This window comes from Pristis pectinata, chromosome 5, assembly GCF_009764475.1.
Source record: "Pristis pectinata isolate sPriPec2 chromosome 5, sPriPec2.1.pri, whole genome shotgun sequence".
In the NCBI taxonomy this organism is placed as follows: domain Eukaryota; kingdom Metazoa; phylum Chordata; class Chondrichthyes; order Rhinopristiformes; family Pristidae; genus Pristis; species Pristis pectinata.
This window is the reverse complement of record NC_067409.1, coordinates 66,634,832-66,779,010: the sequence shown is the minus strand read 5'-3', so window position 1 is coordinate 66,779,010 and position 144,179 is coordinate 66,634,832. Positions and strand designations below refer to the sequence as shown.

The following is a 144,179-nucleotide window of genomic DNA, read 5'->3' as shown; positions in this document are numbered from 1 at the left end:
TGGCTTTCCCTGCTCCTCCTCAGGAAATTCTGGAGTAACCTGACAGGATGGAGTTATGCTATTGTTTACACTACCTATGAACTTTGACACCCCTCTCACATCTTTAACCCAGAATCTACCCCATTTGTACGTGGATTCATCTTTGGGCTTGTGGTGTTTAGCTAATCATAATTTTGGCCACTTGAATTTTATAGATGGATAGAATACTCTCAATCTGTTTCCCTTATTTTTTCTCCTCCCATGTCATCATTGGCGAATGTGTGTGGATGTTACTTATATGGACTTCCAGCAGAATTTTGATAAAAGAGGTCAGTTGCCAAATTGAAGCCCAAAAATTGATTGCAAACTTTTGACCTTGTGATTGTCTGAGTGTCAGGAGACAGTAAGTTGGAATAATTTCAGCTGCTCAAATTGGCAGGTTGTGATCAATGGAATCCCACAGGTATATGTATTAGGCCTACAACTATCCATATTATTTATAAATGACTTCGATAATGGGATTGCAAGCCATGTATCCAACTTTGCTGATGACACAAAATAGGTAGCTCAGCAGATTGAAGAATTGTAGATGGTGAATCCCAGAACAACTTGGCTCCACCACATGGATTCCAGTGATGGAAAAGTGCAACAGGTGTGTCAGCAATTGTCTCTCAGTGTATCCGCAGCGTAGAGTAGGTCTGTGTAAGTCTGGCACTTACTGAGCTAGAAGCAGCTGAATGCCAAAGGTTCCATTTGGAAATGTCAGACATATCTATCATGGTTTGTCTCAGGAGCCTGGAAACTCAACCATGTAGTGCACATTTTATTTTCCCTGCTGTGTGATCCAATTTCAATTTTACTTGGGTCATTATGGAATAGTAATCTTTTCTGGGTGAAAGTGCACCAATCACAAAACTGGACTGGGCACATCACTGAACAATTCACATTAGTGTGTCTGACCTACTCCCAGCCTCAGAGCTGTACCTAATGATGTAATTTGTTGTGCAAACCCCATTTCTGCCTGCTCAAATCTGCACACTATGACTGTCGTGGAGCAGTCTCATGAGGTCAAGGATCAAAGTACAGCTTTTCTAGCTTTTTAAAGACACCTAAGGGATATTGGCTGATCTGATAGGGCAGCTTTGCAACTGACACTTTCCAAAATGAATGCATTCTGCTACAGTTAAGAATGAGTGTCCTTTCCTGCATTTAGCTGCTGAGATACTAATCCAATGTGTGCCTCAGAAGTGAATCCAGTGGCGGTGCTCTGTTACTGGACTGGGGGCCTAATGGCAGAAGGCACAGACACACCAACGAAGAATGTACTTCCACAGAGTCTTCAGAGACATCTCCCAGATGAACAATGAATTAATGGGTCCAGGTTTCCAAGGCTTTCATCACAGAGATATGTAACATTCCACAGGGAGATCTTCAGACATGCTCTTATGTCTGGTCTGCTATCTCTGTAGGGGTAAAGTGAACTTTGGCTCTCAGTTTCCTAACCGTTGGATCTTTACAAGTGGCTGCAGCAGGTCTCTTCTGTGCCTTCCACTGCATCACAGAGGTCACCCATGCTCTGTATTCACAAAGAAATGGTTTGTCTGCTTTGATTTCAGCAATAACCCTGGGATATCTCAAGCACTGGGAATTGTCAGCAATCCTGGCTTCCCATGAGCAGAGGCAGCCATTGACTGCACTCAAAACCTGGACCTTTTTATGAATGGGTAGTTTTCCAATTCTTCACTGTGGGGGTTGTTATGGATCACAATATTTTCCTGATGAATGTCATGAGGAAGTATTCTTTATCCTGAGGAAGTTTGATATTTTCAGTAGCCAGCACTGTTGAGGGAGATGAATCCTGTGGGAAAAAGTCTACTCTCAACTTCCCAGGATGCTCATGCCAGCACGCTCTCTCACCAAAGCAGCTGAGCACATATAAAATGAGATCCATCTTGTACCAGAATCATAGTGTAAAACACTGCAGGTTTCCTGAAGATGAGATTTGGTGGCCTAAATCAGTCCCAGAGCACTGAGTGTTGTCTCATCAGAAATAGTGCAGGTCATGCTTTAGTGGTTTTTTATTCCTGAGTGAAAAGTATTTTAAAGTCTTTTGTTTGCTTTTGCAATTTTTTTGTTGATAGGGATTTTTTGTTGATGTTAATGTTAAATGCAACAAAAGGTTACCACAATCAAAACAGATGAAATCTAATAAACAGGTAAGTTTTTTTTATTGGGGGTTCCACATGCATGGATCATTAAATGTTATAGCTGATGGGATGCTGTCTTTTATATCTCGGATACTGAGACAGAGGGAACAAGTTATTGTGCTATAGTTGTGTAAAGTGTTTGTTGAGAATACTGTAAGCTGTTCTGGGCACCACATCTCAAAAAATGTGGTGTTTGTAAGAATGACGCATAGATTCAGCTAGAATACTATTTGGATTCCCTGGGCTATTGTACAGAAAATAGGTTGCAGAAATTTATGTTGAAACCTGTAGAATTTATAAGGTAAAGGAGTGATTTGTTTGAAGTTTCTCTATGGAAATTAAAAAGAATAAGTCGGCAGAGACAGATTATTTGCACTGATTGGAGGGTCTAAGACCAAGAACTAACAGCGCTGTCGTGCAGACAAAGGGGATGTCTGTTCCTTGGTAACAGCATTTTGCCAATGACCATAAGATGAACCAGAAAGTTTCATGTTGTAGGGGAAAGGAATTTTTGGAGAACTTTCTGCTCTTCTTGGAATTGTGTGGTGGCATTTTAATCTAAAGATCCCAACGATGCAAATGTAATCATGGTTAAGTTCCCATTTGGAGCACTAAACAATATCATGTGCCAAAGTATCAGTATGGGAACATGAGCTCGCATTCTTTTAATCACCATAGTGTTATTGTTTTCATGTCTTTCTTGTTTACTGTACATGAAGGTCAGGATGCAGTTAAATTGCAACTGATGTGAAAATACACCGGGAGGCTGCATGGAGTGCAGGTAGAGAGCATGCTCATGATCTGGGAGTATTGTTTTTATTTTGCCACAGTTGATTCTTATTGTCACTTCTAGTCAAAAAAAATGATGATAAATGTGAAGTGACAAAAACAGGGTTTCATTTAAATATGATATTATTTGCTCTCAGAAACCATAGAGTTGAAATAAAAAAAATTTACAATAAAATTGCTGTAAAATGTCTGTCACTTCTTACAGTGACTGCTACTGTAATTTGGTTGAAATACTGATTACGTCGTCAATTTAGATTGCGCTCTGAACACTTGCATCTGACTGGTGTGACAAGAAAATGATAAAGTGTACATGTACATGACAGTTTTGTGTAAAAAAAAATGACAATAGATGAGAACTGACAATACAAGGTGACATTATTAGAGAGAAGTGAATAAGGATGCAGCAGAATCAAGTTGGAAACTTAGAAAAAAATAGCAGTGAGTGGCAAATTAGAACAGAGGGAATGATGATAATAAAGATTATGTGAATGCCAAAAATACTGTATCCTTTATGCCAATCTTCATTTACTACAACCTGACATAAAGGCTTCTTTCCAAATATGTGAAGATTTATCTTTAATTACTAGCCACTTGAGGTATTGCTAATACCATTTAACTGCTATTAATTTTCAGGAGTTTCATTTTCACACTCACATTATTCCTAGAAATTTTAATTCCTTTATTTTAACACTGAAATTAAAGCAAAAGTATCAGGTGTATGTAGTAGGAGAGCACATGGCTGTCATGTGATAGTAACAACACTGACCCAGCTGGTCGGAGGACGGCATTGCTCCTCGGATCAGAAGTGAGACCACTGTCAATCAAGGTGTGGCTTCACCCCACTCATCAGGTGTGGGCATAGGGATTGGCTTTGGAGAGGCACCTTTGTCCCTGAACCTGCATGACCATTGGCTGTGGAAGGCACCTTTGTCCTTGACCTCCAAACCATTGACCTGTCTAAATTACCTGGCCGGGCCTTCCAGCACTATAAAGAGTGCTGCACATTCCTGGCTCTTCCTCTTTTGACTGCCCCAGGAGTAGTGAAACCATGCTGGAGAGACCACTGGTAAGAGTGTGCACCACCATGTGGTTTGGGAGTGTCTTAGTCAGATTCCAGGGAATGTTAGAGCCAATGCTTGTCTAGGTCAAGGTATTCAGGCATTGAAGTATTTATCCCTTGATAAGCTGTACCTTGTTTATTGTGTGTGTGTATCTCATCCTTGTTGCCATTCTCCCTCATGTTTGCGGTCTCCTGCGTGTGTGTGTGTGTGTGTGTGTGTGTGTGTGTGTGTGTGTGTGTGTGTGTGTGTGTGTGTGCGAGTGTGCATTTATTCCCATTCATTCTGTCCCTGCATTTGCCTTTGTGATAAAACTACTTGTAAAATCCAAAGCCTGTGTCCAGAACCCTCCACCTTTAAGATTCCAAAAGAACCTTTTCACACAACAGTGTTCTGCATGAGCACCATTGGGATTGAAAGTAGTAATTGCTGATGGAAGCAAGGAGCTTCACAGTTTTAAGATAGCGTAATACAGCACAGAAACAGGCCCTTTGGCTCAACTTGTCCACGCTAACCATGGTGCCCACCAAGGTTATCCCATTTGCCCACATACTCCTCTAATCCCCTCCTATCCATGTACTTATCCAAGTGTCTTTTAAAAGTTATTATTATACCTGATTCAACTACTCCCTCTGGCAGCTCATTCCATACATGCACCACCTCTGTGTGAAGAAGTTGGCCCTTGGGCCCCTTCACTATGCCCTCTAGATTTTAGTTCCCCTTCCCTTGGAAAAAGACTGAGTTCACCCTATCTATAGCCATCATGATTTTATATACCCCAATAATGTCACCCCCTCAATCTCCCATGTTCCACAAAATAAAGTCCTCAACTGCCAAACCTCTCCCTGTAAATCTGGCCCGAGAGTTCTGGCAGCATCTTCATAAATCTGAGATGGTAGAAAAGGTCATAGTCTTGGCTTCAACACAAGATAAAGCAAAGAGCAGAAAGAGAACTTGGGATGGTGCATTTGAAATTTGGAAGAAATGAGATGGGTATGTTGAAAGAAGCTTTGGCTGTAATAGGAAAGCAAAAAAAACCACATATGTTGGAAATCTGAGATAAAAACAAAGCTGGAAATACAGAATGTCAAGCAGAATCTTTGGAGAAAGAAACAGAATTGACATGTCGGGTCGATGACTTAGCTAAGGTTAGAAAGCAAGGATGTTTTAAGTTGCAGAGAAGGGGAGAGGTGGAGATAACAAAGGGAATGTCTGTGATAGAGTAGTGACCAAGATAAACTGAATGACACAGTTGGTATTGGTGCTAACTGAGAAAGGATAGTGAAAGCTTGCCAATTGCAGCTAATCTGTCTTGAGGAGATGTAAATAGTATTAGAAGTTGCTGGTGTGTTGGAGTTGACAGTGGAATTAGAAAAGCTGATAATCAGAAATTGATGAATTCAATGCCAAGTCTAGTCAGAAGTTAAGATAATGTTCCTCAAACTTGCAAGGAAGCAGCATAGTTAGTGCAGCTGGTTGAGGTTCTGCCTCACAGCTCCAGCAACCTGGGTCAATCCTGATCTCCAGCACTGTCTGTGTGGAGTTGACAGGATCTCCCTGTGACTGCATGGATTTCCCCTGGGTGCTTCAATTTCCTACCACATCTCAAAGATGTGCAGATAAGTAAGTTAACTTCCCATTGTAAATTTCCCTTAGTGTGTAATAAGTGATCGAATCTGGGAATGTGGGGAGAACTTTGTGGCCATCACTGACTTCCATGCTGTATGACTCTGACTCTTACATTGTTCCAATAAAACCCAGTGTGGGAGGCTAAAAATAGAAAGGCTGGTGTGGGAGAGGGTGGAGAATTAAAGTGACAGGCAATTGCATTGTTCAGGTCATCCTTGTGGGCTTAATAAAGGTGTACTGACGATAGTGCAATAGTATTGATCAAGGGATGAGGAAAAAATAATGGAGGTTCAAGCTTAAATACAGGATGATCATTTTGCAGTATTTAAATAGCACTGTTGGTTTCACACATCTGTCATAGTGTGCTAACTCTGATTATTATAAGCATATTCATCTAATTAGGACAGTTGCTCATTTTGTGCTGACTGATATGGAAGGACAGGACTTGATTATTTTACAGGAAGAATGTTACTGCTGCCAATTTCCTGTAGAATATAATTGATCATACTCACATATTTTGACCCTTGCTATCAAATTACCTTTGAATAAAATAGCTAGTACTTTCAAACAAAACTTTCCAACCACGTCATTATGCAATCTAAATTTATGGTAATTTATAGATGAGATTTCCCAATTTTTCACAAACCATTATGCTGTGCACAATTTACAGACTCAGCACAATAAAAAAAAACAGGCACACCAGGCAAGCAGTTGGTAGCAGTTTATACAGAGAAAATGCCAATTACAAAATCACAAAATAAAACCTTGCAGTAGATATGTTAGAGATATTAGAACTTCCATATACGCTCAATCTATACGTAATAATTCTATTTAATTTTTTTCATTGTACAGTATTTTTTATAAACTCAGGAATCTCATTAAAGGATGCTGAAATGGGCATTTACACTAATAAACTGTGCTCCAAGGCATTTAATAGGGTTTTTTTAACAGTGCTTTTCTCAACAATACAAGAAGCTATGTATCCTTAAGGTAACATCTTCAGAGTTAGATAAGGTGCTTCTCATCATCCTAATGGAAAGAAGAACTCTGAAATGGATCTTATAGAAACTACTGAATGCTGGACAAGTATCTTGGGACTAGAAATGGGTCAAGGTTTCTTTTATTTAAAAATGTAGGGAAAGTAAAGAGCAGAGTGAATTTGACAGTAGTTTAACGTCAAATTATTCTAAACTGGCTTAGCAAACCTGACACTAGATTCTCAAAACACTGACATAGGAGGAGATTTCCTAGAAGATAGGAAAAAACTTCAAGGATGTTCTTAAAGTTCCTTGAAAGCATGTAACTTCACCACCAATGTATAGGAACACCTGACACAATTACTCAAAATGGAGAAAGAATGTCTAGAAGGCACTGAGCACCATGTGTCTTAACCTTTGGAGCATGTGGGGGCCACTCGCAAACAATGGAAGGAGCACATAACATTGCAAATTATCCATCCATACATTACATTGAGCTATGTGTTACAACTTTAAGGTAAAGATTATATAAAGCAGAAGAAGCTTCAAATCTGAAAAAGATCAGACACTGGAGAATTTGACTGTACAGACAAATGCACAAATAGGAAGCCCTGGTGGAATTCTGTGTAAAGGATTGCAAAGATTTTTGCTTGTGGAGCAAAAATTTGAAAAGGAAGATAACATGCATGGAAAATAAGAGTTCCGAAGATTCTCACTGACACAAAATAAAAGCTTTCATGATGACATTTTGTTACAGTGAGTAAAATAAACCAGATACAGGGATGTAATAAGAATATCTATATTAAGCCTAAGTAGCGAAGCAATTCTGTCATAAGTTGTTGTGATCACATTTGTACCATGCACACATCTGCTTGCTTTAATACAGTTACAGAACTACAGCTATAAAAGGGATCAATCAACTTGATGGAGGGGATGTAAGGATTGGAATACGCAGAATAATAATATAATCAGACGTTTTCTGAGGGAAGGTTGAGAGACGATACAATAGCTATTCTTTGGATTCAAAGGGGATTAGATAAAAGTGAGCAAGTAGGCAACACATTGGGAACTCAGCAGTAACCTTCACAAATTCTGCACTTAACTGCAACGTTTTAAACTGCCTGCTATAATCCTTCTGGGAGAAACTGGTTGTCAATTTAAATAAGTTAATCAGTCAATTATAGAGATTAGCACAGAAGTGAGAAATGATCTTGGCTCAGAATCAGCTTGAGTGGAAATAAGAAATAGCAATGGAAATAAGTCATTAGTGAGAGTACTCTATAGGACCCCAAACAATAGCTATGCTGTAGGACAGGCTATAAATCAAGAAATAATGGAAACTTCTAAGAAAGGTACTGCAATAATCATGGGTGACTTTAATCTTCATCTAGATCGGACAAATGAAATTGGCAAAGGTATTCTTAATGGATGAGTTCATGAAGTGTGTTCAGGGCATTTTCTTGGAACAGTGCATTGTGCAACCAACCAGAGAACAGGCTCTTTTGGATATGGTCAGGTGTAATGAGACAGAATTAACAATCTCATAATAAAAGATCCTCTTAGGGAAGAGTGATCATAACAGTTATGTAATCAGTTTGAGAGTGAAGAACATGGGTTTAATACTGTTGTCTCAAGGGTGCAAAGTTATGAAAGCAGATTTGTATAAAGTGGACTGGCAAAAATAATAAAGTAAGATAATAAATAGGTAGTGGCAATTTCTATGGAAAATTTCAAAATTCTCAATATTCCAATAAGAAGTAAGTACATAATGTGTAGAATGATCTATAGGTAGCTAAGTAGGAAAGTTAAGAATGGTATCAAATTGAAAGAAAAGAGATATAAGTGTTCTTAAAATTCATGACTGGATAGATGATTAATAAACTTTTAGAAACTGAAATGTTGACAAAAAATATAATAAAGGAGAGAAAATAAACTGAGTAAACATAGACTAGGAGTAAAATTAAAACCTGACAGTAAGAGTTCCCAACTGTATAAAGGGGATGGGATTGGGGAATTAGTAATGAGAAATAAATGACTGGCAGAGAATTTGAACACACATTTTGCATGTGTTGACTCCAGGAGACCCTGAAAGCATTTCCAACAGTAGTAGATGGTCAGTAGTAGTAAATGGGGTGAAGTAATTCAAATCAATCATTATCATCAGAGAAAAAGTAGTAAGCAAGCAAATCGGATTAAAAGCTGAAGATCCCTGGACCTTAAGGCCTGCATTCTAGGGTCTTGTAAAACAAAAGGATTCAGAGATAGCAGACGTCCTGACCTTCCAGAATTCCCTAGATGCTGAACAGACCCCAGCAGACTAAAAATCCACAAGAAAAGAGAAAGACAGAACAGGATACAGCAGGTCAGCCAGTCTGGCAACTGGCATTGGGAAGCAATAGCAGGACATTTACAAAATCATAATATAGTCAAGCAGAGCCAACATGTTTTGTTTTTAAAGGGATTTTGTGAATTTTTGGAATTCTCTATTCCAGGTAGCTACAGAAGCTGAGTAATTGAATACGTTGAAGTCTAAGATTAATGGAAGTTAGAACTGCAGGAAGGTTGAGATCTATGGGGAACAGACAGGAAAGTTGAGTTAAGGTCATAATCAGATCATATCCTGGTGGAGCAGGTTTGGAGAACTATACTCCTTATGTTGTTATGATGTTGACATTTTGTTTTGTAATCTAGCTCTGTATTCACTGTAAAGGTAAGACTATGAGAATTAAGGACGCTGAAGAATAACATAACAATAGCCCAATAAGTACTGTCTTATCACGGCTGCCTTCTTGTCTGCTTAAGTGAGAGATTAGATTCACAGAACTTGTGTTGTGATGTTGGTTTTACATTATTGGAGGCTGCTTTGAAAACATCAGACATTTCAAGCACTTTGACATTTTTACCTTTCAAATCCGATTGGGGGTTATATATACTGCTCTGCTTTGGCACTCAGGATGACCAGCAGTGTCAACAATAGGAGCAGGGGTAGCAAGAGCATCAACAGCTTACCCTTCACAGAACTGCAACTCCTTAGAGAGGCCAAACATCTGCAGAGAGATGTAGGTTTCAGAAGGCCTTGCCTGACACATTAGATCCACAGGCGGTGTATGTGGTCCCTAATACCTCAGAACAATCAGCTGGTGCCAAACAGTTATAGCCTGCTGGCGGGCAGATCTGATTGCCACACCTCAGCAGTTGGCAGCACAATTGCTGTCACCCTCATGAATTTTCTGCGAGATTTCTTGGGGCTCTGGAAGAAACCTTTACAGGACCTCAGAGGCAGCATTACAGAACTGCACAGGACAAGTTATTTGACAGGGTTGTCAAATACAAACCGGGTTGGAATGAGATGGAAAATTAAAATGACATATTTCCAGAAGTTAGATTGTTCTGGAAAACAGTCCTATATTCTGCATTTGGTCTCCACAGTACAAAGGTGACTGTAACTTTGGGCAGCAAAAATACCATCCTGAATTGAAAGAGGTACAAGTAAATCACTATTTCATCTGGAAATGCCAATAGTACTTCTCTAAGATCATAAGCATATTTCTTGCCATAAACATGTGCTTAGGTTTGTGTCTTTGGTTGGTTTCCCACATGTACAGGATCTCATTAACTTTATGCACATAGGAATTAAGGTAGATGCTGGGTATCTCAGGAATATTCATCATGTGTAAGGGCATCAATTCCAGCATAGCCATGGGTATACATTAGATTTCCATGCAGTTCTCATTATATCCAACCTCCTTAATACATTTGCAGTTCAAAGCAACCTTCCTGGATTCTTAAATAAGGAATATCTCTTTAAAATGTGGTTAAAGATATTCCTGTGGAATCCAGGAGGAAATTACACCAAAGCTATCTGTCAACCAGATGCATTATTGAGCAAGCCATTGGTGTGATGAAGATGCATTTGGCTGGTTGGACTGATGTAGATCCCCTCCTCCACGTCCAGTGATCAGGGTCTTCAGAGAGATTGTAGTGTGCTGTGCTTCTGATGACATTGCAGAACAATGAGGTTTGTACTGCTCCAGACTGTAAGAATTGCAGAGAGATTTCTATCTATTGACTGAGATGTGCGTCAAGTACTGTATTTGCAGAGCTTGCATGTTCTCCTGTGATCATGTTTCCACTGTGAAGTCTTGTTTCTACACACATGCCAAAGGCACGCTATTGGGTCAATTGGCCTATAAATTGCTCCTGGTGTAGGTGGGTGACAGGAAAATTAGGGGAGAAGTTGATAATGAAGAAAATAAATAGGATGGGATTGATGGAAAGCTTTGAGAGCTGGCATAGACTTGATAGTCCAAATGGCCTTCTATGTCATAAGGGAACACATGATGAGAGAGAGAGAAAATGAGCAGTGAAACACAGAAGGTCTGGCTAGAGTTTGCCCATGAGTAACTGTGACATTGCATTAATCACTACCGAAAACTAGATAGTAGAGTTCACGACCTTCCAAAATTCCCTAGATGCTGAAAAGGCCCCAGCAGACTGAAAACCCACAAGAAAAGAGGAAGACAAAGTAGGTCACCCAGGTCTGCAGGTCACCTAGGCAGCACAGGAACAGTCATACATTTGACCTGTTTCAACATATAAGTCATGAGTTGTTCAGAAACATGAATAGTTTTGGCAAAGCAAATAAGCAACAAAAGTTTCCATAGTGGAGGACTGATAACCAGTGAACATAGATTTAAGGTGAAATGAAAACAGAAAATGTCGTATTTCTAACATTTTCTTAAAACACGCAGCATTTTCTGTTTTTTATTTCAGATCTCCAGCATCTGCAGTTTTTTAACTTTCATCAGATTTAAGGTGATTGACAATAGGAAGCACAAGGACATGAATTTATACATAATAGGTTGTTAAGATCTATAATGTGTTGTGAACAATGGAATAAATGCTCTCAGTAATCAATACCTTCGAGCTGCATTCCAACTTTAAGAAATGGGCTTGGAAGCAGTCAACACCAAATTCTGCCTGAAAGTCTGGAAGGAAAGAGAGTGAAGGAGTAATGTAGTAATGTATTCTAAGTTAGTTGAGAAATAATTTTTAGCCAGATCACCAGTGATAACTTTATTGTACAATAATAAGTGAGATACATTAGATTCTACAAATGAGTCCATCAGCAATATCATCTCTGCAGAGGAGTTTCATTGGTATTTCCTGGTGAAACCTGTCAACTTAATATGCTATATTCACTGCTCATGATACAGTCTCTTACTGAGGAGCCTGAATGCATACTGTGTGACCGTCTTCCAGAACACCTATGCTTCTGGAAATCTGTAATTTTTATTCTCCAATCTCACTCTCATACCTGACTTTGACTGTGTATGCTTCTTCATTGTAACTAAATGGAAGGTGGAGGAGAAGCATCTCATCTTGTGATAAGGAAAATTACAGCTTTTTGGACTTAATATTGAGTTCAACAATGTCAGATACTGACTCTGCTATATTTAATACACCTCTTCTGGATTTATTGTTTGTTTCTCTACGTCTCATTACCAGTTTCTTACTTCATTACCCTTTTTGTCATTTTATCTCCCCTGCCTTCTCTTCTATTATAGGTATACTCTTTCTTTTTTTGTTTTGTCCCTTTTCTTTCTTTGCATCTTATAGCTTGTTTAATCATTTACTTCTGACAAAAGCTCATTAACCTGAAACCTTAACTCCCCACAGATGCTGCTTGATGTATAAGAATTTACAACATATTTTATTTCTTATTTCAGATTTCCAGCAGTACATTTTTTTTGCTCTTTTGTGTGGTTATTGTTGTGTGGAACATGGAATCTAATTTGCACATAGGAAGCTTCCACAAACAGCAAAGTGACAATGATGAAATAATACACTTTTAGATAATAATTAATATTGCCAAGACACTAAATAAAGCTCAAGTGGTCTTCAAAATATTACCACTTTTTTTTGTATCAACATGGAGACAACAGGTGAGACTTGAGTCTGAACAATAGCACCATTGCCATTACAGGCTGCGGAGTGGAACTTGAACCTACATTGTCCGACTCATAGATAAGAGTGCTATCCACTATGGCACAGTTGAAAACTATAGTTTGAATAGGTCATCTTTAGTTCCATATGAAAACATAGGGTCCACTCGAACTTATTAGTGTTGCTGTGGGATTTGTTGTAAAGGATGTATCTTCTTAAAACATTAGTCACATTCAAAACAGAATTTGTTGCTTACAGTTCTGACACACTGTCAGACTGATGTTATCCCATTAAATGTGCAGCATCCCTTGACAGATGGAATTTAATCCATCAGAAAACTGTAAGTTGAACTTCCATGATTATCACAGAATGCAATTTGTTACAAGGGATTCAACCTCAGTGACTTTAATATTTTGAACTTTTACATTAGTTTGGGCAGTTAAATTGAATGCAATATAGTTTTCTGAGTCTGGCCCATTGACTGTTTTAGATTGTTGAATTGTTACCTGTCTAAAGAGGTCTTCATATAATTGATACAATGTTGGGACTATAGGTGGGATACAAGGATGCCAAAGCTATTTTAATAGACTTCAAACAAGAACTGTTTATTTGTACATATCTTTTGGGTTCTACAATTACTCTTGGAGATCTAAATTGGCATCTCTGGCCATTTTTGGATGAGAAGATCCAAAGTTTAGACTGCAAGTCCACAAAATATCTGCTGATATTTTGTGCTTTCAATATGTTCTGCTTTTTCAGGTTTCCACCAGCTGTAACTTTCCTTTGATTTTTGATTATATTATGAACAGGGACAAGAATTTTGCAGGGAGAAATTCAGATGTGGATTTCTTTATTCAGTGCCAAGGTGTCAGAATGAAGCAAAAGCCTTTCTTCCAAAGTTGCTCATGATTTTCTGTGCATTCGCTTTATTGTTTAGAATGGTGAGAGTTGCTGTTAAAGAAGAAAATCCAGCTTCTGTTTTGCATCAGAATTCCTGGTAACAAAATCAGAGGCAACAGGTCATTGACATTGTTTCCATCAGCACAATGGAGAGAACAAACCCCAAGTCTATCCTAGTGGTTATACCTGATTCTACCAATTTATTACATACATTGTAGGGCAGGAATTCCCTAATGGTGACTTTCACTCTGGCATATAAGCATGGAGGAACTCATTAATATGCAAGTTTCTGCCTCATTTCCAGTAACAGAGTGGCATGGGATTTTGCATCCTTTCCGGTGAGGAAGGAGAGACCAGCTTAAATTATGCTCTGATTGCCCTGATATTGATGGTTGATGTTGTAATTTGGATGGCAGCACAAGCAGTAGCCACCCAAAATGTGAATGGTGCAGTGGAAACTCAGATTAGTGCCATGCAAACTTCCACTTCTGCCACTAGGGTTCTGGATACCAATCTCCAAGGGAGGTTTGAGGATGTCACAGTACTTCCCCAGTTCATCTTCCAACAGATCACTTGGACAGCTGAAATGCTGCACCAGCAGCAGCAGCTGCTTTGTCGAGCAGGAATCGGCTGTCATCTAAATTGGTCTAATATTGTCACATGTACCAAGGTACAGTGAAAAACGTTTTGTTGCATGCCATCCACGCAGACTATTTCATTACAACAGTGCATTGAGGTAGTACAAGGGCAAACAATACAGAATGCAGAATAAAGTGTAACAGCTACAGAGAAAGCACAGTGCAGGCAGACAATAAGGTCCAGACCATAAGGTAAAGAGTTCATTTCATTGTACTAGGAAACCATTCAATGGTCCTATAACAGTGGGATAGAACTGTCCTGGAGCCTGGTGGTATGTGTTTTTTCAGGCTTTTATATCTACTGCCCGATGGGAGAGGGAAGAAGAGAGAATGTCTGGGGTGGGTGTGGTCTTTGATTATGTTGGTTGCTTTACTGAGACAGCAAGAAATGTAGATAGTCTATGGAAGGGAGGCCAGTTTCTGTGATGTGCTGAGCTGTGTCCACAATTCTCTGCAGTTTCTTGTCATGGGCAGAGCAGTCGCTCTACCAAGCTGTGATGCATCCAAATAGGATGCTTTCCATGGTGCATCAATAAAAGTTGGTGAACGTCAAAGGAATCTTGCCAAGTTCCTTTAGCCTCCTGAGGAAGTGGAGACGCTAGTGAGCTTCCTTGGCCACAATGTCTTTGTGATTGCACCAGGACAAGCTATTGGGTATGTTCACTCCCAGGAACTTGGAGCTTTGAATTCTTTTCACTTCAGCACCATTGGTGTAAACAGCAACATGTGCACCACCCCTCTTTCTGAAGTCAATGACCAGGTCTTTTGTTTTGCTGACATTGAGGGAAAGGTTGTTGTCATGACACCATGCCACTATGCTCTCTATCTCCTTCCTGTACTTTGACTCATCATTATTTAAGAGTTGGCCCACTGCAGTGGAATCATCTGCAAAATTGTAGATGGAATTAGAGCAGAATCTGGCCACACATTCATGAGAAGTAGAGGAGGGTGCTGAGGACGCAGCCTTGTGGGGCACAAGTGTTGATGATAATCGTGGCAGAGGTGTTGCTGCGTATCCTCACTGATTGCGATCTGTTGGTCAGGAAGTCAAGGATCCAATTGCAAAGGGAAGTATTGAGTCCCAGGTCTATGAGCCTGGAGATGAGTTTGCTTGGAATTATAGTATTGAAGGCAGAGGTATAGTTAATAAACAATAGACTTAACGCAGGTGTCTTTTCTATCAAATGCTCAAGAGATGAGTGTAGGGCCAGGGAGATGGCATCCATTGTAGACCTGTTTCAACAGTAAGCGAATTGCAATGGATTGAGGTTGTCTGGGAGACTGGAGTTAACGTATGCCATTGCCCAGCCTCTCAAAGCACTTCATGATGATGGATGTCAGAGCCACCAGGCAGTAGTCATTGAGGCATGTTCCCTTGTTTTTCTTAGGTACTGGGATGGGAGTAGTCTTCTTAAAGCACGTGGGAACCTCAGATTGAAGTAAGGAAAAGTTAAGAATGTCTGCAAATACATCCACCAGCTGATCTGCATGGGATCTAAGGACACGGCCAGGGACACCAACCAGGCCAGATGCTTTCCATGGGTTAACTCTCTGGAAGACTGATCCTACATCTTCAACAGTGACCACAGGTTCAGATGCATTGGAGGCTGTTGGGGTGGGTGGTGACATTCCAATCCCCCACTGTTCAAAACATGCATAGAAAGCATTAAGCTCATCGGGCAGGGATGAACTGTTTTTGGCGATGTTGCCTGATTTTGTTTTGTAACCCAATGATGCATGTAAGCCCTGCCATAACTGTTGGCTGGTCTGGGACTCCATTTTGGAATGCTGTTGTCTCTTGGCATCCCTGATCGCGTTATGATTGATAGCAGTCTGAGTAGGTTGACAGCAGTCTGATCCAACTGTTGCCATTCTGCTGCTGCTCTTGCTGTTGCCTCTCAGCCAGGCCACATCTGCAGCTCATGGTAAGAGGAGGGAGCCTGGTCTTCAAAGCCCAAAGCTGCTTGAGATTGTCCCTCAGTGCAATATCCTCTACCAAAGGTCATGCTGATGTCTCTGGGGTCGTACTGTTGCAATGCACTAAAAACAGGGAATACAAAAGGGTGATTGGTTAACTTTAATATGCAATATGACCTAATTTCTATTAAAAATGTAATTAGTAATGTTTATTTTGTAGCTGGTTTTATGTTTGGATTGTGGTCAAATGGACATTGTGATGGTCAGTGATAGAGTGAAGGCAAGGTGTAGAATTATCAGTAGAACAACAATACAGGCCCATGGTGGAATGGTTAGCACTCTGGTCTTTGAATCCATCAATCTGAGTTCAAATCTCAGCGAGACCTTGATATGTTTGACTTCAGGAAGTAGGGTGGAGTACACACCCCTGTCTATATTAATGGTGCTGAGGTGGACATGATTGAGTGCTTCAAGTTCCTAGGTGTAAATATTACCAATAATTTGTCCTGATCCAGACACATTGATACTACGGCCAACAAAACACACCAACGCATCTACTTCCTCAGAAGGCAAAGGAATTTTGGCATGCCCCTGATGATTTTTACCAATTTTTATTGATGCACCGTAGAAAGCATCCTATCTGGATGCGTCACAACTCTGTATGACAACTGCTCTGCCCAAGACCGCAAGAAATTGCACTGAGTTGTGAACGCAGCCCAGTCCATCACACAAATCAACCTCCCCTCCATTGACTCAGTCTATTCCACTGCCTCGGGAAAGCAGGCAAGATAATCAAAGACCCCACACACCTTGGTCATTCTCTCTTCTTCCCTCTCCCGTTGGGCAGAATATATAAAAGCCTGAGCATGAACCACCAGACTCGACAGTTTCTACCCCACTATTATCAGTCTCCTGAATGGACCTCTCCTACGCTAAAAGATGAACACTTGTGGGCTGCCCCCAGAATATTTTACGCAAAAGATGCATTTCACTATGTTTCACTGTACATGTGATGAATAAAGAAATCTTATCTTATACAGTGCAAAGCTTTTGTTTTGCATGCCGTCCAGAGAGATCGTGCCATACATAATTACATAGAGATAGTAAAAAGAAAAAAGGAATGCAGAACATAGTGTTACAGTTATAGATAAAGTGAAGTGCAGCTACACAAATAAAGTGCAAGGGCCACAATGAGGTAAATTGGAAGTGTCGCCATGCTTCTGGCACCAACATAGCATGCCCAAAACTTCCTAACCCGTACGTCTTTGGAACGTGGGAGGAAACCGGAGCACCCAGAGGAAACCTATGCAATCACGGAGAACATACAAACTCCTTACAGACAGCGGCAGGAAATGAACCCAGGTTGCTGGCGCTGTAATAGCATTGCGCTAACTGCTACAGTGTAGTTAATGAAGATACAGAACATGCCTGGGATATTTTGATTTCTAATAAGTGTTCAGTAGACTCCCAACTTGCCAGCTACTACATAAAATTCAATCTAATAAGGATACATAGACCTGTGTGAAATTAGAAAATAAAACAAGGCTGTATAGCCCAAACAATCCAATCGGAACATGTGGCAAATATAAACCAATAAATTAAACAGTCATTGGGGAGTTGGGGTTTTAGTTAATTGCTATCAGACCTGGATGTGTTGCACATAGGCAGTTCAAACCAAAGCGGGGCATCTCCTTTGTTACTCCACCTCTGCCTCCTGTCACTCCTTTACAGCCCAGTTTTTAGTTGGTGGCAGGGTTTACTCCTCATAGTGGCAAGATTGTGCAGGATACAGCAGGCCACTTTGAGTCTTGCCACCCAGTGTTGAGCACTGCAGGGTTCACCCAGAGTGGTCAAAGCAGCGGATATAGAACACCAATGGTAGTTTCCATCTTACCTTGTGTGAAAGCATGGCTTTTATTGTATGCATACTTCCATGTGTAGGTGGGTAGGTCAGTGAAGTCAGTCTTATCCTTGTTGCCCAGTAACCAATCTGTAAGTTAAATGCAGGTTTTTAGCTCAAATGCAGATGGCATAGTAGACTGTAAGAATGATATATCGTGACTGTTACCAGGATATTGAGCATGGTAACCAGTAGAATTTGCTGCCTACTGTCAGTCTCTGTACCTGAGGCAATGGAATCCCTGTCAGTTCTAATGTAGGGCAAATTTTACATGTGACACCTGTGAAATAATGTGTGTGTAATCAACAACATCCTGCACCTTGAAGCTCTCAAAAAGTTGCAGGCCTTTGCTGTTGTCTGGTAAAAGAGCATGAAATATAGTTAACTGTCCTTGAACAGAGTTCATTGGCTAGACTTGTGTAATAGTAGACAACAATTTGTCAGCTGCTGCAAATCATCTTGTGCAGGAGGGAAAGCAGCCAGAAGTCATGGTATGTGTTGGTACCAATGACATAGGTAGAAAGAGGGATGAGGTCCTGAAAAGTGAGTTTAGGGAGCTAGGCAGAAGGCTGAAAGGGACCTCAAGGGTATCAATCTCAGGATTGCTGCCAGTGCCACATGATAGTGAAGGTAAGAAGGTGGGAGATGGCAGATGACCGTGTGGCTGAGGAGTTGGTGCAGGGGGCAAGGTTTTAGATTTTTGGATCATTGGCATCTCTTCTGGGGAAGGTAGGACCTGTACAGATTGGATGGATTACACCTGAACTCAAGGGGGACCAATATCCTGCAGGCAAGTTTGCGAGTATGGTTTGGGAGGGTTTAAACTAGTTTGCAAGGGGGATGGGAATCGGAGGGATAGGTCAGTGGAAGAAGTGCATGGAGTAAAGCCAGATTTAACATATACTGTAGAGAGGCTTTGAGGAAGGAGAAGCAGAGTATAGGGTATAAAAGTAGTAAGGTGGATGGGCTAAAATGCATTTACTTAAATGTAAGAAGCATCAGGAATATGAGAGCTTGGATAAGTACACGGACCTATGATATTGTGGCTCTTGCAGAGACTTGGCTGTCACCAGGGCAGGAATGGATACTGAATATTCCCAGATTTGTGTTTTAAAGGGGATAGGGAGGGGGGGAGAAGAGGAGGAGGGGTGGCATTACTGGTCAGGGATACTATTACAGCTGCAGAAAGGGTGGATAATGTAACAGAATCCTCTCCAGAGTCAGTTGGGTGGAAGTTAGGAACAAGAAAGGAGCAGTTACACTGCTGGGAGTATTCTATCAGCCCCCTGGTAGCAGCAAGGACACTGAGGAGCAGATTGGCAGGCAGATTTTGGAAAGGTGCAAAAATAACAGGGTTGTTATCATGGGAGACTTCAACTTCCCAAATATTGATTGGCACCTGCTTTGTGCCGAAGGTTTAGACAGGGCAGAGTTTGTTAAGTGTGTCCAGGACAGATTCCTGACACAGTATGTTGACAGGCTGACTCGAGGGAACGCCATATTAGATCTAGTATTAGGTAATGAACCGGGTCAGGTGACATCTCTCAGTGGATGAGCATTTGGGGGACAGTGACCATCGCTCCCTAACATTTAGCATTGTCATGGACAAGGATAGGAGCAAAGGGGACAGGAAAATATTTAATTGGGGAAGGGCAAATTATGAGGCTATAAAGGCTAGAACTTGCGAATGTGAATTAGGATGACATTTTTGAAGGGAAATCTACTATGGAGATGTGGTCATTGTTCAGGGATCTCTTGCAGGATGTTAGGGATAAATTTCTCCCGGTGAGGCAGAGAAGAAATGGCAGGGTGAAGGAACCATGGGTGACAAGAGAGGTGGAACATCTAGTTAGGAGGAAGAAGGCAGCATACAAAAGGTTTAGGCAGCAAGGATCAGATAGGTCTCTTGAGGAATATAGGGTAGCAAGGAAGGAACTTAAGAAGGGGCTGAGGAGAACAAGAAGGGGACATGAAAACACCTTGGTGAGTTGGGTTAAGGAAAACTGCAAGGCATTTTTCACTTATGTGAAGAGCAGAAGGACGATGGGAGTAAAGGTATGGATAAAGGTGGGAAGCTGTGCCTGGAAGCTGTGGAAATGGGTGAGGTCCTCAATGAATACTTCTCTTCAGTATTCACCAAGGAGAGGGGACTTGATGACGCTGAGGACAGTGTTGGTAAGGTTAGTGTTCTAGAGCATCTTGATATCAAGAGGATGTGTTGGAGCTGTTAGAAAATATTAGGACAGATAAGTCCAAGGGGCCGGGCAGAATATTCCCCAGGCTGCTCCGCAAGGCGAAGGAGAAGATTGCTGAGCCTTTGTCTAGGATCTTTGAGTCCTTGTTGTCCATGGGAATGGCACCGGAGGATTGGAGGGTGGCAAATGTTGTCCCCTTATTCAAAAAAGTTAGTAGGGATAGTCCAGGGAATTATAGACCAGTAAGCCTTGCATCTGTGGTGGGCAAGCTGTTGGAAAGGATTCTTAGAGATAGGATCTATGGGCATTTAGAGAATTATGGTCTGATCAGGGACAGCCAGGATGGCTTTCTGAAGGGCAGATCATGTCTCACAAGCCTGAAGGGTTCTTTGAGGAGGTGACCAGGCAGATTGATGACGGTAGTGCAGTAGATGTGGTCTACTGGAATTTAGTAAGGCATTTGACAAGGTTCCACATCGTAGGCTTCTTCAGAAGGTCAGAGGGCATGGGATCCAGGGAAGCTTGGCCATGTGGATTTAGAATTGGCTTGCCTATAGAAAGAGGGTTGTGGTGGAGGGAGTGCATTCAGATTGGAGGGCTGTGACTAAGCGGTGTCCCACAAGGATCAGTTCTGTGACCTCTGCTTTTCGTGATTTTTATAAATGACTTGCATGAGGGGGTAGAAGGGTGGGTTGGCAAGTTTGCAGATGACACAAAGGTTGGTGGTGTTGTGGATAGTGTGGAGGATTGTGGAAGATTGCAGAGGGACATTGATAGGATGCAGAGCTGGGCTGAGAAGTGGCAGATGGAGTTCAATCCGGAGAAGTGTGAGGTGGTACACTTTGGAAGGACAAACTCCAAGGCAGAGTACAAAGTTAATGGCAGGATTCTTGGTAGTGTGGAGGGGCAGAGGGATCTGGGGGTCCATATCCACAGATCCCTGAAAGTTGCCTCACAGGTGGATAGGGTAGTTAAGAAAGATTAGGGGGTGTTAGATTTCATAAGTTGAGGGATCGCGTTGAATAGCCGCGAGGTAGTGATGCAGCTCTATAAAACTCTGGTTAGACCACACTTAGAGTACGGTGTCCAGTTCTGGTCGTCTCATTATAGGAAGGATGTGGAAGTGTTGGAAAGGGTGCAGAGGAGATTTACCAGGATGCTGCCTGGATTAGAGAGTATGGATTATGAGGAGAGAATAAAGGAGCTAGGGCTTTACTCTTTGGAGAGAAGGAGGATGTTAGAGGTGTACAAAATATTAAGAGGAATAGATAGAGTGGACAGCCAGCGCCTCTTTCCCAGGACACCAATGCTCAATACAAGAGGGCATGGCTTGAAAGTAATGAGTGGGAAGTTCAAGGGAGATATCAGAGGGAGGTTTTTACCCAGAGAGTGGGTGGGGCATGGAATGCGCTGCCTGGGGTGGTGGTGGAGGCAGGTACATTGGTCAAATTCAAGAGATTACTAGATAAGCATATGGAGGAATTTAAAAGAGGGATATGTGGGAGGAAAGGGTTAGATAGTCTTAGGCAAGGTTTAAAGGTCGGCACAACATTGTGGGCTGAAGGACCTGTATTGTGCTGTGCTATACTGTTCCATCTCCAAATTGGAAGGAAAAAGATAAAGAAACATTCATTCCCACAGTCATCTTGAGAGACACAAGCAAGGTGGTCCTGTTCTGAGATTTGTGGTGGCATGCTCTAATATTGTTCAATGATCTCTTCTGAAGCACTACATCAAAGGCCTTCTGGAAGTCCAAATGCACCATATCAATTGATTCACCTTTATCCTGCTAGTCATAACCTCAAAAATGTCAACAGATTAGGCAAATTGGTATTGCTATTGGGTTAATATTGTCACATTTACCAAGATACACTGAAAAGCTATTGCTTGTGTGCCATCCAGACAGATCATTCCATACATAACTGCATCAAGAGAGTAGAAAGAAAAACAATACAGCATATGGTATTGCAGTTAGAGAGAGTGCAGTGCCGGCAGACAAATAAAATGCAAAGGCCTCATCGAGATAGATGGAGAGGTAAAGGGTTCACCTTTTAGCGTATGAGAGGTCCGTTCAGGAGTCTGATAACAGCAGGATAGAAGCTGTCCTTGAGTCTGGTGATTTGTGCTATCTTCTGCCTGATGGGAGAGAGAGAAGCAGCAGGGTGAGTATGAGCTTGATTATATTGGCTCCTTTCTAGAGGCAGCGAGAAGTGTAGACAGAGACAGTGAAGGGGAAGTTGGTTTGCATGATCATCGATCTATGTTGGATGAAGAATGGGAAAAGTATATCGGACCATAAGCAACATAACTTGCTGAGATGTAATAGGACAGTACATCTTTCCACCACCGTAGTCTTCAGCATTTCCACTGCCAAGCACAGCTGTGCCCACTCCCTTGGCACTGAAGCTATCCTGAAACCCACCGCTGTAAGTCAACCAGTGCAGTCCATGCATACAGTGACAGTGGGTTTGAGGAGCCCATATACAGTGCACTTAAAAATTGCTTTAAATCAGTGCTTGAATACTAAACCTGCAGGTGTCTGTTTTTAGTGTCTACAGACAGTTTAAATTATTGTAATTGATAATTAGGATAAGAATTTTGTGCTGAAACTAGACTTGTGAACAGGAGTGTCTTATTGACACAACGCCTACTTAGTGGCTTTTTCACCCTTTCACTAAAATAACCCCTTGTATTAGTAATATTGTTGTCAATGAACCAAGGTTAGACATAACAATGCCAACCTACTGGCACTGATATTGTTCTGTTCTATGTTTTTTTGTACTTCACTGCACTGCAATTCATGAAAAAGAACTAAGTCTGTTACTCTTTAATGGTTTAAGAGCACAGCCTAGTGGCAGCTGTTGGGGCATTGCAAGAACAAAGAAAGAAACCTGTTCATGAGAAGAGGAGGAATCAATAATTCAACTTGTTGATGTTTCAGGTTTTGTCTGTCACTGCATTTATTCTGCCAATATCATTTCAAATGAGTATTAGTTTTCAACCGTTAGTGAATACAACACTTAGGCCCAAGGGAGAGATTTGTTTCCAGCTGGTAAATTTAAGAGGTCTGAAAGCATAACTGAAAGCAGCCATGCTTTCAAAGCATTTAAAAAATGACCTGTTTATAGCTGATTTTCTGTTGGCAAATTCTATGTAGTTAACTCGTAGTGCATGTGACAGCCTAAGAAAAAGTAAAAAAAAAGTTTGGGATGCTGTAGTCAGCAATGAAGCAATGGGGTTTAGTCTTGACTCTGAAGGAAGCACTCCACAAAGGTCTATCAATACACTCAAACAATCAAAAGTAAATAGCTTTTCTTATTCTAATATCAATTCCAAAAGATCCTTTCTGTCCAGCAGTCTTGATGTCATCAAACAGGTTGAATATCAAATAATTCTCCAAGAAGGAAAATGCAAAACCTCTAATACTAATTAAAATTCAGAAAATGCTCATAATACTCAGGTAAAAATTGAAACATCACAACTGTTGCATAAAAAAGTGTAAAAGTTAAAGTCCTTTATATTTTCAAATATTTATGTATAGGAATTAAAATCCATATGCATAAAATTTGTGGTTCTAGAGCTGGAGCGTATACCAGCAGTAGTTTTAGCTTAATACACCATCAGAATCTATTCAGCTATCATGCATTGAAACATAATGGCATGGATCTTCTGCTGGCCAGCTAAGCTCACTTGTGGCTTGATTTCAAAAGCTACTACTTCATGAAGTAGGTCCCCTGGTGTAAACTATCTACAGGAAGCTGCTTGCCAGCTAATTGACAAGGCCAAGTAGTGTACAAGGTCTTTCTGAGTGAAACTGGCAGGCCTTGCCCTGAGATATGCTTTGAAAGCTAGTTAAGCCCCTCCCTTGGGGGCTTTACTGACTGCCAAAGATGTAAGAAAATATGAATGTTTATGACATTTACATCCAAAGATACTCAAAATCTATTAAAAGTACCTAAAGTTCAAAATAAAATTCATAACATACTATGAAATAAACGTAAATAATTAAATACCTTTAAATTTAAATAAAATAAAAGGAAAGTACCTTGACTCTCATTTCTGAGAAGAGCTGTTTCTTCCCATTAGTATCAGCAAACCTGTTAGACATGCCTGGGTAAGCTGGTGCAGGTTAGTGGGCAGATTTCCCAGTTTAAACAATGAGAAATCTACAGAGGTTTGTAATCTCTCTCCAGGTTCCATGAGGAGTCAGATGGCAGAGCACAGCTGGCCTGAAAATTGTGCAGTTTCAGGAATTCCACCCTTGTTCAGGATTTCTGAGCTTTGCCATGCTACGCTATGTAATTGAAATTTGTAGTACCAAGTGGAGCTGTTAACTTTTAAGCAGAAGATCAGGGCCAAAGTGTTCCGGAGTGACTAGCTCATAAATACTTGAAATTCAATTGTTTTCACTAGATTGTGATAGAAGGCTCTAAAATAATAAATCTGTGAAGAAATTCTGAACCACTGGCTCTATCTTGTCAGTTGGATAGGATCCATCTTGAACTCCACATGGAGAAATTATTCAGAATTGCCAAATTGCTGTCAGTTTCACAGGGTATTAATGGCAAACTTTGAAAGTTCCATCGTCATTACAACTGCATAATTAGGAAGAATGTTTTCCCAGCCACTGGCCTTGGTGAGTTGCTAGGTTTTCCGTGTGGTTGGATGAGACCTGAATGCTGTCATTGAGAGCGTGACTCTTAATCTTGGTCTGTGGTGCTATTCTTGAATGGAATGAATTTCAGAGGCAGAGTTTAAAACTGACTACAGTATAGTGCATTTGGCTGGGAATTAGCCTATAGACCCTGACTCAACCATTTCCAGGAGTGATAGATTCCATGCTCTAACAACTCATTGTGTAAAGAAAGTTTTTCTAACTTCTCTTCTCATTCATCGGTGGCTGTACTGATTTGATAACTAGTCACTACTACTTCCTTACTCACTTAATCAAAACATTCTATAATTAAAAATAAACTATTGTAGTTCTGTTTGCTTTAGTGGAAATAACACCAGTATCTCATTTCTTCTTAACCATAATTTTTTACCCAAGTATCATCTAGTAGAATCTATAGGCTATATTGTCTAAGATTTAATATTCTGTGCAGAATAACTTAACTGAGGCTTAACCAATGCTTTGTAGAAATCCATCATTATATCTTTACCTTCATACTTTTAACTGCTACTTATAAAACCTACTGGTTTTATGTAACTGGTCTTACACGTTCAAGGATTTTGTTTCCAAATGCCTCTAGCATCATTCTAGTGTTTGCTGTCCTGCTCCTTGCTTTTCCATCCAAATGTATGACCATGAATTTAGTTTTGGTATAAGCACCACAATGTGTACATAAATATTATTCATAACTTTCCAATGTACTTTGTGAGAACATTATACAACAGTAATGTCAGGAAGGCACATCAGAATATGGTAGAACATTTCAAAAGTAGATTTTAAACTTCTTAAAGGAGGAAACAACTGTAGAGGCAGAGGTTGAGGGAATTTTGGAACTTAGCAGCTGAAGGCATATGGTGTATTTGTGTGTAGAGCTGGTATTTTTGGCAATAGTGTCATAGCTTTTGAAAAGTATGATAAAAAGATTGAGTTGTACTGTAAAGTTATGTGAGAATGTAGTGAGTAAACTGAGAACTGCTTATTCCTTACCCAGCAGTCAGTTGCAGAAGGGTGCCTGTTGAGATGGCTTTTTAGAAGCAAAACACTGTAGCAGTTGCTACCGTGGAATAAAACAAGACTCTACTCGGAGGATTGCCAAACGGAACTGGTTTATTTTCCCGCCTTGCGCGGGCCCTTTAAGGGAGAATGTTCCCGCCCAAAGCAACCGTCAATGACGTAAGTCCTACGTCATCAGGACTTTCTCGCGCGAGGGTTCTCCCCGTCGCTCGGAAAGACGAGGCCCACCGCCATCTTGGGCCTCGTCGCTCCGACGCCGCGCGACCCGACTGCCGAGCCGGTTCGCCCGACTAGACGGTGAGTCGCCACAACACCAAGGTTACTGACTTCTCCTGCCACCCATCTACACACTAAGGGCAATTTACAGTGGACATTTAATTGACCAACCAGCACATCTTTGGGATGTGGGAGGAAACTGGAGCATCAGGCCAAACCCACAAGGTTACAGGGAGCTCCACACAGACAGTAGCAGAGGTCATGATCAAACCAGGGTCACTGTAGTTGTGTCACCGTGCCTTTATTGAGACCTTAACTAGTTGCCATGCGAGAATTCTACTCTACAACATATTGTTTGACTTCTGGCACTAATTTAACCACCAGTTATCACAAATTGTTCAAATCATAATCCACCTTTGCATTTCTATCATACAATCAATATCCCAAATGTCTGCATTATAAGACTGATGATGACCAAAGTAACCTGTGTATTGTCACAATGTATTTATTTGCTACATCCATACACTGTTAAGCTCTATAAAAAGTAATGCTGCTTCTCTTTAAAGCAGAATGCTGGAAATACTCAGTGGGTCAGCAGCATTCATAGAGTCAGAAACCAAGTTAATTTTTCAGGTTGATGACCTTTCATCAAAACCAGGATAAAACAAGTTTAGGAATTGGACATTTGCATCTTCTGCAGTATTTACTGTTTTCCTGAAAACCATTGACTATTTCTTGTATCTGAAGTCAACCATAAGGACAGTGGCATTACTGTCAATGTGGTTTGCATCCTAATGGCTCTTGAAAATTCTACCATCGAAAGCCAATTACTTGATTGATTATTTAAAAGGTGGAAGTAATACAAAATGTTGAATTGACATGAAGTTAAAAATGGATCAAATATGATGTGTGTATGAATTCAATAAACATTTAAAATAAGAAGTTGAGCTCCAAATCGCCAGTTGATTTTTAAATGTTATAATGATTTCATGTTTAAGATAAGGGCATGGGATAGATTTAACAGATGAAATACAGTGGGGGTTTTGGCTAACCTGCTTGCAAGAGGTGGCTTGGTCCTATGATTATTTTAATGAAGCATTTTAACAGTGAGTAGGTGGTGGGGGTAAGGAGGGTTGAATCTAGAAGGCAAAACTGGTGGCTATTGTCAAGCTGTAAGCTCCAGGGTCAACTAGCTTCTCAGTAAACATCCACTCTCAATCTGTTAGCTCAAGGTCCCCTAACGCTATGACTCCAACCATTACTCTACAATTATTTTCTCTCCCTCCAGCAATCAACCTCTCTCCACCCAATCCCACCCTTGTGATCACACTCTTTCCCATGATTGGAAGCACTCCCTCAACCCCCATCTCATTTTGTGATTGGTTTTCCCACTACTTCTTTTCTGTCCACCCCATACAATAGGCCTCCCTCATTGCCACACACTTTCTCCTCCCCTTCTTGAGTAAAGATTCCTACATTTAGTTCAGCTCAGCTGTGGTCACTGAAAACCAGGGGCTGGGGAGCCCATGAACTACCTGCCAGCCATCTGACCGCTTGTACTGGCAGAGGTCTTTTCATTATTAAGAGAATGTCTCTGATAATCACACATTTAGAAATAGTTGGAAAAACAAACACTTAAATTATTAATGTTAATATATTAAACTCACTGAAAACACACTTAGCTGGTGTAAATTAATTAAAATAAAGTGAATAAACTAAACCACTTCATCCACCCTTCTAACGATGGTCAGCAGTGCCATTCATGTTTTTAATAACTCCACACTAGGATCGTGAGTGAAGTAAGATATTCCTGTGGTAAACAAGGAGAAGTCAGGAGAAAGAATAGGGAGATAAATTAAACAATTTCATGTGCTGTTGCAAGGAAGACAGTGGGCCATTTTCCACCAAGAAATACAAGTTATTTTGCCCATTATCCAATGACTTTTGATAAACACCTAACATGGAGCAAGTTGTGGAAATGACAAAAGCATGAATGATAGTTCAGCAGCAGATGTAGGAAGGCAGTGATATTATTGACTTGACTGTTTAATTCCCAATCTTGCTCATCTGAATGGTTCAGACATAGATGGCTCACAGTGAGCTAAGTACTTTCCTGTAAGGAGTCCTCGTGTGACTACAGATGTAACAATTTGATTGATATTTCAATGATGCATACGACTTGCTATTGGTATTACCAATTACTGCACACATATTCTGTCACAATGTGCTTAACTTGCAAGGAAGGAAATTGGAGGTGTACAAGTTTACATTTGCCAAGATGCCTTGACAGTGCCTTGAGGATGAACTTGCGCAATGTATCATATTTCACTTCAATGAGACCAATGCAGTAAACTTACAATTAATTAAAGTTGCATTTCAGTTCCACCCGGCTAACCCTAAATTTGCTGACCTCAGGAACAATTTGGTCACATTTATTCATTATATACTAAGGAGGATGTTGGGGGGTGGGGTGGGGGAGGGAAAGCAGCTGTCCAAACTTACATGCTCATACACAATGTAAATTCTATAAAACATGAAAAATTCATGGCTTTGAATTTCTTTCATTATCTTCCACACATGCCATTGTTTTGCTAAAAAGATTGAGACAATATGCAATATGTGGATTGTGCATCTCAATGTATTGAGTGTTTGCTGCTTCAAACTTATTAAGACTTTTGATAATCCTCCTATTAAGCCCACTGAGATGAATTGGAGAAATTATCTCCAGCTGATATTGTCCTTGGAATTTATGTCACTCTAAGAAATTATGCCCTATGTAAAACTAACAAATGTGTCGGTTAAATAAAGTGAATTTCAGAACCTTCAGAGCTCTAAGATTTTGAAACTGCTTTGACAATTGGGTGAACAAATCTATTAACCGTACTTTTTTTTTACAGTGATGCTCACTCATGCTTTCACTTAACTGTCCTCACCAACTCCCCTCCCCCATTCCACACACACATACTTCTACAGCATGGAGTTGGGTCAACATTCTTTGACTGCATCCCCACCTCTCCACATGTTCAGAGGAATTCTGCAAAAGTAAAGGCTTTCTGATGTCCACCCATCCTGTGCCATCCTTTGAGGAGAGGAAGGCCCAGCAGCATGTAAAGAAAAGGAGACAAAGGAAGCAAGCTAGAAGATGTGGCAATATTGACTTCCTTTGGAAGCAGGAGGTTACTTTTCATCAAGTCCATGCCGGCTCCCTCAATCCATTCCCTGGTTATTTCCCCACAATCCTGCCTAATCACCCACTAGACAGCAAGACTGAAATTCCCATCTGGCAATGGCAAAAGTTGAATTCTCCTGCTTTTCTTTTCTTTCGGGAGTGACTGTTGATCTTCCTGTGCAAAAAGACAATTTTTTTGACAGGCTGCAATCTTATCAGAGTGCCGAAGGGCACAGCTGAACACTAATTATCCCTGTTTGGCAGGAGAAACCACAGATATGGGTGGAAAATTTTTTCAGTACATTAAATACAAAATTGTGGGGGGAGAAAGCAGTACAGTAGAATTGAAGTTATGTCACCTATAAAGTAATCCACAGATCATGACTCATATAATCCAGAGGATCAGATCATGGCACTGTAAGAATTTGAATTCAGTTCATGAACTTCTAGAAACAAAGAACACCATATCAGGAAATGTGACCATAAAACTATCAAATTGCCGTTAAAACCAATTAGCCCAGATGCAAGTTAATTTGTCCAAGAATCTCGAATACCAGTCTCCTGCTGGAGAATGTTATAATTTCTGGTGTTATAATGGTGTTAATGGTATCAAGGAAACTCAAGGCAATCATGAAATACACAAGAAAATTCCTGCTGTGGAAGTGAAAAGCCCCCAGCACACTTGCAATTAAATGATACTGATAACGAATGATGTTTTTTTCCAATGGGAGTGGAAAGTTTTAATTACATATTTATACTATCTCAATAATGAGATGCTTCATGCTTTGGTTGGCCAATGCAAGCAATTAAAAGCTTGTCAAGTTTAATTTTGGAAACTAATGCAACTAAACATTAGGAAGTCCCATAATCACAGAAGATATGAAAATTTTACTTAATGAGTCAAAGATGGAAATAGCTGTGAAGCAGTTAAGGAGTTGTTGGGAATCTCAAAGCTGAAATTGTGGTGGATCCAACTGGATAATTATACCATATAATCACTTTGTCTTCTGTGCTGTGATGTCTAGACCTGCTTCTAATTTTAGATCATCACCTATAGTACTAAAAAACAAAGCACATAATTTTCTGTGCATTCATTTTAAAAGCCAGTCTTTGAGTACCACACAGAATTCTAGTTACATGAAGAGTGGAGCAGGAAGCCAAAGGCAAAGTCCACTGCATCTTTTTAGGCAAGGCATACAATAGATGTTCTTATCTGTATTATTTCTATGAAAGGTAAATTGTGTCTAATAATATTTTCCATATCTCTTTATGACATAGAAGGAGGCCATTGACTCTACATAGGTTCATGGAGCAATCCTATTTCCCTACATTAAATTCCCTTCAAACTATTCTTCCCACTTTCCCATCAACTCCTCCACCATCCCCCAAACCCCCACCCTGACCCACTCACATCCCAATGATGCTACCACTCATCCACGCACCATGGACAATTTACAATAGCCAACTAAACAGCCAACCCTCATATTTTTGGTGTGTGGGAGGAAACTGAAGTACCTGGAGGAAACCCACGCAGTCACAGGGAGAACATGTAAACTTGAGGTCATAGTTGGTGCACTGAGGCAGCAGCTCTACCAGCTGCTTATTGTGCCGTGGGTCCATCATTTGGCTTTGTGGAGACAATAGGCAAAGAAATTCAGGAAAGCCTATCTTTTGGCACTCAGGAGGCACATGATGCATGTGCCCAAGTTGTGTGACTAACGTCCTCTGGATATTGGGTTTCATGCCTCCATCTAACATGGCTAGTCTGAGCACAGTGGTAGTAGTATAATAGAAAATATAGCTGGTACTAATATAAGTGTGAGATAAGTAAGTTTGAGTGAGTGGTTGGGATTTGACAGACATGGGTTGGGGCAAGTGATCACAAAAAAGAGATGGCAGGAAAATCGAGACTGAAAACTCAGGCTGGGAGGTTGGAAGGTTGGATGGATCCAGGTTGAGAGTGGAGAAGATTAGGAGTTCCAGTTAACAACCAATCATATTCCCTACAAGAAATTGCTGGCAAAAATGAGAGCAGATGGAATACTTGACCAAAGTATAAACTTCTGTTCTTGTCTATATCTAACTATGGTAAGGAGTGTTAAAGTATTTCAATTCAGAACTTAATCCACCAACATGCATCATTTTCAGTTTTATGGTCAGAGGATGCATTATACCTGTCTGCATTTAGGGCTAACAGAAAATCTTCACTTGAGATTAGGGGTCAGAGTTGGTATTGATGGAGATTTTGGGATTGTGACTGCAAGATTAAGGATCCTCTTGTGGAATTAGGAGAAGCAGGAAGCTGTGGTAAAAGGAGGATAGGCAAGACCAGTTCACCATCACATGTATGAGGTGGAAAGTAGGAACGAAGACGCCATCAGCAACAATCACATGGTGTGGTGTAAGGAAGAAGAATACAGGTCAAAATGAAGAAGCCCTGGTAGGATCCATGGTCCTATTTTTGTATGCATATGGAGTCGGATAGCAGAGAACAGTTTTCTCTCAATCTAAGGTCCAACAGACCATAAGAGCTACAGTAGGAGTGAAACATACACTCAACATATTGTAAGTCAGCAAACAGTCAGAGCCTAGACCACAGGGCAAGGAAAGTCTGAGGAAAATAGAAACAGAAAATGCTGGAAAAATACCCAGTGGCATCTGTCACAGAGACAGAGGAGATTCTGCAGCAACACAAAATGCTGGAGGAAATCAGGTCAGGCAGCATTTCTGGAGGGAAATAAACAGCTGCCACTTTGGGTCAAGACCCTTCATCAGGACTGGAAGGGAAGAGGGCAGAAGCCAGAATACGAAGGTTGGGGGGAGAGGGAGGAGCACAGGGTGATAGGTGAGTCCAGGTGAGGGGGGGAAGGTAGGAGGGTGGGGAAGGGGGGAGATGTAAGAAGCTGAGAGGTGATAGGTGGAAGAGGCAAAGGGCTGAAGAAGAAGGAATCCAGTAGGAGAGGGCAGTGGACCATGGAAGAAAGGGAAGGGGGTGGGGAATAGAATGGGCAGGTCATGAGGGTGGGAGAGGGGAAAGAGAAGGGGTGAGGGGGTGACAGGAATAAAGGAAAACAAAGGTGGGGGGAAGGGGAAGGGTTACTGGAAGTTAGAGAAATGGATGTTGAGGCTGTCAAGTTGGAGACTGCCAAGGCTGAATATGAGGTGGTGTTCCTCTAACCTGTGTCTGACCTTAACATGGCAGTAGAGGAGGCCGTGGATAGACAATGAAAAACCCTATGATGCTAGAGGAACTCAGCAGGCCAGGCAGCATCCGTGGAGAAACGCAGGCAGTCAATGTTTCGGGTCGGGTCCCTTCTTCAGGACTGAAGATAGGAAAAGCAATATATAGGAGGGAAAAGCAGAGCCGTGATAGGTGGACAAAAGAAGGGAGGTGGGGTGAGCACAAGTTGGTGATAGGTAGATGCAGGTAAGAAATAGTGATAGGCAGGTGTGGGCGAGGAGGTGAGAGCAGATCCACGGGGGGATGGGTCAAAGGTAAGGAGAGAAAAGGGGGAGAGAAAAAAGAGAGAAAGGCTAGGGAAGGGAAGAAAAGAAGATGCATTGTTGGCGGGGTGTGGGGGGTTTACTTAAAGTGGGAGAATTCAATGTTCATGTCGTTAGGCTGCAAGGTTCCAAGACGGAAAATGAGGTTGTTGTGAGACTGAACATAGTCTTAGAGATAAATGATTTATTTATGAACACAAACGCGGCAAAAAGGCAAAGGGAACAACACACACACGCACACAGTTGATAGTGAGCATGGGAGATTCGCAACAGGGGTAAAATACACACAGGCACACACACACACACACACACACACACACACACACACACACACACACAATGAACTGGGTACATACAATCAAAGAAAAACAATACAACACCCACCACCCCTTGACAGTGCAGGCACTGCTCTATGCTACCAGGGATACTAACTAATTTCTCCAACGCCATTCCACGGTTCCTTGGCCTGGAATGAAGCAGATGCTCCTAACCCTATTAAACGGTGTACAGCTTACCAATGAGGCATCCCTTGGAGACAAAAGAGACCGAGCCAAGCACATGTGGCACTCTTTATAGCGCTAGAGGGCTGGGGGGTCCAGTCCAGGTAGTTCAAAAAGGCCAACGGCCCAAGGCCATGTACAAAGTTGCTTAAAGGAGCCCATGGTCAGCTGTGCACTGATGGGTGGAGTGGAGCCAAACCTTGATTGACAGCGGTGTGTCTTCTGACCAGGTAGGGGCAGTGCTGTCACCTGACAACCACGAGCCTCCACAATATAATCCACCCCTCGGAAGTCACAACACCTGCCAATCATTACATGGAAATAACTATTTCGAAGCCTAAAACTATATGTCTGTATAGTGTACTAGTGAAGGGCAGATGTGCTTTTAATAACCTGTCAAGCACAGCATAATATACAGACAATGATGAGAATGAGAGCAGTTGCCCAGTGGATGACAGTTGCCCACCATCCCCCCCAGGGACCATAACGGCTACTAGTTTCCCATGAGGTGTCGTGCTGGAGGAGCTGGTCCCTTGTTTGAATTTTGGCCACCGAGTCCTGAATGTGAGCAGCCAAGTGGGTGATGTTGCTTGACTCATCAGGGATAAACATGCAGCACTCCTTACCAATCACTGCACAGGTACCACCATCTGCAGTGAGTAGGTAATCCAGGGCCATTCGTTTCTGCAGGGTGACTATCCTGATGGCTGTCAGCTCTACCGCTGTCTGCGTTAGGGCTTCAGTGCATTGCAGTGCCACTGCCATTTCGTTGGCTAGCGTCTCGAGCACACTGGCCATCTGTATGACCTTACGGGACAATCGGGCCGTGCCATATGCGGGAAAGGCTATCATCCAAAACCCCCCTGCTTTTGTGATGGCCCTCTTGTCCCGGTGGCCGCTGTATGCCGGGTGCTCCCCAAGGTCATCTAGGGCGTGGATATAGGGCACCACAAACGCTGGAAAGCAGCAATTGTACCAGCTCGCGGGGAGCCACGGGTAGGCACGGTGGCTGCAAATCCAGTGGGTCCCATTCAAAGTCCAGGGAGCCTCCAGCTTAGTGGCACCATCGGCAGTGGTCACTGGGGCACCTGGATATCAGTTTCACTCGCAGTCACTGTGGCCGACTGAAAGGGTGGGACTGTGCTCATTCAGGAGCCTGCACCAGCATTCCGTAGGTTTGCACACCGGCTGTGGAATGACCCTGAGAGTCGGGGATTGGGTGGAGGTCAAATTGTAGGGAGGGAAATACCAGTTCCTGAAACACCCACCCCATTGGGGATCGCTGGAAGAGGTGTTATGTAGTGGTGAGGGGAGTGGTGGGGGACTGCCATTTGGCACCCCCCCCCCCCCCCCAAACAGATATACCAAAACCCACAGGAGCGAAAAGTCTATGTAAACAGTTCATTTGAAAGTCATCCAGCGGGATTGGTGTAAGTGGCAGAGCTTCATTGGCATGTGGTGGGGTTTGCACGCAAATTCAGCAGTCTGATCTATTAGTGGTGTTGGCAAATTCATAAGCGACTCGGCGCCCTTGGAGCTTCTGCAAGAGGCTCCATTCAGCGACTGTCTCACTGGCTGAGACCTGCAATTCAAAAGGGACACCTGCCTGGCAGGGAGCAAGTGGCAGTGCTTGTTCAACAGCTTGCTTTGCTGTTTCAAAAGCAGCCTGTTGTTTGGGTCCCCATAAGAATGTGGCTTCCTTACGGGAGATTAAAGCCGTGGCAGTTAGTGTGGCTATGACTATCTAAATCCCCCACTGCATGCCAAGTCTTGTCCGGGCACCCTGCAACGTCCTCCACAAGGGTGACTATGTCGGACACAGCGGCAGTGAGAGGGGGGACAGACTTGTTGAGGTGTCTGTAGTCCACCATCATGCGCCACGTCCCATTCTTTTTGTGGACGGGCCAGATGGGACTGTTGAAGGGAGAGGCTGCGGGTCTAATGACGCCCTCCTGCAGTAGGGCTTGGACGGCCTCAGTGATAACTTGGTGTCCCCCCAGCACTCTGTACTGTTGGCTACAGATGACATTGGAGGGAGGGAGAACAACAACTGGTTCCCATTTGGCTGACCCAACCATGACTGTAGACCGGCGCGACCCTGAATGTAAACTTACCCCGGTTAGTGTGAAGGGACTGTCCCTTTAAGACATTGATCCCTCGGATACACTCAGGTGAGTCTGCTATCAACACTGTTACGGATCGAGGAGGTTGGTTCCCGATGGCCATGCGGATTGTGACGTCCCTTGCAGGTAAAAGGGAACCCCCTAACCCTCTATTTGCACCTATGTCCTTTTCCACCCGGCGGGGTTGCCTGGGATGATGGTGTGTTGGGCACCCGTGTTGATGAATGCCATCCACCTCTGTATGTTTCCCCCTTCCCCAATGTACAGCAACGGCTATATGTGGCCTCAGGTCTCCGGGGCAGGAGAGGGCGATGGAACAAATGCACCAGGACCCCTGGCATTCATCCTGTGGGAGGGGGGTGGAAGTCTGCCACCCCGTGGGTGAAGGTTCCTGCTGGCGGAGATGGGCCATTTCCTGTCTCAGCAGGTCTTGGAGCTCAGCCTTGAGGGCAGGAGAGGCTGTTTTGAGTGGGGGAGGGGCAGAGGCAGTGTCAGCGGGGGCAGCCCACGTGGTCCGGAGTTTGGGGGCACCTCTATATTGGGCTTGATCCCAGAGTGGTTGTGGGTTTTCCCCTGGCCAGATGTCCCCCCTCAAAGCTCTTTCCAGAGCGTGTAAATGGTAGAGGTCAGGATTCCATCTATGCTGATGGGGTCCACCCCTGGGCAGTTCCAAGAATAGCCGTTTGGGTGTAAAACAAGAGGCTCGAGCCCTGGTCTTCGCCCTACGGACCTGGGTGGGCGCCCCCCACTGCAAGTACTCTAGCCCTTCCAGGAGGGTGATGGCATCCCACACGGTTTTCCCATTAGCCAGTGCCATGAGGGGCAGGACCACTGGCCTCAAATTGGGGTGCGTGGTGGTGACCAGGTATCCCGCTAGCGCGCTGGTCACCTTGGTATTTTCTAACAAGTTGCGATCGTGGGCTCCCTCGTAAATGCCATCACCAGCGCCCACTCCCTAATGACCCTGGTGCCCTCACTGACTGTGCTCCATTGCAGTCGCCCGTATAAATCCCACTCGAGAAGGGTAGGGTACCGGACCCTCACAGCGATCACTACCCGATCCCACAGGGTAGTGTCATCCCCGATCCCTTCCTGTGGCGCCCGCAGGGCATTGTTAACACTCTGCTGGTCAGACAGGCTCACAAGGGCGCTTGCTTCCTGGTGAGAGAGGCTCACGTTGGGGACCCCCTCATCCCACACTCAGAGCAGCCAGATGGCCAGGTGCTCGCCCGGCTGCTGGTGGTACCGATCTGCCAGCTGGGTCAGCTCCTTTGCTGAGAAATCCCGGGTCTCCATAGTCTCGGAGGAACCATGGGCACTTACCCCTGCTGGGGCCTCATCCTGACTCCCTCCTTTCTGTGGCAGACCTGGGACCGCGTGCTGACGGGTTGAGCATGCAAGGGTTTGGGTGGGTAGCGGGGAGGGCGGGTGTGATGGGACCCAGGCTCCTCGGGCATCCCCTCCTCGTCATTATCCATCCATATATCCCCATCCCCCAGCCATGCATCCAGCTTGTCGTCACGCAGGACCAGGGCTCGAATTTTGAATGCTGCATTTGGATCAGCTTGCAGGTGACCTTGGTCCCTCTGGCCTCGATCATTGCCTCGGGTCTGGGCAGCCTGGACTGCCTCCTGCAGCACACAACAGCACCGCTGGAGCACGTCTACATCTTTGTGTTTTTGGAGACACATGTCCTGTATCTGGCCAGTAATCTTGACCTGGCATCTCAGGAGGGATGCAAACAGCCAGAAGGCACCCCTTTGATTCCCCTTAACCTTGGGGAACCCTGACTTCTGGAGGAGGGTGACCACGTGGTGCCCCATTTTCTCACCACAGGGGTCTAACTGCTCAGCCCAGTCCACTGGTTTACCGTGGTCCACCAGCATTCTGACCAAGCTCCCAAATCCCTCCCTCTCATCGGTCCACCCAGGAATCCTATCCTTGGTGCCTGCACTGGTTTTCTTGCCTCTGTTCCAGAACATCCCTCCCCGCGTCTGTGTTCAGCCAAATCCTTTGAGACCATGCTCGCTGCGCCAAAAGTTGTGAAACAGGTTCGAGGTCTCGAAGGGCAAGGACTCTGAACACAGTCTTAGAGATAAATGATTTATTTATGAAGACAACACGGGGGAAAAGGCAACGGGAACAACACACATGCACACAGTTGATAGCGAGCGTGGGAGATTCGCAGTAGGGGTAAAGTACACACAGGCGCACACCCACAACAAACTGGGTACATACAATCAAGGAAAACCAATACGACACCAGCCACCCCTTGGCTCAGTGCAGGCACAGCTCTATGCTACCAGGGTTACTAACTAATTTCTCCAGCGCCGTTCCACGGTTCCTCGGCCTGGAATGAAGCAGATGCTCCTAACCCTATTAAACAGTGCACGGCTTACCAACAAGGCATCCCACGGAGCCAAGAGACCGAGCCAAGCACACGTGGCACTCTTTATAGTGCTGGAGGGCTGGGGGGTCCAGCCCAGGTAGTTCAAAAAGGCAAGTGGCCTGAGGCCATGTACAAAGGTGCTTAAAGGGGCCAATGGTCAGGTGTGCACTGATGGATGGAGTGGAGCCAAACCTTGATTGACAGTGGTGTGTCTTCTGACCAGGTAGGGGCAGTGTTGTCATGTGACAACCACGACCCTCCACAATACAGAGGTGCTGTTCCTCTAGTTTGTGCTTGGAATCCTCCATGCAGTGGAGGAGGCCAAGGACTGTCATATCAGTGATTGTATGGGACAGGGAGTAACAGGCAATGGGGAGATGTAGATCGCGGTTACGAACAGAGTGCAGGTGTTCTGTGAAATTGTCACCTCGTTTGCATTTGGTCTCACCAATGTAGAGGAGACCACACTTGGAGCAATGAATGCAGTAGATGATATTAAGGAAGGTGCAGGTGAATCTCTGCCTCATCTGAAAGGACTGTTTGGGTCCTTGGATGGAGGTGATGTAGGGGCAGGTGTTGCACCCATGGCGGGGGCAGTGGAAAGTTCCTGGGGTGGGATTTTTTTTACTGGCGGAGGAGAGTGTTACTGGAAGGGGACTGGTTTTGTCTCTGGTCAAGTGAGAAGCGGAGGGCAGTGAGGCCGTCATGATGGGGAATGGACATACATAGGGACTGGACATCCATGGTGAAGATGAGGTTGTGTCTGCTGGAGAATTTAAAGCTATGGAAGAGTTGGCCGGCTGAACTTGTCCTCACCCTAAACAACTTCACTTTCTACAGACCAAGGGCGTAGCTGTAGGCACTTGCATGGACCCTAGCTATGCCTGCGTCTTCGTTGGCTATATTGAACAGTCTCTGTTCTCAGCCTACTCCGGCCCCTTTCCTCAACTCTTTCTCCGCAATATCGACGACGGCATTGGCGCCACCTCTTGTACCCACGTGGAACTTGACAGTTTCATAAATTTTGCCACAAATTTTCATCCTGTTCTCCAATTCACTTGGACTATCTCTGACACCTCTCCCTCCTTCCTTGATCTTTCCATCTTCATCTCAAGAGATTCCTTATCCACCGACATCTTCTACAAACCCACTGATGCCCACTGAAAAACCCATTGAAGTCACTGGCCACCGGGAAATCCTTGCTTTGGCCAGCCACCTAAATTCCACATCCCACTCCCACACTGACATGTCTATCCATGGCCTCCTCTACTGCCACATTGAGGCCGGATGCAGGTTGGAGGAGCAACACCTCATATTCTGCCTTGGTAGTCTCCAACCTGCCGGCCTCAACATCCATTTTTCTAACTTCTGGTAACCCCTCCCCTTCCCCCCTTTGTTTTCCCTTATTCCTGTGGCCCCCTCATCCTTTCTTTTTCCCTCCCCCACCCTCATGACCAGCCCATCTATTCCCCACCTCCTTCCCTTTATTCCACCTCCTTCCCTTTAGTCCTCTCCTACCAGATTCTTGTTTCTTCAGCCCTTTGCCTCTTCTACTTATCACCCCTCAGCTTCATACATTATTCCCCTTCATCCCCCCTCCCCCACCCACCTACCTTCCCCTTCTCACCTGGACTCACCTATCACCTGCCAGCATGTGCACCTCCCCCTCCCCCAACCTTTGTATTCTGACTTCTGCCATCTTCCTTTCCACTCTTGATGGAGGGTCTTGACCCAAAGCGGCGACTGTTTATTTCCCTCCATAGATGCTGCCTGACTTGCTGATTTCCTCCAGAATTTTGTGTCAGTAACATCTGTGGAACTTAGAGGGAACTTTGCTTAAATGAAATATAAAGAATGGAAATTCTCAATGCAATGGTTCTATGTGTGTGTATTTTAATCTATCAGGTACCTTTACCTTCAGTCCAACACCATGTCTCCTAAAATATTAACTGAAGACTTACTCTTCATCAATATAAAAGGACTCAGAAAAAGTACCTTGCATATCATAAGGGTTTTCTTTCAATTTACATGGGTGGCAAATCTTCTGCAGGAAGAGGCTACTGACAACAATTGTGCCACTTCCTATTTAGCTAACTGAAAATATCTCATATTTAAAGCAAAGCTGTGTCCAGGAGCATAGTTGGAAATAAATATATCACGATAAGCAGGAGGATTTGGGATTATTCAAAATAAATATAACTAAACAAATAAATATTTTACTTATTCTCCTACAATGTTGAAAGTTTTCATCACTATTTACATTCTCGTCCAAAGGTATTAAACACTTTCTGCTTTGTGGATTTAATGTTGAGATAAGATTAACCATAATCTTATTGAATGGCAGGACAGGCCTGAGGGGCTGTGTAGTTTCCTGCTGTTCCCACTCCTTAGCCTCTTATTTAAATTGTTACTCAAATCATTTGCACAATAGTGGCACACTTTTTCAAGATTAAGTACCTGCATAGAGCACTGTGGCCCCATTGAGTTTATAAACAGCTAAGAATGTATCATCGTACTTAGTTTTTTTTATCAATGGAGAAATGAGAATAGGAGTGTTTGAGTATATAGCAAAACTAGGATTTGATGCCTGCTCGAAGGCTTTTTGGACTGCACCGTTCAGCTTAGAAATCTAAAATATTGGAAACTATCTTTACGTTATCCAGATCTAAGTTACAAACCTACTTGAGTGCATTATTTGTTGTGTGTGTGTGTGTGTGTGTGTGTGTGTGTGTGTGTGTGTGTGTGTGTGTGTGTGTGTGTGTGTGTGTGTGTGTGTGTGCGCGCGCGCATGCATTCACATTCTGTACTTTAACTCAGACAATGTAAGGTATGTACAGAAACATGGAGACGTGAGTTGTGAACAAACGTGCAAATTAGAATGCCCATGAGTTCATTGACATGTATGACAAGCATCCTACATATACATCATTCACTTATACTTACTACCCTGTTTTCCATTTTATGAAGGAAAGGAATACTTCATATATTTACATTATTTATAGATTAAACATTCACAAGTTTCCAATGTTTCTTTGATATTCTTAAAGGAATATGCTGCTGGCACTATATTCAATACATGTCACTTTTTGACTCGATTCAGTAGTATCTTGTGTTATTTCTTCCACTGGATCAACATCTAGAATGAACCAATAGCTACAACTCTTTGATATTTCCTTGTTTATCTCTTGCAGGAATTAAGAGATTAAAAGTATATCTCCATCTCCTATTTTGGCAAGGTATCTCTTTGTACTCCTTCCGTGTTCTGTTCTGAATATTAGATTCACTGGCTGGTGTTAACACAAAAACTGTTATGTGAACTGAATTGTTTCTCACCTTGTATTTCTTCCAGTCTCCCCTCGAGGTTTGGAGGAATTAAACACAATCATGTTTACCGTTTTCTTTGTATTTGTAGCTCAGCAGGAGTATAATCTGTTGTGATATGTGGTATTGTTCAGTAGTTCAGCAAAAGGTTTAGAAGTCAATGTCTCAATGTTAATATCTATTTCTTTAATAATTCTTTGAGAATTCTCACTGATCTTTCAACTACACCATTTGACACTGGATGTTATGGTGAAATAAATGTGCTTAGTACCAAGTTATTTCTTAAAGTGTTTAAATGAAAACAAACAAAACTGACAACTCTCATCCATGACTAGTTTTTCTGGTAAGCCATGTTGTGACAAAATGGATTATCTCAGTTCTTCTATAGTATGCTCTGCTGTATCGCAGGACCTAACGTACAGAAGGAGGCAGTTTAATCCATTTGAATGCATGCTAACTCTCGGACCAATCTCATCAATCCTGTTTTGTTTTCACCTATTCTCTCTCAAGTGCCCATCAACTCCACCCTGATTCTTGTACCACCCATTTACAGCAGTTAATTCACCTACTAGTGAATCTTTGGGATGTAGAAAGAAATAGGAGCACATGAGGTCACAGGGAGAACATGCAAACTTCACACAGGTAGTGGTCAGGTTTGAACCTGGGTTGCTGGGAATGTGTGGCAGCAGCACTACAGACACTGTGCCACCCATGTTTCATTTTAATTAATTTTAAATAGCTCTCTCTGAGTACCAAGAAATTATCAATCTGCTTCTTATAATTAGTAACATCTATTATTTAGAAAGGACTTTCTGGTCACTTCCAACCCTGTAGTTTCATAGATTTCACCACAAATTTTCACCTTGCTCTCCAATTCACTTGGACTATCTTTGACACCTCTCACTCCTTCCTTGATCTTTCCATCTCCATCTCAGGAGATTCCTTATCCACTGACATCTTCTACAAACCCACTGATGCCCACAGCTAGCTCGATTACAGCTCCTCCCACCCTGTCTCTTGCAAGGACACTATCCCTTTTTCTCAATTTCTCCGCCTCCACCGCATCTGATCCTATGATGAGGCTTTCCACTCCAGGACATCCGAGATGTTCAACTTCTTTTATAACCAGGGCTTCCCCACCAACTGTGGTCGAGAGAGCTTGCACCCATACCCCTGCTATTTCCCGCACCTCCGCTCTCACTCCCACCCCTCCCAGACCCAACAGGGATAGGGCCCCCCTTGTCCTCACGTTTCATCCCAACAGCCCACTGTCATTCTCTGCCATTTCTGCCATCTCCAACGGGAGCTCACTACAAAGCACATCTTCGCCTCCCCACCCTTCTTTGCCTCTTGCAGGGACAGCTCTCTCTGTAACTCCCTAGTTCACTCCTCCACCCCCACCCATCCCGCTTCCACGCTGGGAACTTTCCACTGCCCACGCAATAGGTGCAACCTCCTTCCAGGGACCCAAACAGTCCTTTAAGGTGAGACAGAGACTCACCTAAACTTCCCTTAATATCATCTACTGCATTCAGTGCTCCAAGTGTGGCCTCCTCTACATTGGTGAGACCAAACAGACTAGGTGACCATTTCGCAGAACAGCTACACTCCATCCATAACCACAATCTACATCTCCCCATTGCCGGTCACTTCAACTCCCCCCCCACACTATCCACTGGTATGTCAGTCCTCGGCCTCCTCCACTGCCAGGAGAATTCCAAGCGCAAACTGGAGGAACAGCACCTCATTTTCCATCTTGGAACCTTGCAGCCTAACAGCATGAACATTGAATTCTCCCACTTTAAATAATCCCCACACCCCTTCCCCGCCCCCCCCAACAAACTCCTCCCCAACCATGCTTCTCTTCCCTAGCCTATCTCTCTTTTTTCTACCCTTTTTAAAATTTACTCTCCTTACCTTTGACCCATCCCCCAGCGGATCTGTTTTCCCCTCCTCCCCCACACCTGCCTATCAGTATCTCTTAGAGATGCTGGAATCTAGATGAAAAACACTATGATGCTGGAGGAACTCAGCAGGCCAAGCCGCATCCATGGAGAAAAGCAGGTGGTCAACGTTTCGGGTCAGGACCCTTCCTCAGGACTGAAGATAGGAAAAGGGGAAGCCCAGAGGGAAAAGCAGAGCAGTGATAGGTGGACAAAACAGGGGAGGCGGGGTGGGCAGTGATAGGTCGATGCAGGTAAGAGATAGCGATAGGCAGGTGTGGAGAAGGAGGGGAGGGCAGATCCACTGGGTCAAAGGTAAGGAGGGAAAGAAAAAACTGGGAAGAAGAGAAGAAGCGCGGTTGTGGGGGGGTGGGGGTAGGGATTACTTAAAGTGGGAGAATTCAATGTTCATGCTGTTAGGCTGCAAGGTTCCAAGATGGAAAGTGAGGTACTGTTCCTCCAGTTTGCACTTGGACTTCTCCTGGCAGTGGAGGAGGCCGAGTACTGACATATCTGTGATGGAGTGTGAGGGGAAGTTGAAGTGACTGGCAACGGAGAGATATTGATCGCGGTCATGGACAAAGTGCAGGTATTCTGTGAAACGGTCATCTAGCCTGCGTTTGGTCTCACCAATGTAGAGGAGGCCACACTTGGAGCACCAAATGCAGTAAATAATATTAAGGGAGGTGCAGGTGAATCTCTGTCTCACCTGAAAGGACTGTTTGGGTCCCTGGATGGAGGTGCTGGAGGTGGTGTAGGGGCACTATCTCTTACCTTCATCTACCTATCACCACCCTGTGGCCACCCCGCCTCCGTCTTTTGTCCACCTGTCACTGCTCTGCTTTTCCCTCCTATATATTGAGCTTCCACTTTTCTTATCTTCAGTCCTGAGGAAGGGTCCTGACCTGAAATGTTGACAGCCTGCTTTTCTCCACGGATGCTGCCTGGTCTGTTGAGTTCCTCCAGCATCATCGTGTTTTTCATCTAGATTCCAGCATCTGCAGTCCTTTGTTTCTCTAACCCTGTAGAGGTGTTCTCAGTGACTGATTCTGCAACCTTTAGAAGTAGCACCCTTATCTCCCAGCCCTTCAATATCTTTATCTAATCCAAGCCAATATGAATAAATTCTGGCTAATACCTTAGTGCTCATGAATGTAATAGCTTCAATGTATCTTTAGTCTACTTGATGAGTCAGCTGAGCTTGCCTTTTTGGTCTTCATGGCTATCTCCATTTGTGTAACCAGAATATAATCTTCTACTGCTTTTAATTGGAAAATCATGCACTTAGACTTTGTCTGAATTCTCATATGGTAACCTTGACAAAGCATGTGCATATTATTTTGTTTCTAAGTTCTTTCTCAACCATGTAACCATATTGAGATAGGAGAATGACTACTGTTTGCTTTATAGACAGCTATTGCTGGTATTGCTGACCTGGAATATTTGAAATGCCAGCAACATATTAATGAAGGGAAAGGGAATTGATGAATTCCTTTCACTGCAAAGCTTCATACTGCCTCTTTCTCAATGCTTCTAACGCAAATGCAGTTGATTTTTTTCTTGGCCGTCATCTATCATGTGACTTAATACAGCTTCCAACCCATAACTTGAAGCATTACATGCAAATTTGAATGTATTTATTGTCTGCAATTGCAAAATTGTGAAAAAAGTTTCACTACTGAGCCTCCCTTGGCATAAACAATATGTTGTTCTTTGTTCCACTTCTTGTGTTCCTTCAGTAACTGGTATTAGTACTGTTGCAAGATCTGACAAATATCTAGCACAGTACTATATTAGAACTCGGAATTATCGAAGTTCTGCAATGTTTGGGTTTCCTTAACTTCACAATTGCTTCCACTTTTGATTGTAGTCTATTTGTGTCTACTTTAAGCCCAAGCTAAACTCCTTCTTTCTGTAGAAATTCTGTATAAATTTATACTTGCTTCTTTTGAGCTTTACATTCTGTTTGTGTAGCTACCAGAACACTCCTAACATATAAAGCTTTTCTTCTCTAGTACTTGTTATAACTCTATATGTTATCTATTCGATAGACAATGATCGAAACCTTATGGTATCTAGTCCATGGTAGCTTGAAAGATTTTGGTAGCACCTAAGTGAAGGTTGGTGAACAGGATCAATAATATCTCACCCTTGTGATACATTTGCTGGTCTGAACAAGAATGCTGAGGCATGTCTGCAACGTTGAGACCTGGTAACACCAGACTCAAAGATTTGGAGATGTTGGCATCCATATATAAAAAAAAATGGTCATTTGTTTAAAAAGTGTTAAATTCAAACCTTTGTCATGCAATATATTATTGAAGAACAAAATGAGAAATACAGCAAAAAGTTGCTTTTAGGTTTGTTTGTTTGACAGCTCACATATAGCCAGTACATAGGAAATCACTCCAGGGTGGTGCAAGCAGATTTAATCATGGCTCTCTGAAAAGGAATTAGTTAGGTATTTGAAGGAAAAAAAAGTGTTGGGCAACAGGGAAAGAGCCAAGAAAGGATCAATTAGGTTGCCCTTGCAAAGTGCCAGACTGGGCTTGATAGGTCTCCTCTGTGTTGCCATGGGAATCTCAAACTCCTGACTCCAAAATGCTGCTGAAATTGAGTGCATTTAAAAACTCCAAAACTAAGACCAATAAAAACCTGTTTAGGCAAGAGAATAAAGGATGGAAGCAGGATATTGAAATAGAGTTAAAATATTAAGTACTAGTGGCTCTACCTTATTTGGAGGCATCCAACATTAAGCACCCTCACCATCTGGGACATGCCCTCTTCATGTTACTACCATTGGTGAGGACATACAGGAGTCTGAAGACCCACACTCAATGTTTTAGGAACAGCCTTTTCCCCTCCACTATCAGATTTCTGAATGGTTCATGAAACCATGAACACTATCTTGTTATTCATCTTTTTGCACTATTTATTTAATTTTATAACTTACAGTAATTTTTATGTCTTGCACTGTACTGCTGCCATAAAACAACAAACTTCATGACATACTTCAGTGATAATAAACCTGATTCTGATTTTGATCATTTACAATCTACTTGACAGACATGGTGATCTACAGGAACTGAATGTCCTATTTCTTATCCCATGTTCTAATGAACAGTAGTGGAGCAACAAAGAGTGTGAATGGCAACTTGAGCACTGACTCATCTTACAGTGCCTCAGGATCTAGATTTAAGGTCCAATGTCAGAAACTCTATGTACAACTCCTGTAAACACTTCTGCTTTAAAGCAAATTTGAAGACATTTTAAAGTAACTTACTTCAGAACTGAAAAAGCATTAAATAAAATCCTGAAACAGACAAACCACAAACTGATAATGTCAAACCATGGTAAGATTGAAATAATTTATTGTTTATTTGTGCTACAGAACAGAAAGGAACCTACGGATATTTGTGCCAAGCACATAAAATGCCTAACAAGAACACACTGCTGCATGGCACAATTATAAGGTACCCTGACCCTTATTGACATTTAACATTTCTTCAAAGAATCCTATGCAATTCCTGTGCCATACTTTAGGTTATTAAAAAGTATCATCATAACAGATCAATGTGGTTTTTCATTATATACCTTACATTGATTTAATAGAACCATTAGTGGAAAAAAAAAGTTAATTTGTGTCCAAACTACCAAGTAATTTGCCTGGGGTTTGGGGTTGGGAAAGAAATGCATTTTTAAATTGCTTGGGGGTAACAACAGAAAAGCGAGTCCTGATTTTTCTCCTGGAATTCTTCCTAATTTCAGGAAGAATGGACATGAGAAATTGGCAGGGAGCCATTCCAATGGCTTGCCTCTGATGAATGCTGCTTCTAAGGTTTCCTGGCAGCTGTGATGGCCAGCATTAAATACATCTGCCCAAAGATAGGTGGAGTATTAAGCAGTACCAAATAAAGGATTGCTTGAGCTTTTACATAATATGGCTCTGTCGTTATTTAAGAGTGGCATGAGACTAATTCCCAGAGGTGATTTCAGACCATCCAACTTTAATATGCTTAGCAGTTAGGTGGAGAACTAACTCCTAAAACAGGCTCTCATCTTTCCATCTATGTGGAATATAAAACACATCACTGCACCGCACATCATGGGTACAGGGCATTCTGAGAGGGGACGGTGAGTCAGAGGTCATGGTCCAAAAAGGTACCAATGATATAGGCAGGGGCAGGGATGATGTCCTGCAAAATTATTTTAGGAAGCAAGGTCGAATGTTAAAAAGCAGGACTTCCAGGGGTCTAATCTCAGGATTACTACCTGTGCCACATGCTAGTGAAGTGAGAAATAGATGCAGAGCGCAATTCAATATGTTGTTAAGGAGCTGGTACAGGAAGGAGGGCTTCAGATTTATGGATCATTGGGCTGTCTTCCAGTGCAGAGGGGACCTGTACAAACAAGATCGTTTGCATCTGAGCTGGAGGGGAACCAACATCCTTGCTGGGAGGTTTGTTAGTGCTACTAGGGATGGTTTAAGCTAGAGTGGCGGGGGGGGGGGGGGTGGGAACCACTGCAACAGGGCAACAGGTAGTAGGGTTGAGGGCAAGAATGACAGTATGACAAGTAAGACTGAAAGGAATTGCAGCGAGGGACAGGCTAATGAACATGGTGGGACTGATGGGCTGATGTGTGTTTATTTCAATGCTATGAGTATTATGGGTAAGGAGGATGAACTTAGAGCCTGGATCAGTGCATGCAATTATGATGTTGTTGCCATTACAGAGACCTGGATGCGTGAGGGACAGGACTGATTGCTCAATGTTCCTGGGTTTTGTTTTTTCAGACACGAAAGAGAAGGAGGTAAAAAGAGGTTGCACTATTGATAAGGGAGAATGTCACAGCAGTACTCAGGAAGGACACACCTCATCAATTTCAGTGGAGCTCAGAAATAGGACAGGTGCAATTACACTGATGGGATTATACTATAGGGCCCCCAATAGCAATTGAGAGGTGGAGGAACAGATATGTAGACAGATTATGGAAAGGTGCAGAAATGACAGGGTTGTCATAGTGGGGACTTCAACTTCCAAAGAATTGATTGGAACTTCCTTAAAACAAGAAGCTTAGATGTATCCAAGAGGGGTTCTTGAAACATTATGTGGAGAGTCCAACTAGAGGAGAGAACATACTGGAACTGGTTTTGGGAAAAGACCCAGGCCAGGTGACAGACCTGATAGTGGGTGAACATTTTGAGAATAGTGACCACAACTCATTATGTTTTAAGATAGTTATGAGTAAGGATAAAATTGGATCTTGTGGGAAGGTACTAAATTAGGGAAGGGCAGATTACGACAGGATAAGACAGGAGCTAAGAGGTGTTGATTGGGAGCAGCTGCTGTCGGACAAGTTCACATCTGACATGTGGGAGTTGTTTAAAGACCAGCTGATCAGAGTTCAGGATCAGCATGTTCCAGTAAGGAGTAAGGACAAGAATGGTAAGGTGAGGGAAACTTGGAATGACCTGAGAGGCCCTACACTTAGTCAGGAAGGAAAAGAAAGCATACCTAAGGTTTAGGAAGCAAAAATCAGACTGGGCCCTTGTAGAATATAAAGACAGCAGGAAAGTACTCAAGCAGGCAGTTAAGAAGGCCAAAGGGGACCATGAAATGTCCTTGGCGAGCAGGGTCAAGGATAATCCCAAGGAATTTTACATTTATATTAAGAAAAAGAGGATAACGAAGGAGAGGGAAGGTCCACTCAAGGATAAAGGAGGGAATTTGTGCTTGGAGTCAGAGCAAGTGGCTGAGCTATTAAATGAGTATTTTGTGTTGGTATTTACCAAGGAGGAGAAATTGGAAGATAGTTAAAACAGAGAAGGATGTACTAATGTGCTGGGACATTTTGAGGTCAAGGAGGAGGTAGTGCTGAGTTTTCTGAAAAACATTAAGGTGGATAAGTCCCCAGGGCCTGATGGCATATATCCCAGAATATTGAAAGAAGCAAGTGAGGAGATTGCTGGGGCTTTGACAAGGATCTTTGTGTCCTCACTGTCACGAACCAGCAACAAAATAAACACACTGAGCATGATTTAGTGTTAAAAACTATTTTATTAATCACTACTTATGATAATACGTAAAATAAAAGTAAAAATGTTAGTATGTTAGAATTCAAGAATGTTAAACCTCGAACGTTAACCCCAAAACTAAACTCTTCGTGTGTGTGTGTGACAAAGTCCAAAACTCCCAGTTTCGGAATGGTTCTTAAAGTTCAGTTCCGCAAGCCATAAGGTGAAACATGAGCAAGGGCTTCTTCAACAACCACCGTTGTCTGAAGATAAGACGTAGATGTAGAAAAACATAGAGAGAGTACATACGAAATCCAAATGTTCCATGATGGAACCCAAATGACACTTCAGTGTTTACTCGGTAGTGACTTCCTCACCCCGAAAGCATCCGAACCGTGGTCGTCCACATACAAATACCTGTTTCCTTCTACAGGTCAGCAACAAAGTGAACTCCACCGGATTACTTCCAACTTCCATACATGGATTTCAGTGGCAAACACAGTTATTGTTTCTCATCCATCGATAGAGAAAACAAGCAGGCTGGTGTCTCTCTCCCTTCTCTCTCTCTCTCCTTCTTCTTCTGGCTTCTTCAACAACGTCATTACGTCCTTTATCTTCTATTGACGTAAGCACGCCCCACACACACATACACACACACTCTCTATCTTAAAGGGACTTTCACTGAGTCCGTAACACCTCCCACCTAAAAAAAATTTTCCCAAGAAAATTTTAACCGCGCATACAGTTAGTAATGTTAATGATTATCCTGCTACCCTTTTAATAGGTCAATCTTTGTAAGAAATTTTGCCTTTCCCACTCTATCTATGCAATCATCCACCCTAGGAACAGGATAAGCATCTGACTTTGTTACAGCATTCACTTTCCTGTAATCTCGTTCGGCCTCTATCTTTAACTGGGTTTGTTCTCGTTCAGCCTCTATCTTTGCCAGCTGCACCTGTGCCTCAGAAATTGCTATTTCACTGCCAGGAAACTGTTTTAACACTTCCTTCTCAAACACCTTCTTTTCCACATAATGGCCAGCTATCAGTCTCTGAATATCTGCCTTTCTCATAGACTGCTTTACTTCTGTAAGGTTTAACCTTGTAGCAATCTTTATCAGATCATCCTTTTTCGCCACCTCCAATCCCTTTTGGGTTGGTGACTCCAAAAATGCCTTAATATCCATTGCTGCTGGTTTCCACACACACAAGCCAATTAAAAAGAATTTATCAGACCTCCCTCAAAAATCTTTGGATTGGATCCCGGACGAGCCCCCAATTTTGTCACGAACCAGCAACAATAGAAACACACTGAGCATGATTTAGTGTTAAAAACTATTTTATTAATCACTACTTATGATAATACGTAAAATAAAAGTAAAAATGTTAGTATGTTAGAATTCAAGAATGTTAAACCTCGAACGTTAACCCCAAAACTAAACTCTTCGTGTGTGTGTGTGACAAAGTCCAAAACTCCCAGTTTCGGAATGGTTCTTAAAGTTCAGTTCCGCAAGCCATAAGGTGAAACATGAGCAAGGGCTTCTTCAACAACCACCGTTGTCTGAAGATAAGACGTAGATGTAGAAAAACATAGAGAGAGTACATACGAAATCCAAATGTTCCATGATGGAACCCAAACGACACTTCAGTGTTTACTCGGTAGTGACTTCCTCACCCCGAAAGCATCCGAACCGTGGTCGTCCACATACAAATACCTGTTTCCTTCTACAGGTCAGCAACAAAGTGAACTCCACCGGATTACTTCCAACTTCCATACATGGATTTCAGTGGCAAACACAGTTATTGTTTCTCATCCATCGATAGAGAAAACAAGCAGGCTGGTGTCTCTCTCCTTTCTCTCTCTCTCTCTTTCTTCTTCTTCTTCTGACTTCTTCAACAACGTCATTACGTCCTTTATCTTCTATTGATGTAAGCACGCCCCACACACACATACACACACACTCTCTATCTTAAAGGGACTTTCACTGAGTCCGTAACATCACTAACAACAGGCAAGGTCCCGGAGGACTGGGGAGTAGCAAATGGTGTGCCTTTGTTCAAGAAGGGAAAAAGAGATAATACAGGTAATTAGGACAGTAAACCTCGTGTCAGTGGAAGGGAAGCTATTGGAGAGGATACTGAGGGATAGGATTTATGCACATTTGGAAAAGCATGGCCTGCTTAGGGACAGTCAACATGGCTTTGTGCAGGGCAGGTCACATCTTACAAACTTGATCAAGTTATTTGAGGAGGTGATGAAGGGGCTTGATGAGGGTAGGGCAGTGGACATTATCTACATGGACATTAGTAAGGCAGTTGACAAGGTCCCTCATGGTAGGTTGATTCAGAAGATGTATGGGATCCAGGGTGAATTGCAAGTTTGGATTCAGAACCGTTTAGTCCATAGAAGATAGAGAATAGGGGTGGAAGGCTGTTATTCTGGCTGGAGGTCCATGACCAGTGGTGTTTCATAAGGATCAGTGCTGGGACCTCTGTTGTTTGTGATATATATCAATGATTTGGATGAAAATGTAGATGGGTGGATTAGCAAGTCTGCGGATGACACTAAGATTGGTTGAGTTATGGACAGTGTAAGGGATGATCAAAGAATACAGTGGGATACATCAGATACAGATATGTGCAGAGAAGTGGCAATTTAATCTGGGCAAGTGTGAGGTGTTGCACTTTGGGAGGTCAAATGAAAGGAGAAAGTATACAGTTAATAGTAGGCCCCTTAATAGCATTGAGGTACAGAAGGATCTTGGGGACCAGGTCTATAGTTCACTGAAAGTGGCTACACAAGTGAATAAGGTGGTAAAGAAGGCATATGGAATGCTTGCCTTCATTGGAAGGGGTGTTGAGTTTTAGAGTATGGAAGTCATGCTGCAGCTATATAAAACTTTAGTCAGACCACACCTGGTGTATTGCTGGCAGTTCTGCTCGCCCAGGGTGTGGAGACTGTGGAGAGGGTACAGACGAAGTTTGCCAGGATGTTGCTTGGATTAGAGGATATGAGCTATAAGGAAAGATTGGACGAACTCCGGTTGTTCTCCTTAGAACGTCAGAGGCTGAGGGGAGACTGGATGGAGGTTTTTAAAATTATGAGAAACATAGGTAGGGTAGACAGTCAGAATCTGTTCCTCAGGGTAGAAGTGTCAAATACCAGAGGACATGCTGTTAAGGGTAGAGGGGGAAGTTTAAAGGCAGTGTGAGGGACACTTTGTTTTACACAGAGAGTGGTAGGTGCCTGGAATAGGTTACTGGGGTAGTAGTGGAATCAGGCAGCTTGGTGGAGTTTAAGAGGCTTCTAGATAGACACATGAATATGAATGGAATGGAGGGATGTGGATGATACATAGGAGGAGGACATTTAGCATCAAGATCAACATAACATTTTGGGCTGAATGGCCTGTCCACTGCTGTACTGTTCTGTTTTCTACAAAATGAAAATGTCATTTCATTGAATGATCTGGGCATTTACTAGATTATAATAAGCCCCATTATTTGCTAATAGTTGTTCATGTGTACCCTTTTCCATTACTTTACCATTATGAATAACAGCTATCACATCAGCATTCTGTACCGTTGTCAGACGGTGAGCAATCACCACACATGTCCTTCCTTCCCTTGCTTTGTCAAGAGCCTCTTGAACAATCTGAAAGAAAAAGCAGTTGCTTTAACAGGATCTCTATATAACTGAGGCTTTCATTGCTTGCAAATTTCATGAACTTTGGTTGCTGACATTATATATTTTCCCTTAAGAATTTGTGTTCTGTAGGATCTAGTCTTTATTTTATTAAACATATTTAGATTTTACAGTAGCACAAATTCCAATGAGATTGGAGCAACAGAAGGAGGAAATACTGGAGGGAGCTGCCTAATTGTCTCCCCATGCTCATATTCTAAAAGAGGATAGAAATATTTCTTGATAATATTTCTGTAAACTACCTTGGGATGTTTTACTTCATTAAAGGCAAACTGTTGACTTTTTACAAAAAAAAAGCAAGGAACAATTTATAGTTATTATTGTGCGTTATTAACTTAGGAAAATGCTTCACAGGGGAACTAAATGAATCTTGAAAAGATTACTGCATGGTTGGTCTGAGAATTGGATCCAGGAACTTCCTAAAAGTGGAGAAGGATGGGGCAAAAAGTGAGTTGGGGGGGTGGGGGGGGAGGAATTTGTTGAGTTTTGGTGAAGGCAGCTAAAGTCAGTTGTGAAAGTGAGGCAGATAGAGGAAAGATCTACTTCCAAATATAAAGAGATTTAAAACATCACAAAGGTAGAGTGGAGGAATCCTGTAGTAGAATTTGGAGGGATCTTCTGTAGTGCAGCAATGCATTTCTATCCTAATTGATACTTTGGTGTTGACCTCATCAGGACTGCATTCACCACAAATTGTGCTGGTGATCCAGTAGACAGAACCACCTACATCCTGTAGCACCTCAGTTAAACTTCACTGATGCCTGCAAATAATGGACTGGTCTGATCATCAGTTGTCCACCTGCAGGACAAAATACTACAGGTATGTAGTATGCTCTTCTGAATTTGGATCATATTTTCTTAGGACTGTGAGACTCTGGAAAGATTCTGGGTGCACGGAAAGGAATGTTGTGGTAGGAAATAAGCAGATCATCTTAGTCTTGTCTCCCAATGCTGTTTGTGTAATTTTGCTGTGAGCAAGACTTCCTTTCTTCAAAGTGACAATACATTGGTGCTGGAAGCATGGCAACACTTGTGGGCTGCCCCCTGAACACTCTACGCAAAAGATGCATTTCACTGTGTGTTTTGATTTATATGTGACTAATAAGGATATCTTATCTTAATTTATGTCCTGTAGGATGGTTCGTGATGGCCTGAAATAATGAAAGACATGATAAGTCCATTTCAAGATTATTGTCATAGAGTTGCAGAGAGGTACAACATGGAAACAGGCCCTTCGGCCAACCGGGTCCACACTGACCATCAAGCACTCAATTTTACACTAGTCCTACCCTTACCCATTTTATCCTCCTTACATTCCCATCAACTCCACCCCCCCTCCCCACCTACCAACTAATCCCTCAACCCGGCTCTACTGCTCAATTACACATTAGGGGCAATTTACAATGGCCAGTTAACCTACCAATCCAACTTTTTTTGCAGTCTGGGTTGAAACCAGGGCACCCAGAAGAAGCCCAGGCGGTCATAGGGAGAACATGCAAACTCCACAGGCAGCACCAGAAGTCAGGGTTGAACCTGGGTCACTGGAACTGTGAGGCAGCAGCTTTACTAGCTGTGCCACTGTCCCACTCTGAGTGACAACTATTAATTCAAACACAGCAAAATCTTATAAATAATGGTTGAGAGTAAAAATCAGTTTGGTTAGTATTGGTTGAGAGAAAAATCTTTGCAAATATGTCGAAAAATTTTTGCAAAGATGTCAGAAAATCTTAATACTCTTATTTGAAAAGATCCATGGGAGATTTTATATCCATCTGATGTCACATCTGAAAGGCAGCATCTCTGATGATTTGGTGGCATCTCATGAATGCAGTGAAGCATCAGCCTAAAGTACATAGTGCTGCAATTGGACCGATAACTTACTGATTTAGAAGAGAGTGCTAGTTGGTGGTACTTGAATGTGACTGGTGTTGGGGTTTCCAACTCTGGTCTGGACATTTTCCTCATGATTTAATTTCATGAATATCTGTCTCAACCCACCCTGCCAGGTCAAATGGCCAAGTCACGATGGCACAGATCAGACACTAGGATCAATCTGGATCCTTCAGGTGGTAAGCTCATACATGTTTTTCCATCCCAGTGGAGACTGTAGCACACCATCTGTTGTGAGAAATCCACATGGCTGTCACGTGACAGTAACGACACTGATCCCCGCTGACTGGAGGACAGCATTGCTCCTCTGATCGGAAGTGATACTACTGTCAATCAAGGTGCGGCTTCACCCACCCCTCAGGTGTGAGAGTACCTTTGCATCTGAACCTGCCTGACCAGTATCCTTTGTCTCTGAACCTGCTTGACCATTGGCTGTGGCGGGAACCTTTGTCTTTGACTTCCACATCATTGGCTCATTCAAATCACAACAGTGAGGCTCCACCCAGCCTCCTAGCACCATAAAAAGGGCTGCCTCCCCTAGCCCTGCCTTTTTTGATGACCCCAGGAGTAGTGAGACAACGCTGCATCACCACATGGTCAGGGAGCGTTTCACTCAGACTCAGGGAGCATTAAGGGCCAATGCTAGTGTGGGACGGGCATTGAAGTGTTATATCCAGAAGTTGTACATTGTTATTGTGTGCTTGTTTGTATCAGTGTGTGTGTGTGAGTGTATTTTACCCCAGTTGCGATTTCCCTCTCATGTTCGTGATATCCTGCGCGTGAGTGAGAGTGTGTCTGTTCCCATCCATTCTGTCCCTCGTTTGCCTTTGTGATTAAACTAGTTTTGGTCTACAAAGCTCGAGTCCAGAGTCCTTGATCCTTAAGATAGTTAAAAGAACGATTTCACACAACACCATCCCACTCAACAGAGCACCTGTCCTGTGACCCTTGCACTGCACCGATGGACTCCTCTTGGGGTAGTGCCATCTTCTGCAGATTTCTCATCTCAGTGGCTTTGAACTTTGCCTGCATTAAAGTAAATAGGGAAGAAAATAACTGACAGGAGATTTGATTGTCAATTTAAGTAAGAGTTTTTAAATTGTGCGTGTAAATGTGTTTTAACTTTTAAAGTTTTTTTTAAGAATTTTAACTTTTTAATATTATTTTTTAGTTTTCAATGGGTGCTGGTTGATTTTAAACATTTGCAAATGTCAAAGACACGTATTCAACAACAATGGCAGCTTTGACAGCCAGTGAGCCTGGGGTGAGTGGGGGTCTCGCTGGCTGTCAAAAGTCATTCTATCAGGACAGCCAGCTGGTTGGGCTGAGAAAGCCCCTGTGTAAAACTATACACCAATGTGCTGGGCCATGCCGATGTGTGGGGAGCTAGAAACCCAGTGAAAGTTTACAACCTGGACTCCATGGGAAGAAACATCACAGTTAGGAGTAAGTGGCCAGTCAATGGGGCACATCTTCAATTGCCCAGATCTCTCTAACTAATAAGCAAAGTACTGAAGGAAAAAAGAACACAAAGTTTATTTTAGTAGCTCTACAACTTTTCTTCTGTGTTAATCACAGATTTTTAAGACCTGGGGACACCAGAACAATCCCAGAAGCATGGTAACATTAACTGTACTTTCCTATGAACTACACTTCTGTTCATCATTTGGTGCTGCTCCCCATGAGTTCCAGGAATCTATAGGAATGTTGTCAGTGACTATTCTGAGTCTCTTCAGCAACCAAGTACATTAAACAGAACAGATCTATCAGGTTACAATCAATGCCCACAGTTGACATTAACGTTCCTGAATGATGTGGTATTGTTTCTGTCATGTAAATCTGAAGTCACTGTGCAAAACATGCAATTTGCTAAGAGCATTTTAGGTGGGAATATTTATTTTTTGATGTTTCCCTTGAGATGAATTAGACATTAATTGTTTCTTAATTTGAGTCAGAGTGCAGATTGGCCTTGTAAAGGACCTCCAGAGTTGTATATAAATCTATTTTTACATTGTATGGGCCTCAATGCCAGCTTCAAGCTGAATGTGAAATTATTAGGGTATGGTAAAACCTTTTTGAAAACTCCCTTTCCTGTGTTGTGGTAATGCAAGTTCTAGCAGTTTAACATCTGCTTTCCAGCTGGTTGCACAAGACCAAAGCTTCCAGATCCAGCAGTATTCATGAGGGTCCATATAATGCAAATGTTGCCTCATCCATTAATTTGGATGCCAGGTGGTTGGCAACAACCTAAAGATAGAAAGGCAACTAGGATTACATTAATCAAACAAGGTATTTAAGATTGCCATGTACCCACAATAACAACACATTTAAGTAGTGTCTTTAAGGGAGTAAAGCTAGTAAAGCCACTGCCTCACAGTTCCAGTGACCCAGGTTTACCAACTAGCACATGCCCTTGGGCACTTCTCAGAAGCATTATCTGAAAACATTTGGTGCTAAACCTCACAAGAAGACATGAGGATAGATGATCAAAAGTTTAGTCAAAAACTGTAATTTATGGAGTTATTTAAATTGCATCCTGCTTCTGAAATTCCAAGTTAATGGAACCAAATTTCAGAAGGGGGGTAGATCACAGACCTTCTTCTTTATATGTGTAGTGACCAACTGAGGGAGAATTTCTGTGCTACTGGTCTTTTCAGCATTTAATTGGAGAACATTTGTACACAGATTGGATGTCATACACATGGGAAAATAGATCAGAGGCACAAACAGATGTGATGGTCAGAATGGGATGTAAATAAAGTGACAAAGCAGTGCAAATATTTAGCAGACCAATCCGCATCTGGGGAGCAAAACTGAGATTAAGGTTTTAGTTGGCCTTTTTCTGAAAATTAACCTATCTGCTTGCTCTAAGTACCTGGCTGGTTGGCAAAGTGGTTCCACTATCTTGAGTTTCTAAGCCAAATTTCCTAGATCTTATTGTTATTTTCTGGTCTTATAAGTGATCTTACCTGTTCACTCTCTGTATCAAGTGCAGATGTTGCTTCATCTAGCAGCAGAATTTTTGGTTCACGTATGAGGGCTCGTGCAATTGCTACTCGTTGTTTTTGTCCACCTGATAATTGGATGCCTTTCTCTCCAACTTTAGTGTTGTACATCTGTTATGAAAGAAATCCCATTGAAATATTAAACCAAGTGCATAGTACTCAAAATGCTATGCCAAATATGTTTTATAGCACTTGTTTTTCCCTCTACTACAATTGCCGAATAAAAGATCTTTTTTTCCACAGTAATAGAGTATGCTTCACTATTTTTTAAAATTTCAGATATGCAACAGTTGAGATTATTTTAAATTGTTGATTTAAGCAAAATGTTCCACCTTAAATTCACAAATTAAAAAAGCTGCTTTTGCCTGTTGTTTAATATCCCAATACCTGTGACAGCACCAACAAATCTGTTGTATTTTCAGGATGTAATTTAGTTATGGTAACAATTTGGGAAAAATCATACATTGTCATAGTAAAAATGACAAAGGTCTTTGAATTAATTATAACAAATTATGAAACATTAGTGGAATGTCCATCTCTATCATCTAATTATAGCTGTCATCACTTTACGTACACCACATGTTTGCACATCTTTGGTCCAGCAGAAAGCTCTGCAGATGGATTCTTACTTCTAGATTGCAAACACCTATGGGAAAGCCAAGAATATTTTAAACTGGGCACTGCATTAAACTTGTACTTAACAACAGGGTTCAGCTCAGAGTCAGGTTAGCTCTTGGCACTGAGGATGTACCGTCAGTCTTATGTGGCACTGTAAATTCAGGTTAGGAAAGTTGTTAAAGATGTAAAATGTTGTATCATATAAACTTGTGGGATCACCAAGTATACATAAGTGCTTTCTTTACATCATTTCTCCTGACACTAGTATAATATGAGATGATGAACGTATTTTTGCTGTCTTCATTAAATAAGTAAATAATTAAATAAACACTTTCTGCAAGGTGAGATATGCAGTGATATAATAGTCGATGTGCTGGTTATCACATTCTGACCAAGTATATGATTTAAAGAATGTTTTTAAGGAGTTTTTTTCATAAAAAGAATCAAATGGCCCATGAAACTGCATTATTATGGAGCTACAGCTGGCACCACATCTGTTCCAGTAGAACCTTTCATGGTGGCTGATATGGTGGCGGTAATGCAAAACTTTTGGCGCAAGCTTCTACCAGCTGTTCCATGATCTAAGCTAGCTGGAGAATGTCCCAAAAGGGCTACAATATCACTGTAACATTGAAATGATTTTCAACAGAAGAAACAGAATGAAGCTTTGACACATACTAATTCTCGAATATGGGTGTTTTTAGCACAACATAATTTTTTATTTTACGTTATTACTATTCATGTCTGCCATCTTCAAACCTTAACATGAAAATTTCAGAAGCATTTTGTCTAAAACATTTTACTTCAGAATGATTGGTTCTTTTGTAACTGTGGTGTCAAATGCTGATTGACACAACAACTGTGGAGTCAGTCAGTGTATGAACATCACTGTAAGATAATTATGATCTTTATTGTTGTTCAATAATGGATGAACTTACATCAGGGAGTTGTTCAATAAAAGAGTGAGCATTCGCTGCTTTTGCTGCCTTCTCAATTTCCTCCTGTGACACAATCCTACTGTTGTCACCATAGGCAATATTCTCAGCAATGCTACAATTGAAGAGAATGGGCTCCTGGGATACAATTCCAATCTGGGATCGAAGCCATTGGACATTCATGTCTCTGATATCAACTCCATCCAGAAACTGCAGTTAAAATAAAAATTGTTTATATTGTATTGAAAAGTCTGTGAGTAATAAACTACCTTATCTCATGGTATACTTATACATTTACTGGATCTACTCTCTCAATTAGATAGTAAGTAATTTGTACTTCACTATAACCATAAATGGAGAGTATTACCATAAATACATAATAGTATTTAAATAGCTTGAATTGGGACATCATATTTGCAATTATTTTCATTCACTGGGCATAGCCATTGCTCCTCATCCTGAATTGTTCTTGGGAAGGTGTATTAGATTATTGCTTTGAATTATTATGATCTATGCAATGTAGATGCTCCCACAGTGCTGTTAGGTAGGGGGGATTCCAAAGCCGAGTTAAAATGAATGAAAGGCAAGAAACATTCAAGGCAGGATGGTATACAATTAGAGGGGAACTTGAAATTGGTAGTGGTCCTGTGCACTCGCTTCCCTGTTCTATACAGCTGATGTCGAAATTTGGGAGATGCTATTGAAGAAATTTCGCTGGTTTGGTACTCAAAGCAGCCAGGTAAACCAGTGGTGGAGGTGTTGGTGGAGTGGTGGAGCCACTTTCCTCCAGGTGCATATGGAGCATTCTATTACACTCCCAACTTGTGATGGAAAGGTTATGGGGAGTTACTCACCACAGAAACTCAGTTTCACAGCTACAATATTCACATGAAAGCTACAGAGAAATTTCTAGTCAATGGTGATGGATTCAATGAAGCTATTGCTATTAAATATCAAGAGGAGGTTAGACTCCTTGATCATTGGCTGACATTTGCCTGACTCAAATGATACTTATTGGCACAAGTAGGCATGAACTTCTTAATTACCTGAGAAGTTGTGAATAGAGCTGAGTTTTGTGCAATCCTGACTAAACAGTGGAGGGAAGGTTACTTATGAAACAGCTAAACATGCTTAGACATGGGTAGTATCCTGGGAACCTCCTACAGCAGAGTCCAGCTACAACCATCTTCCTTTATGATAAGCATGTTTCTAGCAAATAGAATTCTCCTATTGATTTCCATTGACTTGAATTTTACTTGGACTAGTTTATGCAAATACTTCCTTAATGTCAAAGGGCCAAGGCTGTAATAAGGTTTGGAGCTGAGTTTTCCTGATGAAACCCAAACTCACTTTTATAAAGCAGATTATTGATGAGCAAATGGTTCTAGATAGCACCATTGACAAAACTTTCCATTACTTTGCCAGTGATTTACAGCAGGCTGATGAGTTTGTAATTAGGCCAAGTTAGAATTGTTCTGTTTTTTGTGAACAGAATACACCTAGGCAATTTTTTACTTTGTCATGTAGATGCCAAAGTTTTATGCTTGTGTTGCAACAGCTTGACTGGGGCTGGTGCTATTTATGTACATATTATATGAATTAGAAATAAGGGTAGCCACAGAGCCCTTGAACCTGCTCCATCATTTAATGAGATCATGGCTGATCTGAGTGCAACCTCAACTCTGCATTCCCACCTACCTGTGGTAACTTTTCATCTCCTTTCTTACTCAGAATCTCAATATTATTACCATAAAAATATTCAAATAAACCTTTTTTACCAGCCTTTGAGGAAAAGGGGCTCTAAAAATTCAAGATTTTCTGAGAGGAAAAGAAGTATCTCCATTTTAAATCTATAACCACATAACAATGACCACTAGTTCTAGATTCTCCCACAAGAGGAAACATTCTCTTCACACCCAGCATATCAAAAGCCCCAAGGACCTTGCATGTTTCCATAGAACAACCATAGAACAATAAGGCACAATACAGGCCCTTCAGCCCACCAAGTCTCAACCAAGTCTCCTTTCATTCTTCAAAACACAAGACTGCAAGCCTGACCAATCTTTCCTCATACAACAACCCACCAATCTCAAGTTATTAGCCTTGTAAAAATTCTCTTGATTGCTTCCAAACAACATGTAATGCAGGCAACATGTTGATCACTAAAGCCTCTGCAGGATCCAGTGGCTTCAGCCACTTCTTGAAATTATCTGGACTAATTTTAATTGACTTTACTGACAGGGAGCTCAGGAAGGAGCCAAGACAAATGATAAACAAGAAATTGTTTGCCGAAGACAGTTGCATATGATTCAGTCTTGTGCTTTATGTTCAGATATGGAGCATCATTGCTGAGGATGGTGGAATATGAAACCTTTCGATTTTGTTCATTTTTTTAATCGTCCCGCACCATTTATGACTGGATGTGACAGAACTGACTGAGATTACTTGTTTTTTTATGGAATGCTATGTCCTGTACTGTACGTTTGTAAGTTGACACCTCATTTCATTAAACTGTTGCTGTCCTGACCTTGACTCATTGTAAAACGGCAAAATGTCACTTTAACTTCAAAGCTATCCAACTTTCCAAAGTGATACTGATCATTTTCTGACTTTAACTTGAACTGCATCTTGTTGTAAAAGTAGAGAAATAATTTAATTTTAACATACAAGTAAACATAACCCTGAAAATCTAGAAAGGAAAATTGGACTATAGATGTTTATCTGAAACTTCCCTGTAAGCATTTCAGCAAAGGCATATTTTATTTCAGTCATTTTGACACCTATAATAAAATTATGCGGAGCGGAATTTCAAACAAATACAATAAGCATATGTGCATGGCTTCAGGGCACAAGTAAGTGGTATCTCAAGAGATAAGAGAAACAAGTGGAGATGTGTTGGAGGACATTCATATTACCAGGGCAGAGGTATTTGCAACCTTACAGCACATTAAGGTGGATAAATCCCCTGGGCCTGACCAAGTTTATCCTCAGACTTTGTGGGACGCTTGAGAAGAAAATGTGGAGGCCGTTGCATTGCTAGCCGCTGGTGAAGTTCCTGAAGACTGGAAGGTGGCTAATGTCATTCCATTGTTTAAGAAAGGTAGCTAGGAACTACAGGCTGGTCAGCCTGGCATCAGTAGTGGGGATGTTTCTGGAAGGAATTCTGAAGGACCGGATCTACCAGCATTTGGATAGACAAAGTCTGATTAGGAGGAGTCGGCATGGCTTTGTGCATGGGAAATTGTGCTTGACAAACCGTTTAGGGTTCTTTGAAAAGGTAACCATATGGGTAGATGAGGGTAGGGCAATGGATGTTGTCTATTTGGACTTGAACAAGGCCTTTAACAAGGTCGCGCATGGCAGGCTGGTCTGGAAGGTTAGGTCCCATGGAATCCCAGGAGAGCTAGTTAGGTGGATTCAAAATGGGCTCGGAAGTAGGAAGCAGAGGGTGGGGGTTGAAGGTTATTTCTCAGAATGGAGGCTGGTGACTAGTGGTGTGCCCCAGGTGTCAGTGTTGGGACCCCTGTTAATCGTTATTGATATAAATGATTTGGAAGTGAATGTATAAGGCTTGATCAGTAAGTTTGTGGATGATACAGAATTACGAGGTGTTGTTGATAGTGTAGAAGCTTATCATAGATTACAGGGGGATCTTCATCAGTTATGAAAGTGGGCCAAGGAGTGGCAAATGTATTTCAATACAGATAATTGTGAGGTGATGCATTTTGGAAAGTCAAACCAGTGTAGGACTTACACTATGAATGGTAGGGCACCAGGGAGTGTAATGGAACAGAGGGACCTAGGAATACAAGTGCAAAGCTCATTGAAAGCGCTATCACAAGTAGACAGGGTGGTGAAAAAGGCATTTAGCATGCTGGCCTTCATCAGTCAGGGCACTGAGTATAGGAGATGGGACATTATGCTACAGTTGTATAAGTTGTTTGTGAGGCCGCACTTGGAGTTCTGTGTGTAGTTTTGGTCACCCTGTTATAGGAAAGACGTGGTTAAACTGAAAAGAGTGCAGAAAAAATTTACGACGACATTTCCAGGATTAGGGGGCCTGAGTTATAGGGAGAGGTCGGCCAGGCCAGGTCTTTATTCCTTGGAACATGGAAGAATGAGGGGTGACCTCATAGGAGTGTTTAAAACTATAGTAGGCATAGATAAAGTGGATGATAACGGTCTTTTTCCCGGTGTAGGGGAATCCAAAACTAGGGGGCATAGGTTTAGGATGAGAGGGGAAAGATTTAAAAGGGACCTGAGGGACAACTTTTTAACACAGAGGGTGGTGAGTATATGGAAGGAGCTGCCAGAGGACGTGATTGAGGCAGGTACAATAGTATCATTTAAGAAGCACATGGAGGGGCATAGCTTAGAGGGATAGGGGCCAAATGCAGGAAATTGGGACTAGTTGGGTGGGCACTGTGGTCGGCATGGACTGGTTGGGCCGAAGGGCCTGTATCTGTGCTGTATTGCTCTATGACTATTATTATGTTTGCTTTTACACTCTACACCACAAGAGGGAGTAGTTGACTGTTAAGCTGTCATGAAACCAACTTAAATTATTTGATCAGTTGGTCGTGCAATCAACCAACACTTCAAAAGATCAGGATATTATTAATGCCTGGATGACCAGTAGTTGGATGACTACATCCTACTCCTCTCACTAAATGATTTTGACATCTTCAGAAAGGCAAATACTTCCTAAGATGGTTGCTCAAACGTGTAATGTAATCCTGCATTACTTAGTACAAGTAACTTTACCAGTATAAAGCAAATACCTTTATTAAGGTGAAGCCAAACTTGTGGCTGGAGAATCTTTCAGCTAGGCATAGCCTCCCACAGACAAGACAAACTAACATACCCTAGGATCTCAGTTACGTTAGATATTTTGCAGTTAAGAACTTGCATTTGTCACTTAGCTGAAAGTATCCTTGGGTGCTTCAGCAAGCAGTGAGGTGGACAGTGTTATAGAATATTAGTAGGATGGCTGAAAGCACAGTGCAACGGAGAGATTTTAAGGTCAAAAAAGGTAATGGAGAGGACATGTAATGAAGAGAAGGAAATCCAGACAAGACACGACAGTAGAAAACTGGCACCACATGACTAACTCTGGAATCTTTGATCATACCATAGCAATGTTGGCTGAAGTCCAAGAGGAACAGAGATCTTGGAGGATTTTCTGTACAAGGAATTTGGAATGATTGCTTTGGAAGATGAAGAGTCAGCAGAATTCATTGAGGTCAGGGTTATTGAGTTTATTAGACCTACCGTAGGACCCAGTGAAAATTGTCAATCTCATTTGTGTTCACTGAGCCTGAAACTGGAAGAAGGGGGGAGTACAAGAATGATAAATGGTCTTAGTTCTAAATACAATTACTTATAAAGTCATTTTGCAAAACTAGGAGAAATTGATTAAGCAGATTTATTTAATTGCGTAGTGTCATGATGGTACCACTATCCAATCACTAGTTGGTGTTTACACTAGGATTCCAGTGATACTGTGAGAGGGTGAGGTGAGGGGAATTTGTTTGGTTAATGGGTGGATAGAATCATAAAGTCATCAAGAGATGCAGTACAGAAACATGCCCTTTAGTACACCAAGTCCTCACCGATCATCAAGCACCCTTTTTTTAACTAATCCTCCCCGTGTCTGCATGGGTTTCCTCCGGGTACTCCGGTTTCCTCCCACATTCCAAAGACGTATGGGTTAGGAAGTTGTGGGCATGCTATGTTGGCGCCGGAAGTGTGGCGACACTTGCGGGCTGCGCCCAGAAAAACTCTGCACAAAAGATGTATTTCACTGCATGTTTCGATGCACATGTGACTGATATCTTATCTTATCTTAACCCATTTTATTCTCCCCACATTCTCCCGGCAGATTCTACCACTCACCTACACACTAGAGGTAATTTACTGTGGTCAACTAACCTACCAATCCAGTCTTTAAATGTGGGAGGAAACTGGAGCATCCAGAGGAAGCAGATGTGGTCACTGGGAGAACATGCAAACTGCACACAGGAAGCACCCAATGTCAGGAATTGAACCATGGCCTTTGGCACTGTGAGGCAGCAGCTCCACTGACTATGCCACGATGCTGGCCTGTAATTAAATTCAGATTGCTGTACACACTCGATGCAGCCACTTACTTACTTAGACAACAATGAAAGAATAACTTATAGAATATAGAACAGTACAGCACTGAAGAGGCCATTCAGCCCACAATGTTGTGCTGATCTTGATGCCAATTATACTAAATATCCTCCTCCTGTGTATCATCCATATCCTTCCATTCCCTTCATATTCATGTGTCCATCTAAAAGCTTCTTAAAGTCCACCAAAGTGCCTGATTCTACTCATAGCCCTGGTAACCCATTCCAGGCACCTACCACTCTCTGTGTAAAAATCATGCCCCTCACATCGACTTTAAACATCCCCCCTCTACCCTTAAAAGCATATCCTCTGGTGTTTGACATTTCTACCCTGCGGAACAGATTCTGACTGTCTACCCTACTTATGTCTCTCATATTTTATCAGGTCTCCCCTCAGCCTCCTACTCTCGAAGGAGAACAACCCAAGTTTGTCCATCCTTTCCTTATAGCTCAAACCCTCTAATCCAGGCAGCATCCTTGTAAAACTCTTCTGCACCCTCTCCACAGTCTCCACATCCTTCCTATAATGGGGCAAACAGAACTGCCAGCAATACTCCAAGTGTGGTCTGACTAAAGTTTTGAGCAGCATGACTCCCTTCCTCTTACATCCTGCACCCCTACCAATGAAGGCAAGCATGCCATACACCTTCTTTCACCTTCTTTACCACATTATCCACTTGTTTAGCCATTTTCAGTGAACTATGTACCTGGATCCCAAGATCCCTCTGTACCTCAATGCTATTAAGGGGCCTACTATTAACTGTATACTTTCTTTTTTCATGTGACCTCCCAAAGTGCAACACCTCACACTTGCCCAGATTAGACTCCATCTGCCACTTCTCTGCCCATATCTGAAACTGATCTATATCTCACTGTATTCTTTGATAGCCCTTTACACTGTCCACAAATCCACCTATCTTGGTGTCATCTGCAAACTTGATAATCCTCCCATCTACATTTTCATCCAAATCATTAATATCACAAACAACTGAGGTCCCAGCACCGACCCATATGGGACACCACTGGTCACGGACCTCCAGCCAGAATAACAGCCTTCCACCCCTATTCTCTGTCTTCTATGGGCAAGACAGTTTTGAATCCAAACTTGCAATTCACCCTGGATCCCATACATCTCTTTCTTCTGAATCAACCTATCATGAGGGACCTTGTCAAATGCTTTACTAATGTCCATGTAGATATTGTCCACTGCCCTACCCTCATCAAGCCCCTTCATCACCTCCTCAAATAACTCGATCAAGTTTGTAAGATGTGACCTGCCCTGCACAAAGCCATGTTGACTGTCCCTAAGCAGGCCATGCCTTTCCAAATATGCATAAATCCTATCCCTCAGTATCCTCTCCAATAGCTTCCCTACCACTGATGTGAGGCTCACAGACTGATAATTACCTGTATTATCCCTATTTCCCTTCTTGAACAAAGGCACACCATTTGCTACTCTCCAGTCCTCTGGGACCTCGCCTGTTGCGAGTGAGGACACAAAGATCCTTGTCAAAGCCCCAGCAATCTCCTCACTTGCTTCTTTCAATATTCTGGGATGCATACTATCAGGCCCTGGGGACTTATCCACCTTAATGCTTTTCAGAAGAGTCAGCACTACCTCCTCAATCTCAAAATGTCCCAACACATTAGCATGCTCCAATCTGTTTTCACTATCCTCCAATTTCTTCTCTTCAGTAAATACTAACGCAAAGTACTCATTTAGTACCTCAGCTCTGACTCGAAGCACAAATTCCCTCCTTTATGAGAGACAAACAGTTTGCCTACCTGCAGTCAACCAAATAAGATAAGATAAAATATCTTTATTAGTCACATGTACATCGAAACACACAGTGAAATGCATCTTTTGTGTAGAGTGTTCTGGGGGCAGCCCTCAAGTGTCGCCACGCTTCTGACGCCAACATAGCATGCCCACAACTTCCTAACCTGTATGTCTTTGGAATGTAGGGGGAAACAGCAGCACCCGAGGAAACCCACGCAGACACACGGGGAGAACGTACAAACTCCTTACAGACAGTGGCCGGAATTGAACCCGGGTCGCTGGCACCATAATAGTGTTACTCTAACCGCTACATAAAGCGATTGATTACATGGTGCACAACAGCAATTGCAAAAATTGTTTAGTTGTGTTGTTATTTATATAGATCTGTTACTTGGACCAGATTCTTGTGCAAGTTTTTTGTGATATCTCTGGCCTTTTACCTTTAGACACTATCAATTTTCCTTTCCATTGATGTTAACTAGATGGGATGTAAAATGGAATATCAATTCACTATCCACTAATTTGCATTATAACTAAAGATTAATTTAATCCCAAAGTTTCAGGGTCATCCCCGGCAGAATAATGGTGGTGTTGCAGCACCTCTTCTGGTTCAGAGTGGAATTATATCATGGCAAACACACTGACAGTTCCCATTGTAAATGTGAACATCGAAATGTATAGTGGACAAATTTAGGTGCTGCATGTTACATACCAAGTTGTCTTTATTATAGATATCATTCTACTTGGAGACAAATAAACAAAAGAGAAAATGGAGTGTTTAAAGCATCCCTTCCACTTAACAGTGCAGAAGGTTTTGGCCTTACCACCTGTCCCTTCAATGGGTCATAGAATCTTTCTATGAGTTGCACTGAGGTGCTTTTACCACATCCGCTACTGCCAACTAGTGCTAACGTTTGTCCTTTTGCAATCTTGATTGACAGCTTTTCAAGCACTGGTGCATCTGGACGACTCTGATATCTGAAGTAAGTGTCAGAGAACTCCAGTTCACCATTGAGTTTGTCCTATGATATAAACATATAAAATCACATAAGTGATTATCGTGATTAAGTTGCTCCTTGCTACACACTTTATTTCCAGCAAAAACCAATTATGCAGTCACATCTAAAGCTCTTTTGAACACTTCTGAAGTCCACGTTCATTATCTGTTATATATTAAATTTATTTGATATTTAATTAAATGCATGTTTATGACAAATAAATTGTTAAAATACAATAAGACATATATACATTAGAAAAAATTTCTTGATATATATTTTTGAAACCTTTGTTGATTAGCGACTGAATGCTTGATCATCCTTAGGGCTATTTAACATAGTCCACAACTGCAGAAAAGCACCAATAATCTCATGACAAATACAACAACAGGATGTTTCAAGAGCTTGCAGCCCACAAATTACAGTGAAAGAATACCTTATGATACCTTACACAGCTGGAGCAGATAGCTGTTATCAATATTATCCAAACTGAGGTAGCAGTTTTCTCATAATGGCACATCTAAATCAGGGCTTGAGATTCCACTACCCAGTCTCACATACAAGACTAATATCCTATTGTCTATTTTTCTCAGTAAACAGACTCATTAACAAAATTGGGAGAAGACTTGACTTTGAAATGTGCAATTTCTGAATACTTTACAAACATGGTTGCCAATAAGAATAGCTTTGTTGATTTTTGTTCAAATCATCAGAATAAAATTGCACTATAACAAAGAAATCTGCACTAGGATTCAATCCAACGATGAAGGCAAACAACAAAGAGATTTTAAATATATGCACATAATTTAGAAGGTATATACATCTTACCACCAGTTTCCTTAAATTAAAAAGAATTAAGCTCCTCTTGCTTTTTTGCAAAAGTAGTTCACAAAGCACTAAACACAGCCATTCCCCGAAGGAAACAAAACTGTAACGACTAGAAATTCTGACCAGGTCGTTTTCCAATTTATTACCATACTATGCAACTATGATACTTATATCATATTGTACACAACAGTAAGCCTTACACTAATAAAGCTTATTGGACTAAATGGCAAGATGAAGTAATTTTGTGAAATCCTACCAATATCTGTAAAATACAATAAGGGAGAAATCTGAGAGCATCCAATGAAAACCTTATCATTCATGGAACTTAAGAATTCTCTATGATCTCTTGGAACAAAAAAACAAATAATGGATCATTACACCAGGATACAGTTTGAGACACCAAACATGCAAATTGCTACAGTTTGAATATTCCTTGTATAGAGTATTTCTTCACACTAAACTATCTATGTAAACTAATACTGGTTTGACTTTCATGTCTCAAACCAATTTGTTTTTAGTTTAATGTCTGTAAATAGAATACCCACCAAAGTTTGTCCTTCAGTGCTGTAGCTGTCTATAGGTGGCACATGGTCAAACAGAGCAAATAGATTAATTGCAGCAATCTTTGCTTTGGCATAGTCAGGAGAAAAGGAACTGCTTTGTCCAATTGCCATGGCACCATACACAATAGCATTAAAAACACTGCAGAACAAGAGTTTAGAAAACAATATTAAACAAAAAAATGACGGGTACATGTGTATTTGTTCAACTAACACTTTTAGAGTGGGTTACCAAGGAAATCTATAGAAGTCTTCAGCATACGAGTTTAGAAAACAACAAGGAAATAATGGATCATTCTGTTAAGATGCACAGTTTGAGATACCAACCACTCAAACTGGTGCAGTTTGAATATTCCTCGTAGGCTTAAACTGTATTGAATATTTAGAACAGAGTATTTATCTTTACACTAAACTAACATCTGTGCAACAAATAGATATATATGGCCTTTTTTTAAAATCAAGTGACCTGTCATCACACACAATTAACAAGCACACCCTTGCGATAATAGGCACTCTGTTGAATTGAATGTACCATCGGTCTCAATGTCAGTGCTCAATGCCCCACAAATATTGCCACAACTTAGGAACTTAGTGAACATGCTTTATTAACATTCAGGATTTCAATTTAAACATATTTGAAAGCACCAGCAATAAACAACTGCACATTCCACAATTGGTTTCAACTTGCAGTTGCATTTTTAGAATTTCTCGACTGGGTGATATCAGGGATTTGTCTTGCTGACCTGGAAGGGTGGACTAAGGCAGTAAAAGTAGTTATCCTTGATATATCGTGGGTCCAACTTTATACAATAGTTGTTAGGAAGACTGCTCCTTCAAGAGAACTTCACCAGTGGCTTTGGTCAATTTTCGTTTACACTAAATTCTTGTGATCCATGAGGGACAAGGACAGGGACACAGACTTCCCATGGACAACAAAACATGCAGATACCACTGAGAACTTTGTACCTAATGAATCCCCCAAACAAACATAAATACACCATTTAATGTTCTAAAAGCACTAACATGCATTAATGATCACATTATACCATTTAAATATCTAAAAGGAAATTATATTGGGTAACAAATTACTTCTGTTTAATGTAATGAAATTTACAAACAGTAATCAGTTTTGAAATCACAATATGCAACTGCTCTCTATCAAAAAGCACCTATCAGGGAATGACTTGCTACCTGTTATCTGGAAACAGATCACTATATTTATGCAATGATTGGTTTCACAATGTGTACATGGATGCAGATATTCGAAAAAATTTGAGATGGAGCTGGGAGTAACCTCACAAGAATGTGGAGCCATGAATAACTTATCGACAGATAATGGGACTGAGTGTACATCATTACCTGCTTGTTGATCCTTTGGTCAGAAGAAAACTTTGATATAAAAAATAATAGAAAAAATGACACAGTTTAATGTTTTTCTTACCCTACACCTAAGAAACTGGCTCAAGTTCAAACAATGTAAGGACTCAGTCCCAATGATTCCTATAATCCTTCATCCTTTCTCCTCCAAATGTTGCAGAAGTCACACAATTGATGAGAGCCATTTCCAAAACCTTTAAAGGGATGTGGACAATGACACTTGCAAGATCTTTAGTGAATTAGAAATCACATATCCTAATAGACTTAAGAATAAGATGCATAATAAATAACTTACAGAAAAACACTTTCCACATCCATTTCATTTGTTGATATTAGATAAGCACCAAATCGAAAACTGGCAGCATAGCTGAAGTACTGGATAGCCTGGCTCAGTGCAAAGGCACCACCATAAACCTGGGACTTCTTTATAGCATTTCTGCAATTTACATACAATAACGTGTTACAATAATTACAGAAAATGATATTAGCATAAATTAAACAGATAATGGACATTTAGCTCACTTTTTCAAGTCTAGGCCGTAGAACAACAATTCATTTTACTGTGGATATAAAAACACTGTAGGCAATCAAGATCAAATTGGATTGTTGTGTAAAGTAAAAGAGATTGAAGGTAAATGAATGGAGGGCCATAGCAGTAGCCCATATTTTCCCGAGTTTTTCCTTCCCCTGAAATTAGCTTGTCTAGATATGGACGTCTGGCTGGTGCAAATGGTCTCAGATTCAGTGGTGAGGACCTGACTGGTGACAGTGCTTTAGGTGACCTAATCAGGTGAAGTAGGTGGTCAGAACAAGGCTTATCCACAAAATTCCTTTGATAACCTTTGACATTTGACATTTGAAAGTTATTCAATATTTTTGAATGTGTTTGACATTTAGAAACATTCAAAATGATGAAATAAAAAAAGAGTTTTAAAAAAGTAAAAAAAGATACACATTTCTAAATAATTAAAACCACTACGCAAAACACGAATAATTTAAAATAAGTTTATTCTTACATCTGCTCTCTACAGCCCTATAAACCACATTCAAATAACCTGTGTCATGGATCCTACAAGTTCTCAGGTGCAAAGAATGAGGAATTTTATCAAGTGGACTCCAGCAAATTTTGGAATTCCATACTTGCATGGGAATCTTACTCTGACAAGTGCTAACAGATAATGCTAGCAAATAGTGGGCCATCGTAATAAAAAGTATTTGTTCACTTGGAGAATCGCTAGTGCTATGTCGCAACATTTATGTATTACCTTGCAGTGGCTTTGAGAATTTCAGATGCAAAGGGTAGGTGCTGTTTAAAATTACTTTGTCTTATCATACTCAGCACAAAGTGAGATCTGTCATAATTCAACTTGTGGGGATCTTTGCAATGAGATTACAGCCTGTTCTTAAACTGTATCTTTTGATAATGGGAAAACTGTGATCCTTGATTACCAAATATTACTGTATCACAAAAGAATACAACATTCAAAAACATGATCGGTGCACTTTCTATATTCACTAGTTGTTTTATTCTGATGTCATTGACATTCTTATGTAGTTATAGAAGCCGATATAGACATGTGCATCAATATTGATATTGATTTTATATAGCCACTAACAATGATAAAAAGCCTAATACTGTGACATTATGAATGAACACATGATGATGTTTTATCACAAAATAATTCATGTTTGCAATTATGCAAGCTCTTAATGAGAGCTAAAACAAATGAGATTATTTGAAATAGTTGTGTCTCATTAAAGCTAGACTTGAGGAGCTGAGCTTGAAACAAATATGCTATTCACAGCTTGCCTGAATGAAGATGAATTTTATTAATAGCAGTATTGTGGATCTTTAGAGTTAGATCATGTACTGTACTGTGTCTAGAGTAACATTGACAGCTTTCTGCAATGTGCTTAACATATGTATTCCCAGATGATGCTAAAAGCAGGATGTATTTAAAATAATAACTATTTTTCCTGGATCCACGAGCTTACTCTAATTAGCAGATTTACACACCTGTGTGGCTTCTCCAGATTTTCATCATACAGTCTTTCAAGAGTCGGTTCTACGGTGAGAGAAACAACAGTGCGGATATTTTCCACAGCTTCTGTTGCTACCTTAATGTTGAAAGAAAAATGAAAGTTAATCATAGGCAAAGTTTTCACCTTTTTACCAAATTTATTGCTATTCTGCATCTTAACTTTTTGAATCCATATCTTTCTCTTTTTTTCCCCAAACTTCAATCTAAGCAACAACTCTGCTTCTTTTGTTAATTGTCAATATATATCCAGGCTTTTATAACAATATTCAGTCTCCCAGGTGCAAATAGTGAATATAATAGTGGAATGGTGAAGTGATTGAGCAAGCAGTCAATTTTCTGGACCATCAATCCAGAGACATGGGTTTGAATCCTCCCATGGCAACTGGGAAATTTAAATTCAAATAATTAGATAAATCTGGAATTTAAGAAAGAAAACAAATCCTATTAATGGTTACCACAAAACTGCTTTGAGAAATCTGCTGTCATTATCCGATCTGGCCAATATACAGTATGGCTCCAGGCACAGAAATCTGTCTGAGTTATAATTGCCTCCTCAGTTAAGGGAATGCACAATATATGCAAGTGTTGCCACCAACATCCACATCCTATTAATGAATAAACAACAATGTGTTGGGTGATTCAGTCCTGCCCTCTTTGCAGGAGCTTCTCCATCTGCTTACTGCTGAATTATGGGACAGTTCCTTTGGGGAGAACTCTTACTTTTAGAAATTTTGCAGAAAATGTACAAATTATGAGGCAGAACTATCCTTACTGCCTCATAATTTGTACATTTTCTGCAAAATTTGGTGTGATTTCAATATATATTTGAAAACATTAAGTTTACTAAAAAGTAGACGAAAGGAATTCTGCAGTCATGCTTGCAATCCCTACCAGTAAATTCAAAAGGTGATTTCATCAAACCGTTACCAAGTATAATTTTGGCTTATATTGTTGGCATGTTTGTTTAAAATTTGAAGAGATAGATTAGTAACAATGATTGGACTTAGAGAAGATCATTTTAAAATTCTGTGCTTCCTAGAAGAGCTTCATCCAGATCAAAAATTATTTTTTGATTATTTTTCTATCCTTCATAAAAATCATCAGCTGTGTGCCATGAATCCCCATCTCCTTCTGCAGCCAGATGCATGTGTGTTACAAATTTCCTTGAAAATGTTTGTTTGTTACGCACATGAAATTGGAATATTTACCAGTGTATGGTTGGCTGCATGCGTAAACATTTATGTCCATCATGCACATGTGAGGGAGAAATAAAAAAATATGAGCCACAAATCATTGTCATTAATCACAAAGATTGTTGAAGATTGCAGAGGGATATTGATAGGATGCAGAGCTGGGCTGACAAGTGGCAAATGGAGTTCAATCTGGAGAAGTGTGAGGTTGTACACTTTGGAAGGACAAACTCCAAGGCAGAGTACAAAGTTAATGACAGGATTCTGGGTAGTGTGGAGGAGCAGAGGGATCTGGGGGTCCATATCCTCAGATCCCTGAAAGTTGCCTCACAGGTGGATAGGGTAGTTAAGAAAGCTCATGGGATGTTAGCTTTCATAAGACATGGGATCGAGTTTAAGAGCTGCGAGGTAATGATGCAGCTCTATCAAACTCTGGTTAGACCACACAGAGTACTGTGTCCAGTTCTGGTCGCCTCATTATAGGAAGGATGTGGAAGCGTTGGAAAGGGTGCAGAGGAGATTTACCAGGATGCTGCCTGGTTTAGAGAGTATGCATTATGAGGGCAGACTAAGGGGTTAGGGTTATTTGGAGAGAAGGAGGATGAGAGGAGACATGATAGAGGTGTACAAAATATTAAGAGGAATGGATAGAGTGGACAGCTAGTGCCTCTTTCCCAGGGCACCAATGCTAAATACAAGAGGGCATGGCTTTAAAGTAATGGGTGGGAATTTCAGGGAGATATCAGAGGAAGGTTTTTTACCCAGAGAGTGGTTGGGGCATGGAATGCGCTGCCTGGGGCGGTGCTGGAGGCAGGTGCATTGGTCAAATTCAAGAGATTACTAGATAAGCATATGGAGGAATTTAAAATAGGGGGATATGTGGGAGGAAAGGGTTAGATAGTCTTCAGCAAGGTTTAAAGGTCGGCACAACACTGTGGGCCAAAGGGGCTGTATTGTGCTGTACTGTTCTATGTTCTATGTATGTTAAAACTGGACATTTTTTAAAAACTTAAAATCATGAACAAGGCATTTGACATCAGTCAGAATCTGATAGGTTTACCTTTCCAGCAGCTTCAAGTTCTTCTTTATCGTGATTTGCATATCCAGTTAGAGATTTCATCTTAATCATTCCAGCCACAGCTAAGATGGGCACTATAGCAAGGACTAACAAACTCATCTTCCATCCATATATGAATGAAATAATAATTGCAGATCCCATGCTTGCCACGTTTTGTGCTATCAGTCCTAGTCTTGAACCTACTGCCTGGAATAAAAAGAATGTGCATCCTGTTTCTCCATTTATTACCTTTGTTTTAAAATCAATTGGACAGAACAAGGTGATCACATCCAGAAGTGGTGTACCTTCTGAACATGAACCAATGATCTATTGATGCTATGCCATCCCCATTTCTTCAAAACTTCCAAAAGAATTTTTCACATCAACCCATCCTATTAATTGACTCTTTAGTCTTTCCCATTTCTTGCTCAGTACCTTGCTTTCTTCTTGTATAATCGCCGAAATATTATTCAATGTAAGGTGTGGTATAAAAGTATGAAAACAGAAGGCTGCATTTGCTGGAATCTGGAACGAAAAATGAAATGCTGGAAGAACTCAGCTGATCAGGCACATCTCTGGATAAAACGGATATAAGTTGACATTTTGGGTAGAGACCCTGCATCAGAACTGAGAGGGAAGCGAAAAGGTTGTCCATATATAGCAGTACAGGGGGGAGGGTGGAATAGAGGCTGGTAAGTGATAGGTGGAACCAGATGGGGAGGGGGATGATGGACAGATGGAACTGGATGAGGAGAGGGGGATGGGAGAAGTGAACAAAGGGAGAAAACTCGGTGGATGGATGAGTGTGTGCGGGAGGAGAACACAAGGTGTGGGTTACCTGAATTTGGAATATTCAATTCTCTTTCCATTGGGCTGTAAGCTACCCAAGCAGAAATATAAGATGTTGTTTTTCCAATTTGTGTTTGGCTTCTCCATCATAATGGAGAAGACCGCGATCAGACAGTGGAAGCAGGAAGGAGAATTAAAATGACTTGCAACTGGAATCTTCAATCTTTCCTCTTCCCTCTCAGTTCTCATTCAGGGTCTCAATCTGAAACGTTGACTTACACCTTTTGTCTTCACAGATCCTGCTTGACATGTTGAGTTCTTCCAGTGTTCTAGTGTTGGTATGAAAGTATCAGGAAGCAACATTTTGTCCTGTGTAATTTTGAAAGTGCAGGTGCTGATTTGGTTCCCAAGTTGTATTCAATATGCGCTTACCTGTCTATCCCACATGTCACCCAAGATGCCATACTATTTAGGGAGTAAAGGTGCACAATGACAATATCTACCTAATGTATGCAATGTCACCAGATCATGACATCAAACTGCATGGAACACTGATTGACAGCACTGTTGCCATTCTGGATATCAATACCCCAGGTAATGGCCTCCTTCAACTTTGCACCACAGTACAAGCCTTCAGAAGCAAAAAGGATGCTCCTACAAGCAATATATAAAGAGATCGCCAATGACTGTATTCTACAAGCATTTGGTGTTTTCTACAATTCTTTAAAGTTGTTAAAATCTACAAGAATTGCAGTGCCAGACCTTAAAGGACTTTTTCAAGGCTTCTGCACAAATTAGTTGCTCCCAGGCATGGATGTACTTGTGTACATTCCACTTTGAATACATCACAACTGGGAGAAAGAGCAGAAAACATGCAGAGCAGGACAAGCTGCAAGAAGAAAGAGGGGGATGTGTGGGGGAATGGCCTCTGCGATCTAAACTTCAGTAACTTACATTGTACGAGATGTTTGCACTTCTGACAACCAGTCGAGCCACATTTGCAATCTCAGTGGATGATATGAACCACATTCCAATCGGCTGTCAAGGTGACCATGCCAATGAACTTTCAAGTATCTGGCTGCTTCCTAGCTAGATATGGATATATTTGCAACACCTCACAGTTAGCTGTTCCCTGACACTTAAGTGATATCATTGATACTGTCCATAGTATTGAAGAGTGACCCTGGCCATCGTCTTATGTAGGTCTAAGCCTGGTATCCAGGCATCTGTATTGATCTCTTGGCTCTGTGCCAGTATGCTGTGCCATTTGTATATGCGTCAGCACAACTAACCAAAAAGCAGCTGCTAGGTGACAAGGGATTATACAGAGACATCATAACTTATGAATCTTTTATGTTACTGTCCACATGTAAATTGTATGTGTGCAATGGAAGTTATGTCATTGCACAAAGTATTAGAAAAAAGATCTTTTTTTAAGACAGTCCTTTGGGATTGAGGATAATTTACTTCCTCTCTGGTTTTGTAGGTTCTGAGCTGACCAGGGAGGCCAATGTGGGAACTGCAGACTCTTCCAGAAATGTCAGACTGATGGGCAGCTTGTGAGGTGCTGTTATTTAGTCAAAGTTTCAATGTGCTCCCAATGCATGGATTGCAGGTTCACAATAACATCCTGAATAGTCTTTCTCCACTTTAATTGATCATTGGCCAGGGATTTCCAAGAGTCAGTGAGCATGTTGCATTTTTTCCCAAAGACTTCAAGTATTTCCTTGAATCTTTTCTTCTGTCGGTCTGGTATTCCTTTTCTGTGGTAGTGTTTGGAATAGCATGTAGATCATTGGAATGGTACAATAACATTCTGCAGCCTGCACTACTCTGGCAGAGTGGGTGCTGGGTATTACAATGTTCTGCTGGATGCTGCATAACCTTGTCAAGCTGAAAGCCCAGCCTTTGTCATCTGCTGCATAGCAAACAGCTGAGGAGGAGGAGGAGGAAGAAAAGAGGAGAAGGAAGAGGAAAAAGAGGAAGAAAACAATAAGGAGGAACTTAGCCCCTTTCTGGGTTCCCCATTTTTGAACAACACTCCAGCAACAGTACCACTTCTTACCTTTCATTTCTTGCTATCAGAGTTCCTGCTTGCCCACAATGCAAACAGCAAAAGCCAGCAGAATATAAATATCCAACGTCAAATCTGGAAATGGAAGCACAATGTATATCCTTGTGCAGCCCCCTAGTGCCCTTACTCTGTGTGCCCATGTTCCTACACAATGTTAAGGGCGGCACGGTAGTGTAGCGGTTACAGCAGTTACAGCTTTTACAGCGCCAGCGACCCTGGTTTAATTCCTGCCACTGTCTGTAAGGAGTTTGTACGTTCTCCCCATGTGTCTGCGTGGGTTTCCTCCAGGTGCTCTGGTTTCCTCCCACATTCCAAAGACGTACAGGTTAGGAGCTGTGGGCATGCTATGTGGCACCAGAAGTGTGCCGACACTTGTGGGCTGCCCCCAGCACATTCACAGAAACACAAAAAGACGCATTTCACTGTGTGTTTCGATGTACATGTGACTGATAAATAAATATCTTACCTTATATTATCTTATCACAAAGGGTATGGCATGATTGGTGATTGAATGTTGACTTACAATGGAGGTGACTATAAAGGGGAGTATGACTTTGAGCAGATTTGGGGCCAATGGCCTGAATTCAAACTGTAATCCTTTAGCAAGAGTAGCAGGCAGTAGCAAGGGAGCAACAGAGTGGCAGTTGGGAGTACAAGTTCTGTCTCTCTGAGAGGTGATGGAAAGTTCACATTTAAAAAGAGCTTCACTCCCTGAAGGCAGTGTATCAACAATCTGACTAATCCACTGGACGAATGATCAGTGGAGCACTGTGACACCCTGGAAACCCCTCTGAATATCAATGTTCAAAGTCATGATGGCAACTGCTAAACTGGCATGACATGAAATTGAGCTTGTCTGAGAGAAATATGAAGTTGCGTGTCACAAGTCTGAGATTCCACTGGAGCAACCAGTCATTCTGCTTACCAACCCTTCCCCACCCCGCCCCCCCCCCCCCCCCACCCCTACTGGAACCTGAATCGTCAGATATAAAATGCAATCTGTGGTATAAAATGCAATGTGAAACCAGACCAGCAGCTCTGCTGAATGTGAGCATGAAATGACCCATGAATGTAAGGTATGATGTCTGGTGAGTGATGAGGGTGTGGTGCATTGAATGTTTCCTGCAGAACAAACATAGAAAAGTACAGCACAGAAACAAGCCCTTCAGCCCATGATGTCAGTAGCAAACACAATGCTGAATTAAACAAAATCTCTTCCGCCTTTACATGGTCCATATCTCCCCCATTCCCTGCACATCCCTGTGTCCATCTAACAGCCTCTTAAACACCACTATCATATCTGCTTCTACCAGTATCCCTGGCATTCCATTCCAGACACCTACCTCTCCCTGTGTAAAAACAAATCTTGCCCTGCACATCTCCTTTAAACTTTCCCACTCTCACCTTAAGTGCATGTCCTCTGGTACTTGACATTTCTACCCTCGGAAAAAGATTCTGACCATCTACCCTATTTCTGCTTCTCATAATTTTATAAACTTCCATCAGGTTTCCTGTCAGCCTCCAATACTCCAGAGAAAACAACCCAAGTTTGTCCAACCTCTCCTTTTGGCTAAAACTCTCTAATCCAGGCAGTATCCTGGTAACCTCTCCTGAACCCTCTCCAAAGCTTCTACATACTTCCTGCAATGGGGCAACTAGAACCGCACACAAATCTCCAACTGTGGCTTAACCAAAGTTTCATGCAGCTGCATCATGACTTCCAAACATTTATACTCTATGCCTCTAGCAATGAAGGCGAGCATGCCATATGCCTTCTTCACCACCATCTACTGTGTTGCTACTTTCAGGGAGGTATGGACTTGGACCCCAATATCCCTCTGAACGTTAGTATTCCTAGGGGTCCTGCCATTAACTTTATACTTTCCCCTTACGTTTGACCTCCCAAAGTGAAACACCTCATACTTGCTTGGACTAAACTCCACCTGCTATTTCTCTGCTTATATCTATAACTGATCTATTCCCTGCTGTATCCTTTGATAGCTCTCTACATTGTCCACAACTTCACCAATCTCTCTGTTGTCTGCAAACTTACAAACCCACTCAGCTACATTTTGATCCAAGTCATTTATAAAAATCGCAAACAACAGAGGCTCCAGCACTGAACACCACTGGGTTAAGCACCTCTGGCCTGAATAACACCCTTCCATGACTATATTCACTGATCTTGAATGAATACATAAAACTTCTTCTGGTACCTCCACATCCTCAGGTGTTACATCTTGAGCAATGACTGCAAAAGCTACTCCTCCTCACTGTCTCTGGAGGGTATGACCGAGCACATCCTGACATTATAGTATTAGCTTAGCTTACTGTTTGACTGACCTATTTTAGCTTATTGTTCATTAAGACAAATATGGGTTCTGTCTGATTTTCTTGTTAGTGAGATCAAAGACATCCTGAAAAAGCCAGGTGAAGCTCATTACCAGTTAAACAAGATTGAATATGATCCGCACCTCTCCTACCTGCTTCCCCACACTACCCCCTCGTAATCCCTCACAAGACTCCTTGTATAGGCAAAAAGAGTGGGTTTCTCTAAGGCTTCTCTTATTTCTCTCCTGTCATGTTGCTGGATGTTCAGCTGTTGAACTGGAAAGTTCACTCTACAACTGACCCTGCAGTTTAAGATGCCACTCTCAGATTTCAACTGAATGGCACTGGTAAGAGCTATAGACAGGAAGTAGTGAATAGTGTGGGGTGGGGGGGGGGGGGGGGGGGAGATCTCAAGAAATAAACAAACTATTATGAGCACAAGAAGGACAATCCATCACACATGACACAGAAGAGAGGATGCAGGGCTGGACAAGTGGAAGTGTCACCGTATGAGAAATAGTACCGACTGCAACAATCATGAACTCCATCAGGGCCTGAATTCACCAGTTCCTAATTTTATGCAGCCATTGTTGACAAGGGGGTAAACAACCAGCCCAAAGGGTCAGGACCTTGAATTTAAGCCTTCAGAGGAGGGGAATTTAGCAAAGGGTAGTAAGAACAGGAGTTGAAAAGTTAAAGGTATTCATTTCAAATTGAGACAGTGGCAAGAGTTTTGCATGCGTGTTCCCTGGACTGATTTCCTTTCATTCATCGGTGCCATTTGTGAAATTCCATTAGTCTCCGATTGCATCTACACTGAATGTTAAGCTTATGCACATAAATCAGATTTCTATCAAGTTTTATGTCAGCAGAATTCTGGAATGGCAACACCTACACACACAGCCTATTGTTGGCAAGGTCAAATCTGTGCTCAAGGGGTGGAGAGATAATGGTATATGGAGGGTGAGAGACATAATTATAGATGGAGAGTGAGAGAAATAATGAGTTGCAGAAGGCGATCACAGAGCAGGGGTAGCACTCGTGTTGCTCTTCACCAAAAAATGCACCTTCTTGCATTAGTATCAAGTCTTCCTTTAGGTTACAAAATGACAGATGAAACCATAGAGTTATACAGCGCAGAAACAGAATCTTCAGCCCAAATGGTCCATGCTGACCCATCTGAGCTAGTGCCATTTGCCCGTATTTGACCGCTATCCCTCTAAACTTTTCCTATCCATGTACCTGTCCAAGTGCCTTTTAAATGTTGTTCATGTACTTGCCTCAACCACTTCTTCTGGCAGCTCATTCCATATACCGACCACTCCCTGGGTGAAAAAGTTACCCCTTAGTTTCCAATGAAATTTCTCCCTTGTCATCTTAAACCTATGTCCTCTAGTTCTTGATCCCTCAACCCTGGGAAAAAGACTATGCGCATTTCACCCTATCTATGCCCTTCATAATTTTATACACTGCTATAAGATCACCCCTTATTCTCTTATGCTCCAGTGAATAAAATCCCAGCCTGTTCAACCACTCTCCATGACTCAGTCCCTTGAGTCCCGGCAACATCCTCGTAAATCTTCTCTGCTCTCTTTCCAGCTTAATGACAACTTTCCTATGGCAGAGTGACCAAAATTGAACACAGTACTTCAAATGCGGCCTCACCATCGCCTTGTACAACTGCAACATAACATCCCAACTTCTATACTCATTTCCCTGACTGATTAAGGCCAGCATGCCAAAAGCCTTCTTCACCACCCTGTCTACCTGTGATGCCACTTTCAGGCAACCATGTACTTGTACTCATAGGTCCCTCTGTTCTATAACACTGCCCAGGGACCTATCATTGACTGTGAACGTCCTACCTTTATTTGCCTTCCCAAAATGCAACACCTTGCACTTATCTGAATTAAACTCCATTTGCCATTCCTCAGCCCACTTACTCAGCTGATCAAGATGTCCCCGTAATTTTTGATAACCTTCTTCATTGTCCACTATATCACCTATTTTAGTGTCATCTGCAACTTGTACGTACACATCCAAATCATTGACATAGATGACAAATAGCAAAGAGCCTAGCATTGACCCCTGGGGAACACCACTAATCATGGGCTTCCAGTCCGAAAAACAACCTTCCACCATCACTCTCTGCTTCCTATCATCAAGCTAATTGTGTATCCAATTAGCTTGGTCTCCCTGGATCCAATCTAACCCTCCATAACAGCCTACCAATGGGGAACCTTATCAAAGGCCTTACAGAATTCCACACAGACTAGGTCAACCACCCTACTAACATTGACCTTCTTGGTTGCTTCTTTAAAAAACTCAATCAAATTTGAGACACACGATCTCTCATGCATAAAGCCATACTGACTATCCTTAATCAACTCCTGTCTTTCCAAATGCATGTATATTTAGTACCTCAGAATCCCCTCCAGTAACTTGCTTACCACAGATGTTAGGCTGACTGGTCATAGTTCCCAGGTTTTTCTTTGTAGCCCTTCTTAAATAAAGGCACAACATTAATCACCCTCCAGTCTTTCAACACTTCACCCATCGCTAATGGTGATGTCTCCATCTCAGCTCCCGCAATTTCTTCTCTAACTTTTCACAGTGATGGGTAAGTTGCTGGAAGCCATTCTGAGGGATAAGATACACTTACACTTGGAATGGCAGGGGTTGATTACGGGTAGCCAGTGTGACTTCGTGTATGGGAGATCTTGTCTTATGAATTTGATTGAGTTTTTTGATGAACTGACAAGGAAGGTTGATGGGGAGGTGGGGGTGTTAGTAGATGTAGTATATGTGGATTTCAGTAAAGCTTTTGATAAGGTTTTGCATGGTAGGCTGCTCTGGAAGGTTAGATCACATGGCATCCAAGGAGAGCTAGCAAACTGGATACAAAATTGGTGGGATGGTAGGAAACAGAGGGTGATGATGGAAGGATGTTTCTCAAACTGGTGTTCTGTGACTAGTGCTGGCCCCATTGTTATTTGTCATCTGCATTCATGATTTGGATGAGAATATATGAAGAGTATATGAGAATATATGAGTAAGTTTGCAGATGACACTAAAATAGGTGGTGCCATGGATGGTGAAGAGGAGGATCAAGAATTGCAGCAGGATCTTGATTGGCTGGGTAGGTGGGCTGAGGAATGGCGAATGGAATTTAATTCAGATAAGTGTAAAGTGTTATGTTTTGGAAGGACAAATCAAGGTTGGACTTTTACATTGAACAAAAGGGCCCTGGGTACCATTGCAGAACAGAGGGACCTTGGAATACAGGTGCACAGTTCCCTTAAAGTGGAGTCACAGGTGGACAGGGCAGTGAAGAAGGCTTTTGGCATGCTGGCCATCATCAGTCAGGGTGTTGAATATAGAAGTTGGGAGGTTATGTTGCGATTGCACAAGATGTTGGTGAGAACACACTTGGAGTATTGTGTTCAGTTTTGGTCACCCTGTTATAGGAAGAATGTGATTAAACTGGAAAGAGTGGGAAAAAGATTTACAAGGATATTGCCAGGACTCAAGGAACTGTGTTATAGGGAGAGGTTAGACAGGCTGGGCCTTTACTCCTTATGGCATAGGAGACTGAGGGGTGATCTCATAGAGGTATACAAAATCATGAGGGGCATAGGGTGAACGATCTTTTTTCCAGGGTTGGGGAATCATAAAATAGAGGACATAGTTTTAAGGTTAGAGCTGAAAGGTTTAATAAGAACCTGAGGGACAACTTTATTTTTTACACAGCGGGTGGTAGATGTTTGGAACCAGCTGCCAGAGGAAGTGGTTGAGACAGGTACATTAGATACATTTAAGAAGTATGTGGACAGATACATGGATGACAAGAGTTCAGAGAGATATGGGCCAAATGGGATTAGCTTGAATATACATCTTGGTCAGCATGAACACATATGGGCTGAAGGGCATTTTTCCATGCTGTACAACACTATGACTCTATGTTCTTGGATAATAATTAAGTCCTGGACGTGCATCTACCTTCGTACATTTTAAGACATCTAGCATCTCCTCTGCTGTAATGTAGACTATCCCCAAGACATCCCCATTAACTATTGCAGTTCCGATCTTTTCATGTCTTTACCGACGGTAAAAACAGAGAAGAAATATTCATTAAGGACTTGCCCATCTGCTGTGGCTCCACACAAAGGTGTCCACTTTGGTGTTTGAGGGGTCCTGTTCTCTCTGCAGATATTCTTTTTCCCTTAATATAAAATTTTTTTGGTTTCTCCTTAATCTTCTCTGCCAAAGCTACCCCTTGCCCCCTTTTTACCCTTCTGATTTCCTTCTTAAGTATATTCCAGCATCTGCTATACTCCTCCAGGGATTCACTTGATCCCAGCTGCCTGTACCTAACCCATGCCTCCTTCTTTTTCCTGACCAGAGCCTCAATATCCTTTGTCATTCAGGATTCCCTAATCGAACAAGAGCATGTAGACCTTGAACTCTCATTATCTCACTTTTGAAATCTTCCCACTTGCCAGACAACCCTTTTGCAAGTTCCTGTCTAATACTACCAAAATTTGCCTTGCCCCAATTTAGAACTTTAACTTGTTGACCAGATATGTCCCTTTCCATAACTAATTTAAAACTAATAGAACTTTGGTCATTGGTCCCAGAGTGCTCCCCCACTGATACCTCAGTCACTTGTCCTGCCCTATTTTTCAAGAGTAGGTCAAGCTTTGCCCTTTAGTAGGGCCTTCAATATCTTGCCCAAGGAAACACACTTAACAAATTCCACCCCATCTAAGTCCTTAGCACTAAGGCAATCCCAATCTAAATTAGGAAAGTTAATATCCCCTACTATGACAACCCTTTTATTCTTGCAGCTTTCTGCAATCTCTCTCTCAATCCCGTTGACTATTAGGGGGCATAGTACAATCCCAACAACATGATCATCCCCTTCTTATTTCTCAGCTCCACCCATAAAGCCTCATTGACAATCCCTCAGTAATTTCATCTCAAACCACTTTTAACATTTGATATAATCAGGATCCAGTAGGACTGCATTTTTTGATCAGTGGTTTCAATAATGTTGAAACATCATGATCTAGAAATCTGGATGTAGATAAAAGATGCTGACTCACTGCTTGGACTTGTGATGCCTCTGTTGCCAACCTTGTAGTTAAGGCTCCAGTGTTGTTTACCTTCTCTTCAAACCAAGCTATCTCCTAGAGAGAGAGAAAAAGAGGCAGAAACTACGTATGAAGTAGAGTTCCAGATTGAAATGCTCACAGAATACTTGGTGCTTGTGGCTTTGCCTTTAGAACAATAAGCATCATATGAAAATACATTGAATGATCAATCCAAAATAAAGTATTAATTTTTTGATTGTTTCTTGCTGCAGTTAATGATCTTGATGTAAGTGTGCACATTAATTTTCAGTATTTCGCAACCATGTTTGATGTATACAAGTCAACTGCCTTGAAATTCATTGCCTTTGACAGTATCAGCTAAACACGCTAAATAATAGTGGCAGCATGTTGAAGGCAGATAATGCAACACCATCAACAATAGCACTGTTGACAGGGAATGAAGTTCCAGGTAAACATCCTTAAAAATATTGCTGGAAAGCTTTTCATTGGCTTTAAAGTGCCGAGGATAATGCAACTGGTAGCCGTTAATCTGTATTCTGTGTCCTTTCAACCTCATTTACACACACTTTTCAGAAATACTTTCATGGAGGATTTAGCCGTTTTGTCTTACCACAACAATATTAACATCCAATTAGATAGCTCTTTTAACATAGTAAAATATTTTAAGGGATTTCATGGGATTATTACAAAACTATGGAGTTATTCAAAAATTAAATAGTTTTGGGCCAACGTCTTCCTTTAATGGCAAAAGTCCAGGAACTTTCCTGGACGTCAAGGGATATTGAGGGTTGCATAAAAAAAGGTAGCTTTTGGCAGGTTTAGATAACTTAAACAGGAGAGGCCCTGGGGAGAATAAAATATGTAGGGAATATTTAATTAGTAGGGCAGAGGTGACAGGGAAAAAACACCACCAGGCAAGATTAAGGAAAATCCCAAAACATTTCATATAAAAGACAAAGAAACCAATGAAAGAGTAGGACCCATTAGGGACTAAAATGGCAATCCATCCATGGAACTCAAGGATGTAGGTTAAGTTCTTACACATACTTCTCATATATTTTCACTTTGGAGAGGGACATTATACCCAGAGAAGCCAGGAAGGCAGTTGACAACATTCTATAATGAATGACCATTGACATTTAGATAGCTTAGCAGAATCAAACAGGGATATATTTTTGGAGGATTAAAAGGGTGGGATATACACAATGAATTCTAGAACCCGAAGAAGTGTTGAGGAACAAGAGACTGCAGATGCTGGAATCTGGACCAAAAAACAAACTAGGTTGAGCAGCATCTGTGTAGGCAAAGGAATAGTCAATGTTTTGGGTCGGGACCCTGCAACAATACTGAAAGTTTTGGAGGAAGATGGCCAGTATAAAAAGGTAAGAGGGAGGGGAGGGATAAAGGGTCCTTGGTGTACATGTCCAATGATCCCTGAAGGTGGTAGCACAGGTAAATAAGTGATTAAGAAGACATACAGAATACTTGGCTTTATTTGCTGGGGCTCAGAATAGAAGAGCAAGGAGGTTGTGATACAAATATATAAAACATCAGTTAGACCACAGCTATGTGCTTTTCTGGCCACCACACTTTGGGAAAGATGTGATTGCACCAGATGGAGCATTTAAGTATGAGGCAAGACTGGAGAGGCTGGGTATATTTTCCTTCGTGCGGAAAAGGCTGAGGGGGACCTGACTGAGGTATACAAAATTACGAGGGGCATAGAGACGATAGACAGGGAGAAACTTTTCCCGTGAGCAGAGGGGTCTATAACCAGAGAGCAGAAGTTTAAGTTTGGAGATTTAGAGGAGACTTAAGGAAGAATGGGTGAAATCTGAAATGCACTACCTGAGAGGTCCATGGAGGCAGGTCTTCGTACAACATTTAAGAAGTTTTTAGCTGAACACATGAAACATCATGTCTTGGAAGGCTGTGGCATGAGTGTTGGAAAATGGGATTTGTGCAGATAGACATTATGGGCTGAAGGGCCTGTTTCCATGCTATATGGCTTCTATTTTTAATGGATACTTAAAGTCATTCTACATATGACTTCAAAGATATTGATTTAAACAATGATTTTGAAAGCTCCCCAAACTAAATTAAACTGTTGAAAGTAATCAAGCCTACAAAGATTAGGAAAAAAAGACAAGTAAAGAACCCATAGTAAACACATTAATGATAATGAGCCACAACTTCTGCCTCTTTTATTTCCTCTGGCTGTGCCCACCAATGGGTGGTAATTGCAGTTTCTTTCTCAACCATGAGATGGAGGTAAGGAACCATCATCTGGACATAATTTTTTTACAGATACGCCATTACTTTTGCAACTACAAGTTAGTCAGATTCCAGGCCAAAAAGAGCACTTATCATGTTTACCAACCTGGCGTAACATTGCCTTGAATGCCATATGTCTCAGTTTCATTGTGAGGGTTTCCCCAGATCGCCCAAACATAAAGCCCTGAAGACAACAATACAAATTTAATTTATAATTTCAATTATCAGAAAAATGATAATTTGATATCCTATGCTTTACTGATAAAACAACTGGAGTGGGCTGTGTTGTTAGTGTTTAATGTGCAAATATGGCATTGTTTAAGCTCTGCATTAAAAGGCAACATTTATCAGCTACGTATGTTGCTACCAAGCGAGTGTGAATTGCCAGGGCCCCATATCTTCAATATTTTGTTTAGTACTGCCCAAATTGGAATTGGCACCAATACTTTATATTTTCCAGCAGTGTTTATTTAAATTAATGTAGATTGACTGTTCCATAAAGGACAGAATGCAAAGCATCATTCATTTTTATCATTCTTGACTTATATGCATGGGTCCTCTGTACATTGTCATTTCTGCTAAATGTGAGACACAGAAATGACTGTATATTGTGCTTCACTTCCAAAATTCGGTTCTGTCAGCATTTGAACCAAATTTCAGAAAAGGCATACAGCATGCACCCACTAGCTTATTGGATGTGTAATGCAAGTGACCAAAGATAAATCTTTATTCTGTATATGACCATTTCACATATGAAACCTAAACTGAATTCTTTATCTGGCACATTTTACTGGAGCTGTTTCCACGTTTCTCTCTTGACTCATGACTCCTACCCCGTTTCTGAGTGCATTGCCTTCTGTTTGCTACCACACTAGTGATTTTATTTGACCATCTCCCACTTATTAAGCAAGAGCATCACATTTTCACATGTTCAAATTGCTAAAAGACAAACATGATAGGCTTTTGAACCATGACTTTGTGGGCACATCTAAAGGAAATTAAGCTCAAAAGACAAATTGACAGTCCCCAATCAGTTGCAATTGGCAAAAACATGCAATGTTAATTAATTTGAACTAAGCCCATAATAAGATCTGTGGGTAGTCCTATTATCTATCTTCAACCCTGAATCTGTTCAATTAATATATAACAAGATACTACAAAAGAATTATACGATATAAGATATGATAAAAAATGCTATAAACAGTAACAAAATACCATGCACTGCCACAGCTTTTGGTAATCTTACACAACTTTTAACCCTTAACTAACTCTAATGTCTACTCCCAAGCAGTTATCTTTAACTGCCTACATGCAGCTCACTCTACCATTGGCCCTACCCATTTCCAAGGTGAACAGCATCTGACATGCTGCAACAGTGTAGGTAGGGGAAATTGGCAAGTCAGATCAATAGCTTCAGGAAAAGGATTGGCTTGTTCGGACCTGTCTGTAGATTTTTTTTGCAAAAAAGCCAAAATTTTCCTACAAGGCAGTACTTTCTAGAAGTACCAGATCAAAAACTAATCAAAATTCTGTGCAGCAAGCTATAAGAAATCACAAGCTGTTCTTAAAACAAAATGGAAAAGGAACTGGCTGCAAGTTGAAGAAAGCTGCAAGAACATTCATTTCTTTCATAAACAAGATAAACCCAAGGACATAATTTACATAATCCATTTTCTCCACAGTCTACTGATGTCTATAGAGTAGGAACAAATTCTCCAGGTACCAATAAGCTTAGAACTACACACCACCCCCACCAATCCCACAACTCTTCAGTGAAATCAATGATACATGACTAATTGAACTGGCAGGGTTCAGATGCAGGGCCTTATAAAGTATAAACGGGTCACAGAAGGAAGTGATTTGAGTCAATTGCCATGAGTGTGATTCTTTTGTATTATAGAAAGGATGGGGGGTTAACTGGGGGAAAACTGGGCAGTTTTGCAAAGAAACAACAAACAGATCCCATCAATCTGTCCAGACAGGAGCAAATACTAAGGTGTGCTCCATCCAGAATCAGAGTCAGAGCTAGTTATATGGGGAAATGATGTTACAGTTAAGAATTAAAGGCTGTGTAAGACTGCAGAATACAAAGCTGTAGCAGTACTTCAGATTTTATTATAGTTTGTAATTTTTCTTACTTATGTTGTGTAATACAACTTTATGTTTAATTCTTAGAGTCATAGAGTTATACAGCATGGAAACAGGCCCCTCAGCCAACTCATCCACGCTGACCAAGGTGCCCTCCTGAGCTATTCCCATTTGCCTGTGTTTGCCCATATCCCTCTAAACCTTTCCATCCAAGTACCTATCCTTTTAAACATTGTAATTGTACCCACCTCTACCACTTCCATTGGCAGCTTGTTCCAGATACCCACCTGTTCAGTGTGAAGAAGTTGCTCCTCAGGTCCCCTTTCAATCTTTCCCCTCTCACCTTAAAACCCCTACCTTCTAATTTTAGACTCCCCTATCCTGGGAAAAGTCTGTGAAAATCCATATTATTTATGCCCCTCATGATTTTATAAACCTCTCAAAAGTCACACTCCACCTCCTTTCCTCTATGGAAAACAGTCCCAGCCTATCCAGTTTCTCCTTACAGCTCGAGCTCTCCAATCTTGGCAACCTCCTTGTGAATCTTTTCTGCATTGCCCTCCAGCTTAATCACATCCTTCCTATAGTATAGCAACCAGAACTGTGCACAACATTCCAGGTGCAGAGAACACCAACATCTTGTGCGCTGAAACATGTTGTCCCAACTTTTGTAGTTTCTTGTAATTTTTTTTTTAGTCCAGCACAGAGGCTCTTCAGCCCATCAAGTAAATATCTGTACTCATCCAATTACCAGGCACTTGGTTCGTAGCCTATATATGTTATATTATTTTTCGTATTTTACATTATATCAATTGTAGCATCACTTAGTTTCAATAAACTTTTGCAAGAGTTCTGAATTGTCCTGCTCAATGCACCCTGGCTAGCTTTGCCTCAGCCAGACAAGTTTAGTGCTGAATAAGGAAAGTAGGTATCAGAGAGGATACGTAGAGTCCTTCTGCTATCATAACATATTTTAAACCAGAGTGAAGAGTTGCTGTAACTCAATTTACCCTGGATTTATTTTGTCCATGAAATTCTTCAGTTTTTGGTTTGGTGGATTTTGTGAGACTGGTGTAACTTTCAGGCTATAACCTCCTATCGATTGATAGGTGTGGGGTAAATCCATGCAGAACAACTGGAGGGTTAATCTCGCTGAGGTATGAATAGTGGACAATCAAGTGTTACCAGTATTTCTGGGCTAGAGGGCCTCATGTTGCATTTATAATACAAAAATAATGGTTAAGTAATAGCCTAGATTTTTGATGCTGGTGGAGCCTGCAGTACTAGGCAGAACAAAATATATGAAGTCATAGAGGTTTTTGGCCTTCAGATTAACAACCGTGTTGGACAATAGGTTACAAAATGCTTCATCAGCTGCATAACCTGTACTGTGTTGAATGCCTATCTCATTGGCAGTTGGAAAACAAATGTCTGACAACAATGAGTGGATAGAGTGGATGTGGAGAAGACATTTCCATTAGTAGGAATCTAGGATCTGAGGGCACAGCCTCAGAATAAAGGGCTGTCCCTTTAGATGTGAGATCAGGATGAATTTCTTCAGCCAGAGGATGGTAAATCTGTGAAATGTGTTGTCATGGAGGGCTGTGGATGCCAAGTTATTGGGTGTATTTAACACCCAGGGTATATCTTGATTGGTAAGGGGTTAAGGATTATGGGGAGAAGGTGGGAGAATGGGGTTGAGAAAAAAAACAGCCATGATTGAATGGTGGAACAGACTCTATGGGCCGAATGGCCTAAATCTTATGGTCTTATATCGGGCTGGATGGCACTGATGGCTGGAGGGTGGTTCCCTGGAGAACATCTAGCTATCTGCAGGACACCTGTCATGCATTTCAGACTTCTCCTACTCAGCATTGAGACCAGGGGAATAGATAACTTCTTGAGCCAAGGGTCTGGAGACACTTCACAAACTGAAGCTTAGTATTTTCTCTTTATATGAATTAATATTAATGTTTTTAATTAATCTGTGTTTAATTAATTCCTGTTCTGGGAATTTATAATTTTTTGGTGAATTTTAATTTTTTTTCAACTGTTTCTAAATGCTCCTGATTGTGGAAGAGGCTTCCAACAGCATGAGCTGTCAGAAGCTCATCGAGGTGGTATGTGAGTGAGATCTTACTTCCTACCACCTGTTGCCTCATGGAATAATCACTGCAGTGACACAGGCAGGATCTTAGGAGGAATGCAGGTGCAAATCTTTAGTATGGCGGTTGATTGCAAAGTGTGGGATGAGCTGAGCGTCACCTGGCCCATTCTGATCATCTGCATTTTAATACCTGTGTCAATCCATTTGAAAAAGTGGGTGGTGGCAGAGTTAAATTTGATCAAAAGCATCTGCACATCACAAAGTCACCCATTCATTGCTGACAAGCAAAACAAAACCACCGACACTGGAAATGGAACATAGTAACAGAAAGTGCAGGAAAGACTTAGCAGGTCAGGCCACGTCGATGGGAAGAGAAATAGAATTGATATTTCACATTGAAGACCATTTGCCAGAACTGGAGAAGAGTCTCCGACCTGAAACGTTGACTCTTTTTCTCTTCCCACAGATGTGGCCTGATCTGCTGAGTATTTCCTGCACTTTCTGCTTTTATTCATTGCTGTTGCCTTCAGAGGTAACAGAGGGTTTGCAACACCTGGAGTACAGTAAGGCATATGCAACATAAACTAACCCCAACTAACTTGAAGAGTTTACCACATATGGACACCAAGCGATTGGAATGCAAATGGATTGGGCATTATATGCCAATTACTCAAATATTTCAATCAACTAATTATTTCATCCCTTCTTTTTCTTTTTATGGACTATCTGAGACTAACATCATTGTTTAAATAAACCTTAAAATGTTCTGTCTCAATTTTTCCCTCATTTGGTTATGTTACCCTACTCGATCTTATATCAAATGAAAATTACACCTAATAAACCTTTCACTGTGTGGCAATTATCCATTTCTAATGCTATCTTATGGACAAGTATGTACAAAATTATTTTCACAGTTATTACAATTACTTTAAAAATGTAGCATCATTTCTCCAAAAGCTTTATTAACTATATTACCTGTGGAGTCAGATACTTACCTGTAAGAAATATGTAACAAAGGAAAATACACCAATGACAAAAAACAGGATAGAATAAAAATCAGCTTGTTGCCTGATCACATTAGGGTCAGTCAGAGTGAAGACCTAGGAGAATGAAACAAAATCAATTAACTTTGAGAGATTAAGTTGTACTGCAAAAGACAAACAAGGCATTGGAGAAATATCTTGAGGGACTGAGGCGATGTTATTTACTATTGAAATCTATTGATGAACAATTGATAAAAAGTATTGTATACTTACATTAATGATCTTTGCAAATAAAATGCAAAAGGCAGGGTGAGTTCCTCCATTGATAATTGCAGCTAGGACTCCCAAAGCTATGGCTGGCCAATCTGACTTATTCAGCTTGAAAAGTTTTAGAAGTGAAAATGATGGGAGCTTTACTTCCTGTAATGAATAGGGACAATAAGAAGACAATCTAATGTATCTAATTTAGAACCATAGAACAATACAGCACAATACAGGCCCTTCGGCCCACCATGTTGTGCCGACTTTTAAACCATGCCTAAAACTAACCCCTTCCCCCTACATATCCCTCTATTTTAAATTCCTCCATATGCTTATTGAACAATCTCTTGAAATTGACCAACGTATCAGCCTCCAGCACCATCCCAGGCAGCGCATTCCATGCACCAACCACTCTCTGGGTGAAAAACCTCCCTCTGACATCTCCCTTGAACTTCCCACCCATTACCTTAAAGCCATCTCCTCTTGTATTGAGCATTGGTGCCCTGGGAAAGAGGCGCTGGCTGTCCACTCTATCTATTCCCTTTATTATTTTGTATACCTCTATCATGTCTCCCCTCATCCTCCTTCACTCCAATGAGTAAAGCCCTAGCTCCTTTAGTCTCTCCTCATAATCCATACTCTCTAATCCAGGCAGCATCCTGGTAAATCTCCTCTGCACCCTTTCCAACGCTTCCACATCCTTCCTATAATGAGGCGACCAGAATTGGACACAGTACTCCAAGTGTGGTCTAACCAGAGTTTTGTAGAGCTGCATCATTATCTCGCGACTCTTAAACTCGATCCCACGACTTAAGAAAGCTAACATCCCATAAGCTTTCTTATCAACCCTATCCACCTGTGAGGCAACTTTCAGTGATCTGTGGATATAAACCCCCAGATCCCTCTGCTCCTCCACACTCCCCAGAATCCTGCCATTTACCTTGTAAATGCAGTATTTATACAGATTTATACAGAAAATTATGAATATTATAAATATTATACAGTATTTATACAGAACATTCTGATAATCCAATATAACAGGATCTAGATCAAATGGAAAAGCGGGCCAATGAATGACAGATAGAATTTAACTCAGACAAGTGCAATGTGCTACATTCTGTTAAGTTAAACCAGGGTGGTACTTACCCAGTAAATGGCAACACCCTGGAGAGTGCTGTAGAACAGAGAGACCTAAGGGTACAAGTATGTAGTTCCCTGAAAGTGGTGTCATGGGCAGACAAGGTGGTGAAGAAGGCATTTGGCATGCTTGCCTTCACTGAGTAGAAGAGCTGTACAAGACCCACACCTGGACTATTGTGTGCAGTTCTGGTTGGCCTGCTATAGGAAGAATGTCATTAAGTTGGAAAGGGTGCAGAAAAGATTCATGTTACTGGGACTGGAGGGCTTGAGTTAAAAGTGGAAATTGGTTAGCCTGTGGCTTTTTACTCTGGAGCATAGGAGGCTGAGGAGTGACCTTAAAAAGGTATATAAAATCATGAAGGACATAGATAAGGTGGATGGTCACAGTCCTTTTCCCAAGGTAGGGAAGTCTAAAACTAGAGGGTTAAGGTGAGAGGGACAAGCTTTTCACATTAAGGGTGATAGGTATATGGAATGAACGGCCAAAGAAAGTGGTACAATTACAACGTTCAAAAGACATTTGAACAGGTACATGGATTGCAAATGTTTAGAGGGATAGGGCTCAAATGCAGGCAAATGGGACTAGCTCAGGTACACAAGTTGGTTGGCATGGACAAGTTGGGCCAAAAGGCCTGTGTCCATGCTGTATAAATCTATGACTCTATCCCATATTCCACTGTTTGGACTGTCTTCTCAGCATCTAGCCTGTCAAGCCCTTCAGAACTTTATATGTTTCAATGAGACCTCCTGCCATTCTCCTAACATGTAAATAATACAGTTCCAGTCTATTCAATCCACTGGACAACATTATGATGAATCTCCTTTGCACCCTTTCCAATGCAACTAAATCCAGATGGGCAAGCCGAACCTTGATGATCTTGATAAATAGCAAAGCTGGCTCTAATGGTCAGGTTGCCTTCTCTTTCTTCTATTTCTTATATTCTTATATGTGTCTATAATTCTATAACCACTAATGGACCCCAAAATGGATTGAGCTACCAAGAAAAGCTCCTGAAAGCTTGTTGGTAATCAACAGAATGTCCTGTTCTTGCGGTTACCAAGGAATTCCTAGCAGTGAAACCATAGTGTCTCTATCACCAGGTGGGGGTGGGGGTTGAGGGTAGAAATATTAGATCTCTGGTTTTGATAGTTATGCCCAAAAGAGCAAAGAGTGTATAATTTATAAAGAGCAAACAGAAACCACGGGGGTGAGAATAGATACCTCAGTGATTCAGGCTTTTAAACTTGATGAAAATCTACTGTAAATATTACATAACTACCTAACCAAAAATCACTCATAAATATGAAATTGAATTAGTAGCAATCAATAACACCATCAAATAATTATTGTACTTTTGTATGACTTGGAGAATATTTGTGCTTAAATTTGTATTACCTCCGTCTTATTTTCCTTCAATCCAGTTTCATCATGAGATATATTCTTTGTGCTTGATGAATTGGATAATGTACACACGTGAGGAAAATATTCATTTTTATCTGTTGCTCTTTCATTTTCTATTTCTTTTTCATTTTTCTCTGTGTTTTTCAATGTCTTCAGACATATCAAATTAAAAACAAAACTGTTATAATTAATTATAATGAACTTGTTAACTGACAACTGGGTTATACCTCTTTTCAGTACAGAAGGCATTCAAATAGTAATTTCACTGGCACATTGCAATGATATACTGTAGGTACCTGCTTTTGTAATTTTACAAGCTGCAGGGTTCTTTCGAAATGTAGTATGCAACAATAGCAAATATTTCATTTAATAAGAAAAAGGCGAGATTAGTTTTGACTTCTAGGGAACTAGGATCTTGTGGGAGGCTAGTGCATAAATTTCAGGGGCCCTGGAAGAGATATTTAAAACGTCCTTAGCCACGGGTGAGGTGCTGGATGACTAGAGGATAGCTAATGTTGTCCCGTTGTTTAAGAAAGGCTAAGAATAAGCCAGGAAATTATAGGCCAGTGAGCTTGACATCAGTCATGAGTAAATTATTGGAAGGTATTCTGAGGGACAAGATATTCAAGTATTTGGATAGACAGGGCCTGATTAGGGATAGTCAATGTGGCTTTGTGCGTGGCAGGTCATGTCTAACCAATTAATAAAGTTTTGAGGAGGTTACCAGGAAGGTTGATGAAGGGAAGGCAGTGGACGTTGTCTACATGGACTTTAGCAAGGGCTTTGACAAAGTCCCCCATGGGAAGCTGCTCCAGAAGGTTAAGTCGCTTGGTATTCAGGATGAAGTGGTTAACTGGATTTAACGTTGGCTTAGCAGGAGAAGCCAGAGAGTGGTAGTAGATGGTTTTCTCTCTGATTGGAGGCCTGTGACTAGTGGTGTGCCGCAGGTATCAGTGCTGGGTCCATTGTTGTTTATCATCTATATTAATGATTTAGATGATAATGCAATAAACTGCATCAGCAAATTTGTGGATAACACCAAGATTGGGGGCGTAGTGGACAGTGTGGAAGACTATCAAAGCTTGCAAAGTGATCTGGACTAGCTGGGGAAGTGGGCTGAAAAATGGCAGATGGAATTTAATGGCGACAAGTGTGAGGTGATGCACTTTGGTAGGACAAACCAGGGTAAGACTTACAAAGTGAATGTTCTGCTGCACGCCTCAGTGCGCTACCAAAGGGACCTGGAAATACAGATCCATAATTCCTTGAAAATGGCATCGCAGGTAGATAGGGTCACAAGAGCTTTTGGCACATTGGACTTCATAAATCAGGGCATTGAGTACAGGAGTTGGGATGTTATGTTGAAATTGTATAAGACATTGGTGAAACCAAATTTAGAGTATTGTGTGCAGTTCTGGTCATCTACCTACAAGAAAGATATCAATAAGCTTGAAAGAGTGCAGAGAATATTTAAACGGATGATGCTAGGACTTGAGGACCTGAGTTACAGGGATAGGTCAAATAGGTTAGGGCTTTATTCCCTGGAGCACAGGAGAATGAGGGGAGATCTTATAGAAGTACACAAAATTATGAGGGGGTAAAGATAGGGTGAATACATGCAGACTTTTCCCCTCGCTAGAACTAGAGGTCATAGGTTTAGGGTGAAAGGTGAAATATTTAAGGGGAATCTGAGGGGGAACTACTTCACTCAGAGGATGGTATGAGTGTGAAATGAGCTGCCAGCCAAAGTGGTGGATGCGGGTTCATTTGTAACACTTAAGATAAGTTTGGATAGGTGCATGGATGAGAGAGGTATGGAGGGCTATGGTCTGGGTGCAGGTAGATGAGACTAGACAGAAAACCAGGCCAGCATGGACTAGATGGGCTGAAGGGCCTGTTTCTGTGCTGTAGTGCTCTATGACTCCAACTGAAAATTGTAATACAGAGTTTGCCAATGATCACTTTGAACAGCAATTTCCAACATTATGGGTGCAACCCATTTGAGGTCCCACAGACAACAATGGAGTTTCAAAGATTCTTGACAGTATAATTTTAGTTTTGTTTTATTTGTCAGCTAACTTATTACTAATAGCTTGATTTCAGGTCACAAAAATTTCCAGCTTTTAACTGAGGCACTGTTAAGGAAAAAGTTAATAAATGCTGATACAGACAAGCAGGTCTCTCCTTCATTCATATAATACTGTGAAGTGAACACTTTACTGATAATGTTCCTGCAGGAGCAAGCTTTTAACTCACAAATGGTTGCAGTTTAAACTCAGTATTAATTCTCCCTTTACACAAACTGCTATTTTAGCAATATATAGTATATTTCAAGTTAATTTCTGACTCTGAATGGAGATGCCAAATTAATACAAGTCCGAGATGAATCAGAGAGAAATCGTGGTAAAGCAACTGAATGATGGGATTTCTCCCTCTCGGATCCAGAACACATTGCTGACCAATCACTAATCATAGACTGTTCAGACATAATTCATATAAGTTGGATGATTTGAACTCTGAAATAAAAAGATACTAGGCCTGAACAACATAGACACAGTTGCATCCAAGAATTTGTCCAATAGACTCCTTGAAGTTCTTTTTTTCATCATCAATGTTAACAACAGATGCCATCTATTTATTTAAAATCTTAGAGTCATGGAGTAATACAGCATGGAAACAGGCCCTTCGGCCCAACCAAGATGCCCATCTAAGCTGGTCCCATTTGCCTGCATTATCCGCTATCTTAGAGTTCTCTGAAAATGACAGGTAGCCTGAACTCAAGGTTTACCTTCCTGCCAAGCTTGCACTTAAACTGAGGGCTCTCCCAGCAACTTCTTTCTTGCAAAAGCCATCTCCATCCTCAGCTGCAAGGACTTGTGGTGCACATGGGGCTTTTAGACAAAACTTCCAGCACATGCTTGGACCAAATAAAGCTTTGCCCACAGAAATGCTAATAAAGCTTTGATGGCTAGGCAAGCAACATTACCCCAAAATTATCAGATATCAAAATTACCAAAAAAGATTTAATGTTTTTGGAAGTCCCTGGAATTCAGAAACATTTAAAAATAATTTAAATATCATTTGAACTGCTAAATGTTAAAATTATTAAACACTAAAAATTATAATTCTTAAAACAGTTGCAACAATTAATAACATTTCAGTATACTCAGTTAATTAGAGAAATGTATATTACCTTGTACTCATATGGATAACTTGCAGCTGTTTTCACCATTGCAATTAATAGAATGGCTGGACCTGGGCCAGGTCTAACCTGCCACAAATTCAGTCATCAAAATTCTCAGCTGGATTTTATATGGAGTCCAGTAGTGGAGCGTTTTTGGAAAAATCTTATCTCGTACCAAGCAAGATGTTTAGGCCTTCCACCTTTACACAGAGTATTGAATTTTCTGACATTTATGCAGGAAATGCCAGCAGTTCAACATTGAAGTGCTTGTATTTCTCAGGAAAATCTAGCCAGACATCTTGCCAGACCTTCATCCTCTATATCCCAGACTTTTCTCTCTCTCCCTTACAGTCTTAATCTCTTCTAATATTGTAAAAACATTTCATAATGTTTATAAAAACCCATAAGATTTTAAATGATCTGGTATATTCAAGTGTCCTATTAGCTATTCTAAACTTTCTTTGCATTGGTCCCCTTATACTTCATATTTTGAGAATTATTTTGTTTCACAAGATATAGTGAAAAGCTTTGTTTTGTATGGCGTCCAGACAGATCATTCCAAACGCAAGTACATCAAGATAGTACAAAGGGAAAGGCAATGACAGAATGCAGAATATGGTATTACAGTTACAGAGAAAGCAAAAGTATATTACAAGTAGAAGTAGAGGAATAGTTACCAGGGAATGAAGCAGACATTAGGTAATATACATTTTCTTTGAATGAATTGCTTGGGTTATAATTTTATAACAATAATATGATTCATTTAGCTTTGTGGTAGATTCTTAGCCAAATATCTACCCTTCCCCAGGAATCAAAGCTTTGCAAATGTTTGGGGTCATTACATTTTCCAGAAAGTGCTAGAATTAGGAATTATGACAATTGCATTGACTAACACTTCAAATGATCCAATGCCCAAACATTGATTGTGTTCCACAAAATGTGATAAGCACACATTGCTTGCTCTTCAAACTAACTGCCATGTGTATAGCCAACATTCTCCACATTCCAACTAACATATCTACATTGTTCATCAGTGGCATCTGATCACATGAGAGGCTTCTGACACTACAAGAGAACCTGTGTTTCCTAAAGGGGAGAGGGCCTACAGATGCAAGAAATGAAATAAGTTTTTTGACAGAGAAACAAATGACTGCAGATGCTGGAATCTAGATGAAAGACACAATGATGCTGGAGGAACTCAGCAGGCCAGGCAGCATTCATGGAGAAAAGCAGGCGATCAATGTTTCAGGTCAGGACCCTTCTTCAGGACACAAGAATGGTCCTTAAGAAGGATCCTGACCCAAAACATTGACCACCTGCTTTTCTCCACAGATGCTGCCTGGCCTGCTGAGTTCCTCCAGCATCACCAAAGTTTTTTGACAAATGGATCTGGCTATGATACTTTGAGAGTCAGCACCAATCTCTTCTGACAACACATTGTAAGCCTTTGTAGAGAACATGGAGAAGAAAAGAGATACTTCATCTTCAGGGGTTGTTCTTGAGGGACAGATGGACTTTCAGGTAAATACTTAAGAGGGCATTAAACAGAAATATCAGTAGAAATCAATTCTGTGTGTTGCACCAAGACCTTGATGAAGTACAGGAAGACTATGATAATCAGACACGTGCAGTAATGTGGAATATTTCTACCTTCAAATGACATATCTTACCAACTGCACTACTGGCCTCCTCCACTGTACAACCCATCAGCACCGAATCCCCCCCTCGCCCACCTACCAAAACCCCTTATCCATTAGTACTCAACATTTCAATTTATATGCTTCCTCTCCCCCTCACACTCTCAGTAATTTCACAAACCTTGTCTTCACAATGGAGATCTTGCACACACTTGCAGCTGTCAATCTGGGCAGCTGTAGGCAATCCTGCCTTTCCCTACTTTGAGAATGCAGTTGTGGCTGTGGTAGTTAGTAGATTTCAATCATAACCATTTTTGGGAAGCAGAGATGTCTCTTGCATTGGTTATTGCTGGATTTGAGGCAAGAGAATTGCTCCCAGAAGATCCTTCCTGCTGTGTGCTCTTCCCCTCTCTAACAGCTCCCTCATCCAGAAGGTTAACCTTCACTGCGTGGTCCCTGCTCTCCCTTTTGGTCCTATTTAATTCAAAGACCAACCATATGTGGAAACAAATTTTTTCAGCAGAAGCTTTTAAATGAACCATAAAGTACTTTCATATCAACAAAGCCACACCCTGTGCACTGAACTCTTAGCCAAGTAAAGATCCAAGCTCCAATTATATGTACAAATGCAGAAGCAGCTGGTAGGAATAATCCAGCAACTCACCTGTAAGTAGCTCACGATCCCATCTGGGTTCCTTCATTATATTTAATGCACTTAACTGTGCAAGCCTAATTGCAATGTGCAGTTGGAAGATGACAGTGGTGATATGAATAAAAGTTGCACGCCAACTTGTGTCATGATCTGCCTGACCTGCACACTTACAGTCGTTATTGGTGCATATTCCTGGTCATTCCCCATCAGGAGCATTTCAGACCTTGTGTTTGTATGGCCACATAAAATCTACAATATGGGCACTAATAAGCTAACTTTGCCTCCATCAAAGCTAGTTCAAATTTTCCATTTTATGAATCTGTCATCTGCTAAAATATAGGAAGAAAATAGGTTTTGCCCATTTATTTAATCAATCAGTTTGCTAATATAGTCTAGTTATTTTTCATAATTTGTGATGGTGCATGATTATTTTAGGAAGACATTAGTTTTACCACAAGCTTCTAATAAAATAGCAATTTCCTTTTCCGTTCACTTAAATCTTCCCAAGGCAATTGATGATAAACTGGAGACACAAGAGACTGCAGATGCTGAAAATCTGGTGCAACACACAAAAAGCTGGAGGAACAGCGGGTCAGGCAGCATCTGTGGAGGGAAATAGACAGTTGACGTTTCAGGTCGAGACCCTTCATCAGGACTGAACATCAACTGTCCATTTCCTTCCACAGATGCTGCCTGACTGGCTGAGTTGCTCCAGCTTTCTGTGTGTTGCAATTGATGACAAATGTAGTGTTAGTTCTTCCTTCTAAATTGGCAATGAGCGTCTGTTTCACTGTAAATTATTCACATCAGACAACCAAGAGTTTTTGCAGCAAGAAGCCAATAGTGAGATCAATTTGCTGGATGGGTAGATTTGGAATATGCATCACCAAATTTACCATCTGAGGAAAATCAGGGCTGTACAATGTAATACATGCCACAGAGACATTGCAACACACAAAGCACACTGAAGGAAAACACTATGATGCTGGAGGAACTCAACAGGCCAGGCAGCATCTGTGGAGAAAAGCAGGCAGTCAACGTTTCAGGTCAGGACCCTTCTTCAGGACTGAAGATAGGAAAAGGGGAAGCTCAATACATAGGAAGGAAAAGCAGAGCAGTGATAGGTGGACAAAAGAGGGGAGGTGGGGTGGGCAATAGGTGGTGATAGGTAGATGCAGGTAAGAGATAGTGATAGGCAGGTATGGGGTAAGAAAGGACAGCAGATCCACAGGGGGATGGATCAATGGTAAGGAGAGAATAAAAAGGGGTATAGAAGAAAGAGAAAAGGGAAGAAAAGAAGAAGCATGGTTGGACATGGGTGTAGGGAAGGAGTTTGAGGATTACTTAAAGTGGGAGAATTTTGGCCACCTATCACTGCTCTGCTTTTCCCTCCCATATATTGGGCTCCTCCTTTTTCTATCTTTAGTCCTGAAGAAGGGTCCTGACCTGAAACGTTGACTACCTGCTTTTCTCTACAGATGCTGCCTGGCCTGCAGAGTTCCTCCAGCATCATAGTGATTTTCATCTAGATTCCATCATCTGCAGTCCTTTGTTTCTCAAGCACACTGAAGTCTTCCTGTGCATTCCTGTTGATATACTGATATAACATTAAGTAGTTATTTATAGTGTATGTTGCTATATACTGAGCTGATGTTGTACATGACTAAGTGTGGTGATCTTCCATTCAAGATTAACATTGATGGGATACTGCACAAATAAATCATAAATCATATTCTATTCAACTAACGCTGTTGTGTTGCAGTATTGCTTGACTTACACAGCAGCAATCCAGTGACTATTCTAATATCCCTCCATTTGACATACTGCAGCAAATTTTTCCCATAATTTCTAGTTAAATTAAATTGATATTATGTTGTGGGGAAGGAGCATATTCTTGTTGGTGGTAGTATTTTATACACAATTTGCCAGTGATCCATTTCCTGTGCATAAGGGTCTCTTACTACATGTGGCTCTGGAAAAGGGCATTGTCGTAAATATATGCCGGTACTTGCTTTCTTGAGTTACATTCACTGCATAACATTTTGTCAAAGGAGATAGTACCTGTGCTGCTACGAGTGATTGGTAAATTCCTTTATTTTGCATCAGTTCTGCATGTGTACCCTGTTCCACTAAAACTCCATTATGAAAGCTTGCTATCACATCTGCAGTCCTAATTGTGGACAGGCGGTGGGCAATGATGATCGTAGTACGTCCTTTACTTGCCTGTGGAAGTTAGAAAAGCAATCATGGTGACAATTACAAGCTTTTCATTTTTTTTTGTTTAAACAGTTATTCATAATTTGATTTAAAATATTAATTCATGCAAAACACATTATAATCAATTGTTTCTGCACTATTTTTTCTGGTGTTTCCACAACTGCAGCAGGCAATCAGAAAAGCTGAGTGCATTTGATTTTGTGGGTGACAGAAAAATGGGTCCTTGCCTATATTAACCACATTCTGAGAGGAAATAAAAGAAACATACGGAATGAATTTTCATGGGATGTTCTGCTGAGTGTCAGCCAACATTCTGTACAAAACAGAGTACAAATGCCTTTTATGTCTCTCCCTGGAGATTATATGATGGTGTTTGGGAGAGAGGGAAATCTAGAGAACACCATGTGAGCTATTTCTGGAGATGCTCAATGGACCAACTGTTTCTCCTTTCTTGCACTTTTTTTGTTTACAAGTTTTCAATATGTTCAGTAGTAAAATCTCATGATTTTTGCTGCAGAACACCAGGTATTTCTCACAACTGTAAGCACCAGAATAAATATTAATTGACAAAAACTATTGAACTCAGTTAAAAATGTTTTTCTTTCTTTCGCTTAATAAGTACAGCTACTATGTTTAACTAAAATGTACCTGTACCTTATCTAATGCAGCTTGAACCACAGCTTCACTCTCCGTATCCAAGGCTGAAGTGGCTTCATCTAACAAGAGGATCTTAGGGTTACGCACCAGAGCCCGAGCAATTGCAATCCTTTGTTTTTGTCCTCCACTTAGTTGTGAACCTCTTAGCCCAACAAGGGTGTTGAATTTCTGCAATAAAGCACAGAATATAAAAGGTTCTTCACTGCATAAAACTTCAATATCAAAATCTGTGCTTCATGCAAATGACCACTTAAGGACAGAAATGTCATCTAGATACCCTGGCAAGAAGACAAGAAAAAAAAGATTTGGGTGCAACCCACAAATACTTCTCATTAGGTTCCTCAGTTCAGTCATATTATCAAAAGGATATGCCGTGTGGAAAGTGAGTACTTCCCAGCAGGAAGAACAACTAGCCAGTGCCCCTGGCTGGTAAGGTCAAGGGAGCATCTTGTTTAATTGTCTGTCCTTATGACCATTCATGGGATGCACTGCGGATGTCCAAGATCAGGGAATGAAAATGGTTATTCCTAAATAACAACTGTTGATTCCATACATATATTTTTTATCAAGGATAGGAATGTACAATTCTCAAAGGTTTTATTGTAATTCACCCTGCAGACCCAAGGTTAGGGAAATATCAAAAATCACTATCTTCCACATTCTCCTTCATCAACTTCTCTGGTCATTGCCTACCTTCACTTCTCATGTGGTCCACAACATTTTCCTTTACATTTTCTCAGCACTTTTCCCCTGGGAAAATCTCAATATTTTCAAGTCTCAATACAAGGTTGAAGTTTACTATTAAACATATATCTTCATTTTGAAAACACAAGATAAGCACACCACTGGTGGAGCAGGACTTCCCCTACACTTGTGGCTTCTCTGTCTGAGTTTGCTGGAATTCTTGGAGGAGGAAATGACCACATCATTGGTGAATAGTTGGCCCAGATCAGCTCCTGCACCAGTTGGATGGGAAGGACTGGAAATTTTTCCTGGCATTTACCTTCACCACTTAAAATCATGCTTTCATGGTAATTGTTATTAAGATGGTAAAGAGGATATATTGGCTTTTTGGAACACCTCAGCTTTCGGAGTAATATTTATTCCAGGTATTTTCCAAGGACTTCACTTAACACATGTGAATCCTGTGCTGCTACATCCTCTTTAGTAAACAACTTATGGTTAATGCCAGTAGAAAAGGGACTGCTTGATCATAGGCCTCTAGCAAAGATTCTCCTTTGATTTAGGTAACAAGTTGCAGGATACAAAGCTAACAAAATCCTCATCACTTTACCTTTCTCAATGTGGCAGGCTGCGACTTCCAGGGACCATGGGTATTGGTGCTTGGGCCTCAATCTATATCAGTGATTTGGCTGAAGGGACCAAGTGTCATGTTTCCAGGTCTGTGCAAGATACTAAACTAGATGAGATTATGAGTAGCAAGGAGGATGTAAAGACGCTTCAAGAGAATATAGAGAAGCAAAAACCTGGCAGTGGAATATAATGTAGAAAAATCTGAGGTCATTCAAAACAGCAGAGTGTTTGTTAAATGACGAGAGAATTGGTAATGTTGATGTCTAAAGGGACTGGGGGTGCACTTGTATACACAAGTCACTGAGAGCCAGCATGCAGATGCACCAAACACTTTAGACAAATGGTATGTGAGCTTTTATTGTGAGAGGATCTCTGACAACAGCGATAAAAATGTTGTACTGCAATGATGCAGAGCCTTAGTGAGACCGCAACTGGAGGATTGTGTTCTGTTTTATTCTCCTTACCTAAGAAAAGATGTACCTGCTGTAGAGGGAGTGCACTGGATCATTGGGACCTTTTTTGGGGGAGGCATGATCTATTCGTTAAGGATGGGTTGCACCTAAACTCCAAAGGGTCCAATATCCTGGCGGGAATGTTTAATTTAGCTGTTGGGGAGGATTTAAACTAATCTGGCGGGGGGGTGGAAACCAGGATGTTAGGATACAGGATGTTAGGATACAAAATGTTAGGGTAAGGGAGGAAGTTTATAGAAACAAGTCCAAAACAGTGTGCAGTGAGGATGGCAAGAAGGACAGGCAGGTGAGAAGTCAGGATAATTTGCTGAACAATAGAAGTACAACAAATCAGGATGTTAGGATAGAGGGTGAGGTATATAGAAACATGTCTAAGATAGGGTGTAGTGAGGATGGTAAGAAGGACAGGCAGGTGAAAAGTCAGGATAATTTGCTGAACAATAGAAGTAAAACAAAATCAATAGCAGATACTGGACTAAATGTACTATATTTAAATGCACGTAGCATTAGGAATAAAGTAGATGACCTAGTGGCACAACTACAGGTTAATAAATACGACATTGTGGCAATCACCGAGTCATGGCTTTATGACGGATGTGATTGGGAACTGAATGTCCAGGGGTACACAGTGTATAGGAAGGATAGGCGGGTAGGCAGAGGGGGAGGTGTGGCCATGATGGTTAGTAGTGATATAAAATCAATAGAAAGGAAGGACATTGGGTCAGAAGAGGTGGAATCCTTATGGGTGGAGCTAAGAAATAGCAAGGGTAAAAGGACAATAGTAGCAGTTATATATAGGCCCCCTAATAGCAGTCAGGAAGTGGACGATAAGTTGCAGTTTGAAATAGAAAAAGTGTGCCAGAGTGACAATGTGAAGATGATTATGGGGATTTTAATATGAAGGTGGACTGGGAAATCCAGCAAGGCAGTAGAACTCAGGAGAGTGAGTTTGTGGAATGTCTACGGGACGGTTTTTTGGAGCAACTTGTTGATGAACCCACCAGGGGATCGGCTGTTTTGGATTGGGTGCTGTGTAAAGAACTGGAGGTGATTAGGGAACTAAAGGTAAAGGAACCATTGAGAACTAGTGATCACAATATGATTGAGTTCGGTTTCAAATTTGAGAAGGAGAAGCTGATAACTGGTGTATCGATATTTCAGTGGAACAAAGGAAATTACAGTGGTATGAGAGAGGAGTTGGCCCAAATTGATTGGAAGAGTAAGCTAGCTGGAGGGACGGTGGAGCAGAAATGGAAGGAATTTCTACAAGAAATAAGGAAAATGCAGGATAGATATATTCCAAGAAACAAGAAGGTTTTGAATGGAAAAAAGGCACAAATGTGGATAATGAGAGAGGTGAAGGCTAAAATAAAAGCAAAAGGGAGGGCATACAAGGAAGCAAAAATTAGTGGGAAAACAGAAGACTGGGAAACTTTTAAAAACCTGCAGAAAGAAACTAAGAAGGTCGTTAGGAAAGAAAAGATGAATTATGAAAGGAAGTTGGCAGACAACATTCGAAAGGATACTAAGAGTTTTTTTAAATATATAAGGAGTAAAAGACAGACACCGGTTGATATAGGACCAATTGATAATGGTGCAGGAGAGATTATAATGGATGATAAAGAGATGGCAGAAGAATTAAATGAGTACTTTGCATCAGTCTTCACTGTGGAGGACATCAGCAATATACTGGTTAGTCAGGGGTCTCACGGAATGGAACTGAGTTCAGTTAAGATTACTAGAGAGAAGGTGCGAGGGAAGCTAAATGGACTAAAGACCGGATGAGGTGCATCCCCGGGTTCTGAAGGAGGTGGCTTTAGAGATAGCGGAGGCATTGGTGATAATTTTCCAGGAATCGATAGACTCCGGCATGGTTCCTGGTGACTGGAGGGTCACAAATGTAGTTCCGCTGTATAAGAAAGGTGGCAGGCAGCATAAAGGAAATTACAGACCTATTCGTCTGACGTCTGTGGTGGAAAAGTTATTGGAATTGATCCTCAAGGATGGGGTTATGGAATACCTAGAGGTGCAAGGCAAGATAGGTCCTAGCCAACATGGTTCTGTGAAGGGAAGATCCTGCCTGACCAACCTATTGGAGTTTTTTGAAGAAATCACAGGTAGGGTGGATAAGGGAGAGGCGGTAGATGTTGTGTATTTAGACTTTCAAAAGGCCTTCGACAAGGTGCCGCATAAGAGACTGATTAATAAGATGAGAGGTCATGGAATTACAGGTAGGATAACAGAATGGGTGGAGCATTGGCTGGTTGGCAGGAAACAAAGGTTGGGAATAAATGGACCTTGTTCTGGTTGGCTACCAGTTACTAGTGGTGTTCCGTAGGGGTCAGTGTTGGGGCAGCTTCTTTTTACCTTGTACATTCACGATTTGGATGATGGAGTAAATGGTTTCATGGCTAAGTTTGAGGATGACACCAAGATAGGTGGAGGAGTAGGGAGTATTGAGGAGACAGGAAGGTTGCAGAGAGACCTAGATAGTTTAGGAGAATGAGCAAGGAAATGGCAGATGAGATTCAATGTTGAGAAATGTGCAGTTGTACACTTCGGAAACAGAAATAAATGGGCAGATTATTATCTAGAAGGAGAGAAAATTCAAAGTACAGAAGTACAAAGGGACTTGGGGGTACTCGTGCAGGATACCTTAAAGGTTAACCACCAGGTTGGATCGGTGGTAAAGAAAGCGAGTGCTATGTTGGCATTCATTTCGAGAGGTATAGTGTATAAAAGTAGGGAAGTGTTTGATGAGACTCTACGGGGCACTAGTGAGGCCTCATTTGGAATACTGTGCACAGTTTTGGGCCCCATATCTTAGGAAAGATGTGATGTTGGAGAGGGTTCAGAGGAGATTTACGAGGATGATTCCCAGAGTGCAAGGGCTTACTTATGATGAACGTTTGTCGGCTCTTGGACTGTACTCACTGGAGTACAGAAGAATGAGAGGGGACCTCAGAGACATTTAAAATGTTGAAAGGACTGCACAGACTAGATGTGGCTAGGCTGTTTCCCTTGGTGGGTGAGTCCAGGACCAGAGGGCACAATCTTAGAATTAGAGGGTTAAAACGGAGATGAGGAGATATTTCTTCAGCCAGAGGGTGGTGAATCTGTGGAATTCCTTGCCAGATACAGCAGTGGAGGCCAGATCATTGGAGGCGTTTAAGGAAGAGATAGACATATATCTAAATAGTCGGGGTATCAAGGGATATGGGGATAAGGCCGGATATTGGGGTTAGAATAGTGTGTTTTTTTTTTCACCTGCCCCCCCCCCCCCAAATTTCTCATTTCTTTTTCTTTTTTCCCTTTTCCTTGGAGCAGACTCGATGGGCCAAATGGCCTACTTCTGCTCCCTTGTCTTGTGATCTTGTGAGATTCACTAGACTGGTTCCAGGGATGGGAGTTTGCCATAAGGGGAGAGGATGGGTAGATGAGGCCTGTATTTAAGTGATCTCATTGAAACTTACAAATTTCTTACAGGGTGGATGTGGGGGAACACTTTGACTGTCTATGCAGTCTAGAAACAGAGATCACAATCTCAGAATAAGGCTTAGGCTGTTTAGTACCGAGATGAAGAGGAATTTCTTCATGTGGAGCTGGTAAATTTTTAAAATTCTCTACCCCTTAGAGCTGTGGAGCCTCAGTCACTGAGTTCATTCAAAACAGAAAACATAGGGTTATGAGGGTAGTGCAGGAACATGGCAATAAGGTACAACATTTGGGATGATTTTGATGAATGGAAGAGCAGGCTCAAAGAGCCAGATTGCCTACTCCTGCTCATAATTCATGCTTTATGGCCTTTTAACCTTTTATCTCCTGTAGGTGAGATGGAGGGGAAGAAGAGGTGGAATCCAGCATCTAGCCCCCAACCACCCCACTAATGTCAGCAGTCTCCAACACGACTCCAACTTTACAGGTCGAAGATGTTCTTCTTCTGAACCTCCATTACCTGGACTCCAGAGCCACATCCAAGAACTGTGCAACATTTCTCAAATTGGTGCACCATGTGCAGTTTGCTGCCCTGTGCCAGTTCCACACCTTCACTGAGAGGCTGCCAAACATACTGCATGATACAAACTTCTGTCTAATCAGCACTTGTATGATAAACAAATGTTTTTGCTAGGATAGCCAAGCAGTTCAAATTATGGTAATTAACAGTCAGGACCAAGGTTATCAGCTAAAGCTGAACTTTGAAACAGAGGCATTTTACTGGAACCACACCTATCTAGCTCCTGTTTTCGCCATTAGTGTAAAATGATTCTCTGATTCTCTACCACTTTCAAAGGGAAAAAGATCTGCCACTATTATGCTACCCTGAAAAAGATTTTCCAGATTGAAATAATGATTTGTCACTGGTGAAATGAAATGATAACAGCAGGCTCAGCAAAATCAATCACTGCTACATCACATGACATGAGCAGAAAAGGCAATTAAAAACTTACCATATGATCTTACACAAAGGCAGGGTGGAGTCAGAAACCAATGCCTGATAGTCTCACATAAACTTAGTGCCAGCAATCAAGATGACTTTCTCCACACTTCATACTATTCCCAACATATAAAAGACAAGGAAACACACACACTTTTTGATATGGAACATATCCGTTTGAAGGTTGAAGCATTTTACTTACCTCAGGAAGTTCATAATAAAATCATAAGCATTTGCGTCTTTTGCAGCCCTCTCATTTCTGCATCCGAAACATCTTCTTGTCCAAATCGTATGTTTTCAGCAATTGTTGTGGCAAAAAGTATAGGCTCTTGGCTGACCACACCAATGTATTTTCGTATATGTCTGATATTTAGTAACCGTATATCATGGCCATCAACTGTAATCTGGCAAATAACAAGGTGTTGTACAAAATAATTATTTTGCTTTCTTGTATCAAAAGATTAATTAGGTACAGGTCTAAAGTAGATATCTTTCAATTCACTTGAAAGCAAATTTATGAGCATGTCAACACATTGAAAACCTTTATCACAATATCTTATAAATTTGTGGCTTTCCTAAATTGCCTGCATTTGACAGGTGACTGAAGAAGAGGGAATATTCAGTAATACTTGAATTAGACTGCAGTTTGCAAATTAAAATCATAAGAAATAGAAGAAAGAGAAAGTCTTTCAGGCAATTGCACCTGCTCCACTATTCAGTACAATCCTGGCAGATCTTTTACCTCATCTTCACTTTCCTGTTCTAACCCCATATCCAAAAATCTATTAATTTGTCTTGAAAATACTTAGCGACTGAGCCTCTATAACTGTTGGATTTGCTCTCTGGATACACTGGTCACCAAGAAAGAAATCTGTTCTTCTGTGCATCTCAGACCTGTTTTCATGTACCATTCAGCTTACACTCCTAAGAAGTTAGCGCAAACAGTGCTTTGGAGCAGGATTAGGACGTGACTTGGAAATAATGTTGCCACTTGTGCATACTGTGCAGCTAAAGTTACAATATACACAGCTACTTGGATTCTGAATTATTCTATTTTTTGAGTGGTTTGAAGTTTGCAAGGCAACCTGTTAATTGTGTCAGTTTTAACCATGGCTGTTTACTGCACAAACCCTTGAAGTAAGGAAAGAAATAAAATATGAAAGTAATAGCAATTGATTAGCCACAAGTTTTCACCATTGTAATTCACCATTTTATAAGTAAATAGATGGGATTTGCATATTTGGCTTACTTTTCTTGTTGGTTTGTGATTGTGGTGATAGCTTTTATCTCAATCTCATTTTCACAACTGGGGAAGACTTCAATTAGAAACCGCACTTTGTTAAACAGGAACAAATCCTTACTTTGCATTATAGTGTAAAACAGGTTGTAGAAATTTGGGATCCAATTTACATTTCGCTCTTACTTTTATTTTGACTAAATGCAAATCATGCTTTTAAGTTATAGAGCAACCCCAATATAATGTGCCTTGTTAGATCGCAGTTTTGGATATCCCAGTTTTGGATATCCCAAAGCTGAAAATTAATGAACGTTAGTTTCCCTTATAATGCATTTTGCATTCAGCTGAGGGTCTGACTGTGAACATTAGCACCAGTTAAAGCTACGCTGCCCTACATAAAGCCAGCCTCCATTTCTGTTTATGGAAGGACATATTACCCTCTTAATTTCATATGTAATACAAATTTAATAATTAAGCTGTAGGACAAACAACAATCAATGACAGGTGTATTTTGGATCAATGTGAAACTAAGTTCTCAGGTCAATGCACTCAAATTATGTTGCATTACAAGTAATGTCAGTACATGCTTGTGCAATGGAGAAAATTGCTCATTTGTACCAGGGCATGTCACAACAGGAAACACCTGGTCCAACATCCATAATGGTGTGACTCAACTTGTAAAAACATACAATTGTTGTCTACTTTAAGAAACATTGATTTTCAAAAACATTGGATGAAGGAAGGCACCACTACCTCACTCAATTTCCAGGTAAATGACTGTCACAATTACAACGAAGACGTAACAAGTTAGGGTAGTTTAAAATAATTTAACATGATGGATTACTTTGTTCATGTGTTTCAGGTTATATTTAAAATGTGTTTTCACAGTTCAAGGTTACTTAGAGAATGCATTCTGCGCAAATCCTCACCGTTCCTCGCTGTGGATCATAAAACCTCTGTAGCAGCTGAATGGTGGGTGCTTTTTTCCACAGCCACTGCTTCCAACCAAAGCTAAAGTCTGCCCACTGTTAATCTTCATGTTTAGGCCTTGTAAAATCTACAGAAAGAATTAGAGCAAAGGTAGTCTGAAGATGTTTTGTAAAGGTTTTTTAATTGATACTAGCTGTAAGCTGTTCCTGGAGTCACAATAATATTAATGTGTTATTAATTGAGCTTGCAAACTAAAGTTGCTTCAACTTGTCCTTAATTTTAATTAAAGGCTGGCAAAAAATACCAAAGCACAGTAAGCGGCTGTGTGGTCCAGCTGGTATAGTAATATCTCAGCACACACTTCATTCTGCAATCAAAAGGATGGATGTTGAATGGAATTTTCAAATATTTATACATTTTCAGGAACTGCTGTCATATTCTCAACCAGCAGAGCTACCAGACTTGAACTAATTTCTCCACATAAAAGCAAGTGTAAATATTTTACAAAAATATGTGTCAATTAAAGAAGGAATACTCTCCTGGTGCTTGTGGAAAGCCTACCAGTTATTGCTGTTGTCTCACAGCTCCAGGAACTGATTTTTTTAATTTGTCCCTGATTTGTTTTTTTTCTGAAATATGGAATGGAAGAAACAAAATAAGCTAAATAAACAGATTTGTTCCTGACCTCAGGTGCTGTCTCTGTGGTGTCTGCACATTCTCCCTGTGACTACAGGGGTTCCTTTGGGTGTTCTGCTTTCCTCCTACGTCCCTAAGACATGCCAATTAATAGGCTACTGTAATTATCCCTCACTGCAGGTGAATGGCAAAATGATCAAAAAGGGTGTTAATGTGCATGTGTGGAGAGACAAAAAGTTGCAGGGGTACAAGGAAGGAGAGGGGAAAGGGGACTAATGGGACTAGATAGGCCATTGAGCTTCCTTCTACGTTGTTTTCAGGTGACTGGAGAGAATTGTTAAAGTTTTGAAATACAAGGAATCTAAAGCAAAAGGGTTAATTGCTTGAAATACAACTCAGTGCTTGTAAAGACACAAAACACATTTGACTAATCTACCTCCAGGTCTCAGATGCAGACAGGAGGTTAGGGATCACTTCCTGCTCCATCAACCATGAGTTATGTTCACTACCATTATGCATTCATTGGTACATTCCATAAACAGATGGTCAGTAGTCTATATGAGCAAGTTGAAAGCATTCTTTAAAGCAAAGGGAATGAAAATGCACATTTTACACAGTCGGTATTTTGCTGGAACAGAGCTTTAACAGAGAAAATTTTTTTTTTAATAAAAAAGGTTTGAAGGCACTGTTTTACTCTTTTCTTTTTTTTATTATTTACAGCATGGTAACTGGCCCAACGAGTCCGTGCCGCCCACTTTAAACCCAAATTAACCTACCCGTACGTCTTTGGAATGTGGGAGGAAACCGGAGCACCTGGAGGAAACCCACGCAGACATGGGGAGAACGTACAAACTCCTTTCAGACAGCGACGGGAATCGAACCCTGATCGCTGGCGCTGTAATAGTGTCACGCTAACCGCTGCACTACCGTGCTGCCCCTTTTAATTGATTCGATTCAAAAAATTCAAACTCTACCTATATTCACTATCTCTGACTATAATTGCATTTGTGTGAATCATACTGGAAACAAGAGAGGCCTTGGCTATCATCTCTCCAATGGCTCATTCCTCTGCCTAATGATTAGTTGATCAGTTGTATTCCAATATATAAAGACATTTCACCTTCCAAGTAAATGCCTTCAGAATGGGGAGATGACATGCAGTGGAAATCAATGTGCCAGAAATTCAAGAGAGTTGGCAGAAGTGAGTGCAGTCACTATAGGTAAATAAGAAGAAGGTGCTTGGGGAAACTGAGAGGTCTGAAGGCAGATAAGTCACCCTGGAACAGATGGACTACACCCCAGGGTCTTGAAAGAGGTAGCTGAAGAGATTGCGGGGGCATTAGTAGTAATCTTTCAAGAATCACTAGATTCAGGAATGGTTTCCGGAGGACTGGAAAATCACAAATATCACTCCACTCTTTAGAAGGAAGGGAGGCAAAAGACACAAAATTATAGGCCAGTTAGCCTGACTTCAATGGTTAGTAAGGTGCTAGAGTTCATTATTAAGGATGAGGTTTCAGGGTACTTGGAAGCATGATAGACCAAATAGGCCAAATTCAGCATGGTTCCTTCAGGGAAAATCTTGCCTGACAATCTGTTGGAATTCTTTGAGGAAGTAACAGGCAGGATAGACAAAGAAGAGTCAGTGTATGTTGTTCACTCGGATTTTCAGAAGGCCTTTGACAAAGTGCCGACACATGAGGCTGCTAACAAGATAGGAGCTCATGGTATTACAAGAAAGGTACTAGCATGGGTAGAAGATTGGCTGACCAACAGAAGGCAAAAGAGTGGGAATAAAGGGGGCCTTTCTGGTATTCTGCAGGGGCGGTGCTGGGTCTGCTGTTTTTCATGTTATATGTCAATGATCTGGATGACGGAATTGAGGGCTTTGTGGCCAAGTTTGTGAATGATACAAAGATAAGTGGAGGGGCAGGTAGTGGTTGAGGAAGCAGGGAGTCTGCAGAAGGACTTGGACAGGTGGGAGAATGGGCAAAGAAGTGGCAGATGTAATACAACAGAGGGAAGTGTACGGTCATGCACTTTGGTAGAAGGATTAAAGGCATGGACTATTTTCTAACTGGGACTGAATTCAGAAATCAGAGATGCAAAGGGACTTGGGAGTCCCTAGTGCAGGATTCCCTGAAGGTTAACTTACAGGTTGAACCGGTAGCAAGGAAGGCAAATTCAATGTCCAGCATTCATTTCAAGAGGACTAGAATATAAAAGGATGTGATGCTTAAGCTTTATAAGGTGATGGTCAGATCACATTGGAGTATTGTGAGCAGTTTTGGGCCCCATATCTAAGGAAGGATGTGCTGGCATTGGAGAGGGTCCAGAGGAGGTTTACAAGAATGATCCTGGGAATGAAAGGGTTAACATATGGGGAGTGTTTTATGGTTCTGGGCCTGTACTCACTGGAGTTCAGAAGGATGAGGGGGAATCTTATTAAAATCTACTGAATATTGAAAGGCCTGGATAGAGTGGACGTAGAGAAGATGTTTCTAATAGTGGGAGAGTCTGGGACCACAGGGCACAGCCTCAGAATAGAAGGATGTCCCTTTAGAACTGAGATGAAGAGGAATTTCTTCAGCCAGAAGGGAGTGAATCTGTGGAATTCATTGCCACAGATGGCTGTGGAGTCTAAGGCATTAGGTATATTTAAAGCAGAAGTTGATAGAGTGTCAAGGTTATGGGGAGAAGGCAGGAGAATGGGTTGAAAGGGAAAAATAAATCAGTCATGATTGAACGGCAGAGCAGACTCGATGGGCCAAATGGCCTAATTCTGCTCCTATGTCTTATAGTCTAAAGAAATGTGGAATGGAAGAAACCATATAAAGTAAATAAACAGAACAACTTCAAACCAAGAAAAATATCTTTAGCATGAAGCATTCTGGAACAAGTTATACCATGGAATGGTATATGGGAGGTTGAACATTAACTTTATGTTGGAAATACAATCAATGCTATCATATCTGCAAACTTCTGGGACTAATTCATTCTTTGTCAGAATATTAGTCGAGTTACACATGATTTTTTATCTAAGCTATGAACCTCATGAAGATTTTCTCTAATCGAGTAGTATTATAAACTGAATAAATTAATACACAGAAAAAATAAACAGATACATATGTCTTATAAATGCAAAACGTTCTCTCCTACCTTTACATCTGGCCGTGATGGGTAGTTAAAATGCACATCCTTAAATTTCCACTATTCCTTTAATTTGATCAAGTTTGTGACCTTCTTCTGAGAAATTATCGATGGCAGATTTTCTTACAGGAAAACCAAAAGAAGATTAGTGTACAATATTGTGAAGAAAACATATTTCAGGTTTTCTTTTTAATTATGAAATGAAATTCATAGTTAAGGAATATTAAGGAGTTCTTAAACAAATCAGACAAAAATTACACTGCAAGAGAATAATGCAGCCAACCAACATACCTATAGTACTGCTAAATTGTATCCCTAAACATCTTATTTCTTCTTTGTAACAGCAGCTGCTTAGATCAGTAGTACTGCTTAATGGAGGCAATCTTAATCTTACTCTTTTCAATATAGCAGTAAAATTGCTGTCTCTGAAGTTATTCTCTGGGTTAGCAGCAAGGAAACATTTATGTTGACTAGACTGAAGTTTATAGCTTCTCCACTGGTATCTCACAGGGTATCAGCCTATTCTAAGATTCTTCCCAGGTCCTCAACTCTGGGAAACCATTTAATTGTCTCAGTCTTCCTTCTACAATGTTTGGGCTTTTAAACTTAACGCTGACACCTTCTAATCACCATCTGAACTTATCTGCACTTCTATCTTTTCCAGTTTGTCACTGTCCTATTTGTGACTCTTCTCAGTGCCTCAATTTGTTACAAAGAGTATGAAAATGCTCAGGTGTTGTTTTAAGACTAAAAATTAGATTTTCAGAAACTTGATCCACAGTGAGGTGTCTGTCCATGAGTGGTTCAGAAAATGTCTGGTTCCTTCAGTGGTTCCAAGAATTGTTCAATCTGCAAGTTCGCTACTCTCCACCTATAGTTAAATCTGAATTTGATATGTTTTGCCCTTTAATAAATTTTAGTTTAACTACCAAATTTTAGAGTTTTGGATAATCCAGCACAACTAATGTTAGTTTATCCATTCAAATCATTGATGTCCAAATAAAGGGATGATGCACAAAATTGAGCAAAGTATTTCAATGACTTTTGGAGAACTAAATAATCAGATTTAATTTACAGCAAGAATTCCAAGACTTAACCTGGTGCTCAGAGTTGACATTTTCATTGATTAGGTACATTCAGTGAAGAATTGATGACCACACTTTTGGTTATAGCTGTATTAATGTACATCCAATCATTACATTAAAATTATATATCTTTTATTCTTGATATTTAAAATCTGACATCAGTATTTTATGCTATCTGCTTTTTTCTTATGTCTATTTGATTCAGTCTCTGGCTTTTAAACTTCACGGCACCTCCACTGTTTCTATCACTCTTCTCAAAGACATGAAATGAGATTTGCAACCTATATATTTTTCCACAGAAAGAACGAGCTGCATAGGTGAACAAGCTTGAGGCAACAAATCTCTCAGATGGAAAAGAGCAAATGCTACTGTTTGCATTATGCACCTGCATTACCCCAAAATACACAATGCTTCTTTTTATCATTCTTGTGACAGTGTTATAAAATCTTTTCATCTGTCATCATTTAATAAGTGCTGTCTTAGCATACAGCACAGACAAAACAAATTCTATCACTCCTTTCTTTACCTCCTCTAGAAATGTTATAAATTTCAAATGCAGCTCCTCTGGCATTAGAGAACGCTTCAACATATGGTACTGTTTGACCAATGGAATATGTTCCAAAGGTGACACAGAAAAATATCTGAAAACAGAATGAAATACAAATTAGAAATATAATTTTAAGATGTCCTCATTTCTTATCAGATTATATTATCATCATATGGGAAAAGTAAAGACATAGGGAGTAATTTGCAACTTTGTAGAAGATGGAAAACTGCAGTATTGGACTGGGTGCTAGTGATATATGCAGTCAAATTTTCCTTTACAACCTATACAATGGAGAGCTTACATGACAGAGTGTGAAATAGATAGACCTCTGCTATCACCAGAGCTGTTAAATTAGTGTTATCTGATATTTTAAAATATGCTTTAATTACAGAAAAACTTCTCCAAAGATAGAAAATCTTGCTCCAGTCAATCCAGTTCAGTTCTTGTAAAGCACATGATACTGAAAGGCTGCCTCTCCTAGCACCTGATGGTGCCACCTCCACCCTTCTGATAAGGTTAAGGCGATGGTTCTCTTTTAGAATATATAATGGAGTCGAGAGGAATAGGTAGACACGATCAGTTTTGCTCATAATACTTCCCCCTCCCCCCCCACACCCCCTAGCCCCAATTGAAATGACGGTTTACATCCACTACATAGGGCCATTTATGAAGTAAAGTTTCATAGTCAAGTTCCCGAAATGCATCTGGCAACTATGCAGTCATAAGCTAGCAACCTGAGCAGCAGAGATCAGAGATGGAAATAAAAATGGGACAAACAAAAGGCTGTGGATTCGCCACTGACCACTCTATACCATTACGCAAAGGTAAAATCTGATTGATTGAATTTTAAATTGGAGAGCTAAGTGGGCTATGCTTATTTCCCTTATCCTACTGCCCATGAGCCATAGAGCAGTTGCAAAAAGATTGCAGACCACTATAACCAATTTTGCAGATATACAAGGGTGGCCTACAAACATTGCTTCCTCTGATCTTCTCTCATCACACATGCTGTATTTGTAGAACAGCATCTATTATCAAAATGAAAAGTTAATTAAGTCATGGAAAAGCAAAAGTACTTTAAAAATATTTTCACAACAAGCAAATAAATAAGGAACATTTAAAATTACCCTATAAGTTATCAAATAAACTTCAAATTTTTTGATATATTATTATATTATTGTGCTTACAGTAAGGACAGTACCAATGGAGTATCCAGAGTTCTCAAGAACCAAAGTCGATCCATACCAAAATCCAATTCCATAAGATCCAAATACTACAAAGTAAGCAAACCCAACAGCGAGATTGGATGTAATGGCCTTCTTTATTCCAATCTTTTTGGCTTTTCCTAAACATCTATAATACCTTTAGAACATATCAAGAACATGAAGTAATTAATTCAAGAACTGAACCATAAATAGCCCTTGATAGCTGTCAAAGCTCATAATGCAGACCTTTCAGTTTCTTTCTTCTCGCCTCCAAAGGCAACCACCGTTCTGATTGCCCCCAACACTTCTTCTGCAACTGCTCCAGCTTTTGCATAAGCTGTCATCTCCAGGTTAGTGAATGAGACTGAGAGCTGAACATAGAAAACATTGAAACTGGATATAGTCTTTAAAATATTTAACCTGTTATAAATTATAAATAAATTATATGAAGATAAAGTAACATTTCTCACCTAGCAATCTGGATATCATTCTTCCAACTTTAAGGAACAGGATTGGATCCTATAAAACTAGTTCACTCTTCCAATATTCAAACTAACTCTATTTAAAATTTCAGCACATATATTAACAAACATAGATATTCAACTACCAAGATTTTTGCCACTTAATTAGGTCAAAGCTAGTCAGTATTTCAAATTCATTCTTTTGCCTGATTTCTCTTAAATCCTTAACTAATAAAAATCAATCTCAATTTTTAAATATAAAATTTGCTTAACCTCAAAAATTTGGAGGCAGATATATTCACCTGTCTTCGTATGAAGAACTGGTTATGGACAGAGTTATTGTTCTATGTTATCCACTAGGATAAAAAACTAGAAAGTAGAACACAGGACAGTACAGCACTGGATATGTCATTCGGCCCACGATGTTGTGCCGATCTTGATGCTAATTTATACTAAGTGTCCTCCTCCTGTGTATCATCCACATCCCTCCATTTCTTTCATATTCATGTGTCCATCTAAAAGCCTCCACCAAACTGCCTGCTCCACTACTACCACTGGTAACCCATTCCAGGCACCGACCACTCTCTGCGTAAAAACTTGCCCTTCACGTTACCTTTTAACATCCCCCTACTAACCTTAAAAGCATGTCCTCTAGTGTTTGACATTTCTACCCTGGGGAACAGATTCTGACTGTCTACCTGATCTATGCCTCTCATAATTTTAAAAACCTCTCTCAGGTCTCCCCTCAGCCTCCAACGCTCTAAGGAGAACAACCCAAGTTTGTCCAACCTTTACTTATAGCTCATACCCTCTAATCCAGGCAACACTCTGGTAGACCTCTTCTGCATCCTCTCCACAGCCTCCACATCCTTCCTATTATGGGGCTACCAGAACTGTATGCAATACTCCACTGTGGTTTGACTCAAGTTTAATATTGCTGCAGCATAATATCCTTACTCTTATATTCAACATCCCTACAAATGAAGGCAAGCATGCCACTGTCTCCCTGGCCCTACACTCAGCTCTGGAGCATCTGGACAGTAAAGACACATACGTTAGACTATTGCTTATTGACTACAGCTCTGCCTTCAATACAATAATTTCAAAGCAAGCTTGTGACCAAACTCCGAGACCTAGGACTCAACACCTCCCTCTGTAACTGGATCCTTGACTTTCTAACAAACAGACTGCAATCAGTGAGGATAAGGCAGCAACACCTCCGGCACGATTATTCTCAATACTGGTGCCCCACAAGGCTGCATCCTCAGCCCCCTACTCTACTCCCTATACACTCATGACTGTGTGGCCAGATCCTGCTCTAACTCCATCTACAAGTTTGCAGATGATACCACTGTTGTAGGCCGTACCTCAAACAGCGATGAGTCAGAGTACAGGAAGGAGATAGAGATCTTAGTGGAATGGTGTCATGACAACAACCTTTCCCTCAATGTAAACAAAGCAAAAGAGCTGGTCATTGACTTCAGGAAAGGGGGCGGTGTACATGAACCTGTCTACATTAATGGTGCTGAGGTTGAGAGGGTTGAGAGCTTCAAGTTCCTGGGAGTGAACATCACCACAGCCTGTCCTGGTCAAATCACGTAGGTGCCACAGTCAAGAAAGCTCACCAGTGCCTCTACTTCCTCAGGAGGCTAAAGACATTTTGGTTTGTCCCCTTGACTCTCACCAACTTTTACTGAAAGCATCCTATCTGCATGTATCACGGCTTGGTACAGCAACTGCTCTGCTCAGAACCACAAGAAGCTGCAGAGAGTTGTGGACGCAGCCCAGCGCATCACGGACACCAGCCTCCCTCCTTGGACTCTGTCTTTACCTCTCGTTGTCCTTGGTGTAGCAGCCAGCAAAATCAAAGACCCCACCTACCCGGGACATTCTCTCTTCTCTCGTCTTCCATCAGGTAGAAGATACAGGTGCCTAAGGGCACATACCACCAGACTTAAGGACAGCTTCTATTGAAGGGTTCCCTTATACAATGAGATGGACTATGACCTCACGATCTACCTTGTTGTGACCTTGCACCTTATTGCACTGCACTTTCTCTGTAGCTGTGACACTTTACTCTGTACTGTTACTGTTTTTACCTGTACTACATCAATGCACTTTGTACTAACTCAATGTAACTGCTCTGTGTAATGAATTGACCTGTACGATCAGTTTGTAAGACAAACTTTTCACTGTACCTCAGTCCAAGTGACAATAATAAACCAATACAATACCAATGCCATATGCCTTCTTTACCACCTTATCCACATGCATAGTCACTTTCAGTGAACTATGAATATCATAGAAATATGCTGAGGATTCAGTTTATATCAACAATTTAATTTTAGGACCATATCAGTAGACTTGAGGAGTTTTTAATTGCCTTCTGGACTATATTGTTTACTTAAAAAATTTGTTGTTCTTAAATATTTGATCTTTTTCACACCAACCTTGGACCATAGCATAGCTGAGAATGCAAGGAGGGGACTGGCGGCCAGAATTACCAGAGGTCAGCTTCCATCCTTTTGCAAAACCAACAATTAGACCTCCTGCGAAAATCGCTATGTTCTGGAACAAAAGTCCAATCTTATCACCGATTCCCTCATTGATTTGTTGATGTCACTAATCAATGAAAAAGCACAATACATTCCCTTGCAATTAAAATGCTAATATTTACCATAATAATGTTCTTTCAAGCAAAATAAAACATATAGTGATCTAGTCTTAAAATGTATCATTCTCACGCTGTTAGATGTGTGTTGAGTTGTCCAACTTGATTAACGTCAAACCAGCCAATATCTTTTTTTAGTACAGCATGAAAGAATGCCTTTCGGAGTCTTCGTATCTGTCTTGCTGAACTCACAACCCAAAAGGAAACTTGAACGTAAGCACACAGCAGTGCTACTGCTCCAGTTCCAGCATAGTAATAGGAAAATCTGGAATCGAAACAATGGATATTCATGACTAAATACATTTCACTTCTATAAAGGTAGTCAAACCCAAGTGTTTTTTTTCTGAATTGAGGATTTTCTTCAGAGTGAAGATGTGATCTTATGTACTTAATATAAATGGAAAAGTCAGAATAGCACTGAAAATTCTTTGAAATCACAGTACAATAATTCAGAAAATTAATGATATATCTGCCCACTGAGCAATCATTTGAACGTGTAATTACTCTGATAGAACTTACTTAGCCATTTGTTCATCAAAGGGTATCTCACTACAATCTGTTTATTTGCTGTAAAAAAAACATGAAAAAATTAAAATTTTATTGCAGAGAAGAAAACCAAGTATTTATTTTGCTTCTTCAACATTGATATTAGCCAGAGAAATGTTGAGGCCAGGGGTCATGGACCAACACTGCAATCAAACTCTGGGTTCTGAGATTAAAGCTCAAGAGCAAACTGAAGCCAAAGTGAAAGGTCAAAGCATGGAATCAACCTAGGACAACAGGTCGGAGGGAGATTAGAAGAGGTCATGATACTGCATGCTGGGGAAAATTAATCCATTTCTTTGTTGGTAAAGGTTCTGACACCTATTAATGGAAAGATATTAGGAAGTACAAAACCTATTGCAAAAAAAGTTTTAAATCATATTTTACAGTAGTTGCTGCTCCATGAAATGTAGCTTCAAACTATATTTTGTTACTTATCAATGGGTCATATCATATTTACGGACAGAGATAAAACTCCTCATGTGGTTGATAATTGGTTGAAAAAGTTTATTATTCATCCATTTATCTTTCTTGTAGAACACATCTCATGGAACAACTTGCCACTCTTTGGTGCAAATAGCATACCATTTGTTACATGACAAACTATAATTGTATTATAATTGTGAATCTGACAAATTTAGCATTGTGATTCTAAAACTAAAAATTTCTAGATTGAAGCACATGAATTCTTCACACCTTTTGATGACTCACTTCCCTTATTAGCACATCTAACATTCTATTGAATATGATCATGCTGCAGATTTCTATTTTTCTTGGTAAGCTATTCATAAATCAATTGTTTCTTTGGAGTTTGAAGTCCTATCCAACTCCAATTCTCTTCAATGGCTCCCTAATTTTTTTTTAAATTAATATTCCTGATTATTTGAAGAAATAAGCCAGTCATTTGGTAAAAGTGATCACTAAGTTGGTGGGTTACACGTTGTCTCCAAGCTACTTTAGTTTTTTGACCTCTTTTTGTTCAATAACTTAATTCCCTCCCAGTTACCTCCATTCTTGTCAGCAACAATAAGGGTAGCACCAAGAATCCTACAAAAAGTTTCATCTACTCACATGATGCATTTGAAGACTGTGCATGGCATATAAAGCCATTTGTCATCTCACCAAAGACAATGGATATTAGTGGAAGGCACATTCCATGACCTATTGCAGCTATGATTCCAACTATCATCAGTAAAAATGTCCATGCTATCTGCAAAACGAAACTTAAAAGATGTGTGGAAGAGATTAATTTTCAATTTTTCCTTATCTGAGTTAAGTAAAAACAGGCAGGCAAAATACCACAAGGTCACGGATGCATATATTTGTACCAAACAAAGGTGCATGAAGACATGAGTACTCTAGTTTCCTCCTTGTTTTGTCTGTGAGCTCCTCCACTAAATAATTAGCAGTCACTTTATTGTAGTGCATGTTGCATTTGAGCTTTTTTTGTTTTTCCTAATGCTGGCTAGGAAGATGTGTTACATATAGACCTAACAAATACTACACAACAGTGTAAGTTCCAATGATGTATGCCATAAGCATTTTAGAAGAACACTACTTTATACGTTTAACAATCAGCAACACTTTGCATAGGATTACATAGATACAAGGGTAAAACATGAGCTCCAACCAATCGAATCTTGTGATACCTGTCCTGTTCCAATATACTTTTGTTCCCTATTTGAGTGAAGAAAATGTTGCTCTTAGTTTATAAAATTTCCCTTTCACAGACATAGTCAAGTAACTAGAGAGAATAACTTTGAAAACACATCAAGCCTTTGTGTACAATAGTCACTCTCTAGTCCCAAGGGCCATGGCCACATTGTTGACTTGTTGACAGTTCACTAAATTCAAATTTGTCTCAAATGGAAACAGCAGAGCAACGAACTTGGCTTTTGAACAAAAAACTTACTTACCAGCTGAAAAGCGCTAACTGATTGTACTTTCTCTGACTTCCTTTCATGTTTGCGCTTCCTAAAAATAAAAGAAATACTTTTTAAATATTTAAAAATATTTTACAAATATTTAGGTAAGGGAATGCTACTCTACTTGCTCGCCTAGCTGCTGCATGAAGCAACACTTTTTGTTTACAAAATGTGACTGATAATAACAAGTTCAAATCAGTGTTACCATTGTGGGAGAGAAATCATATTTGATTTGACATATAATTTTAATAATTTTACACTCTGCAACTACTAAACTACAAAGTTGGATGAAACAGACAGTGATAGTGCCTGTAAGGTAATAAGAGATTTTGGGTCAATTTTGGAAAGGGGCGTAAAAAGGGCTGCCTTTACCGTCTACCAACTTCATGTTTTCAACAGATCAGCATGCTGCCTGTTCCTGGTAAACCATCTAAACATTAACAATCCAATCCAATCACAGAAATGTTGCAGCACAGAAAGAGGCAAGTACTAGATACTATTTGACAGAATTACCAGAGGTTGCTTGCACAGTTTTACCTGGGCATCTATGACTTGTTCAGCTTGGCAGGCAAGCAAGAGAAACTTCAGCCCTATTCCGTCTTCCTCTTAATTCTGGAATGAGGCTCCCACTGTTCAACTTGGCAGTATTTCTTGCTTTGAACTCAGGCCAGTTTTTTCTCACTTTGAAATTGATACTCTTTTCCTTTCTCTCTCTCCCTACCCTTTCAATTCATCCAAATATTTGCTCCCCCAGTTAAGATCAGCACGATTCTTTCTACTTTTCCCTTGCATAATATTGGCATCCTCCTTCCCCCATATTCTTCAATGAACATTGATACTTTCACCTTTCTTTCCAAAGCCTCAACTTCTCTTTCTTCTTTCCCACATTCTTTCTCTCATATTCCCCAGTTAAAATGCTCCTGATTTTACTGTTCGGAAAACAAGAACACTAGAAATTAGGAGCAGAAGTAGACCATCAGGCCCTTCAAGCCTGCCCCATCAATTAATATGATCAAGATTGAACTCCTCTTAGAGACTTAGAGTGGTATAGCATTACTTAGATGGTATAGCATTGAAACAGGCCCTTTGGCCCACCTTGTCTATCCTGATATCATGCCCATCTCTACTAATCCCACTTGCCTTCATTAATTCATATCCCTTTACGCAATTCAACTACCTGTCAAAATACCTCTTAAATGTTGTTATTGTTCCTGCCTCCACCACTTCCTCTGGAAGCTCATTCTCTACCTTTTTTGTGAAAAATTTGCTCCTCAGATCCCCTTTAAATCCCCTCCCTCTCGCCTTAAACCTATGCCTTCTAGTTTTAGACAATCCTATCATGGAAAACAGACACTGGCTATTTACCCTATCTAAGCCCCTTATATTCATATACCTCTATCATGTCACCTCTCAGTCTCCTCTTCATTTCAGAGAAAAAGACCCCACCTATCCAATCCCTCCTGATAACTCAAGCCCTCCAATCCAGGCAATAGCCTGGTGAATTTTTTCTACACCCTCTCTAGCTTAATTATGTCCTTCCTACAGTGTAGCAACCAGAACTGCATGCAATAATCCAAGTGTGACCTAATCAAGCTTTTGTACTGTTGTAACGTGACAGCCCAACTCTTATTCTCAATGCATATGTCCCACAGCATCCTAGGATACATCTGGTGAGGGCCCCTTTTTCTGTGCCATTTCTCTATACCCCTAGATCCACTTCCACTTTAAAATCTTTGAATTATCAGTTTCCAGTATTCGTCAGGGCAAAGAATTCCAGAGATCACACCCAGCTCTCCTTCCATCTCTAAAGGGCAGAACCTGGATTTTTTCCTGCTTCCTCTCAAAAAATGTCAAACCAGTCTTTCCTTCCTCAAACCAAAATTTCCAGCTTTTCATTTTAACTCTCCAGTTCTCAGAGAACTAATATTGCTTTCTACTTTTTTTCCCCTTTCCCTCAATGTCTCTTTTACCCAGGTCCTGATGTAATTGTTGCCAACTGCTGTTTTTTGTAAATAGGATTTCTGATCTTGAGGAACGCTGTTTTCAGTCACAAGAACTGGTTTCAAGAAACTTATGAGTTGTGGGAAGGAGCAAAGCTCAGGAAGGTGGTATGTTCTCACTGATCTTCACTTGGTCAATGAGCTAGATTTTACAATGGCATTGCTATGTTGATGAAATTTTCACTTCATCATGGGCTTGGGGTTATCATATGATTGGGGATATTGATTTAGTTTATAATAGATAACATCTTGTTTAATATATAATATGACATTCCTCGAACACAAATTAATGCACTAATAGCAGATAAATCAATATCTGAAAATTAGAACTCATGGCAAAAAAAATATGAATACACCACCTTTTCAATAAGTTAAAGCACTTCCCTACATATGGGATGAGCTTTGGAAATAAAAATTGTTGTAGCTTTACGAAGTAAAAGATAATTATTTACACAATTCACTCCCAATACAGCAAAGAATCAAAGCTATAATGTTATAGTCTTGTGACTGAGCTGGCCCTCTTACTGTCAAAAGAGCCAGAGTCATTCAGATGTCTGTTAATTCTTGCATATTTGATTCAGGGATTCTTTGGTGTCTGTAATGTTAATGTTTTGTTGTAAACAATGACATATCTCTGTTGTGCATAGCTTTGGATTCTTTTGCAGAGTTTCCATTGTAAAGAAACATCTCACCTACCTTTTACGTTCAACTTCTACTGGATCTTCAGAAGGCTTTTCCTCGTCTTTCCCTTGGTTAAAATCACCACTTCTCAAATTAGAACCATCTAATTCCATTGTTAACTGAAATAACAAGAAAACAACAATGTGATTTATTACAATGAACATATTAGATTCTTTAGCATTTTGAAATTCATAAACAAGGATAAACGTATACTTGTAAATTCAAACTCTAAATTGTAACAGACATCTGATTCCAGGTAATGTTATACTTATTAAATATTGCCTGATTGCCCCCCCCTCAAAAATATCCTCCTTGTTTTCGCTAATAAGATAGTTTTAACCTTGTCAATGGGACTCATTATTCCCAATAAAATTCCCTTGGCAACTTAGGTTTGAAATGACGTCTCAATAGTAAATTAATGCCAATCAACCTCTGTTCCCAAAAATTTTAAAATGGTCCATATCATTCAACTGTTGCTTGAAATTGTAAATGTATCAAATCTTAGAATTTTTAAAAATCAATTTAAAACTTTTCTTTCTTTTCTTTTACTCCTAATCCAAGCTTTTCTATACCTCATTTCTCTTTCTGTATTTGTTTTAACTTTACTTCATCCTCTTCCACTTTTTCTGTTTCTTTCATTGTTAGTTATGTTGTTAGTCTCGCCTTTCACCAAGGTCCCAGAAGCTTTGTTCTCCTCATCATACCATAATCAACCCACACTTCCAGCAAATTAGGGCACAAAAAACTACTCAAGCAAAATGAAATATTAAGCCCGACTAATGACGGGTCCAGCAAGATCCAGCCCGAAAATGTGCTACAAAAATGCTACAAGAAAAACGGAAGTGTGTAGAATATCAACCTGTGATGTACTGCAGATAGTTGTGTCCTCTTGTCTCTAGAGAACTGATAATTTCTTCTGGAAGACTTTAATACATATCAAATGACACTAACATAAATTAATTATTCTCATACTATCCAATCATTGCAGCTGCATTTGCAACGATAGCCACACCAGATCAAGGTCGATTCAATCATTAACATTATACTGTGGTGATATAAATTACAAATGAGAAGCCAAAACAATTAAAGACGGATAATTGACAATATTGCAATGTAAAGGATATGGTGAGGTCATCAAAAATGTATAATTACTTTCTTCCAAATTTTTGCTGAAATACCAGCAGAAGCCTTGTGGAATTATCTATAATGTGACAAGCCGTTTTTTCCCTGTGATGCAAGAGAACTGTGAGGGATTAGATTAGATTCTTCAATATCAATTCAATATTCAAAAAACTTTCAATGCATTTCAGTAAGGTTGCTTCATATTTGTAAGTTACATTCGTCCTGTGTGGAAATGGACAGAGAGTACACAACATCAGACAACCAAGCCCAATTATGCATGTTTGCAGCATCAGTGCCCACGGGATACAGGATGAAAACAAGCCCTTTGTCTCACTGAGTCAACACTGACCGTCAAGCACTTATTAATACCAGCCCTCGACCAATCCCATTTTATTCTCTTCATATTGCCATCACTCCCCCCCAGATTCTCCTGGTTACCTGTTCATTAGGGACAAGTTACAATGGGCAATGAACAGCATTCACATCTTAAGAATTTGAGTGGAAACCCACACAGTCACAAGGAGAACATGCGGCCTCCACAAAGACAGCACTGGAAGTCAGGACTGAACCCAGGTCACTGGAGCTGTGAGGCAGCAGTGCTTGTGGCTGCCCCACTTTGTTATCCCACAAGTAGCCCCATGTCAATGCCAGGTGTTTGATAGGGAACCCAATTTTAACCCAGCCAGCCCATTCTCTTCCCATACCCTTTTATCTTCCACTGTTTTGTTGGAATTGGAATTGGTTTATTATTGTCACATGTGCCGAGGTACAGTGAAAAACTTCACACAGATCAATTCACTATACAGTGCATCGAGGTAGCACAAGGTAGCACAGAATGCAGAATGAAGTGTAACAGCTACAGAGAAAGTGCAGTGTGGTAGACGATAAGGTGCAAGATCATAACAACATAGATTGTGAGGTCAAAAGTCCATTTTATCGTACTGTTAATATGTCTTAAAAGATTTAGTTGTCTCCACCTAATGTACCACTTTAGCAAAACACCTGATATTGCCAAAGACCTTTGTATAAAAACTTCTATTAAATCTCATTGACTTTTTTGCTCCATCGAAACACTCCTTGGACCTCATAAATATTTTTTCATATTTAGTTTATCACTGATGTTTGAAGTGTATGGTTTTAATATTATTTAAATAATGGCCAGGCAAAACTGCACACAGTTTTCTGACTAGAACATCAACAAATTATTATGCAAATTGATCTGTATTTCTTCACGGTTGGATGTTTAGCATATACAGAAAAGAATACATTGATGGTATTTTGTTGTAACTTCACCTCTCCACCCATGGGAATTTATGAATGTGAACACCCAAACTAGGTGGCTAGTTGGCAGCAAGGTAGAAAGCATGTAGTAAAGGCTAACAGTTTGGAATTGGAATAGGTAGGAAGAGTGATCACAGGTTAATTGCAAACTATTTCTGAACTGCTGTTTAATATTTAGCAATTTAGACTTTGAAATCAAAGACAAACCTTCCAAGTTCTATCAGAAAAGGATGAACAAATTGGGGTCATATTCATTCCCAACAACAGCACTAAACACACTATATAGTGGTTCAGTGGAAGGCAGAATACAGGTGTTGAAGCTATCATGTGGCATCTGAAGCATTACTAAATGGAGATTAATTTTGAAGCAAGTATATTTGCACTTGTGGAGAGGAAGAAAACTAGAGTCCATTAATAAAGACATTCATGAGGAATTTATCGAGACAGTGATGAGAGTATAGTGCTCAATAACATAGAAAGAGTGGCTGAGATGAAAAGCATAGGTGCATTCTACAGGGGGCTGGATAATCATATAATTATAATTTATGAAGTTATGGGGACCAAAATCCTGGCGGGGAGGTTTGCTAAGGCCACTGGGGGGAGTTTAAACTAGAATTGTTGGGGAGTGGGATCTGAAATGGAGAGACTGGGGAAGAGGTGTTTGGCTCTCAAATAGAGAAAGCTAGTAGTAGGTACGAGAGGGAGTACAGGCAGGTGACAGAGAAGGGACGTGCTCAGACCAGTTTGAGATGTGTCTATTTTAATGCAAGGAGTATTGTGAACAAGGCAGATGAGAAATACTTGGAGATACGATGTGGTGGCTCAGGGACTGGAATGGTTACTTCAAGTGCCAGGTTTTAGATGTTTCAGAAAGGACAGGGAGGGAGGCAAAAGAGGTGGAGGAGTGGCACTGTTGATCAGAGATAGTGTCACGGCTGCAGAAAAGGTGGACGTCATGGAGGGACTGTCTATGGAATTTCTGTGGGTGGAGGTTAGGAACAGGAAGGGGTCAATAACTTTACTGGGTGTTTATTATAGGCTGCCCAATAGTAACAGGGATATCGATAGGGAAACAGATCCTAGAAAGGTGTGATAATAACAGAGTTGTTGTGATGGGAGATTTTAATTTCCCAAACATCGATTGGCATCTCCTTACAGTGAGGGGTGTAGATGGGGTGGAGTTTGTTAAGTGCGTTCAGCAAGGATCCTTGACACAATATGTAGATAAGCCTACAAGAGGAGAGGGTGTGCTTGATTTGGTATTGGGAAATGAACCTGGTCAGGTGTCAGTGGGATAGCATTTTTGAGATAGTGATCATGATTCTATCTCCTTTACGATAGAACTGGAGCGAGATAGGAACAGACAGACTAGAAAGGTGTTTACTTGGAGTAAAGGGAATTATGAGGCTCTCAGGCAGGGTATTGGAAGATTAAATTGGGAACAGATGTTCTCAGGGAAAAGTACAGAAGAAATGTGGCAAATATTCAGGGATATTTGTGTGGAGTTCTGCATAGGCATGTTCCAATGAGACAGGGGAGTCACAAGAGGATACAGGAACTGTGGTGTACAAAAGCTACAATAATTCTAGTCAAAAGGAAAAGAAAAGGTGCAGAGAGCTAGGTAATGTTTGAGATCTGGAAGAGTGTAAGGCTAACAGGAAGGAACTTAAGAAGGAAATTAGGAGACCCAGGAGGGGACATGAGAAGGCCTTGGCAGGCAGGATTAAGGAAAACCCCAAGGCATTCTACGAGTATGTGAAAAGCAAGAGGATAAGATGTGAAAGAATAGGGCCTATCAAGTGCAGCAGTGGGAAAGTGTGTATGGATCCAGAAGAAATAGCGGAGGTACTTAATGAATATTTTACATCAGTATTCACTGCAGAAAATGATCTGGGTGATTGTAGTGGGGACTTACAGCAGGCTAAAAAGCTTGAGCATGTAGATATTAGGAAAGATGAGGTGCTGAAACTTTTGGAAAGCATCAAGTTGGATAATTCGCCGGGACCGGATGAGATGTACCCCAGGCTGCTGTGGGATGCGAGAGAGGAGATTGAGGAGCCTCTGGCTATGATCCTTGCATCATCAATGGAGACGGGAGAGGTCCCAGAAGATTGGAGAGTTGCGGATTTTGTTCCTTTATTCAAGAAAGGGAGTGGGGATAGCCCAGGAAATTATAGACCAGTGAGTCTTACCTCAGTGGTTGGTAACCTGATGGAGAAGATCCTGAGAGGCAGGATTTATGAACATTTGGAGAGGTGTAATATGATTAGGAATAGTCAGCATGGCTTTGTCAAGGGCAGGTCCTGCCTTACAAGCCTGATTGAATTTTTTGAGGATGTGACTAAACACATCGATGAAGGGAGAACAGTATGTGTAGTGTATATGGATTTCAGCAAGGCATTTGATAATGTACTCCATGCAAGGCTTATTGAGAAAGTAAGGAGGCATGGGATCCAAGGGGACATTGCATTGTGGATCCAGAGCTGGCTTGCCCACAGAAGGCAGAGAGTGGTTGTTGAAGGGTCGTATTCTGCATGGAGGTCGGTGACCAGTGGGATCTGTCCTGGGACCCTTACTCTTTGTGATTTTTATAAACGACCTGGAGGAGGAAGTGGAGGGATGGGTTAGTAAGTTTGCGGATGACACAAAGGTTGGATGTGTAGTGGATAGTATGGAGGGCTGTCAGAGGTTACAGAGGGACATAGGATGCAAAGTTGGGCTGAGAAGTGGCAGATGGAGTTCAACCCAGATAAGTGTGAAGTGGTTCACTTTGGTAGGTCAAATATGATGGCAGAGTATAGTATTAAAGGTAGGACTCTTGGCAGTGTGGAGGATCAGAGGGATCTTGGGGTCTGAGTCCACAGGATGCTCAAATCAGCTGCACAGGTTGACTCTGTGGTTAAGAAGGCATATGGTGTATTGTCCTTCATCAATCGTGGAGTTGAATCTAGGAGCCGAGAGGTATTGTTACAGCTATATAGGACCCTGGTCAGACCCCACTTGGAGCACTGTGCTCAGTTCTGGTCGCCACACTACAGGAAGGATGTGGAAGCCATAGAAATGGTGCAGGGGAGATTTACAAGGATGCTGCCTGGATTGCAGAGCATACCTTATGAAAGCAGGTTGAGGGAACTTGGCCTTTTCTCCCTGGAGCGCCAGAGGATAAGGGGGGACCTGATAGAGGTATATAAGATGATGAGAGGTATTGATCGGGTAGATAGTCAGAGGCTTTTCCCCAGGGCTGAAATGGTTGCCACAAGAGGACACAGGTTTAAGGTGCTGGGGAGTAGCTATAAAGGAGATGTCAGGGGTAATTTCTTTACTCAGAGAGTGGTGAGTGCGTGGAATAAGCTTCCAGCAACGGTGGTGGAGGCGGAAGCAATAGGGTCTTTTAAGAAACTTTTGGATAGGTACATGAAGCCGAGAAAAATAGAGGGCTATGGGTAAGCCTAGTAATTTCTAAGGTAGGGACATGCTCGGCACAGCTTTGTGGGCCAAAGGGCCTGAATTTTGCTGTAGGTTTTCTATGTTCTATGTTCTATATTCTAAGTGTCTTTTAAGTACATATTCCCACTTCTTGCTTTTCCTCTCAAAATGCATCACCTTGCACTGATTCACATTAAACTGAATCTCTCATTATCTACACATTCCAATAATCTTTATTTATTTTCTTGAAATCTTTTACAGTTTACTCAACTACTAATTATACTTCTATTTTTGTACCATCAAACGATGTTGGGATTGGGCCAAATCAGACAGCCCAGTCCCCTGTCCAGAACTACTGACTGCAATCCTCACACTCTCCTGGAGTAGATGTGGAGGGCCGAATTTATGCTCCCCACCCACCCCAACACCACACACACACACACACACACACACACACACACACACACACACACACACACACACACACACACACAATTATTTGAGGTCTGGACAGCACAAGCTCTAAATTAACACAGTAATGAGACATTTATTCACTTTGTTATACTGGAATATATCAGTCAGACTGGGATCTGTAGGCAGTCCAGCAATGGAGCAAACTGACCAATTCAACCTGTTGACCCTATCAGTGAGTCTAGGACTACCACACTTCACAGTGTTTGTAAAGAAGGCCGGAAGTCACTGCAGCTTCACGGGCTGAGGATAGGTCACCCCAATAAGAAACACCGACGACAGTCAATATAATACCACTCATCATGCTTCATATACCCAGAATCCAATTACCTGTACATATTTAGAATGAAAATGGACCCAACACTGACTCCCAGAATAAATTATTTTAAACCCTAATGTGAGCAACATCTACTTCTTTCTTTTGGATACACCTTTCCATTAACCAGTATTAAATCCATGCTGCTGCTGACCCTCATTCCATTTGCTTTCATTTATCAATTAAGATATTTGAGATAATTCATGAAATATATTTTAAAATCCATATGTATAATCAAAATTTATTCCTTCATCAATGCAAAATAGTCTGTTAATTTGCTTAGGCAACTTGACTTTAACAAAATTTTTATGTGCAGAAATCCATGACTAGAACCCATTTGGTTCAGGCCAGGGAAAGGTTCTGGAGAGGTAGTGCTAGGCATCATCATCAACACATGTGAGAGTGGAGCCAGTGTCTTCAAATAATGTCACCAAATTGGGGAAAAACTGTAAATGAGAAAGAGGAGGTGATAATCGCCTAAGAAGGAAAATGGAAATGCCCTAGCTACAATCAGATAGCTAAAAGCAGAACCAAGTAAGGACAATCCTAATATGCAGCAAAAATAGAGAGGAGGTATTCGAGGATGATTATAGCTGACCTTTTACTCCCGCATCACTTTCCTCTGTTAATCTCATATCCCTTGATTCCTATTGAAAAGTCTATTGATCTTGTCTTGAATACATTCAACAAGTGAGTGTCCACAGTACTTATGGGAAGAGAATTCCAATGTTTCATTCCCTTCTGTGTTAAGAAGTGTCTTCTCATCCCAGTCTTGAATGGCTGGCCCCTTATTTTAAGACTATAATCATTGGTTCCGGACTCCCCAGCCTGGGAATACATCACCCTCATATCCACCCTGGCAACTCATTTGTATGTTGCAACGAAATCACCACTCTTTCTTCCAAAGCCAAGAAATTACAGGCCAAGTGTACTTAATCTCTCCTCATAGGACAATCCCTCTCATCCCAAGAATCAATCTGGTGAATCTTTGCTGCACTTCCTTTATCCCAAAAATGAGCTTCCAGTGAGGGAGATAATACTTGTGCCAAATATTCCACACAAGATTGCAGCAAGCTCCTTGGTAATTTCAGTAACATGTCTTTACTCTTGCTCTCAAGTCCTTTTGTAGCAAGGACCAACATACCATTTGCCCTCTTGAACACTTTCTGCGCTTGCATGTTAACTTTTAGTGATTGTGTGGAAGGACACTCAGGTCCCCCTTAACAGCATCACCTTTCAACTTCTAACTTTGCTTAGAAGAAAAACTTTGCTTTTCTGTCTTTTGTCCTAAAGTGAACAACATCACTTTTTTTCACAGAATATTCCATTTGCCATGTCCTTGTCCACTTAGCATGAAGTTTCTCTGCATCCTCCTCACCACTCATACTCCACCCAGCTTTCAACCACCAGCAAACTTTGATATACATTGGCACAAGGGATACCAATAAGGAAATTAAAACCAGAGCTCCCTGAATGCTCGAAAAGATAAAGAATAAAATAAAATAATGACAGATGCCAGGTTGATTACAGAAAGTTCAAAAGAAATAAAAAAAAGATATGAGATAGGTAAGCTGGCAGCATGAGGAAACGCCACCAGCAAACCTAAAAAGGAAAGCAGAAATATTTTGTGGGCATGTGAACAGAAAAGAGGTATAAGAGCAGGAAAGGATTGATCAGAGACCATAAACAAAATCTCCTCCCAAAGCCTATACATCAATTATCACCGAGCAAGATGTTACTTAAGTCAGAGCAAAAAAAAAGCTAAGATTTTGGATTAGCTAAAAAATGATAAAAAGGAAGAACTAGAAAGGCTCTATCACCTGGTCTAAGTGAGATGCATTCCAGGTTGCTGAGGGAAGGAAATTCTATAATCATCAAACATATATCATTCAGGATTGATGCCCGAGGACTGGAAAATTGCAACTGTAACACCGAGTGTGGATTTATTAGAAATATCCTGGATGGATTTCATAAAGACAAATCATGTTCAGCTAACCTGATGACTTTTTTTGATAATGAACAAGTGAGGGAAATACAGTTCAAATTCAAGTTTATTGTCATGGGCATACATACCCAGGATATAAATGCCATGAAAATTAGCTCTTCGCAACAGCAGCACAGTACATCACAAACATGACATTACGAACCTTACAAACAGTTGATGTGATATATATGGACTTCGAAATGACATTTAATAAGACGACTTGGCATCAAGGCTAAAGGCTGGAAATCAAGAGGGGCTGTAGCAACATGGATAGAAAAATGGCCCTGTAACAGGAAAGAGTGTTTCAGTGAAAGGTGTCTCAGACTGGTGGGAGTTCCCCAGGGACTGGTACCAAGTACACTGCTTTACATAATTTCTACATTTGTAGATGACATAGAACTTAGTGGCATAGTGAAATATGTACTGATAAAAAGAAACCCAGCGAGATATAAACAAAATGGTGAAATGGACAGAAAGGTTACAGGTAAAGTTAATGCCAGAAAATGTGAACTGTTACATTTTGGTTGGAAGGAAAAAATGAGGGAATATAAACAGGAGGACTCAGTTCTAAAAGTGCTACAAAAAAATATGTGCAGAGGTCATCGAAAGTAGCAAGACAGATTGCAATGTGGATAAAAATGCAATACAGCACTACAAACAGAGGAAAAGAGTGCAAGAGCAAGGAAGTCACGATGAACCTGTTCAGGCACAATTGTCCAGATCTGCACACCACACATTAGTAGGAGAGGATACAAGAAACATTTACTAAAATGATTCCAGAGATCATTACTTATGTGGAAAAACTGAAGAAGAAGGTGTTGTTCTCCTTGAGAGAGAAGAGGTTGAGGAGATCCTATGGAGGTATATAAAGTCCTGAAAAGTGCAGGCAGAATAGATAGAAACTGTGCTCATTGCCAGAAAGATAAAGAACTAGGAGAACAGAGAACAAAGATGACTGGCAAATGAACCAAAAGTGAACCAAACAAGGAATTTTATTTTCCCAACACAAGTGGTTAGGATTTGGAATACACTTAGTGAGGGAGGCAGATTTAATTGTACCATACAAAAGGGAACTGGATAAGTACAAAGGAAAGACTTTGCAGAGCTAGCAGGAGAGAGCAAGGGGTGAGGCTAGGTGGATTTCTCTTGCATAGTGCCTGCATGGGTTGTATGGCTATTCTATCTTTCTGTTCCATAACTGTTCTATGATTCAGGTATTAGATTTGGTCCCATCATCCAAATTGTTGATATAGATTGTGAGCAGGATAGAATGATAATCTCCTCATATTAGAATACATAAAAGTACTTTCAAGACCCATATGAATTTTGTTAAAAATACAATAGTAAAAGCACAAATCTAAAAATATCAGGCCATGGTGACAACACATCATTATTTACTCTCTTCTAAATGCTGATTAGATATATAATAAATATTTTAATCCTCTAAATTAAAATTCAATCAACTTTAAGCCATTCACGTACTTGGAATAAACATTTAACCTTCAAACAGTTTCTTGCGCAAAACTCTATGTATTCTCCATTCTGGATGCAATATGAAAATCTGCCCACAACATTAATCATTATTTCCACACAGCAGAAAATCTAAGCTACAAGGTAGCATTCTCATACTTAACCATAAATGTTAAATAGATAATAATGAATCATGAGAGAATGAACCACTTTATCCCCTTGATGTAAATATAACTTCACTGTAACAAGAAATTAATCATTAACAATAGCCAGATTGTTTCATACAGCTTAGATTTTTGAACTTTCCAATTGCTTGTTATGCCAAAACTAAACATTTACTAAACCTTCTCTTTTAACCATGTTCAAAAAATAATAATGTGGCCGTTTTAGAATAGTACAACACAGGAACAAGCCCTCGCACCCACCATGTCTGCGCCAACCATAACACCAATCTAAGCTAATCCCACCTGCCTGCACATGGTCCGTATCCCTCTGTTTCCTGCCTGTTCATGTGTCTACCTGAATGCTTTTTAAACATTGCTATTGTATGTGTTTCGGTCACCATCCCTGTGTCACAAACCAGCAACAAAAGAAACACACTGAGCATGATTCAGTGTTAAAAACTATTTTATTAATCACTACTTATGATAATATGTAAAATAAAAGTAAAAATGTTAGTATGTTAGAATTCAAAAATGTTAAACCTCGAACGTTAACCCCAAAACTAAACTCTTCGTGTGTGTGTGTGACAAAGTCCAAAACTCCCAGTTCCGGAATGGTTCTTAAAGTTCAGTTCCGCAAGCCATAAGGTGAAACATGAGCAAGGGCTTCTTCAACAACCACCGTTGTCTGAAGATAAGATGTAGATGTAGAGAAACATAGAGAGAGTAAATACGAAATCCAAATGTTCCATGATGGAACCCAAACGACACTTCAGTGTTTACTCGGTAGTGACTTCCTCACCCCGAAAAGCATCCGAACCGTGGTCGTCCACATACAAATACCTGTTTCCTTCTACAGGTCAGCAACAAAGTGAACTCCACCGGATTACTTCCAACTTCCATACATGGATTTCAGTGGCAAACACAGTTATTGTTTCTCATCCATCGATAGAGAAAACAAGCAGGCTGGTGTCTCTCTCCCTTCTCTCTCTCTCTCCTTCTTCTTCTTCTTCTTCTTCTGACTTCTTCAACAACGTCATTACGTCCTTTATCTTCTATTGACGTAAGCACGCCCCACACACACATACACACACACTCTCTATCTTAAAGGGACTTTCACTGAGTCTGTAACACCTCCCACCTAAAAAAAATTTTTCCCAAGAAAAATTCAACCGCGCATACAGTTAGTAATGTTAATAATTATCATGCTACACAACTACAGACTATCAGATTAGTACAGATACATGTTTCCCATTTAACATCGGGAAAGACAATCAGCAATCACATTATCTTTGCCTTTAATGTGAGTTATCATGAGATCAAACTCTTGCAAAATTAAACTCCAGTTTAACAGCCTTCTGTTCTTGTTTTGACTCGGCTCAGAAACACCAATGGGTTATGATCTGTATACACAGTCAATGGTTTCTGAGCGGTGCAAACATATACACTGAAATGTTGCAAGGCTAAAACAAGCGACAGTAATTCTTTCTCTATGGTGGAATAATTCTTTTGATGCTCATTAAATTTCTTTGAAAAGTAAGCTACAGGATGGTCAATATCATCAAGGTCACCCTTCTGCAACAACACAGCTCCTGCAGCTTCATCACTGGCATCTACTGCTAATGAAAATGGCTTTTCAAAGTCAGGTGTTTTGAGCACAGGATGGTAGCATAAAATGGCTTTCAGCTTCTCAAATGCTTCTTGACAAGAATCTGTCCAAACAAACTTTACTCCCTTCTTCAGAAGATTAGTTAGGGGAAGAGCAATATCAGCAAAATTTTCACAAAATTTTCGATAATATCCAACCATTCCCAAAATCTTCTAACAGTCCTCGTACCTGTGGGAATAGGGAACTCAGATATTGCTTGAACTTTTGCCTGAACAGGAGCTTGCTTGCCTTGACCTACAACATAACCAAGATATGTCACAGTGGCATGGCCAAATTCACTTTTAGCCAAGTTAACTGTAAGGTTAGCCTTGGAAAGTCTTTCAAACAACCTTTCTAACGCAGAGATGTGATCTTCCCAAGTATCATTCCCAGTCACTAAGTCGTCAATGTAGGCATCTGTATGTTTTAACCCATGAATCACTGAATTAATCATTCTTTGAAATGTTGCCAGAGCATTTTTCATTCCAAATGGCAAAACATTGTATTCATACAATCCAGAAGGGGTTACAAAGGCTGAAATTTCCCTTCCTCTATCTGTTAATGGAACACACCAGTACCCTTTTAATAGGTCAATCTTTGTGAGAAATTTTGCCTTTCCCACTCTATCTATGCAATCATCCACCCTAGGAATAGGGTAAGCATCTGACTTTGTTACAGCATTCACTTTCCTGTAATCTGTGCAAAATCTAACAGTTCCATCAAGTTTAGGTACAATAACACAGGGCGAACTCCAATTTGAAGTAGAATGTCTAATAATATCATTTTCCAACATGTATTTTATTTCCTGATCAACAAGTTTACTTTTTTCCACATTCATTTGATATGGGTGTTGTTTGATTGGTTTTGCATCCCCAACATCAACATCATGGGTAATTATCGATGTTCTGTTTGGAACATCTGGGAACAGATTTTTAAATTTTAAAATTAATTCTCTCATCTGTTGTTTTTGTGAAACTTGTAAATGGTCCAACTTCGTTTCAAGGTTCTCCATGATATTTTGGTTTTTTAGTTTCGATGGAACAATATTTGGTCTAAATTGGCCTTCCTCAACATCAACATCAGGCATTCTAGAAACAACCTTTACACCATCCACCAAGGCCACAACTGAATCCCTCTCATAGTAAGGTTTTAGCATGTTTACATGACAGAGTTGTGTTTTCTTGCGTCTATCTGGTGTTTTGATTATATATGTTAGATCAGTCACTCGAGATTCAATAACATAGGGTCCAGAAAAACGAGGTTGCAAGGGATTATTTTGGCTAGGGAAAAATACCAACACCTTTTGCCCCACTGCGAATGTCCTAGGCCGAGCACGTCTATCAAAATATGTCTTCATTCTTATCTGGCTAGTTTTCAAATTCTCTCTCGCTAGCTGGCAGACTCTCTCCAACCGAGTTTTAAATTTTTTTGGACATGGGGAGGTCTCCATTTCCTCATTAACACTCCATTTTTGACATAGTATCCAGTTGGCACCTTTTCAATCTCCTCACATGAGAGAGCTTTTTCTTTCAATTCTGTCAACTCAGGGTCCTTTGTCTGTTCCACCATAAAATCCTTCCTCGACAAAGACAAATCTTTAAATTCAGGCTCACTATAAGGATGTTGATCCTCCAGTGAAGACAGAAAAGTCTCAGATAAGGCATCATAATTTTCTTCCTGTTTAGGACTGTCACAAGGAACCACATCAGACTGCACCGGACTGTCTGTCTTGGCTAATTCTCTAGCTCTAGCTCGAGTTACCACACATGATGGGTAAACATCTGGATCATCCTCAGACTCATCAATCCTTGGTTTGGTCGTTAACCGTACCACAGGATCACTTTCTCCATCTGCAAGGTCATAACAAAGAAACTCCTTCCACTGGCAAACTTGGTCTTATCCCTATCTCGACTGGTCCTTCTACGAACTTTGACTTTAAAATCACCCTGTGAAAAGGGACAGACATGGTCTCACCTGTAACGCCTCGTATTAGATTTACCTGCCCAGTGTCACTTTCTTCACCAAAATTTAAAACACTGTCCAGCAAGAGAGATTGACTAGCCCCAGTATCTCTAAGAATTTTCACTGGCACCTGGGGTGACTCATCATTCAGTGAAACAAATCCCTCTGATACATACGAACGGAATTCTTTTCTCACCTCCTCCAACTTTTCCGCTTTTCCCTCTTGCAAGGACTGGTCTTTAACAGCATCTCCTAAATCTTTTGATTTTTAATTGTCTGAAAGCAAGCATTGGGCACAGCTTCCTTCCTTTTCTTCAAAAGGGCACAATTAGATATCACATGGCCAGGTTTCTTACAGTAATAACAAGTACGCTCAACGGGTTTCTCCAGCCCTGGCTTCTTTTCATCTTTTCCTTTTTGATTACCTCCCAATTTAATCTCCGGTTTACCGGGATTGTCTTTGTAACTCTTTTGAAAGGTTTTAGGTTGTCCCCATTTGGATTTATGGGTTAAAGCATAATCATCTGCCAACCTAGCAGTTTCTTGTAAAGTTTCCACTGCCTTTTCATTTAAATATGTTGTTAATTCAGCTGGAACACATCTTTTAAAGTCTTCCACCAGTATCAATTCTGTCAATTTATCATAATCCCCATCTACATTTTTAGCCAGGCACCATCGTTCAAAACATATTCTCTTTCCATTGGCAAATTCCATATAAGGTCTGATCTGCAGATTTCCTCAAGTCTCTGAATTTTTGTCTATAAGCCTCAGGGACCAATTCATAGACCTTCAAAATAGCTTGTTTTACCTTGGTATAATCAGCTGCATCCTCAGCAGACAAAGCAGAATAAGCTTTTTGAGCTTTACCTTTAATCACACTCTGTACCATAAGAGCCCATCCTTTCCTTGGCCAGTTTGAACTCACAGCAACCTTTTCAAAATGTTGGAAATACTGATCAACCTGATCTTCCTGAAACGGAGGGACTAATCGAACCTCCCTGCTGGCTGGAAAACCATCATCAGAATCAGATTCCGAACTCCTACGCTTCATTTGTAACTCATGCTGCCTCTGTTTTTCCTTCTCCTCACTATCCAGCTCCATCCTCTTCAATTCCATCTGCTTCATTGCTAGATCAGCCTCTATTTTCATCTGAGTTATCTTTTGTTCTCGTTCAGCTTCTAATTTCTTTTGTTCGGCCTCTAATCTCTTTTCCTCTTGTTCGGCCTCTAATCTCTTTGTTCTCGTTCAGCTTCTAATTTAAATTTGCTCTCGTTCAGCCTCTATCTTTGCCAGCTGCACCTGTGCCTCAGAAATTGCTATTTCACTGCCAGGAAACTGTTTTAACACTTCCTTCTCAAACACCTTCTTTTCCACATAATGACCAGCTATCAGTCTCTGAATATCTGCCTTTCTCATAGACTGCTTTACTTCTGAAAGGTTTAACCTTGTAGCAATCTTTATCAAATCATCCTTTTTCGCCACCTCCAATCCCTTTTGGGTTGGTGACTCCAAAAATGCCTTAATATCCATTGCTGCTGGTTTCCACACACACAAGCCAATTAAAAAGAATTTATCAGACCTCCCTCAAAAATCTTTGGATTGAATCCCGAACAAATCTCGTCAATCTGGGGAACAATCCCAGACGACACTCGTTAACCTTGGGAACTATCCCGGACGAATCTCGTTAACCTTGGGAACTATCCCGGACGAGCCCCCAATTTTGTCACAAACCAGCAACAAAAGAAACACACTGAGCATGATTCAGTGTTAAAAAACTATTTTATTAATCACTACTTATGATAATATGTAAAATAAAAGTAAAAATGTTAGTATGTTAGAATTCAAAAATGTTAAACCTCGAACGTTAACCCCAAAACTAAACTCTTCGTGTGTGTGTGTGACAAAGTCCAAAACTCCCAGTTCCGGAATGGTTCTTAAAGTTCAGTTCCGCAAGCCATAAGGTGAAACATGAGCAAGGGCTTCTTCAACAACCACCGTTGTCTGAAGATAAGATGTAGATGTAGAGAAACATAGAGAGAGTAAATACGAAATCCAAATGTTCCATGATGGAACCCAAACGACACTTCAGTGTTTACTCGGTAGTGACTTCCTCACCCCGAAAAGCATCCGAACCGTGGTCGTCCACATACAAATACCTGTTTCCTTCTACAGGTCAGCAACAAAGTGAACTCCACCGGATTACTTCCAACTTCCATACATGGATTTCAGTGGCAAACACAGTTATTGTTTCTCATCCATCGATAGAGAAAACAAGCAGGCTGGTGTCTCTCTCCCTTCTCTCTCTCTCTCCTTCTTCTTCTTCTTCTTCTTCTGACTTCTTCAACAACGTCATTACGTCCTTTATCTTCTATTGACGTAAGCACGCCCCACACACACATACACACACACTCTCTATCTTAAAGGGACTTTCACTGAGTCTGTAACACCTGGCAGCACATTCCAGGCACCAACCACTCTGTCATCCAAATTGTTAATATGGATTGACAAACAACAGTGAACCCAGCACCAATCCCTACAGCTCACCACTGGACACAGGCCTCCAACGTAATTACAACCCTCTACCACCACCCTCTAACTCCTTCCACTAAGCCAATTTTGAATCCAATTGGCTACCTTAACCTGGATCCCATGTGATTTAAGCTTCCAGACAAGCTTATTATGTGGGACCTTGTCAAAAGCCTTGCTAAAGTCCACGTAGACAATATCTACCTCCCTGCCCTTGTCAATGCTCTTGTCACTTCTTCAAAATACTCTCTGAATTCATCAGCCACGATTTCCCACACACAAAGCCATGTTGACTATTCAAATCACTCCTTGTTTTTCCAAATGCTGGTAGATTCTTTTGTTCAGAATCCCCTTCAGTAACTTTCACACTACTGATGTTAGACCCACCAGCCTGTAGTCCTCTGGTTTGTCCTTGCAGTCATATGAGAAACTGCAGTGGTTTCAAATAAGTGGTTAAGCCCTACAATTTGCA

General features: G+C 40.9%; 1 protein-coding gene across 1 annotated transcript; it reads right to left on the bottom strand.

The window, feature by feature from the left end:
* Window positions 1-48,864: 48,864 nt before the first annotated feature.
* LOC127570971 (ATP-dependent translocase ABCB1-like) lies at window positions 48,865-127,978 on the bottom strand. The gene is given in 34 exon segments (XM_052016939.1): window positions 48,865-52,656; window positions 57,567-57,713; window positions 59,159-59,365; window positions 67,912-68,109; window positions 69,456-69,612; window positions 71,143-71,283; window positions 72,865-72,965; window positions 75,140-75,343; window positions 85,436-85,519; window positions 87,825-87,902; window positions 92,909-93,013; window positions 93,170-93,316; window positions 95,694-95,849; window positions 103,234-103,395; window positions 104,044-104,214; window positions 110,467-110,525; window positions 110,528-110,672; window positions 112,435-112,488; window positions 112,491-112,562; window positions 116,231-116,275; window positions 116,277-116,343; window positions 116,861-116,864; window positions 117,833-117,947; window positions 119,041-119,215; window positions 119,305-119,429; window positions 121,970-122,026; window positions 122,028-122,131; window positions 122,134-122,141; window positions 122,264-122,483; window positions 123,805-123,928; window positions 123,930-123,956; window positions 124,650-124,707; window positions 127,355-127,458; window positions 127,946-127,978. Coding segments are annotated over 34 exon segments (3,852 nt in total). The 3' UTR covers window positions 48,865-52,458.
* Window positions 127,979-144,179: the final 16,201 nt, after the last annotated feature.